Source organism: Leptidea sinapis, chromosome 12 (assembly GCF_905404315.1).
Source record: "Leptidea sinapis chromosome 12, ilLepSina1.1, whole genome shotgun sequence".
Lineage (NCBI taxonomy): Eukaryota > Metazoa > Arthropoda > Insecta > Lepidoptera > Pieridae > Leptidea > Leptidea sinapis.
In genome coordinates, this window is record NC_066276.1 from 12,683,211 (window position 1) to 12,827,389 (window position 144,179).

Sequence of the window (144,179 nt, forward strand, 5' to 3'; positions counted from 1 at the left end):
AAAGCAAATAGTTGGTCTAATTTTGGAAACAATATTCAGCTAATTTGAGAAAAAATTTATTGGCAAGAAATTGACGGCGAAGTGAAAGGGGAGGTTCCACACACTCTACTTGCATGGCATTAATGGGCCTGAATTTTGTCCAGTTTATTCAGACCTGCTTTATTTTTATTATCCATGTGGCTGCGAATGATTGCATTGTACAATAATTTTTGGGTGAAGGGGTGAGCTCCCCACCAGACTCCAGATACAGAGCGCAGGTTTTTTTTTTTATATGAGAGGGGGCAAACGGGCAAGAGGCTCACGGGATGGGGAGAGGGTGAGGCAACCGCCCATGGACATCCGCAACAACAGGTGTGTCAAGAAATGCGTTGCCGGCCTTTAAGGTGGGAGTATGCTTTTTTCTTGAAGGTCCCTAAGTCGTATCTGTTCGGGAAGACCGCTGCCGGTAGTAGATTCCACAAAGTGGCTGTGCGAGGAAAGAAATTTCGAAGAAAACGCGTGGTTGTGGAATGCCAGACGTCTACGTGATGCGGATGGTACTTTGCACGTTATGTCCGGTGGTGGAATTCGGCTGCTGGAATCAACTCGAACAGCTCCTCTGAGCACTCCCCGTGATAAATGCGGTAGAAGATGCAGAGAGAGCCCACATGTCTACGTAATGCTAGAGAATCAAGCCGATCGGAGATGACTTGATCGTCGATGATTCGAGCCGCTCTTCGTTGTATGCGGTCAAATGGAAGGAGCTGGTACTGGGGAGCACCCGCCCAGAGGTGAGAACAGTACTCCATGTGAGGCCGAATTTGCGCCTTATAAAGTTGCAGGCGGTGGCTTTTAGTGAAGTACTGTCTCGCCTTACTGAGTACACCAAGCTTTTTAGAGGCCAGTTTGGTCTTCTCTTCCAAGTGACTACGGAACTAAACGTCGCTCGATATATCGACGCCAAGTATGCCAATACAGGCTGCGGCAGTTAGAGGAGTGATCTCGAATCGAGGGGATACGACAAAGGGAGACTTTTTAGTGGTGAACGCACAAACTTGTGTCTTCTTGGGGTTGAATTGGACTAAATTTTGCAAAGCATAGTCTCGATTTCAGACACAAGTTTGATCCGGTTCTCGTCGACGCTATCCCGGGACATGTTGGCACGGCCGGTGTAGGAAGCATACCCCGTGCTGTCGTCCGCATAGCAATGAAAATTGCTGATTTGCAGCATATCATTGATATGCAGAAGAAACAGCGTAGGGGATAGCACACAGCCTTGCGGGACACCAGAGTTTATGGGTTTTAAGTCGGAGCATGCACCGTTGATAACAACCTTGATGCTCCGATCAGCCAAAAAGCTAGTGACCCATTTGCACAACTTCTCGGGAAGCCCATAGGATGGCAGTTTCGCTATAAGCGCTTTATGCCACACCTATGTCCAAACTCACCGCCAACGCCTCTCCCTTCGACTCAACCGCTTGCGCCCATTTATGGGTGAGGTACGCAAGAAGATCACCAGCTGAGCGACCCTGACGGAAACCGTACTGGCAGTCGCTGATCAGCTGGTGCCCCTCTAGGTATCCCAAGAGCTGGCGGTTGATGATCGACTCCATTACTTTGGAGAAAATAGAGGTAATGGCAATGGGGCGGTAGTTGGACGGATCTGAGCGTACACCTTTCTTAGGGATCGGGTGCACTAAAGCCACCTTCCATAATTTCGGGACTACGCCTGATGAGTAGGAGAGCCGGAAAAGACGGGTAAGGACCGGCGCCAGTTCCGGAGCACATGTCCGCAGCACTATCGGGGGAATGCCATCGGGCCCGCTCGATTTGTGAATGTCCATGGTGAGAAGCGCCTTAAGCACGACACCATTCCGGATTTTTACCTCCGGCATTTAAGAATCGCACCGCGGAATATGCGGTGGTGGTGCACCTTGGTCATCCAGAGTCAAGTTGGACGCGAAGAGGGAGCCCAGGAGATCAGCTTTCTCTTTCGCGTCATGGGCCAGCGAGTCATCATCCCTGTGCAGTGGCGGAATGGCTGCCTGGCAGAAGTTTCCTTGGACAGCCTTGGCGAGCGACCAGAACGCACGAGTTCCCGAGGGAAGGCGTGCAAGTCTCTCGCCAATTCTGCCAATGTGCTTTGACTTCGCGTCAGCAATAACTCTTTTGAAGGACCTGGAGGCATGATTGAAGTGTTTTTTAAGTTCGCTGGAATTCACATCCTTAGACCGCATTGACCCAAGCCTGATAGCAGTCCTGCTTTCGGCGAGAGGCCATTTTGCAGGAGCGGTCAAACCATGGTTGGGACCTGCCACCGATAGGCACAGAGGAGGATGGAATGAAGAGTTCCATACCTTGCAGTACCACATCAGCAACAGCGTCAGCAGCGGCATCTGGATCACCCAGCGAAAAACAGATCTGCCTCCACGGGTAGGATGCAAAAAAGCACCGAATCTCGTCCCACTCTGCTGACCTATAGTGCCACACGCGGTGACAGCCTAAGAAGCGGGGCCGTGTTAGGCGCGTGATCGGCACGCTGTTTTGGATCAGGCAGTGGTCCGACGATCCCAGAGAAGGGTCAACGGAAACTAGGTAGCCGTCCGGATGTGAGGGCAACAGAAGGTCCAACAGTGAAGGTGTATGATCTTGCACATCTGGGATTCGCGTTGGCGCAATAACCAGTTGCGTCACACCATATGCTAAGGTGAAGTCGTGAACAGATCTCCCTGCATGATCGGTGGTACGTGAGCCTAGCCGTTCGGCGTGGTGGGCGTTAAAATCGCCAAGAAACACGATCTCAGCAGTGGGGATCTGCTCCAACACGGAATCTGTAGCCATTTGGATGTGTTCGAGGAGCCGGTCAGTCTCTGCGTTACCGCTATGGGACCTATACAGGCATGCGTAGATTCGCGGATGGTCATCGCAGTCTACACGCAGCCAGATGATGGATAGGTCCTGTCCTTCAAGAAAACTCAGGCGTCGAGAACAGACATCCTCCCTGACGTAAACGCACACGCCAGCCCGTGGTATAAAGGAGTGTTCCAAATTATAGCCCGGGTAGGAAAGGTAAGATGAATCAGCCAGGGAGGATATCTGTGTCTCGGTTAAAAAGAGCAGGGCCGGCTTCGCCGTCTCCAGGTGAAAGTGGACGGCATTTAAATTTGAGCGAAGCCCCCTGATGTTGCAAAAGTCCACAGCGAGTGTGGAGGAGGGTGGTTTGAGCTTCCTGCTCTGTTTGCCCCGAGTCACCGCAGATTTACCCCCTCCAGAATACGCGGGGCAGCCTGGGCAACTACTTACTTAGGTACAGGCCCTAATTGTGGACGCCCAGGGACGGATTCTCCAGGGCTGCATAGCCTGGTACCGTCCTGGAGTAGTCTCGTTTTAGTCTGTGCTGCCATTTGTATTTGGGAGGGTTGGGGTGTAGGCCTCCGGATACCCCACTCACCGGACGAAACACAGCGGCATAGCCGCTATTTCATGCCGGTTTCGAGTGGGGGACTGGTATTTCTCCGGGCGTGCCGGCCCAATTCGGTTGTGTCCGTGAGGACCCAACATGGCACTACCACTCCTATATACTCGGATATTAATGTTTTTCTCACATTTCTGTGAGACATAATCAAAATGCTTTATGCCTGATAATTTTTGATCTAACCAAATCCCTAGAAACTTAACATTGGTAACAACAGGTAACTAAACATTATAAATTTTAATTTTAATATGAGGAAAAAGTCTTTTTTTTGTAAATAAAACTACTTTGCTTTTAGCAGTTGATAGTGACAGCCCATGTAGCATTAAATAATCAGAAAGATATTCAAGTGCACAATTTAACTGATTGGATGAATCCTGTATGGACTTGTTGGAAGTATACAGAACAATATCATCTACATATTGCAGTATTTGGCAGAAGGGGGATACAGAGCTGTTGAGGTCATATGTATAGGTACAGATTGTAAAGAAAGGGACTAAGGACTGAGCCTTGAGGTAAGCCTTTCCATACTGACTTAGGAGGAAGGTAAGAGGATGGACCATTGGTAGTGATTGTTCTTTCCATTAACATGTTACATATGAAACGAGATAGCTTCACGGGGATACTCAGCTGGTGGAGTTTACTCCTGAGTAGAGGAAGTGATACGTTATCATATGCAGATTCTATGTCAAGGAAAACTCCCAAAAGGATAACACCTTTTACTGAGGAGTGCTATTCTTATGTCAGTTGTAAGGATGCCTAAGCTATCTAGGCAACTCTTGCCCTTTCTGAAACCATATTGAGATTTGGAAAGGAGATTATTGTTTTCAACAAACCACTCAAGTCTGTGTTTTATCATGATTTCAGAAACTTTTGCAAGAGTAGAAGAGAGGGCAATTGGTCTATAGGTTGTGGCTTCAGATGGATTCTGACCAGGTTTTAGAATTGGTATTATTACCTGATTTTTCCAGGGTGGAGGGATGACACCAAAATCAAAAAGGTTATTTATAATATCTTGGTAATATTTCTTGGATGTAGTTGATGAATTTTTGATGAAAGAATAGGGGATTCCATCTGCGCCAGGAGCAGAATCAACTAGACCGTCTAAAGCGAGAAGGAGTTCAGAAAAATAGAAAGGACACTCTAAACTATGAGTACAGGCAAGAGGGCTTGGAGGGGATGGAAAATAGTCCATGTTTGGAACTGAAGGGGGGACATTCCATCTGAAAAGTATTCAAGCCATTAAGATGAATCCACACTTAAATCATGCTCTTGAGCACAAAATGAACCTCTAAATTTTTAATTTCTTTCCAAACCATTGAGGATGAAGTGCTTGGAGACAAATTTTGGCAAAAGTTTTTTCTTTTTTTTAAATAAATATGTAGCTTTAGCCGCAACTTTTTTTATAGTGAATAAAGTTAGAAAGTGACTTGTTTCTGTTATAATTTTTTTCCGCTAACTTCCTTTCTTTGGCAAGCAGCAGTGCACTCAGCATCCCACCAAGGAGTTGAAATTTTATTTAAAATAGGTTTCTTCAAAGGAAAGTTATTGTCAGCACAAGTAATCATAGCATTTGTAAATTTCATATAGTTATCTACTACATTAAGATGATTAGTGGCTGGCAACTCTGCAATTTTTTTATCCAGACAAGTAAGCCAATTTGCATCTACTAATTTATATTTAAAGGATGAGGAAGGGTTTTCGGGGGGCATTACTTTGTCAGGGATAGATATGATTATAGGGAAATGGTCACTACCATAGGAATTTTGTAAAATGTTCCAAGAAAGGAGAGGAGCCAGACATGGAGAACACAAGGTGAGGTCAACTGCACTTTTGGGATTTTGAGAAGGTGAAACCCTGCGGGTAGGAAAGCCATCATTGATAGTACACAGATCACACTCATCAAATATGTCTATCAGAGAGAGGGCAAAATAATCACTGTGGCTTGAGCCCCATGAAGTGTGATGAGCATTAAAGTCTCCCATAATAATAATAGGAGGGGGAATAGATGATATTAAAAAGAGGATATCAGCAATAATGGTCGACTGAGGTTGAGGCACATAGATTGAGACTAGAGAGATGTTCATAACCTTTGCTGCAACGATATTTATACCTGGATGAGGACTAGGAAGGGTAATCGAGGAGAAGGGAAGGGTGCGTCTTATTAATAAGGCGCAACCCGCACCAACACTTTCTGCTCGATCATCTCTAAGGCATACATAGCCGGGGACCCTGAAGTGTGAACCAGGGACCAGCCATGTCTCAGAGATGGCGATGGCAGAAGGAAGATATTTATTTATGAGATGTGTAAGACTGGGTTTTTTAAGACGTAGTCTTCTGGTGTTCCATTGCAGAATGGACACTGGGGCCATGGTTATTAACTATGGACAGAATTTGTGAAAGTTAATGGGCAACGTTGGACGGTAAGCTTAGACTGTTTTTAGTTATCAGGGATATAATAATAAGAGGTTGTCATCCTCCGCTGATGATGAAAAATTGGATTGATGGGATAGTGCAGAACCATTCGGGAAGGATGAAGGAACATCGGCAATGATGGCCTGATGAGCAGCACGATCGTAGGACTTACTTAAAATGGGTCTGGATCTTGAAGGGAGTGTTACAGTTTTCCTGTAATTGACAGTAGGAGAAATGAGTGGCTGAGTGGTATGAGTTGATGAAGAGTTATGGGGTAATGAGGAATGGAGGAGAATTTCAGAGTAAGGCTTTACTGATTTCGGGCAACGGTTTGCTGCCTCCTCATAAGATAAGTTTTCCTGAGACATGATTGCTTTAATGGATTTTTGTCTACCATGTTCAGGACAAGCTATGTTGGTGGCAAAATGTTGACCTGAGCAATTTATACAAGAAGTATCTTTATCAATAACCTCACATGTATCACCAGCTACATACTGTTTTTATATGGCCAAAGCGGCAACATTTCTGCCATTGGATAGTAGGGAAGAGGTAAGTTTCTATGTGGAGGGAATTGTGGAAAAAGAAGATTTTTCCCGGAAGCAATTGGCCTACAAATGTTAATACAATGGTTTGGGTTGGTACCCAAGTCACTCTACCCTCCTCAATTACTTTCCTATTGAGTCTGCGAGCCTTTTAAATCTTTCCACAACCAGTGGGAAGATCAACCGACTCCACAAACTCATTCATAGACAGGTCCACTGGTACTTGGCGAACTATACCCATCTTGGTGATGTTATAGTTGGGAATTGTTGCGGTATATTTATTAGCGGCCAAAAGTGGGTTATCAAGAAAACTGTTGGCATCTTTGGCTGTTTTAAATAATATTGAAATTTTATTTCTACCGACTTTTTTTATTCCGTCAGGGCAAATTCTAGCGATTGTGTGCATGTGGAGTAGCTGGCCGAATTTAATTGGCTTTATAGTGAGACCTGAGGCAAGGTCTTCTTCCGTACGGGAGACGTGGATCAAAAAAGGTCCTTTATCAAATGTTGTATACTGTTTGATACCAATTATTAACGATGGATCACTATATACATTTTGGATAGAGGCAGAAGCCATGTCCGTATCGATAATTGCTTTTTTAGGCGCTGCGTTTCCTGAAGAACTATCTTCTAGCCGTCGTTTCGAGCCGGCGAGAGCAGGAATATCCGGTGGATACGGAGGTTCCGGAGGAGAGATCTCCATAGTTTAGAAGTTAGTTGCTGTTAGTTAGGTTAAGTTAGGTTAGATGTATGATGAACTAATATCTATATTAAAATGTTAAGACCACTCACCAAAATAAATGTACAATAACAGAAAAGAAAACTGCTGCAATCAATTTTACAATAGGCTGCAGTAGATAAAGCCTTTTAAAAAAAGTGGTAACTAAATCTCGACTCACGCGTGATAGCTAACTTTCGATTTTTTTGCCAAAAATCGATAAAAATGTTCTGTCTTTTGTGTCGCAAGGCGACTGTCAAGATCGAGCGAGCTGTCAACTGTCATGTTAATTCGTAATTCGTAGACAATGACGTTTAACGTCATTGTTCGTAGATGATAGATGATGGATGGACCTATTGATATTTGTAATTTATATTGTTTTATCACTTAACGCAGTTACAGCTTAATAATATACGAATTACGATTGTATATTATCTTATTATTATATTTATTAATTATTATCTACCACAATGTAATACTAAATATACAAAAAAAAAGGTTCTGATTTTTAAACTTAGGTTTACTATTTACAACACTGTTAACATCTTAGTATCGGGCTTATTCCTTAGCAGCCATAAATTGTATCGTAATAATTATTGTAAAATTTGTGTAGATATACGGTTATAGCATCTAAAACAATAAACCTTAGTGTGTGGTAGACAAACAAAATACTTTTATCATGAATCCTAATTCAACATTGAACCAGTATATACAATTTGTGGAGCGCATGTATCGCACTTGCCAAGGTGAACACCTAGCGCGTGTGCTATCCCTCAGAGATGATCATGTCAATAACGTAAACCTTCGCTCCAGTGATATAGCCATGCTAGTAGGAGGAAACTGTATTTCTCCACTGGATGATATTATTATATACCATTTATTATGTGTTCAGGTCAGTGTTATACTATTAATCACATTTGTGTGTAATTTATATTTAAATAATGACTCAAAATATTTATAAAGTTTAAGAAATGTTTCAAAGGTGGTATTGTTAACTTAAATAATAGTTATGTTAGTACCACCCATTCATTTCATTCATTTGAATGTATGAGTTTATTGTAGTACCCTTTAGCACTGGGAGATTCAGGTACAGATTTCACAATTAAATTGGAAAAAATGTGCTCATAGTGGAAAAGGTTTTTTCTATTAAGCATATTGTGGGTAACACTTAATTTATATAAGAACCACCAGATGCTTTCAAATTTGATTGTTTGCAAACAGTAGATAGTTAGATTCATGCAATAATAGATAGTTTGCCTGTTGCATTCTTCTCTAAATTGTGATTGAATATTTGTTTGTAAATTGATCATATTTTATATTTTACAGGCTTTGCTAGCTGGAGATTATATGGAGGCCTATAGTCATCAAAGTCAGTGTGTTGCTGCTGTTGTGAGGGTGTTACATGCACAGAAAGATGAGAATTGGAGCCTCTCACTCATGTATACTGTCTGCTTAGACTTAAGACTTGTAGCTCAGAAGGCCGAACTTAACGAACGTGAGTAGCTAACACATTATAATCAATACAATACTTCAAATGAGACTACTCATCCTGTGACTGCTTTACTATGTATGACTAATTTACTTCAGTAATATATATACAGTCAAAACCGTTTATGGCGACATTGTTTAGAACCACATACCGGTTAAATTTACCAAAGTCAAAGGTGCTGGCTGAATGTTATATGACCGCCTTATCTAAAACATTGGTTTTTACGACATTGTTTACTACGACATACGGCATTAAGCGACCACATTTGGTTAATGTTTTTGGAGAATTATATTTGTAGAACGACCGGCTCAGCTGTATTGTAAACAATTTGAATAGGTAACTGTATCCACATCTGGCACAGTATAATAGTCAATGGCTATTATCGTAAAAGTAAACAAAGTTTAGGGTCTTTTGTAATTCTTAGAAACAAAGCACATGCATGCCGTAGCCTCAAGGCCCGCTTCGTCGTATCTCTTAAGTCAGTTTGTTACTTATCTTTACACAAGACGCACCAAAACATTATTGTTGAGTTAACAATGAAAATTGTAACATGTTGCAAAAAAGAAAACAAATCAGTATCGTAGAAAAATCGCATATTATTTTAAAGCTAGAGAAAGGAATTCCAAACAAAGACCTGGCAAAAGAATATGGTGTATCTCACTCGACAATTTCAACCATTTGGAAAGAAAGGGAGAAAATTCAAATCCTTTACGACAAGAATTTTTTGAAAATGAAACGAGCCAGAACAACGCGGCATACGAAGATTGAGGAAGCTTTGTTAAAGTGGTTTAAATATCAAAGGACAAATAATGTGCCAATAAATGGACCAATTCTTCAACAAAAACCAAAGGATTTTGCTCAACATTTTGGTGAAGATTTTGTTTGCTCGTCTAGTTGGATTCAACGTTTCCGGGTTCGACATGGCATTGTCGGCGGGAAAATGAGTGGTGAAGCTGCCAGTGTGGATAAAGATGCTGTAGACGAATGGATTACGCAAAAGTAGCCTACATTATGCGAAGGCTACAGTCCAGAAGACATTTATAACGCAGACGAAACCGGACTTTTTTACAATATGACACCAGACAGGACTTTAAAATTCAAAGGAGAGAATTGTTCGGGAGGAAAAATGTCCAAGACGAGACTAACGATCATGGTTGCAGCAAATATGACAGGATCCTGTAAAAGGAAGCTTTTAGTTATTGGGAAATCTAAGAAACCAAGATGCTTTAAAAACATACGCTCACTGCCGGTAACGTATGAAAACAATGTGAAGTCATGGATGACATCGGAAATTTTTGAAAAATGGTTACGAAACTGGGACACTGAATTAAAAGCAAACAATAAGAAAGTTCTTCTTTTAGTTGATAATTGTCCTGCTCATCCGGCTGCTACTAATCTGAAGTGTATTAAACTCGTGTTCTTACCACCAAATGTTACATCTGTACTGCAACCTATGGACCAAGGTGTAATAAGATGTTTAAAATCTCATTATAGAAGACTGCAAGTGTTAAAGTTATTACAAAGCATTGACAGTAATAATCAGAACAGCTTTACGGTTCTTGATGCCATCTTGATGATATCCGAAGCATGGGAAAAAGTTTCACAAAAAACTATAACTAACTGCTTTGGGCATGCAGGTTTTAAAGATCTTACAAGTCTTATAACAAGAATCTCAGATGATATGATTGACGACGATGAAGAGGACAATATTTCTTTGGCTCAATTAGCCCAAAATTTACGACCTGCTTTATCTACTACTGAAACAGACGAGTTCATTGATGTAGATCAGTCTATTGCAATTTGTGCACCAGCTACGGAGGATGATATTGTACGTGAAGTTCAAGAGGAAAATGAAAATGAACAGGAAGACTCGGAAGAACGATTTACAGTGCCAACTTTGAATGACGGTCTCAATGCTGTTAGTGTATTACGAAAAATTGTTCTTTTTAATGAAGAGTTCCACATGCGGGGAAATTGTGACGATACGCTGATTAAAATCCAACATGAATTACAAAATGTGTATGCACGACAGAAGTGTTTCAAACAAACTAAAATTACAGATTTTATGCATACAAAAATGATGGAAAAATGATATTGTTCTTTTATATTATACGTTTGTATTGAAGTAAACAAAATGCAGTTTAATTTCCTACATGAATATACATATTATCTTTCCTATTAATACCTGTCACCGGTTGTTACAACTATCGGTTTTTACGACTCAATATGAGTAGTCCCTTCGATGTCGTTATAACAGATTTTGACTGTATATATATATTTGTATAATTATTACTATATTATAATGTGATGTTAATCATTTTAACATTTCTTAGAGACAAAATTCAAATAATATACTGGACAATAACCATAATTTCTTCAATCTTTTTTATACTTAATATTTTCAGCACAAAGCAATGGAAGGATTTTGGAGAAAGCAGCTGAAAGTCTACTGGCTTGCTTTAGAGTATGTGCAGCCGATAACAGAACTGCAGATGAAAACACTAAAAGACTTGGAATGCTCAATCTAGTTAACCAATTGTTGAAGGTTTACTTTAGAATAAACAAAATACATTTATGCAAGCCTCTCATCAGAGCAATAGACTCATCACCATTCAGGGATATGTTCCCCTTGGCTCAACAAATTACATACAAATATTTTGTGGGAAGAAAAGCCATGTTTGATTCTGACTACAAAACAGCTGATGCATACCTCTCATATGCATTTCAAAACTGTCACTGTGATAGTGTGAAGAATAAAAGATTGATTCTCATATATTTAATACCTGTGAAAATGTTGTTAGGTTTTATGCCCACTAAAGATTTGCTAGAGAAGTATAATCTGTTACAGTTTTGGGATTTGGTATCTGTGGTTAAAAATGGTGACTTGAGAGGCATAGACAAAGTAATGGAGACACATGAAGAGTTTTTCATAAAAGTTGGGATTTATTTGATTGTAGAAAAGTTTAAAATAACAGCTTATAGAAATTTGTTTCGAAGAGTTTATTTAGCTCAGAAAAACCACCAAATAGACATAGCATGTTTTGAAGCAGCATTGCAGGTAATGGGACAAGATGTGGATTCTGAAGAAACCCAATGTATTGTGGCCAACTTAATCTATGATGGTAAAATAAAGGGTTACATATCATATCAGCATAAAAAAGTTGTTGTGAGTAAACAAAACGCTTTTCCACCTCTGTCTAGTCTGTATTAATGAAATTCTTATGTATTGCACTGTTTAAAAAAAATACACAATTTAAAAGGGTTTTTGTTAATAAGTTTTCAAATATTGCCAATGTTGTCCTACTGAACAGAACCTATTTTATTTACCTGGGCAAGCAACTCTAAAATTCATTCATAGTAAGCTAATTGTAAGCTATGTAGACCCACTTGTTTTGATCTATCCCGGAATACAATATGAAAACCAACTAAAAAGTGCATTGAAATTCTCCGACTCAAATACCATGTCAATTTCAACTTTCATTAATTTATATAAATATGGCTACCAATATTTATTTCATTTACTAAATATAGACAAACAATTTTTTCATTGGTCTTGTGTCTTAGTTGATCTTAATATTGACAATGTTTTTTATGTTATATAATTATGTTGTTATTTTTTATTCGTTCTATGAGCCATCAATGTCAGAACTGATAATAAATAATCAGAATATATGGGATGCGCCTTTGTATGGTTTTGCTTTGAGGATTGGAGTGATTGATTAAAATGCTGAGGCTAAGATGTTTATACTTTACTTCTAAGCTTAACAATGTACTTGCGTCATTTAAATTCTTGTTTTAACTCTAAAATATTACTTACCGGAAAATACCCAAATAACACCACAACCAGTGCAGACCCTTTGCTGGATACAAGAACACTTATTGTCATTACTATACTACTAGCCATTTGGATTGTCACAAACTTGTGCTAAAATGAATGCAAGCATAGACTCTCAATTACAAAGTAATAATGTGTGGATTATGTGGGAATTTGCATAATATATACTTTTAAGAGTATCAGAATATAATATTTAGTTACTATGAATATGTTCCAAAATGTTATAGGATTTTTTCTTTTTTTTTTCATAAATTCACTGAATAATTATGATCATTCTGAGACAAATATATGTATCTTATTTGTAGCAATATGTTCAGGATTCATGTGGATGTTCATATTATATGTTGTGGTGAAATTAAACATGAATGATAATATTAACTTTTTTATTAAATCCATAATATATGTCAAAGAATAATATAAATATAATAAATATCTAATATAGCATTATAACAAACAATGCTATTACCATATACAAATCTTACAGATAAAATAATTTCTACTAACTAATTATGAATTAGCGTTAAGCTACAGGAAGTAGGTGGATAGGTGACACAACTTGACCAGGCTAATGCAGTGTACACTATGATATCCTGAGTAACATGTAAGGCTTATCCATTAATCTTAGCCATTGACATTACTTCAGGTATTTACTGATTATTTGTAAATGAATATCGGCATTGGGTTCATCAAATACTACATCAAATACTAAATGATATTTAAAGAAAAAAAATAAATTACTTGATTTTTATATGTTACTAACTGCCCCAGGAAACATTGTATTGTAATACAAAATGATAAAAAAAAATTTGGGGTGTAAAAAATAGGTGTCCGATTTTCAGACCTACCTGATATGCATACAAAAATTTCACACAAATTGAATGGAGGAATTATAATAAATATTAGATTTGTTGTGAAAAATGTACACTGCATTATTATTTAATTGGAAAGATTTTATTATTTAATTGGAAAGATTTTAAATAGTAGAAAAATATCTAAATGGAGATAATAATAAAATTTTGTTAATATTACCTAGCAATATTACTTAGCAATTCTGTCTAACGGGGTAAGTAATGACTACAAATTTGATATCACATATAACGATAAGGCTAGATATTATTTTATTCGTTCGTGAATGAGCGTATAAGTCTCGGGTCGCAAGATCCCACGATTGAACGGCTCACGGGTTAGTCCTTTCTAACCACGAGGTTTCAATCAAAAATTGTATGAACGAGCGAGAAAAGAATAGCTTATCCTGTGCGTTTTCCTGACCGTTTTTTTATGGTAAAGGACGACAAACAAGCGTACGGGTTATCTGATGTAAAGTGATCGCCGCCCACATTCTCTTGCAACACCAGAGGAATCACAGGAGCGTTGCCCGCCTTTAAGGAAGGTGTACGCGCTTTATTTGAAGGTACCCATGTCGAATCGTCTCGGAAACAGGGGTCCCCGACAATTCAAGCTGCTCTGCGTTGCACGCGGTCAAATGGATCGAACTGATACTGGGGTGCGCCAGATGTGTGGTGGGACATGCGCTAGAATGTGGTTTGAAGTATTGCCGTGCTCTATTAATAACGCCCAGCTTCTTCGAAGCCAATTTTGCTTTGCCGTCCAGATGGCCACGGAATTGGCAAGCGCTCGAGATTTTGAGACTCAGTATTCCGATACTAGGCGAGGCTTTAAGGGATGTGTTATCGAAGAGAGGTGATACGACTAATGGAGGTTTTTTTTAGTGGTAAACGCGCAAACTTGAGTATTCTGGGGGTTAAATTGGACAAGGATCAATTTACCCCATTCCGCGACCTTCTCAAGTTTTTCCCGGCACTGGTCGTCGATTTCCCTAAAGTGACCTGCATGGCCCGTGTATACGGCATCGCCCATGCTGTCGTCTAAATAATAATGTATGTTGGAGGTATCTAACATATAAATTGATATGCAGAAGAAACAGTGTGGGAGATAGCACATAGCCTTGGGGCACTCCAGCGTTCTCGGACTTGGAATTCAAGCAATAACCGTTGATAACGGTTATTAACCTGTATGCTGCGCCCAGTGAGGATGCTGGAGGTCCACTTGCATAGGCTCTCGGGAAGCCCAAATGATGGAAGTTGTGAGAGGAGTGCCTTGTGCCATACACGAGGCCTTTGCTATATCCAGGCTAACTGCCAGGCCTTTCCCCTTGCTTTCGATAGCCGCCGCTCATCTACATGTTAGGTATACCACAAGATCGCCTGCCGACCGACCATGGCGAAAGCTGTACTGTCGGTAGTTGATCAACTGGTGACCTTCTAGGTATACCAAGAGCTGGCGGTTAATTATGCTATCGATGATTTTGGAGAGCAGGGATGTGATAGTAATAGGCCTGTAGTTTCCCGGATCCGAAGTGTCTCCTTTTTTTTGGATCGGATGGACAAGGGCTGATTTCCATGAGTCAGGGACTACGCCTTTAGTATGAGAGTGACGGAATAAACGCATTAGCACCGGCGTCAACTCAGAGACACACATTCTAAGCTTTGGAGAAATGCCATCCAGCCCGCTCGAATTCCTGACGTCCAACGAAAACAGAGCTCGCCGAACAGTTTTCTGTCTGAACGTACAGACACCGCGGGAAGGTCAGCGGTGTATTTTCGTTGTCGTCAAGAGTCGAGTTGTAGGCAAGAAGAGCGCACAGAAGATCGGCTTTCTCTTTTGCTGTATTGCACAGGGTGTCATTCCTCATGTGCAACGGCGGCAGGGACGGCTGGTTGAAGTTACCAAGAGCAGCTTTCGATAACGACCAGAACTTGCGTGTTCCAGGCGGGTAACTTGAACTCGCAAGTATGTTCATTTGTCTACAGTTTACAATATTCGTAGTCGTTATTGTCTGTAATTCTGCGTACCAGCAGTCTGTAAAATACTTCCAACTATTATCTCATTACACACTAATACTATCATCAATAACAGTTGTATCGCTTGTTGGAACGCACGAATTGTTATAAATTAATTATTGTTAGGTATTTCTTATATCACTGAACAAGAAAACAGATTGTGTAACTGCAAGTTTTGTATTATCGAGAATTTAAAACCTTGCTGTTAGACGAACGATCAGTTTCATAAATAAAAAACAAGAAAGAAAATAAACTTGTAATCAACCTTAGACTGTCAGACAAGTTCAAGATTCCATCACACGGTATTTATTTATTTATGTAAGTAGGTACTTATCGAACGCTCACGAAAATTCGACGTGAAATGTTGTTATTTTAATTTTTCATATTATTTAACCATAATCTATAACCGTTAAATTTGAAACTTTTGTTTTCAATTTTATGTTTCCTGATTTCCTATTATTTTGCAGTAATTTTTATGTTAGACGTTAGTTCTGTATGGATCCTCGTTAGAGTAAAAGTGTTTTGTGGTATGGATCTTAACTAATGAACCTAGTCATTTTGGCATCAGATCGGTATTGATCCTGATTGTCAAATATGAACGAATGATACATAGTTAATATGAAAGATTGCAAAATATCGACGTAACGTACCTATGTCAAAAATGGAGCATTTGTAAAACCTGCTAATAAAATTGAGCTACCTTAAACTTTACTAGCTATATTTAATGTCAAACTCCACAATGTTTATCTTACATAAAAGTAAAACCCTGAAAACATGTAGGTACCCAACCCATGGGTAGATCTGAACATTTAGGTACCTTCATCGTGAGATAATAATTAAGGTCTCATTTTTGTACCCAACTAGAATCATAATTGATGTGATCGCAACAAGATCGGGACAACAAGTTTTATATCTGTCCCAGTTGCGCGCGTTAAATATTTCAGTCACATTCTCCTTATGCGGCTCTAAATCCTATCATACCGATATCGACTGCGATGAAACGAAGTTCAAATTTGTAGCCATTAGATATTGTTACAAAAATGATTTAACTAAAGTTAAAGATATCCACATAGTACCTCGGTAGGTACCTCTTTAAAAGGCCAGTTTCATTTTCATCTATATAATCTTTAAATTGTACCATACGGGCCCTTTAAATGCTTATATTTATGAAAAATATTTTTATAATACTTGTACTAGGCTTAACTTACTTAAAAACGAAAAGCACACAATAATATGTACGTGTAAGTTGTCAATAGTAGAGAGGGCCGCCAATATTTTCCATAGACTATAGGCTATAAAAGTATGTAGATGGCGCACGCTAGAAGACAAAATATAAAAAAGCGATTTGAATACACAAATACCACATAATGTTCGTATGAAACCTGTCGGTATACATAATATTCTTATTAGGTCCATATTCCAGAAGGCGTCACTAGGCGTACGTGATCCGTAATCAAGTATATTGTATCTCTTTCAGACACAGTTATGAAGACAGTGACAAAACACACACTAATTGATTACGTATTGTGACAACTTCTGGAATAGGGAGCCACGTTTTGTTTACAAAGCACTGTTCAATTTGTGATATTTTCACCATTTAGAGCAGTCTGCCCACAAACACCGTCTCATACCATGACAGTGTTATGAGCACATCAAGAATAGCTTCAAGGATGACAGTTCCGTTCTCTTGTAGTAGATGGTTTACCTGATTTCGTGTGGCGTGTTGGAAATGGTGAATGAATAATAATTATTGTTAGGTCTAAAAATTGTCGATATTAATAAAACGGGCTCGGAACGCTCATCCTAACCAGTTTTGACCAGCTCACTCCGGTTAGGCAACGTCACTTGCCATGCATGGAAATAATCGGCATGAGCAAGATGGTCTCGCCGAAAATTGCTGACGCTCCGTGCATGGCTCGCGACAGCGTTGCTCAGTGATTGACCGGTAGTTGTCTTAAATATTTTTGTCTGACACGGTTCTGGAACCACGGTGTGAGACGGTTTGGTGAACAGATTTCCCAAGGTTATATATCTTTTTATAAGCTAAATACGTTAAATATGTTCTACAAAGATGTTATTAAATACTTTGAAAGTATCTAAGATAAACAATGTTATGTTTGAATTAGTTTCTGTTGAAGGGAAGCTTGTGCGAGGGCGAGTTGTTGAGTAGTTCGTCCCTGTAGGAGGCGAGGACAGCGCGGGACACTCCCGGCTCAGATGTACTGCCTTCCAGGAACTGGCGCATTATTCTGGTGAAAATATCAATGTCTCATTGAAAGCACATAATATATCTAAAACATGGGTCTTTTAAGCTTGTGAGTGGGGGCAGAGGGGACACTCAGATAATTGGACAATTTATTGAATTAGGCCTTATTTTGCGGAAAACCATTTTTATTCAAATTTGCTGAGTTATGAAACTAAGTCTCGTGCCAGAATTTGCCGAGTCAACATCTCCTGAGGAAAGAGGCGTGCATTACTTTTCTAGCAAGGTAGGCAGTGTATATACAAGTACCTACGTTTAAAAATATGATATTTAGGTATTGCACATATATCGCGAAGTGCTTGAAGTTGTGATTTACTCTCGACGTGTCAATTTTGTGGTTTTAAAAGTAAGCTAAACTAACTTCAATAGAAATTTGGTTATAGAATAACGGAAATAAATGAACTTTAATAGCAGCAATATATATTAATTTAGAGTCTCATTAAGGTAGGCACTGCCTAAATGCTTATATGCAATGCACGCCCCTGCCTGAGGGTGCCTCGTGGAGAGACGAAACACGTACACGTGTTGAATTAATCTAAGACAACTATTGGCGGATATTACACTCGATCTAACTCAAAAAATTTGGATACTTAGATAATTTATAAGTCTAAATAGAGCCTATTGCTGTAAGGCAACGCATCACAACAGACCTGGTTTATTACTTAAGTGTGCGTGACAATTTACGTCTTATACACGCGATTTGTAATGTGATAGTGTGCGTTGCATTGCTCAAAATAGAGATAAACAGTCAACCTCAATTTAGTTCGACATGTTCACAGCTGTCACAGTTTGTGTTTATATACTAATATATACAGTTACCGGTTGGCGGGGCTGACAGCACCGGCCTCTCTCTGCTGCATCAGTTCCGGGTGATCGCCGAGGGTGTCTGTCAGAGCCGCAATCATTATGTCTGTAATTATAAATTTTTAATCGACTTTAAAAAAGGAGGTTCTCAATTCGACTGTATTTTTTTATGTTTGTTACTTCAGATCTTTCGGCTGGGTGAAACGATCTTGATGCCTGCCGTGTGTGACGTTCATTTCAGTTTGGTCTAGTTCTGACAGTGAGATTCACGAGAAAACCATAAAAATAGTATGTGCCCCAATAATGGACGATGACGATTTGAGGATTCTTTTTTTATCGGAAAGTATTTACTCCAAGGCTAGTTTGATGAAAGTTTGGTTAGGTTCTGATTATGGGATCCATGACAAAGTAACGAAACTCTTCAATTCTCAGGAGCAAATTAACGATACTCGGCCGAATCTTTTAAGACTTAGGCTCTTAAGACGTAGTAAAGCAGAAAGGACTCAAACCACACTTTGGTCAAAATAGAGTTACGAGGGGCGGTCAAAAAGTTCGCGGAATGGCGGGGTTGGCGGGGGTGAGGTCGCTCCTCCAGGTAGCCGCTACTTGAGTAACTCATAATTACTATATATGCCAATTTCTAGCCTAATTGGGTCATTAGCTTTCGAGTTACAAACGAGTGAACAAGTAAATCGGGAACAAACTAGCCACTATGGAGAAAATTGAACATCGCGCCGTCGTAAAGTTCCTCACCAAACAAGGAAAAACGCCTCAAACTATTTTGCAAGAGATGTTAGCTGTTTACGGAGACTCTGCTCCTGGTAAAACCATGATTTACAAATGGCACGGCCTTTTCAAGCAAGGAAGGGAGTCAATTGAAGATGATCCTCGACCTGGACGGCCCATTGAGGCCACTACGCCGGAAATCATTGAAAAAGTTGAAAAACTTGTATTGGAAGACGGAAGGTTGAAGAAGAAACAACTTGCAGCATCAGTTGGAGTATCAGAAACCACAATTTTAAATATTCTTCATCAACATCTTGGCATGAGTAAAGTGTGTTCAAGGTGGGTCCCGAGAATGCTCACGCCGCTGCAAAAACGTGAGCGCGTCAACTGTTCCCGCGAGTATTTGGACCGCTGTGGAGAAGTTAGGGAAGAAATTATGGCCCGAATTGTAACCGGTGATGAAACTTGGGTTCACCACTATGAGCCTGAGTCAAAGCAGGAGTCGATGCAGTGGCACAAAAAAGGCACACCACCCCCAAAAAAATTTAAAGTGTCGCAATCGGCCGGAAAGATCATGGCGACTATTTTTTGGGATACTGAAGGTATTCTTTTGATCGATTATAAAGAACGTGGTGTTTCTATAACGGGAGAGTACTACGCTTCCCTATTGGACCGATTAAAAGAAGCTATTAAAGAAAAAAGAAGAGGAAAACTGACAAAAGGTGTACTCCTTTTGCACGACAACGCGCCCGTTCACACGAGTCATGTTGCGACGGCTGCCATTCATCGATGCGGTTTTGAACAACTACGCCATCCACCCTACAGTCCAGACCTGGCCCCTAGCGATTTTTATTTATTCCCAAAGATGAAGAAAGAGCTGCGTGGAAAAAAATTTAGAGACGATGATGAAGTCAAGTCGGCGATTTCGGCGTATTTTGACGCCCAAGACAAAACCTATTTTTTCGACGGTATTAATAAGTTATATGCCAGATCCCAAAAATGTATTCGTGTTAAGGGGGAATATATTGAAAAGGAAAAATAACATAATGTATCATTTCATCTTTTTTCCCAGTCATTCCGCGAACTTTTTGACCTCCCCTCGTAAGTATACCATCGTACTCCTGAAGGTCTGTCATGTAGTGAAAACCCTATTTTTAATATGTAGGTACACGTAAACTGTTTTCTTTTGGATATTTATATGGGATAATATTTATATGGAAGTTTATTTAGAGCTGAAGCTTCAAATGCCTTATAAGTCAGAGGTGCCTTTGTGTGGGTTGAGTCCTTTCCTTATATGTTGTCCGGATATTTGAGTCACCTATCGTAACGTCGTTATGGTCAAGTAATTGTCGTAGTTGAGATTAGGCATTTCTCCCTGACTTCGTTTGTTTTTTTTAACGGTGCGGTCTCACATGAGCAGATCGTTTAGTAGGCCTACATATATTCGGACAAATTAGTTAGTGTACTTACTTCAGATTCACTAATAATAAAACTTAACAACAAAAAACAACCGACTCCAAAAAAAGCTCTTCCAAAACAATATAATATGCACTAAAACTGATAAAATAATTACATATTCTTTTACAAGTTAATAATCAATATATACCTAGGAGTTATATTTATTGTTAATTTTGGAGTCAGCCAAGATAGGCTTTTAACTACATACATTGTTATAGTTATAGGTGAGAAGAGCTTGTATCGCACACGCGACGTGAGGAGGCGATACGAGAGAGCGGGGCCGCGGCGGGAAGACACCGATTACAATAAAATAATAGCATATTATACTATTTTAGTATTCGACAAGAGGATGTCTGTTCAGAAATTAAGGAGTGCCTCAGGGAAGTGTATTAGGTCCGGTCCTTTACCTACTATACACAAATGACATACTATCCTGAAATAGAAAATAACGCTGTTGCGACCTTTGCTAATGATACTGCTCTAATGGGCGTGGGTTGTAACCATAAAGAGGCAGCAGAGAAAGTTCAAATAGCGGTAAACACAGTAATTAAGTGGACTAAAAAATGGAGAATTAAACTTAATGAAAGTTAAACTGTTCATGTAAACTTTAGTAATCAGAAACCAGATTACGAGCCAGTTTACATTAATAAGAAAATAACGAAAATATAGCTAAATATCTGGGCATGACTCTTGATGCAAAGCTCCGCTGGAAGGCTCACGTCAAGAAAAAAAGAGAACAATTAGAACTTCGTTGTAAAAATATGTACTGGCTTCTAGGAAGATACTCTAAGATGTCTGTACAAAATAAAGTTTTATTGTACAAGCAAGTCCTTATGCCTGTATGGACTTATGGGATCCAGCTGTGGGGCTGCACCAAACAAACAAATATTCAAATCATACAACGCTGCAACGCAACGAAATTGTGAATGCACCTTGGTACATTCGAAACAGCGAACTCCATCGGGACCTTAAAGTTATCCAAAAATTTGCTGAAGCTCATCGACGTCTATGTTGTCATCATCACGTAAACGTCGAGGCAATCCAGCTCCTTGACAACACTGATATAGTAAGAAGACTAAAACGAACAAAACCTTTTGAGTTAGTGTAGTGCTAGTGAATTAGTGTTATACAATATAAAAATAGTGATATTATAAAAGGCACATGAACAAAGTGACTTCCCCTTAATAGAGACATTAAGAAATGTGTTAATGGACCCATTCTTAGTTTAATCTATCTAGCAGTTTAAGTTAAAGTAGAATTACTTATTAGTCTTAGTTAAGGCTAGATTGTAATGCAAGTGGGGCAACATTATAATACCTTTATTATTATGTTCCCTAATTGAAAAAAAAAAAAAAATTATATTGTTGGAAAACCTTTTTTTTGAAATCGACTGTTTTTTTAATAATAATATCTAATAATCAACCTGAATGAAAACTCAAAAAAAAAGCCGTACACAGAAAACAATTATATCATCCAGATAGACGAAAATTTTCATATAAATGTTCATAATGAAAACTACTGGGCCAAACTATGTAAAAGTTTTAATGGGACCAAATGGCATCTAATTCGCAAACAAAAAAAGAATTACGTAAATCAGATCTTAAATATCAGAGTAATCGGTGTACATACATAAAAAAAAGTACCGGGTGAATTGATAACCTCCTCCTTTTTAAAGTCGGTTAAAAACGAAAACCACTTCGTAAGAAAATTGGCATTCTTTTAGAAATTAGATTATTCTTATTCTAAAAGAATGCCTTCATTATAAATTTTAGACGTATTACTACAACATATTTATATATTTTATGCCTTGGTGATAGCAACGAAAATAAATATTTTGACTGACTTGAGTAAGTTATAATAATGTGAAAAAATGTCACGCTCACGTCGCTACGCTGTAAGAAACTTCCGGACATAACTTATAGTTCTCTACAGGTGAGTGATTGGAATCTTCGATAGGAAGCAAGAAGACCCCCAGAAATATTTTTAGGTATGAGAATAAGTGTGGGAACGAGCAGAGCAGTATGATGAGATCATCAGCCGCTTCTTCTCGTTACCCTTCGCCTTACATATTATATAAGCCTTTTTATTGCAAAACAAAATCAAAGTCCATCCTCTCAGAGGCGCTTTGAACAAACAGATCACCAAAACAATCCATAGATCGTTGATTGATATTTTAATCGCGGTTCGCCAATTTAGGATTGCGCTTTAATATAAGAAGTGAATGTTAATCTTAACCTAAAAGGGAAGTTGTACCAACCTAGCACTCTCTTCTCGATGGACCTGGACAGGTGTCCCTGCGCCGCCTCCAGCTCCAGGAACGTGACGAACCGGCGCGCGGCTCCTCCCGCGTCCCCCGCTGCCCCCGCACCGCGAGACAGCGACTGCGAGAACATCATCTGAAATAACCGCCACGTCGCTATTGAACCAAGTCTGGAACAGTCGACTGACAAGTCTATCTACCGATATAAGTACCATCTTAAAATTAGACGACCGATACCGTAAACACGGGTCGATATAGATATTCCAGGGTAAGAAACAAACTGGTTTTTTCGCATATAAATAACATTCCCTTAATATTTTGTCTATAATTTAATCCGTAATTTAGTTTCAAAATAGCCCGTCCTACCGATACGTACCTGTACTTCTTTCGGTGCTGCTACCTTGGAATGAGTGGAAAGATTTTCTTATTTTTGGTGCCAAAAACTTAACTTTTGAGGGATTGCACTGTTGTGCAAGCCGGTGAAAAACATTTATGAAAAAAAAATTACAAAAGATATAATTTATGTACTAAATAGTGTAAAAATAATTGCGTATTTGTATGTAATCTAATTAATTAATCTAATTCTAAATAAATAAAAAAAATAATTAATCTAAATCTAATAATCGTAAGATTATTGTTATTTTTGGAATCGGTGTCCTCCCGCCGCGGCCCCGCTCTCGCCTCTCGCCTCCTCACGTCGCGCGTGCGACTCAAGCACATCTCACCTATAACTATGTATGTAGTTACAAACCTACCTTGGCTGACACCGACTCCACATGGATCCACACGGCAAGCACCAGTTTTCAAATAAAAAAGAATTATCAAAATCGGTTCACCCAGTTGAAAATTCTGAGTAACAAATATAAAAAAAAACATACCGACGACTTGAGAACCTCCTTTTTTGAAGTCAGTTATTGACATTCCTTTTGAATTTTTTTTTGAGGAGCTGCTGAGTAAGTCATATTATCTTCTTTTCACAACATAATATGTATGTTCATTTGTAACTTACTGAGTAATCGCCATTATTACCTTAGCTAGTTGATAAATTATTTCTTCCAGTGTGTACTCTGTGTAAAGAGAATCAGCTGCTCTTAATTTCTCCATCATTTCTTCGTATTCTTCTTCACTAAGGGCAGGCCCGTCGCGGTCGTAATCCGAGGTTCCTGCGCATATTATAAATGAAAAGTTAAAAGAAATTTGTACTAATATGACGAAATTTCCGTTCGGCAAGAATGTGTAACAAAAATGCTAATTTAAAACGTCATCTGATTTGAAGTGATCACCGCCGCCCTGCGCCCACAGTCTTGCAACGCCAGGACCACAGGCGCGTTGCCGTCCTTTATGGAAGGTTTGCGCGCTTTATTTGAAGGTACCCATGTCCTATAGTCCTGGAAACACCACACAAGAAAGCTCATTGCACAGCTTGGGTGGACGCGCCAAAAATGGCAAGATTAGATTAGATGTATTATTATTATTATTATTTGAAGAGGGTGGCTATTTCCTAGTCCTAAAGATTCCTAGTAACACCGCGTCCAAAGTTAAACTACGTATTGTGTTCGCCACTCATACTAAAGCTCGTCGTCAATCCCTGCTGCCTTTACGAACCGCAGTATCTCCTTGACGCGAGTGTTGCTAACACCATCTGGTGGCACGATGTAGTCGCCAAAGATTGTGTTACGCTATGCATTAGTGGGCCGCAGTCGCAGAGAAGATATCGTTTCATCATTGAGGATCAAGGCAGAATCTGCAAGTTTTGTCGTTTTTGATGCCGACCACACTGAGGTGCTTGTTTAGGCGACAGTACCCGGTTAACATCAGTGAGTATGCATAGATTTTTGCTGTTCAAAGATAGGGCTTCATTCGCAAAACTACTGTTGAATGCCCTTATCGAATGATCGTGTTTGACAATGTCGGTATCAATGTTATATTAACATGGTGTATGTCCGCATTCTTTCTAAATATTATGAATACCAAGTGCCGTATTTCCATAAAGCGTCTTAATATCGTACCAAGTATACCAACTTTGTGACTTATATGTATTACTTATATATATGCCGTGGTCCGTACCTACTTATGTATAAGAACAACTTTCAGTTTCGCTTCAAAAACAATTATTACCTACGGTTCTTATTACTCACCAACAATATTAGTTTGTAGCATGGGATCATATGCTCTCTTCACAATCTCCGGAGGGGAGACCGGCAAGGACGCTCCGCCAATACTGTTGCTGATCTCCCAGGTCTTTCCGCTGAGTTGGCGGCTTATATCCGAGCTGATTCCGATCGGATACTGAAGCGATACCGGTCGGTACGGATATTCCTGCAGAAATATATACATACAATAAACGTGTTCTAATTTTTATTACCAGTATTCAGACTATCTGAATAAAATAAATTCATTAAATTCAGATCATTATTTTTCTCTGCTTTAAAAAATGGAAATTAACAAAACAGTGCTATTTATGAGCGACTCTTACCAGCTACAACGTGATGTTCAGGAGTGTGGTGATGTGACAAAATGATAAACGAGTAAGTAGTTTTCATATGAACGTCACAAGAAGACTCAGTGATAAAGCGTTGGAAGAAATTCATAGATAGATAGTGGGCTGCTGCCGGTAAGAGATCAAACTGTTCGGAAAAAATTGCATAAAGTTGGTGTGTCAAGTCCCACTTGTCAAGTGGTCACTGATGAGTGTGGCTTTGGATTGTATCCAGGTTCACGACGAACTCTTATTTGAACACCTACAGGCATAATCAGCCGTTTCAAGCAGCCCTTGGAGGTCTTGCAATCCCGAGGAAATTCATGGTGTGGACAAGAATAACAATTGGAACCAGATCGATTGGATACATTGGATTACAGTATTTTTCATTTTAAAATTATTTAACTCCAGCGTATTACACTATGCAAAGGGATATTTAAGAAATCTCAATAGATAGAGGTAATTTCTCCTGTATTTATAAATAACAATATTATTGTTCATATCAAGTGTGGCTTCAGGGCAAAAAGTCGAATGACATTAGATTTATTTCTTTAGATAGGTATTATATCGAGCGTAAAAATATTCTTCAGACGTCAGAGCCCAAGTAATCCTCCATTACTTAGCAATTTACTTTAGCTATATTTGTCCTCTTAAGGATAAACGGTGGCTTATAGGCTTCATGACATTGAGCTTTTCTTATACAGGTATTTCAGTAAATAATAAAATCATATTTTATGTAGTTTTTTTTATTACTTAACACAAAAATAAAAAAACAGTACAGTTATAATTACATGCGTTTCAATCCTAAAAAAGGATTTTATTTAAATATTTAATTTAATATACAAACTTCAGGCAGTCCCAATGTTATTCTTAAGACTAGCTGTGTCCGCGACTTCGTTCGCGTGGATGTCGGATGTGTTTTGAGTGTGAAGCGCTGTTAGAGGATACCGGCAATTCATTTTATTTTGTTTATGCGACTGATTCTTTATATACAACTAGCTGACCCAGCAAACGTTGTATTGCCACATAAAGTAATTAAAAATAAAATTTTGGTGTATAAAATATAGATGCCCTTGGCCTGTGCTTCCCCGGGGCGTAAAAAGAATAGGGTAGTCCCAGGCCCAAGGGTGTCTTAAGAGGCGACTACGGGCTTATTGAAAGTGGGAGAGTCACGCTACCGTCTTTTGACGTCAGCACAATCGGGCCAGACTCGTCCGGGCTACTTACCACACTCGCACAGAATACCGGCGTGAAGTAGCGGCCTAGTGACGCTATGTTTCACATAGGTTAGTGTCGAGGACCGAAGGCCTTCCCCCCCTTCCCCCCAACAAAAATGAGAGCGGTATCAAAAGAGAAATTACACCAGGAGGGTACCGGCTCCGGTAGAGCCGGAGAATCCCTCCCCGAGCATTCGCGCTCAGGCACAGTACCGCGCATGACCAAGGACAAACGAGGCAGTAACACCACGGTACCCCGCTCCACGCTTAATGTGGACTTTTGTAATATCAGGGAATTCACTCCAACTTACCACCAACTAACCACCACCTTGAGACGGCGCAGCCGGCCTTGTGTTTCCTTACGGAGGCGCAGATATCTCGACCTAGCGATACGTCATATTTATCGTACCCCGGGTACAAAATTGAGCACAATTTTATGCCTCATGCCGGGGTATGTGTGTACGTTAGTGGGATATCTGCTGGTTCCGTCTCGGCAATTTTGAGGGTAGGGACCTGTCTACTCTCTGGCTCCGCGTAGATTTAGTGGACCACGTCCGCATCTATGCGTGCGTCTACAGGTCCCATAGTGGTAACGCAGAAACCGATCACCTTATGGGCTGCGTTCAAACGGCATTTGACGACGTGCTTGCACAGATCCCCTCCGCAGAAATAGTAGTCTTGGGTGATTTCAACGCGCACAATGCCGAATGGCTTGGATCACGTACCACAGACTACGCATGGCGATCTGCAGTGGCGGATTATGCTTATTGCCGCCCTTTTTGTTCAACAAAATTCTATATATTTTGGTTCACAATTGTTATTAAAATATAGCTTTTATTTTTTACACGACTCATAATGCGAAACATTAGAGAGTGCTCTATTTTTTATTTAAATATAATTATTAAATAATACAAAAAAAAAAAAATTAAAACTCTAGCTAGCATAACAAATAATAATAAGCATTTTTTCAAATTATAATGTATTTCTCAATTTGTAAATCTCTTCTTCCTGGCTTTTGTCCGAGCAAAAGCATCAATTATGTCATCGTAATCAATTTCTTGAACTAGTTGAGCTTCAATAGACAGCAAAGCATTAAATCTAACATGGCCCATACTTGCGCGTAAATAAGACTTAACCCTTTTCAAGGTGGAATAAGCTCTTTCTTCTAAACAATTGGTAGCGGGAATACTCAAAAAAATACGCAGAGCAATGTCTACATTCGGAAAAACATCTCAAAGAGAATGAAATACATTGTATATTTCTTGTGCGGAGCGTACATCTTCCGTATTTGCTCGGGAATCTTAAAGCCGACATTGTAAATGAATACATTGATTCTCTAATGTCTCTTCCAAATCATTAGGATACTTTTTGACTAATTTATTCGCAAGATTTTTCAATTCAATCAATAAATAAGAAATTATCAAAAAAAAAAAATTTTCGTAAAGGTTATAAGCACTTTTACGTTTGGCCAATTGAACGCTTAAAGTATCTAAAATTCGGTAATACACATTGGTGCGAAAATTTTCGTGACCAGATGTATTGTTTCATTCACCCGTGACTCATCTGCCTGAATTTTTCATATTGAGAGTATTGTTTGTCCCTCATATCTTGAAAAAATAATGCCAAAGAACCATAAATTTGTACAACAGATGATAAATCCACATGAGATTCTGGAAGCTTCTTACTTGCAGGATTAAAGCGATATAAACAACATTCTAAACTATGACCAAAATTGCCGTTTCTAGATGCTGTAATTTTCGCTGCAATCCTGTAGATTCAGATCGCGTAGTTGGTTTTACATCACGATTTTGAGCAATAAAGTTCAGTGCATCAATTATTCCAGACCACTCTTTTTGTAACGCATAACATGCATTATGACGAGCAGACCAAGGAGTTTGAGAGTGACTCTTAAGTCTTAAACTTGACTAAGACTTGCACTAAGATTTCCCAATGATGTGTTGATATATTGAAAAAATTATAAAGCTCTTGTAAAGTAGAAAAAAAGTCAACTGCTTCGGTGATAGACTCAGCTGCACAAGTTCCTACTAAATTTAACGAATGGACAGAACAAAGAACATATTCTGATAATGGATTAATCGTTTTGATTCTCGACTCCACTCCTGAATATTGACATATTGCTTGCGTTATCATAAGATTGACCACGACAGTTCATTATGTTCAAACCACTGTTTTCAAGAGATTTTAATAAAGCATCTTCAATATCTTCAGCCTTATGGCCAGTATTTGGTAAAAATTCTAAAAATCTCAACAATTTCACCGTTATCACGTACATATCTAATAATTATCGTAAGCTGATCAACATGTGCAATGTCAGGCGTAGAATCCACAATCACACCAAAATACCTAGCAGATTGCACTTCTTTAGAAATTTGTTGCAATTCTTTATTTTGAATCAAAGCGCTCGATAGGCCCAGGCATCACGGGCCTATGCGTTAATCCACCGCTGGCGATCTGTGCATAATTTTTTGACTTAACATATCTTTATAAACTCCTTAATAATAAAGTGGGCGTTCCTCGTTTACTACATAAGATTAATTTTAGAGTTCCTTGCAGACCTGAAAGACACACTCTTCAAAAAGATGTGTTTACTATCAAAAGAGCACATACATGTCACACTAGCAATAGTTATACCAGACGAGCTTGTAAACTTTTAATGAAAAATTTGGAAATTTAGATATTTTTCACTTGCCGTTTGCAAAATTCAAAATTATTATTAAAGAAGCCATGTCTAAACATAAGTAGCAAAAGTAAATCTTTCCGTTTTATTTTCATATCGTAATATATTAAGTATTGTATTTTATAGGTTTTATATTTTATCACTTTATTTGCATTTAAAAACATATTATGTTATTTATAACAAAGCACTCACATTGTAAGTATTAAGTAGTTTTAAAATTATTTTACGGAACTATAGGTCTTCATTCAATAAAAAAGTGTAAAGTTTTTGAATTGTGACCGTTTGTATCCTGAATAAATGAAATAAAAAAAAATTGCATTGGCGTATGTCCCAATTAGTAGAGTCGCCAACGCGGCTCCCGGATGTGGATAGCCACATGCCGTCTTCTGATCTTCTGCTGACTACATCCCGATAGTTACCAGGTCTCGTCGACGCCCCTCTTGGAACGTCTGACCATTGCCTGGTCAGGAGTGTAGTGCCCATCCGACGCCAACGTCGCAGACCACCTGCGACCCGCCGCGTCAGCAGATTGGGATAGGATGCGTTCCTTTTTTGCATTCTTCCCTTGAGGCAAGGTTTGTTTCCCTTCGGATGATCCTAGTGCCTGCGCCGTTGCAGTAGCCGATGTGATACTGCAGGGCATGGATATTTTTATACCAAGCTCTGTAGTACCGATCGGTGGCAGATCACAGCCCTGGTTCGATGCGTCAGTTAAAGCAGCATCTGACTGCAAAAAACAGGCATATTGAACTAGGGTTGCGGCGCTGGGCACAAAGGATCCGTACTGCAAAGTTCTTAAGAGGAAATATAACCATGCCTCCAGATTTTTTAAGCGGCAAATCGCCCGTGCGAAGTCAAAGCACGTCGTCAAAATCGGCGAGTAGCTTTCCAGTTACCCGACCGGAACACGCAAGTTCTGGTCGTTGTCGAAAGCTGCTCTCGGTAACTTCAACCAGCCGTCCATGACGCCGTTGCACATGAGGAATGACACCCTGGCCCATACGGCAAAAGAGAAAGCCGATCTCTTGTGCGCTCTTTACGTACTCAAACTTGACTCTTGACGACAACGGAAAAACACCGCTGACCATCCCGCGGTGTCACAGCTCTATGCCTGAAGTACAGTTCAGACAGAAAACTGTAAGGCGAGCTCTGTTTTATTGGACGTCAGGAAGTCGAGCGGGCCGGATGGCATTTCTCCAATCGTGCTTTGAACGTGTGCCCCTGAGTTGACGCCGGTGCTAACGCGTTTATTCCGGCACTCTTATTCCAAAGGCGTAGTCCATGACTCATGGAAGTCGGCCCTTGTCCATCCGATCCAAAAAAAAGGAGACAGTTCGGATCCGGCAAACTACATGCCTATTGCTATAACCTCCCTGCTTTCCAAAATCATGGAGAGCATAATTAGCCACCAACTTTTGGTATACCTAGAGGGTCATCAGTTGATCAACGACCGACAATACGGCTTTCGCCATGGTCGGTCGGCAGGTGATCTTCTGGTATTCTAAACACATAGATGGGCGGCGGCTATTGAAAGCAAGGGGGTAGGCCTGGCAGTTATCCTGGATATAGCGAAGGCCTTTGATCGTGTATGACACAAGGCGCTCCTCTCAAAACTTCCATCATTTGCGCTTCCCGAGAGCTTATGCAAGTAGACCTCCAGCTTCCTCACTTGGCGCAGCATACAAGTCGTTGTCGACTGTTTTTGCTCGAATCCCAAGCTCGTGAACGCTGGAGTGCCCCATGGCTGTGTGCTATCTCCCACGCTATTTCTTCTGCATATCAATGATATGTTGGATACCTCCAACATACATTGCTATGCAGACGACAGCACTGGTGATGCCGTATACACGGGCCATGCCGGTCTCTCTCGGGAAAACGTTGACCAGTGCCGGGAGCAACTTGTGTCTTCTATCGAGTCCTCTCTCGAGAAGGTCGCGGAATGGGGTAAATTGAATCTTGTCCAATTTAACCTCCAGAAGACTGTAGTTTTTTCCCACTAAAAAAACCCCATTTGTCGTATCACCTCTCTTCGACAACACTTCCCTTAAAGCCTCGCCTAATATCGGAATACTGGGTCTCGAAATCTCGAGCGATTGCCAATTCCGTGGCCATCTGGAGGGCAAAGCCAAATTGGCTGAGCGTCATTAATAGAGCACGGCAATACTTCAAGCCGGCCCACATACTAGCGCACTACAAAGGGCAGGTCCAGCCACACATGGAGTATTGCTGTCATCTCTGGTCTGGCGCACCCCAGTATCAGCTCGATCCAGTTGACCGCGTGCAACGCAGAACAGCTCGAATTGTCGGGGATCCAGTGCTCTGTGAACGGCTGGATCACTTTGCGTTGCGTAGAGACGTCGCTTCATTCTGTGTCTTCTACCGCATTTATCACGGGGAGTGTTCAGAAGAGCTGTTTAACCTGATTCCTGCCGCCGAAATCCACCTTCACACGACACGCCACGAGTTAGGATTTTATCCCCACCATCTGGATGTGTGGCGGTCCTCTACGGTGCGGTTTTCAACGAGCTTTCTTCCACGTACTACAAAGCTGTGGAATGAGCTTCCTTGTGCGGTGTTTTCGGGACGATACGACATGGGTACCTTTAAAAAAAGCGCGTACACCTTCCTTAAAGGCCGGCAACGCTCTTGTGATTCCTCTGGTGTTGCAAGAGAATGTGGGCGGCGGTGATCACTTAATACCAGGTGGCCCCTACGCTCGTTTGTCCTCCTATTCCATAAAAAAAAAGATGCAATCGATTCTCTGACCTACCAAATTTATCGTACTACAATTATTATTGTATTCGATTGCCATCTTGCTAACGATTTGTGAATCGAACAGAACAATATAAAAATCGCGATACAAAAATAGTTGTAGATCGTAGAAGGTAGGTAGTTGTATCTATTTTACAATGCTGAATCATAATAAAATAAAAATAAAAAAACTCGTCAAAAAATAGATGTTGGCTGATTCTCAGACCTACCCCGATATGTACACAAAATTTAATCTGATTGATTGTTAACAACTGTATTTAATCTACCAACTATAGGTAGCTAAAATTTAGTTTGTTTTTACCTCCTCAGAATATTAGAAAGATATAAATATTCTAATTAGTTATTCATTTTAAAATATTCTTTCAATTTGATTTAAGAACGACGGGGGACACTGCAAAGGAAAAACAATATTGTTGTTTTTATTTAATTCCGAGCATTTTTATATTTATTCACCTTTTAAACATTCTCTGGACTTCCACAAATAATTCAAGACCAAACTTAGCCAAATCAGTCTAAGAGACTAAGGAACAGCAATTAATTTTTATATATTAGCTGTGGAACCATCTGGAGCGTACAAAGGAAGGTTGTTGAGGTTATTTTTTAGGAGTGAAAGAGCTACGTATAGTTGCCCACAGAACAGTTTAAAGAGATTAGAATGGCCATCAGGCGTAATTTGTATGGGAACAACTCTCTTTAAACTTGTCTGTTTAGTTGACTATAGGAAAAGGATCCAATACTTAAGTCCGCCCCCGCAATGAGTAATGTCTGGAACTGAGCTTTAATGGTCATGACACAACAGAGATTGACTGGGACTTGCACTCGTTTGATACAGAAAGTTATTAGGGAAATTGTCAAGTGATGTCGGTCCACTTAAGGTTTGTGGTAAACGTAATGAACAGGTCCGGCCGGCCGTATTTCAAACGTAGGAAAAAGCATCTTGTATCATTCGTGATAAAAGTGATAAATAATGAGCGAAAATTTTTGTGCAACATATAGTCCATGGTGTAATGTTTTTTTTACGAAATTACGGAACGAGACGAGCAAGACTTCAGTTGATGGTATTTGATACGCCCTGCCCATTACAATGCAGTGCCGCTCAGGGTTCTTGAAACTTACAAAAATTCTGAGCGGCTATACAATAGCGCTACGTTAAGTCTCATTTGCCCAGTAATTTCACTAGCTACGGCGCCCTTCAGACCGAAACACAGTAATGCTAACACATTACTGCTTCACGGCAGAAATAGGTCCTGTTGTGGTACCCGTAAACTAGCCGACATCCTGTGCATACGAGCCTCCCACTGGTAAAATATATAACTGGTAATATCAAATAATAGCCCATAAATGTTTATACCCCTGAATGTGATAAGAACCTATGAAATACTTGGTGGTTAATGGTGTAATTATTGACAATCGCTTGTCATTTGAAGAACATGTACATCATAGACTTTACCACGAAATTCGTAAACTTAGCTTTATTTTCAAACAGCTCGGACATGCTGAGTCTGACACAGAGGTTATCGGAATGGTCATACCATATCATATTACTACATTAGGTGGCAGAACAAAACTTATTGAACTAGAACAAGTTAATTATCAAAATCTGTACAAACTGTTCAAACCCTGGCTTTACAACACTACATCACTATACCGTCAATTTGATGTTGTTTGTTAGAAAATTATATGTTTTACTTAGTACTATTCGTAAATACGTGAACTCTAAGCCCTATTCAAGCATTAAATCACGTCGAAGGGTTCGTCGATGGTATTATGATGTCTGTGAACTTCCAACGACCAAAACCTCATTTGCACAAAAATTCGATCCGAATGTCAGCGGTACACTTTATAATATTATAAACAAAGAACTTGATATAACACATTATCTGTAGTAGTACGTGACGTCAACGGGAATGTAAATCAATCATTACACACCTTACTTACGATCAGACTGAAGCATTGTATGTTTGGATTGTATAGAACCATTCTATTAGTATTGTGATGAGAAGAAAAAATTTTAACATAAAAACAACCGACTTCAAAAACAAGTTTGTTGAAGAAATATGATAAACGTATAACGTTTTGAAGTAAAAAAAAATCTTAAGGCGCGAAGCACTTTATTTTGTGTCTGACGTCTATAGAGCGTACTTAGAGTTTGCTCAGACTTTACTTATATAAAACTTAGATGAGTGTAAGCTTAGCATAATCTTTGATTTAGTTGTCATAGTCATTTCACAGATGAAATTAAACTGAGATTAAGCTAAATCAGTCTAAAAGTTAAGTTCGCGTTTCATCACACTCAGATGAGTTTTACGAAAGTAAAGTAGGCTCGAGTGTGATCAGTCTCAGCAAAAGTTACCAGAGTAATTTATATCTACACTATTATAATATATTATGTATTAAAATGTGCGTAAGTTTATTATAAATCAATGAATAACTCGCTCAATGAATTAATAAAATCATTGAGCACCATACATAGTATTACGCAGTAACTGTTTTTTTTAAAGAAGAGGAGGACAAGCGAGCGTACGGTTCACCTGATGATACCAAAGTGATCACCGCAGACCACTGTCTTGTGACACCAGAGGAATCACTAGAGTGGTTCTGATCTTATATAGCGTCGAACAAAATATGTACTATACATGACTTCGAAAACCGAAAACATATTTCTACTACGTCAGTTCTACTATACTACTGCCTAATTATATAATAATAATTATAATTAGAAGTAATTAATAAGATACCTTTGCGGTCTTGTCCATCAGGAAGCTTGCAAGTTTCTCCTGTTGAGCGTTTTCCTCGGCAGCCTTGATCGTCTGTGAGTAGTGCGCCCGCAAGTACTCTATGTCAAACTTAATCTCTTGCAGAAACGCAATCGCTTCTTCTTTACTCATCTACAAATAAATATGCAATACTTAATACCTTAACTGATACGTGCAATTAAAGTTGCATATAAATAGTTTAAAGATATTACGAAACACGTACCTACAGTCATTAATAGATTTCTTGAATCATGACATAGTTCAACATAACAAATTTAATAACATACGATTGATCAACATTCGGGTAAAAACCTATTATTCAAAAAAAGTCTGTAAACATTTAGTGAACTGTGAGTTAGTACTTACCGAATTTTATAATGCGTTGGACCGATAATAAAATGTGGCAATATTAATTATTATTAAAATATTGTAATTTTTTTCGTAAAATATCGTATTATTTCTATTGACGACAAAAATCACAAGTATTAAAGACCAGACAATGCTGTGACGTCCTTCATTCAATACAATTGGTCATTTAATATATTAGAATCAAGTGGTTCTCGATTTTTGAAGTAATAGTTCTTGGTATTGTTACTTGCATAATGTGAAAACATTTTTTAGTTTTAGCAAGGTTCGAAATAAAATTCAATGTTTTATAATTAATTAATATCTTCTAAATATTCACTATAAAACTCATAGTATCATAAGTTTATAGTAACAATAGTGTACACTGTGTATGCTGCATTTTAATACGCAATAGTAGAGGATCACCTGATAAATATAAACAAGTAATAATTATCATTTCTTAAGTTACGAGTACAATATAAATAATTACGAGTTAAACTGCTACTTTATTATCGTACTCCTTTTGTGTGAGATTAACCTACCTTTTGGTAGGTAGATACTAGTACTAACAAGAAAAATAGGGTAGGTACCTAGCTTATTTTCCATATATAAGAGAGGACAAACGGGCAAGAGGCTCACTTGATTGGAAGTGGTAATACAACCGCTCATGGACATTCGCAAAACCAGGGGTCAAATATGTGTTACTGGCCTTTACGGTGGGCTCTGTTCTTGAAAGTCGTGTGTCGTCTCGGTCTGAGAAAATTGCAGCCGGTAGTTGATTTCACAATGTGCTTGTGCCAGGCAAGAAATTCCTTGCTAAATGCGTGCATGCGGTCAAGTGGATGAAGCTGGTAGTGGGGAGCACCCGCCACCCGTCTAGAGGTGAGGCCGACTTACACCCTGTAGAGTTGCCGGCGATACCAAACAAAATAATATAATAGACCTGACCTCTCTGACGTGACATCAATCACTATCGCAGTAATGAATGTTGACAGCACCAAGACGAAAGACTAATAATATTTGTGTAAGACGGAGGAAGATGCATGTGGAGCCAAAAATGCCATAATATTACCCTGACTGTGACGTTAAATAATAATAATAATATATTATAATAATTATGAGTGTGATATGCTGTGTACTTTAATATTACCAAAGGTCTTATTGTTACCTACTTTATTGGTTATAATATAAGATATACCATTCCTTCCTGTAAGAATTCTTCAATAGCGTTGGTGACCCCGCGTTCATCGCCAGTCCAGAACACGTATTCAGCCATTTCTAGCGGTGAGTATTGCACGCCAGAGTAACCTGCGTAGTGCTCCATCTAATAAATTAACACACTTATTAGCTTCAATAACCAGAAGTGTGGCTAACAAATCATAGGACAGATAAAGATCTGTTTCCACGTTAAATGGGTCATTAATTTATAAAGTTAAGTGGGTAGGTATATCACTCCTTTTTTATGGAAGGAAGGACAAACGAGCGTGCGGGTGACCTCATGTTAAGTGATCAGCCGCCCACATTCACTTGCAACGCCCGAGGAATCATTAAAGCGTTGCCGGTCTTTTAGAAAGGTGTACGCGCTTCTTTTGAAGGTACCCATGTCAACTCCTTCACACACACATATGCAACAATGTTCACAATCAAGGTATCATCTCATTAACACTCACCCACACACACATTCACCCAACACTCAGCACATTAAACACATTCCAAATCATATGATTTAGAAGGCAGCACATATGCCCTGTAGTGTTTCTTATATTTTATGATCAATTTTTGCTAAACCACTAGTAACATAATTTACCTATTAATAACTTTATAAATGGAACACCAATTTTATCTCATCATCATCATCACAGTTGTAGGTCGTTCGTTGTTAGCTGCGCTGCAGATAATACTTCCGCTCTCATAGATTTTACATGTTGTTAGTTTTAAAAAGTCTTAGTCTTTCAAGACTAACTGCCGCAATATTATATTATGTGAATAGTTAATAAATATTTATTTTATATAATATTTAATTACACAATAAAACTACTTCTAGTACAAGTTTCAAAGTTATTTTTCAATCCTCGAGAGCCAATGATCAGTCGACACACTGTAGCTACCAAATAGCTACAAAATAGAAAGTCTTGTTTGTCGGATATAATGAGATACATCAACTCTCAAGATGATGGACACACGCAAAACGTCGTAGCCGTTGTAAGTATAGCCTTGGCAAACACTTTTGTCGTTAAAACTTCATCTTTGGAATGGCAATTAAAATATAATTAAGAAATAATATTCACATATTTAAAATTAATTTTGGTAAGTACATAAAATTCCATAAAAAAGCCTTTATTTCTCAAAATTAATAGAATGAAATATCAGAAAATATAACAAGTAGTTGACTTATTAACACAATATGATATCTATGGTTATACTTATATGAGTGAATTAATCTAAAATAATAGGATTTCAACCACTCCAGGAGGAGTAACTTCCCACAAGCACACAGCCGGTCTGAGATTCGAGTCTCCTTAGGAGACGCCCCGCGACTGTTGTTGCGTAGTCTTTGCAGCCTCCACGGCCCACGTCCTACTTCGCTGTGTAAGCCAGGGCTGCTAACAGCACAGAGGAGGTTTTAGTCGGTATGGGGTGTCCGCTTACGCGGACACTCGAGTCCGACATATTACGCCCCGGAACGGGGCGTAAATACGTAACAGTATTGCCTCCTCTCAAAAAAAAAATCCAGGAGGAGCATACTCACATTATGGATTAATAAAGATGTATCTACCAAAATAATATTTAATTTCACTGATTTTATACCTAACAAAAAATATCAGGATTAACCTGTTTCTCGTAACTATTTTCTCTGTAATTCGGTCACACATTGTGTACGAGTGAAACAAATTTCTTACTGAATTTATCGGGCTATATAATATTGTTACAAAGGTCACGTTGAATTTTCAATAAGTAGTTACCTACTTACCAGCGTAAGGGAATATCGACCTTATTAACTGCACATTAACGTCGATTAGGAATAATTTGCTCTTGAATAAAAAATCATGTTTACAAGTTTATTTTGCTTGATTTTTATTTATTCATTCATTGATATTTGATGACATACATGATACTGTTCGCCATTATTCGAGATTAATCCTTAGCTCTAAATGTATAACTGCGTGAATCAGAAAGGAGGAGAATAACATCCCTTCAATGCTACGTCATTGGGGTATGAGTCATTGACCATTGAGTATAGAAGCCCAATCGGTTCATTGAGTCAAAGTGAACATTCACGGCCTTACAAATAAACTTGGCATAAACTTATATAAATCAACAATATGCAAAATGTTGAATATATAGCTGACAACACAATGTCAATACAATGATAATTCTGAAGTTTTCCGTAAGTTTTAATTGTATTTTTGATTGTATTGTCAATCGACTTCATTTCTTACATTTTAACGGCCTGGTTTTTAGTGACATTATAATGTCAGGATACACTATAGTGATATTATAATAAATCTAGGTAAAATGAAGTTAGCAGTGTGAGACGTCGAGCGTTCTGATTGGTAATTTTTTGACAAGCTAATTCACTCATACTACAGATTATAACACAAAATAAATACGCAAGTCGACTGGGCCACTCTGGTTGCCTGGACGTTTGACTGTCTAAAGAAAAAAGCCGCTCTAGTTGCCCGGACGTTTCAGTAGATACGCAATTTGCAAAACAATAATAGTAAACATGGGAGCCTGTACGTTATTTTCCATCTGAAATTATTGTTGAAATACTAGTCAACAAGGGCCCATTCAAACATTGATTACACTAATGCATAACTAATAAATAATGACTATACAATAAATACAAGAAACAGATCAATCAGAGATCGCAATCATAAACTAACGACCAGTAAAATTGTCAAAATATCATTAGATTACAATATCACAAGTGTGTACCCGTGATAGTAGAATGTTACTAAAATCAGTTACCCTTAAATTGTAAGAAATTAAGTCGATTGTAAAAGAAATGAACTTTTATTATCAATAGTGAAATTGAAATATCACGGTTTTGACCTTTCACATAAACGTGGTATAAAGTTTTTTGTTTTTATGTTTACAAATAGACATTTTGCTTATAATACTGTACTGTTACATATTATTTGCTTTTGATTGGTTTATTCGGACGTATAACGTTTCCCGCGTTGATCATTATTAATATGTAACGAGTTATTGGTGGTAGGAGAAGCAGTACCAGTTAAAAGTAATTAATGACAGTTAGTAGGACGTGTAATAAGTTATTAGCGGAATCAAACTGGTATTTACTCGTAACAATATGATAACACAAAGTTATTAATCAACTTAAATGACTGTTTGAAAATGTGTTTCCATAGTGAATTGATATCTATTGAGAGTTAACTTCCTCTCTGGTCTAATATGAATCTACGTCAAGCAGTTCAAGTGAACGACGTCGTTAAGTGACTTTACGACCTTTGCGAGAGGCACTCGTGCAACCTGCCACGGAAGGTGCAGGTTGTTTATTATCAGAGAAGAAAGTATGTCTTTAGCTTTTATTGTTACTAGCACGTTAAGAATAATAAATACGTAACGATGAAATCATGACGAATTATATTTTTTTATCACTACCCAAACCCAATAATTCGAAGCGGCACTACAACTGCGCTCGTCACCTTAAGACATAAGATCTTTCGTCTCATTTGCCCAGTAATTTTCAAATAAATTAATTCAGTACTTGTAAATGTGTTCTTTTTTACAATGCCAAATAAGAGTCAGAAAGCCATTTTTTATGGAAGAGTAACACCAGAGGAATAACAGGAGTCTTGTCCACCTTTCAGAAAGGTATACGTCAGGTAAAGGCAAATGACAAAATTCGGTATTCATGAATGAAGAAGGGTCATTCGTTCATCGTAAATTCTTGCCTTCTTGTTCGGTTCTATTGAAAAATGTAGTGTCAGTAGAACAAATAGATAAACATTATGTTGTAGAAGAAATTGTATATTTACAATTTATTTTTATTCGTCTAATAAAAAATTAAAGACAGTAATTACTGTACTTAACTAAGTTTAATAGTTTTTAACTTATTACGTTTTTAGAACTTCGTTCTTTTATCGGTGAAGTGGACACCACGCTTAAACTTTATATCGAACTGGGCTCCGATTTTTACAATCATGTTTTTGATGGAACATATAATATTTTATGACGAAAGCATAGAGCTTACACAATTATTATCAGGGGTTTTATACTTTTTATTTGTTCTTCCCACAGAGATCTGTACAGCAAGCTACTTACATTATTCTTGATGTCCTTTGTGATGTCGGAATTGTAATTCCGGCGTACAGCAGTGTGGCCGTTGGTAGGATTAGAGGTCCCCATTCCGGTTTGTACAAGACGAGCGGCACCGTGAAACACCTTCACATAAAACAATACAAATAATTAGTATACCTAAGATATTATAACTGATATATTAAGTGTTCATGTGCTGCGTTCAGAGCAGGACAGAATTTCCTATGTTCTCTCAAGAGCGCGAAACCCACATAGGTCGCGGTGGTATATAAAACCAATTAATTCAATCTGAGCCGCAAAATTCATCAATTCAAATATGAAAACGAAAAACTCGTTAAGATTTTAGGCCGGATGAAAGTTTTACCAATAATGAAGTTAATATATTATGCCTAGCACTCGCTGATAGTAATATCGATAGTTTATAACAATATTATTAATGATGATGATGCAAACTCAATGGAAACAGTTTTCCAGGCGTCACCATTGTACAAAAGGTTTTGATTGAAGATTTTTTGGCGGTACCAGTTCGGACGCGTTAGGCCCGAGAGCAGATTGAGATATTTGCAACTATCATCCAGGTCAACACTACTAGTGTTGATGATCCAAAATATCCTATATATAGAAGAAAATCAAGGCATGCAACGAAAAGAAATGCCTAAAGTCCATCGTCATTAATACATCCAATAGATTTCGTGGCTCCCGGTGAATAAAGCTGAAGAAACTCCAAGAAAAGCCCAATAGACCTCCACTTATGCTATGCCATATGAAGTGGAGGATATAAACATATTGAATGAACTTCTAGAAACTAGTTGCACAGATAATAAAAAAACAGCTATGAATAGTGCCGATGTAAGAAACTTATAGCCAATCTCTTCTACTGATTATATCATTATAAACATCTTTGAGGAACTGTATTCACATCCAATATCAATGTTGTAACTGTAAATGTAACAGGCACCAAAACATCATATTATTTATAAATATATTTCAAGTGCTCCGTGATTTGTTGCTAATGATGAAGTACATGATACACAATGTACGTCGTAATGCCTAGAAATAAACGATGAAATAAGACTAGCATCGGGAAGATACAAAAGTAGACTGTCTTGACATCCCAAAGATATAGGAAACTGATGCGCTGTGCTGTGCAATCACAGACTATAGGAAGGAAGCAAGCAGGACGAGTAGATACATCCGCTGGGAAACACACGCTGCATGTGATAGTTGATAACATATTTGATAGTGTAAAACTAATTGCAGATATACTTACAAAAATATAGAAATGATAGTTAAATCATAAAATATAGAGGCCTATAAGTGATTTTATATCTGAACTAGATACACAAGCATTATATTAAATTTTTAAAGGTCTTTTTTGATCAAAGAAGTTAAAGTACATGGATTGCTCAATGTAGGTACGTCGTTCATCATCCAGCGACTTCTTTTCATTGTGCTAAAATTAGCTTCAATATTGAGCCCAATCGATACGCCAACGCATTTCATTTTATCTCAATCGCTTCCAACGCTCACGTAAATGGCTTGTGTGTAAAAGAAGTTTATTAGAGTCGACCCATTCTATATTTATTGACAGTAATAACGGATTTATGTCTTGCTTAAGTTATAAGAAATTGATTTGATAAAAGGTCGGGAAAAAGGTCTTTTCGCATATAGTACTCGTATGTAGAACTTGTAGTAAAAGCTCTTTGATTGTATTATTTGTATAGGGCTGCTTTTAACAACAAGTTAGTAAATTGTTGTTTCCAGCTAATTTTCATTTGTTTTTTACTTTCTGTCAATATGAATGAATCTAATGAAGAAATTAGATACATTTTACAAATTTATTACACATCCAAATTTTTTAAGTTAATTTGAGTGTAAATTGTTTCGCCTCTACACGAGACTGGGTCTCGTGTCGAATTGATTGAAGACAAATATAAGCGCTCAAGATAACTGAAAAAATTATAATAATGATAATTATGGATTTCAACAAATTAAAGCCTAATTCAATAACTTTTATTACACAAAAGGAAAAATGCAACCGCATACAAATACAAGTGGTGAAAAATATTAGGAAAGTACAAATTTGGTTTAAGGCTTAAGCGATTTTGATGCGCCCTATTACGGATAAAATGCTCGCCACAGTTGAGAAAGTAGAGCATGATGGACATTTCAGTATGTATCAATAGTTATGACCAATAAGCAATTTGAAAAATGCTACATACAAAATAAAGCTTAGCTTATATTTGTGGCTGTTGCAACATGCATCGGCGGTAACAACTTATTATCAGTTGGTTAGTGGGCTTGTCTATCCTCTTATAATCATTCAATATTTTAGAGAAATGTTTAGAGATTAGTACCATAAATTATTCTATATGAAAATTGCTGAACATACCCAAACTCTACGTAGACAGTACTATCCATGCTTACCTTAGTGGTTTGTTCTTCATTAGCAGCAGTCGTTGGCGTAGCGTCCATTATGCTAAGATGTGCATCATCCTGGACCACGGTCTTGTGTATTCCTTTGCTGTTCAAATCTAGCTGTGTTTCAGAATGTACCCGAGGCTTCTCATCACCAACGGTGTCTATTGATCCCTTTTGTTCCACGCGTGACACAACTTCTCCATTTGCTTGTACTGCGTCTGTTTACCAATACAGACGTTTAAATTTACTATAATTAAAGAATTATAGAGTACTATTAAAAAAGATTAGCGACGTATCTCAAAGATAAACTATATTCTTACTCAGACAGATTAGAAGCCCGCCAAGTGAGGATGTAACTTACCGAGTCTATGGTATTCAATGTGCTCGCTTTTCATTTCCGTATTTTCTTGACTGGCTTCACCTGTTCAAACATTTATTACTAGAATATGCGTTGATATAGATTTTTAAATAGATTCTTGTTCATAAGTAGCAGTTACAATTTTTGGAATAAAGTATAAAGCCGTTTCAATTGATTTTACTAAATTGTTTAGTTTTTTACCTATTAGTTGTTTCTTAGTTGTTGTATTTTGCGTCAGCCTACTTTAATGAGAATCATTCAATCTACTTCTACTAAACGTCAAAGTAGGGATCGATATATATGTACTTTTAAAAAATAAGCTACTTATAACAAATACAAAGATTATAATTTTAATGGTTTTGAAGTATAATAATATCGAAAACAACAAATGTAAAGGTTCTTATCTTCTCATTTATTCAGGTGATGTGATCGTGGATCACGCGTGGATTGGTGAGAAGATAAGGTTAGCAAATAAACTATTTCAAATCAAATCAAAGTTTTACTTTCACTCTAATTTATGAATATTAAGAATCTTTGTTATTACACACTGGACAAGTAGTGGATGTCTTCAACTCCACAGACATGCTAACAAAACTTTTAAAACATTATAAAATATAGTGTCTCAATATATTTTTTTCTATTAAACAACATGGTGAGCATAAACTACTGAAACTATAAGACACAGCTATCGCGGATTGATTCTGAATAGGAAAATTTATAGCCAAACGAAATTCACCTTTCAACTTTTCCAATTCTTCCACAGGTAAGTCCTGAAAATATAACAAATTATTAAAACATTTTTCAGTGCGAATTAATTTAAAATGAACTCTTTAAAATATCTTCTCTTCTTCTTTCAAGTTTATTGAATTTCCCGGTGTTAGGTGATCACCCTCTCAAATCAGCCACGCCCTCAAAATATTCTCGCATTAACAGAAAAGACATGTTAAAGTCCTCGCACGTTTCTTTGCCTCTTTAATCTTTATGCTTTAAATATTTCACCCTATTAGGCCTCTTTATGTTATCACACTCAAAACAACTCACATAAAAAAATATAAGCTTTTTATGAAGCTAAATTATGGAACAATTCAGTAGACACGACACCGAAGCAATATCTCGTTTGCATTTTCTGAAGTTAAGTGTTTGGAATATTAAAAACATCAACTCTTAGTACTATAGTGTGTTTTTAAAATGTATAAAGTGTTACTATTTTTTTTTATGGAATAGGAGGACAAACGAGCGTTAAGTGATCACCGCCGCCCACAATCTCTTGCAACACCAGAGGAATCACAGGAGCGTTGCGGGCCTTTTAGGAAGGTGTAAGCGCTTTTTTTGAAGGTACACATGTCGTATCGTCCCGGAAACACCGCACAAGGAAGCTCATTCCACAGCTTTGTAGTACGTGGAAAAAAGCTCCTTGAAAACCGCACTGTGGAGGACCACCACACATCCAGATGGTGAGAAGATATCCTAACTTGTGGCGTGTCGTGCGAAGGTGGAATTCGGCGGCAGGAATCAGGTTAAACAGCTCTTCGGAACACTCCCCGTGATAAATGCGGTAGAAGACACACAATGAAGCGACGTCTCTACGCAACGCCAAGTGATCCAGCCGTTCACAGAGCACTGGGTCCCCGACAATTCGAGCTGCTCTGCGTTGCACGCAGTTAAATGGATCGAGCTGAAACTAGGGTGCGCCAGACCAGAGATGACAGCAATACTCCATGTGTGGCAGGACCTGCGCTTTGTAGAGCGCTAGTATGTGGGCCGGCTTGAAGTATTGCCGTGCTCTATTAATGACGCCCAGTTTCTTTGAAGCCAATTTAGCTTTGCCTTCCAGATGACCACGAAATTGGCAATCGCTCGAGATTTCTAGACCCAGTATTCGGATACTAGGCGAGGCTGTGAGGGAAGTGTTGTCGAAGACCGGTGATACGACAAATGGTGTTTTTAGTGGTAAACGCGCAAACTTGAGTCTTTTGGGGGTTAAATTGGATCAGGTTAAATTTTCCCCATTCCGCGACCTTCTCAAGAGAGGACTCGATAGAAGACACAAGTTTCTCCCGGCACTGGTCGTCGATTTCCCGAGAGAGACCTGCATGGCCCGTGTATACGGCATCACCAGTGCTGTCGTCTGCATAGCAATGAATGCTGGAAGTGTCCAACATATCATTGATATGCAGAAGAAACAGCGTGGGAGACTGCACACAGCGTTGGACCACTCCCGCATTCATGGGCTTCGTGTTCGAGCAATATCCGTCGACAACGACCTGTATGCTGCACCCAGTGAGGAAGCTGGAGGTCCACTTGCACAAGCTCTCGGGAAGCCCAAATGATAGAAGTTTGGAGAGGAGCGCCTTGTGCCATACACGATCAAAGGCCTTCGCTATATCCAGGCTAACTGCCAGGCCTTCCCCCTTGCTTTCAATAGTCGCAGCCCATCTATATGTAAGGTATACCAGAAGATCACCTGCCGACCGACCATGGCGAAACCCGTAGTGTCGGTCGTTGATAAACTGGTGACCCTCTAGGTATACCAAGAGCTGACGGCTAATTATGCTCTCCATGATTTTGGAGAGCAGGGAGGTAATAGCAATAGGCCTGTAGTTTGCCGGATCCGAACTGTCTCCTTTTTTTTGGATCGGATGGACAACGGCTGACTTCCATGAGTCAGGGACTACGCCTTTAGAATAAGAGTGCCGGAATAAACGCGTTAGCACCAGCGTCAACTCAGGGGCACACGTTCTAAGCACGATTGGAGAAATGCCATCCGGCCCGCTCGACTTCCTGACGTCCAACGAAAACAGAGCTCGCCTAACAGTTTTCTGTCTGAACTGTTCTTCAGGCATAGAGCTCTGTCACCGCGGGATGGTCGGCGGTGTGTTTCCATTGTCGTCAAGAGTCGAGTTGGAGGCGAAAAGAGTGGACAAGAGATCGGCTCTTTTGCCGTATAGGCCAGGGTGTCATTCCTCATGTGCAACGGCGGCATGGACGGCTGGCTGAAGTTACCAAGAGCAGCTTTCAACAATGACCAGAACTTGCGTGTTCCGGTCGGGTAACTGGAAAGCTGCTCGCCGATTTTGACGACGTGTTTTGACTTGCACGGGCGATTTGCTGCATAAAAAATCTAGAGGCACGGTTGTATTTCCTCTTAAGAACTGCGCAGTTCCTTTGTGCCCAGCGCCGCAACCCAAGCTCGATACGCCTGTTTTTTGCAGTCAGATGCTGCTTTAACTGACGCATCGAACCAGGGCTGTGATCTGCCACCGATGGGTACTACAGAGTTGGGTATAAAAATATCCATACCCTGTAGTATCACATCGGCTACTGCAACGGCGCAGGCACTAGGATCATCCGATCCAGGATTGGCCTCCGGTCCTCGACACTAACCTATGCGAAACATAGCGGCACTAGGCCGCTACTTCACGCCGGTATTCTGTGCAAGTGTGGTAATTAACCCGGACTAGTCTGGCCCGATTGCGTTGTCCAGAAAAAGCAATAAATCAACTAATGAAAGTTTAGCAATTAAAATTTTGCACGCTAAATTCTACGCATTTCTTTAACACGTTCCATGCTACGAGACTACGACTTTCGGAGCTATATAAATACGTTTCCCTTCACAGCAGGTTTAGTAAAGGCATGTAGCTTTGGTCAAGAGTTAAAAAATGTTTTACAACTAGGGCTCTTGTATAAGTCACAAACGTGTTATCCCGGCTATAGTCAAAGTCAAAGTCAAAAAATCTTTATTCACTGTAAAACTTTATAAGTTATTTAGTGCAAGTCAGGATGAAGTACAAAAGTAACAATAGCATTCAAATGAGTATAACAATATTCATTAACAAAATTTAGAACATTAATTCCAACTATCTTTATCATTCAAATAATCTTTCACATTATAATAGGCCTTAAATGTTAATTTATTTTTACGATACATTTAAATTTTTTAATAGGTAACGTTTTAATTTCATTTGGGAGTATATTATAAAATATAACACAATCCACTTTAAAAGATTTAGCAATTTTACGGAGCCTAGTAGATGGAATTGCGAGTTTATGTTTGTTTCGAGTATTGACACTGTGTACATCACTATTCTTTTTAAATTGGCTTATATTTTTATGGGCGTATAGGAGGTTCTTGTATATGTACTGTATGGCAGTGTACTGTCATAATATTTATTTCACTAAACTTTTCTCTAAATGAATCCCTTGAACGCGTTTTATAGACTGCTTGAATTGCTCTTTTCTGCAGCACAAATTTGTTTTCAATTTCTGCAGCCCTACCCCACAATATAACTAAATATACAAGTCTAGCCGTTTCAACATCTGTCAGCTGCCTAATTTTTTTTATCGCAAATACTGCAGTTACATAAGTTTTTTTATGTGAGCACCCCATTGTAGCTTAAAGTCTAATGTAATGCCTAGGAATGTTGTCGTTTCTACTACATCAAGTTTGTCATTATTAATATTTATAGGTGTTGGTTGGTGCTTTATATTTGGAAGTGTAAACCTTACACATTTTGTTTTTCTTTCGTTTAAAAGTAAGTTATTAACATTAAACCAATTTACTACTTCAGCAATGTCGTCGTCAACCTGACAGAAAGTTTTTTGCTGTCGTTTTATTTTAAATAACAAACATGTATCGTCAGCAAACAGTATAATTTCATGTTTATTTTGAATAAGGTATGGTAAATCATTGACGTAAACCAGGAACAAAAAAGGACCCAAGATTGAGCCCTGCCATCGATATGATAGAGCCAGTTGATCTTTTTCCATTAATGTCTACTCTTTGAATCCTATTACACAAGTATGATTTTATTAAATCTAGTGAAACATCCCTAACCCCATAGTGGTGAAATTTTCGAAGTAAGGTTTCATGATGGACGCAGTCGAATGCCTTGGATAAATTACAAAACACTCCTAACGCATCACATGAAGCCTCGCAAGCATCCAAAATATTTCTTATTAACTCGATACTAGCATCTGTGGTTGAAAGACCTTGAGTAAAACCATATTGTTTATTATGCATGAGGTTATTATTGTAAAAATGGTTAATTAATTGCGTTAACATAATTTTTTCGAAAATCGTGCTAAAGGTTTAAAAGTAAAAAATTGGTGGGGTTAACTTTATCTCCCGACTTAAATAGAGAAGTGATCTTGTTCTGTTTCATTTGATTTGGAAATATACCGCAATCTACACACTTATTGAAAATAAAAGCTAAGTCTTTGGCTACAATTTCTATTACAGATTTCACTACGTTAACAGAGATTCCCCAGAGATCTTTAGTTTTCTTAACGCTAATTAGTTTAAACGTTTTAAAAATCTCTATGCGATCAACATGCTTAAATTTAAAGTTTGTATTACATAAAGATACGTTTTTCTGTAGCAGTTTCATTGCAGCTATAGGTGAGGAATTTAGATATTTTGTCGTAGAGACCGGTATATTAGTAAAAAACTTTTCAAATGTATCTGCAATTTCAGAATCTGTTTTTATGTTTCTCTTACCAATCTTTAATTTGAATTCATTATTTCTGTTATTAGTTTTACCGATCTCCGATCTAGTATTATAGTAGTGATGTATGACCATGGTTTTAATGTTTCTGGACTGACCTATTGCATAATGGAGTCTACTATACTATATTCATATATTTTTACTTACAGATTTTGGTTCCTCTCTATTTCCTGAAACAAAAAAAAAACAAAAAATTAAAATAGAGCTACAGTAGTGTACATTTGTCATTCTATGAGTACTTTTACAAAAATTCAAAAATATTTTTATTCTGTCAACCTTGATATGGCGTTAAGAGTTGATAGATATACAGAAAAGTGACAAGACAAGCAAGAGGTTCACATGATGGTAAGTGATACGCCCTGCCCGGTACAGTGCAATGCCGCTCAGAGTTGTTGATTAAACCCAAAATTCTCCTTAATTAAACCCATTATTTGCCATAATTTTAGGACAATTAGTATTGTATGTCAAAATTAAAGATATAATATAAAATATAATAATATAGTATAAATAAATTATTCAATTGGGCATTATTTCGCGGAAATAAATAATTACTTATTCATTAGTTATTATTGTCCTTGAGTGTTAATTTCGCTTACATTTGTCAACAACCAATATCGAGTTGGTGTACGTGTTTCGCCTCTACGCGAGGCATCCCCAGGATATGTTGACTCGCCGGATTCTCGCACGAGATCATCTCTTGAATTTATACTCAAGTAAACTCATAACATATAGATATTAATATAATATTATATAACTTTGACAATGCATAGACATTACATTGATGAACGTCGCGGGACTCTAACCCGCGACCTCTCTGGTTCCGTCCGAGCGCTCTTCCACTGAGCTAACCGGAGTGACGTATTGTTCGTGAATCTTAGTATCTCTTGTTCAACTCTCATAATTAGACATTCTGTTGACCTTCATGAATCAATAAGTTTTAATTTGATTTGATTCGAAATTTGACAACATTGCTACTGGTTACGAGTATAAGAGGTCCATTATAATTCCCGACTCAGTTGAATTTTAATTCCTAAGACTTCACTGAATAGAGAATTACTCGCTATAATATATATACTCGAATACCATACAGTATAACTCGACATGTTTCAGCATATCATATAATTAACCTACAACCGAAATATACTACTTAATTTTTATCATGACAGTAGCAAAATCAGTAACAGTATTGCAATAAATAATAGTAGTTTTATGTTTCATAAATATACTTTCTTTAAATTAATGTTTAATATCAAGATAAAAGTGTTAAGTTTGTAACCAATGGAGTTCGCAAACTAAATTCTTTACTCTCTAAAAAGGTATTGAACTTTGATTTCAAAGCGTATCTTGTTATATTCGAACTTGGATGTTCGTAGTATATAATAAATAACATCGGTTTGTTAAAGAATATTAAATTTCTATATAGACGACATGCAAATTTTGTTTGATATTCCCTTTTGAAAGGTCCATCAATCATTCACACAAAGTAGAAGGTTATTAACCTCAATAGCGTTGAACTCAGCCAATTTGATACATCCAAAAATAATTTTGAGCGTACATAATATATAGAGCCTCGTGCTGCTAGACAACTCATGAAAACAGGCCAGGTTAATATATAACTTTGGTGTCCTCTTTTAATACTATAATATCATTGGGTGTGCCTGACAAGCTACGTCTTACACTCGCGATTTGTATGTCACTTTGCGTTAGTGTGCATGCATTGCTCAAAATAGAGGTTAACAGTCTAGCTATTATTTCGAAGTTTTCGCAGCTGTAGCAGTCTATCTAGACGTATAAATGATCTAAGCTACAGCAGGTCGGGTCTCATTCATCAAGTCTAATTAATATAAATAGATAATTCTAAGATTAATTTTGTTATAATATCCAATGTACGGACGACCAAAATCGATGTTTTCTTTTGCTTAATCAAAATAGTTATAAAAAAAATTAACAGTGTAGATTAATCCCCTTCTAGTGTAGTAATTAAAGATGTCTTAATTTAAGATATATACAGGGTGTCCCAAAGTTATGGGACATGAAGGGAAGACTTATTATTATTATGTTAATTTTCTAAAAATTACTTGCCTCGTCTGGGAATCAAACCGACTTTAATGTAAAAAAAAACATCTCTACTTTTATGATGCCAATCGAAATAATGGCCAAAAACTAATAACTCTTCTTAAGTAACATAGTATTTTAAAAGAAAGGAACAACGTAAAATGAATGTTTTCCTACTTGGATTGGTACGAATGGACCGATTAGATGGCCGACCAGATCCCCGGACCTTACACCATTAGATTTCTTCTTTTGGGGATATGTGAAAGATATGCTATACAAAAAGCGATACGAGAACGTGGGCGAGTTACAAACAGAATTGTGCCATATCATATCGAGTATTCACCATAAAATGATAAAAAAATCAACAGGCAGCGGACTCATTAAAAGATTGGCGATTTGCGTAAGACAAGAGAGATCACATTTTGAGCATTTAATTAATTAATTTACAAAAAAAAAAATTTCTTTTAAAATACTATGTTACTTAAGAAGAGTTATTAGTTTTTGGCCATTCTTTCGATTGGCATCATAAGAGTAGGGGTGTTTTTTTTTTACATTTAAGTCGGTTCGATTCCCAGACGAGGCAAGTAATTTTTAGAAAATCTTTGAATGCAGAATTACTAACTTTTAAAAATAACATAAAGTCTTCTTTCAGTAAAATAGCCTATCTTCGATATTTAAGGTACTTTCCCTTCATGTCCCATCACTTTGGGACAACCTGTATATGTGTGTATAAGTGACACTATCAATACATAACAACAGGTAACTATAGTAACGAAGAGGTCACAGTACTACAAAGGTATGTATTCAAGTTAGTTTTAACTTCTTATAGTAGTAGTATAAAAGTAGTAGAATACGTACTGATTAAATAAATAAAATAAGCCTTTATTGCTATTCACAAATATTATAAATGATACTTAACTAAATATAAACTTAAATCTAAATTATATGTTTTGTTAAACAGCTTGTCTTTCGACAAAGGCCTCCTCTAAATATTTCCACGCCTCTCTGTATGTCGCTATTTGGATCCATCTTTTTACTTCATCTTCCCAGCGTTTCGTTTGCCGCCCTTTACATACTGATTATTCGAATTTTAATAAAAACATTTTGATCCGAGATTTCAGGGTTTTCTACTACACTGACTATTCTGACAGCTTGCTTTTTTAAATATACAATATTTGATTGTACGACCTTTCAGTTATTTTTTCACTTGGATTCAAAAGAAATTATGGATACATTGATAGTTTCGAGAGGATGTGGCTTATAAACACACACACAGCACGTGCGTGTTGGTTTTATCGGTTACCTAGATGACGAGCCACTAAGAAAAATAATTATAAATTATATGCGATGGTACAAGCTTATTTACATGAAACTAACAAGGTGATAGGGGCATAGTTTGATGTTGTCATACACACAATATTCACCCATTTGCACATGGATATGAGTGCCCTATGATTTCCAACTGAGCTACAGAGAGCACGTGCTAAACCTGCCTTGCTATGTTGATTCAGATATTAAGGGGAAAGTTGTTTCAGTAGAAATCCGCAATAATGCCCTGAAACCAAGCAGACCCATAGGAAAGTGATCTTCCACAATTTTTTGTTACATTTTCTTCTCAAGAAGCAATACGAAATTCTTCCACTGAGTTTGTTAAGTGTTCCCAGAGTTTAATTGACGTTCCCGTGAGATGACATAAACGTATAGATATCGAGGGTAAATGCTTTGATTATTAGTACTAGCCGTTCTCGCTGGGCGAATTTTAAAAGAATCTAAAATTAAGGAGCCATAAACCATCTAGGATACATTTCGCATCGAATGGTGGTAGGTTCATGTCGATACGATCAGTGGTTTAGGCGTGAATGAGCCTCAAACAAAGACTATTTTCATTATATATATATATATATATATATATATATATATATTAAAAACAAATACTTAAAAACAAATAAAATGGGCCGACATTTCATTGATTAAAATATATTTTTGTTGCAATTTATACGCTTCGGAATAATATAAAATAAAATATCGAAAATATGCTTTTTAATCATATTTTCTTTAGCCTTCAATATTTCACGAATGGCTATCCAATGAACATAAATAGTAACGAGATTCCATTTGTCCCAAATCTGCTCCACATCATTGATTTTATGAGCTCGGGTGATAAGTTATTATTGGATGTGATACATTCGTAGCCATAATCCAGATACATTTCTGTCAGAATGAATGCTTCATTAAGCAACTGAACAAAATATATGAACATGATATACAATGACTTTGTGAGTTCATTTAAAAAAAATTACAATCTCTACGTATCATCAATAAAGTCATTTTACTAAGTTATATATAGGTATAGTCACTCACATAATTACTTTTCTTTTTGTTAGATTTATTTCTAGGCCAACCTTTATGCTAGCTTTATGCAGAGTGGATATCATGTATTGCAATTCTTTATGATCATCACTTAAAACTATTGTCGTCAGTCAATCTTAAATATGACAGATACTTTCCTTTTATATTAATACCCATATTTTGCCACTTCAGATTGCCTAGGCCTTAAAAGGCTACAGATGTTTGGAAAGAGTACATACTACAAGGTAATAACTATGTACAATATACTTCCTGACGACTATAACAGCAGTCATTTTAATAAATCCAAATTGAGAACTCATGAGTTGCTTATAAATAAATGCTATTATAATATTTCTGAATTCTTTAGTGATAATCTTATGTATCTTATCTTAAATTATAGACTACCTAACGGTTAAGGATATTTTAAAGTCATTGACAATATGTGGTTTTGGACTTGTATTACGTTGATATTTTTAATTATTACTTTTATTTTATTTATTACTTTGTTTGTATAAAGTCTATGTATAACTTAACATTTTAATCCTAACTTGTTTCTTTTTCTTTGTTTAATTTAATGTAATGTAATATTCAAACACCAGTCACACTGGTTAAATGTATAAGGCTCATTAGATATTATTTAGACCTATTGTACCTGCATTTTGTTGAATAAATAAATAATTCATTCATTCATTCATATGACTGTCCTGAGACACTGCTATGAAAAGGTGAGGTGAAAGGGGGTCTTCCTGTTTGACTCCTCTTTTTATTTTAATGGGCGGTCTTACGTTTTCCATTTGCACTCTGCTCTGACTCTTCTCTTAGAGATGTTTCAATATGTTTGTATATCTTTGATTTACATTCTGAATGTGTAAAGTTTTCCAAATCGCTGAGTGTGACATTGTGTCGAATGCTTTCTGATAATCGATGAAAGCCATGTCTATGGAACTCTAGATACTTCTCTATAATTTGTTCCAGTGTGTGGATATGGTCCGTTGTGCTGTAGCCTTTTCTAAAACCTGCTTGCTCTGTAGGTTGTTTGCTATCGAGTGCTTGACAATTTTTTTCCTCTTCAATTGAAGAAAATAGTTTGTATAGCGTTGGTATTACGCTTATAGATCGGTAGTTAGGAATATCTTTTGGGTCTCCTTTTTTATATAGCATTCTTTGATTCGGACCATTGCTGGGGAGTGCATGTAGTTTCAATAATCATGTTAAAAACTTTTGCTAATTGTTTTGTTGAGGGAGACCTATTTTCATTTCATTAGTTATTCCGTCTTGGCCTGGGCTCTTTTCTATTTTCATTTTCTTTATTTTTTCGATAACTTCTATTTCATCTATGGGTTCGACCTCTTCAGTGTGGTGCTTTTGTAAGGAGTCTTCGTGAGTTGGTAGCGAGGTAGAGCAGCTATATAGATTTTTTTATAATAGCACGTTGTGATATTTTGAATTTCTTCTCTGTTTATGTGTATATTTTCTAATTTAATTCTTTGTAACATATATTTTTTTTAATTAAAATAACTGTATTATTTAGTAAACTAGGTACAAAAATTTTAGTATATTCGAATAAAAAAAAAACTTAAATATAATATACAGATAAATCTCACGGAAAATTAGCTTGATAGTGATGAAGATTAAAAATGGACCCTGGAAACTGGACTAGAAGCGAAGCTAAGCGTGAAAATGAAAGCTAATATATTATATAAAATGAAGCAACGTTATGAAGTGTATGTTCTGTAGGGAAACCTCTCTAGGGACTTTGATGTGGTACAATTTACATAATTAACGCGAGGTAGCTCATAAGTCCAATTTTCATTTGAATTTTTAATTAGAGCTTCACAAAGTTATAAGCACGAGTATCCCGGGCTCCTTACCTCACTTGAGTGTTGGTAACAAACTACATGATTATTTTATTAATATGCTCATCATTATATTATACTTGGATTTGAGTTCAAACAGTGTAATAGGTAATTCTAAATTTATTTATTTTTTAAGAGAAATTTAAAACAATTTTAAATTTCTCTTTAATACAATGAGATGCAGATAGCAAACATTATCTGCATTTTAAAAGTGAAAACGACTACTTCCGGCTTTCGGAAACATTCATTTAATGAATAAAACTTAAAAAATCTATTGTAAATGTGGTCTTGGAATGTTTCAAATCTTTTTTAGGTAGGAAAATAATGTGTGATCTTAATAATAATAAGAAAGATTGTTTTAGAAAAATTGTATTCCAGGAAACATTGAAGTTCTAGTTATTTTAAGAAGTGTATAAGAAAAAAGTACACTTTAATGCGTTTACTAAAATATTCTACTTGTTCAGAAATCAAATTTATAAGAAAGAATTTATTACGAAACACTTTTTCAACTTAATTGTGTTGTTTTTGGTCGCCGGCCGCGCGTGCTGAGATTCGTGACGCTAGTAGAGGGTGGCACGTGTACTCGAGCCCTTTTGTGACTCCAGGTGAGGTTCTCCTCGTGTCCTCTTCGCCACGTGTTAGCCCAGACTAAGAATTCACGGGATTTCCAGCTTTTATAAGAATTTCCATCCGTCGACTAGGAACAGGTACTTAGATCTTGATATTAAATAAGAAATAAACGACGGGTGCTCAGTCGATCTCAAGTCATGTCACGACGCCCAATCCCCGTCGCGTGGCAGCTTGAGCCCGGCGCTGCACGAGCGACCTCCAGCCTGAAGAGGCTGTATCGTGAAACGAGCCGGTTCAGACTAAGCGGTCGCTATAGTTTAGCATACGATATGTAATCCATATTTTTATAAAAAAAACAGCCCGCTTAGTTTCTTGCACCCGTTCTTCTCAGGTCTGAGGCAGTCTATATTGAATATGTGGTAGTTTTTACGTTCAATAAATGATTTTAAATCCTATTTTGAATAAAAAAAATTGAATTTGATATGCACGTTAGTAAGCTTCGATTAAGTCGAATTATACATTGAAACATGTGACAATTTTACAACGTTACACTGGCAACGTAGCCAAGTCCGGAAAGTTGGCTTAGAGCCAGACCTGGGTAGTTTGTACCTTGTCACCAAGTGCAGTCTTGCTCTAATATCCATGCCATCAAAAACATAACTTGTAAAAGAAACCCAAGTCTCGTAACTCAGTTCTTCTACTGTAAAAAGTGTTGAGATCCATGTAATACCAGGTCAGTTAATTTATTCAGGCCCAACTTAACGGTCCTTCTGTTTTAAGTTATTACTTAATTAGCAAACTTAGCAACATCTTATAGTGACCATATCAATATTAAAAATCTTTTATGTTTTAAATCTTTACGGTCGCTTATGCCCTATATTTCGACATTCAATCAAAAATTATAGGGTATTTTCTATTGACCCAGAACTATGGAACTTGCAAGTCGAAAGCTGAAAACAATACTCAGTAGGCTAGTCCAACTCGCACCTGTCTGGTTCTTAATAAGTGTATGTATTACAATACGTTAGTATCAATCCCTTCTCACCAGAGTTTATTATTACGTTTCACAGCATGATGTAAGACGTTCTCTTGATGCGCTTTGATGTGACTTTGATCGAGGTGCGTTCCATATTTGAACTTTTACGGCCTTACAAATAAAAGTGGTATAAAATTGTAACTAAGAATAAACCAAGAATATACAAAATGTTTACAAATAGAAATTTTTTCTTATGATTGGTTTATTAGGACGTATTATAACTTTTTCCGCGTTTATTTGCAAGGCTGCCTGACATTGGGAAAACATAAGAATTATCATTGTATTGACAGTGCAGTCAGCGATATAGTCAAGATTTGGAATATTCATGTTTATTCTCAGGTATAACTTTATACCAAGTTTATTTGAAAGTCCGTAAAAGTTTTTGGTTTATCCCAGAACAAAAAATCCCAGACTAGTTATACATACTTGAAATGTATTTTTATATATACAATTTGCAAACTATACAGTATGCCGATTTGTACCTACGGAAAAAATCTAAATTCGTTTTTTTTTTTAATTTAACATATTTATTTAATCAAGATAATTACTATCAATTACTATTTATACATTGCTGCCATCTAATAGGAAGGTCATTTATGCCTTGCGATAGAACTGTGGTGATCTAGATTCGAAAATTGTCCAAATCACGAAAAAAATGGTAGTCGAATGGTAGAGTTGAAACGGTTTCTCGTGTTATATGAGGTCTCGCGTTATCATGGAGTAACAATGGTGAAGATCGATTTATAAGTCGGGGCTGTTTCATTGCTAGTTGCTATCTTTGTTCGGAGTCCAGCACAGTTGACATCTGCCGTTTTGCTTGACTAGATCGGAGAAATCTAATCGTGAATAACACAATGCTGAGACCACCAAATAGTTACCATCACCTTTTTTATTGGTAAGCTTTGCTTTAGAATACTGTTGCGGCGTTTGATCTGCCGGGCTAGCATGCGCACCATGAGTAAATTATCTCTACGCATTTTCTCTTCTTATCTCGACATGTCTATTGAAGCTAATGGGGTCAGTCATTGCATTTTTCGCTTACGGTTATCGTTAATAATTCACTTTTCATTGCATGTCACAATTCGTTCTAATATCCTTGCATTTCTGTATCAATTCAAGAAGGCAACACAAGTTTTCACACGAGTTTCTTTCTGCAGATCAGTCAAATCATGGGGCACCCATATTTCATATTTTATTTTATTCATTGTAATTCACCTGTGTTCCATCACTTGTATTCTTCCACGTGGATCGTTCTTTAAATCAAAGTTTCCATCATGAAAGCGTTTAAGCTTAAATCGCACGGTGCGTTAATTAGTAGTCCCCTCTCCAAACGCAAAATTGATATTGCGAGCTGTTTCTGTCGCATTCGTATTCTGGCGGAATTCGTATTCAAAAATCACTCAAATTTACGAAGTTTCATCATTCTTGTCCAAGCTGAATAAAAAAAACAACTGAAAGTTGATAATCGAATGTTGCACTTTTTTTTAAAGAAGAACTACATAGGTACCATGTGAAAAAATCTCAAATCAAAGGTTCTATGTCAATTCAAAGTACCTATTCCAATAAAACGGCAATTTCATACTTTAACCTTTATTATGAATCTTTCTCACTAATTACTAAATATCTATTGCAAGGAATTTATCTTGTTTCTTATAAGTATTCTGCTGTTCATTGCTATGTGTTACGAGGTGCATGTAATAATTTTCTACTTTCATGATTAGTGTAGTCATTAAACGGCATGTTACGCAATTTATGAATAAATAAATAAACAAATTGAACCAAATTATGTTCCACAATGTCGGCTTTCAGTAATTGTTGACGTGTCGCAAGAACCCGATTATGAGTTACGTGACCGAAATAAACTTTGTAGCGAAATTGTGTTCAGCGAAAATAAAACAACATGGAACAAAATAGAATATGTTTTGTTGTGAGGAATAACAATAAGTACGGAGTGTCGTGAGCACGCTCATCCCGATGGCGATACTGATTTGGCTTTTAATAAACTTTCACACTAATAATGCTTTATAGAGTTTTGTTCCGTCACTGATCACCGTGCACCAGCAAACCAGTTTCAATTCAAACCATTTCCTCCATTTGTTTAACATCGACCCACCCAACATTTTAAAATTAGATGTTAGCCGATTCTAAGACCTACCAAATATGCACACATAATTTTATACAAATCGGATCAGCCGTTTCGGAGGAGTTTGGTAACAAACACCGTGACACGAGAATTTTATATATATTATAAATTTATTACTACTTTTAGCACTTTCTTGACCTCGACATAGTAATCGAGTTGGATTGATCTGCCCTTGGTACTAAACCTTGTAATATTTATGTTGATATAAGTTTTCGATAAACAACATATATTGAGGGATTGTATATACACTACAATGGGAAACATTATTTCATTAATGGTTTTGGAAAATGTGACAACGTACTAAATATTACAATTGATTTCCATGGCCATCCTTTCGTACTGTTTTGTATTAAAGGTTTCTGTTGATATTAAAAAGATAACTATAAATATTGTTACTATAAGTCAGTAAATCTGTCGGAAGTTGGAACGGAATATCCACACTGTGGATACCACAGTTTAACATCTTGTATAAGATTCACCTGACTGTAAAATACCTGAATATAATATAAATATAAACAAAATCATGATGATACGCTGAGACTTACAAAATACTAGAGTAAACAGCACACGTACGAACAAAGTGTGCGACAGAGAAGAACATCTCTCACGGAGATACAGAAAAGATAGTAAAGGTAAGTGAATCTATTGTGACTGTCACAGATTTTGATTGACAAGTCGTAACCATGAATGGTCCTTCCAGCAAGACTCGGCGCCGGGTTATAAAGCTACGCAGTCTTGGTTGGAAATGAACATATCGGACTTCATCAGAGCTGAAGAATGGCTGTCGCCTAGTCCCGATCTTAATCCGCTGGATTATGGTCGCCATGATAATTTGGAGTCCCTAAAACAATCCATACGAATGGCAGTGAATAATTTTCCCATGGAAAGAATGCGTGCTTCTATTGATAATTGGTATCAACGTTTAAAGGACTGTATTGAAGCTAATGGATCACTCCGAATAAGCTTTCCATATTTTAAATTGTTTTATATTTATGTATTTAACTAACACAATGTAAAACTAATAAATATTATTTGCAATGGAATTTTTTTTTCTTTGTTTCACTCTTTATGGCAAGACTAGGTAGAATACATGAAACCGAAATTACAACAGTTAAATATCAAATACTTGAATGTGTTTCAAGCCAGCAAAATAAATACAGAGAAATAATGAGTTTGTGTAAAAATAAATAAAACAGAACAAAACTCATTTCAGACATTGTGTTTATAACAGAGCAAGAAGTAATTTGTTTTAACGAAGCCACGACCGCTTGGTCTGCTTCTAATTATAAGTTAAGCTCTTGTAACTCAAACATCCCAAGAGGTTCAATCATAATGGTCTCTCTTTCAATTATTTCTGCTTTAGCGAATATCTTTACAATGACTTAATTATATTCTCCACTTTAATGTCTGAAGAAGTTAACTATGATCAATCAAATTAATATAAATAACGAATTTAGCGGTTAATTTGTCAAATCGCCACCTCATTTTTAATTAAGCTATATAACCGAGACTTCAAGCCGGTCATAATAATAATTAAATATTACAGTATAAGCTTTACCTGGCCGTCGTCTACAAGCTTTCGTATTACAAGCTTAAAACATAAGTACTTATTAGCCATTAACAATCATGGCAATCAAGAACATAACCCAATTATGCACAACCACCATACTCGATTGATGTCCGCTGGTAAGTTTGAGGTACCTAGAATCAATAACTACTACGGTGATAGAACTTTGAAAAAAACGCCTACCGTATCTATTAAACAGCTTGCCTGAGGACATCCGGCTAGAAATCAGTAAAAGAAAATTTAAAACTAAACTTAAGAAATATTTACTGTCATCGCTGCCTTAAAATTAAAATTAGATTTTGTATTATATTTTTATCAATATTTGTTAATTACACTTGTATAAAAAAAAACTACGTTTAAAAAACCGACTTCAAAAACTGAAAAGTATCAAATAACTAAAAATTTAATTTAATACACCTCTTATGCAAACCTTTACCTTTAATATTAATAAAATACTATTATTTATATGTGCTACCTATTAATAGGTTTTAAGTCAGTGCCAAGCCCTAAACAAAATAAAACTTAATATTATAAACAGCTTACTTACTGTATTTATTTAGGTTGTCTGGCCTTGCGTGTCTGTCCGCTTGGGTTGTTTTTTTTTTAGACGAAGCGATCCCGCTCAAAGTTACGCCTGGCGAGTGTAGGTACCTTTATTACATTTGGCTTGGTACCGACTTCAAAGCTATCAATATGTAGCACATATTTGTATGTATTATTTGTAATAGTATTTTATTAATATTAAAGGTAAAGGTTTGCATAAGAGGTGTATTAAATTAAATTTTTGGTTTTTTAATACTTTTCAGTTTTTGAAGTCGGTTTTTTTAAACGTAGTTTATTTTAATTATTTTAAATTTTAGTGTCAGTTAATAATAATATATAATCAACTTGATTGAAAACTCCAAAAAAAAGCCGCACACAGAAAACAATTATGTCACCCAGGTAGACGAAAATTTTCATATAAATGATCATAAAATGAAAACTACGGGGTCAAACTATGTAAATTTTTTATGGGACCAAATGGCATCTATTTCGCATCAAACTAATAATAATAATTACGTAAATCAGATCATAAATCCCAGAGTAATCGGTGTTCATACATAAAAAAAAAATACCGATCGAATTGATAATAAAATCAATGTTCTTATAAGCATTAATGTATAACAAGAGACTTGATCCTACAGTCAAACCGTCCAAACAGTTTTGCAGGACTATGTTAATTTAAGATTCTTTCTGTAAATGATTAAAAGTATAATTAAAAAAATAAAAAAGCGAGTAAAAAAAGAAGGACGCCGTGCCGTGATATTAGCAAGTGAAGCACCGTTATGCTAGTGTGTGTACGGTTACGAAGGATACTAGTTACACAATTTTTTCTCCCTTAAATAATCATATATGGCCACAAATACTGATAAAGTATCGTTTTTACACTTTTTCACAACGCACGACGGCATTTTTAAAATATTTTATTGAGACGCAAACTGATCTGTCACAGACGATGACAATTCTCATAATGGCAGCCTATCGGCCTGTAGTAGTGTGTGTGCGTGGGGCTATGTATTTACACGTAAATCGCCTTGTTTTTGTGCTACACTGTTATGTAAGGTTACACGGAGTCCTAATTTTTTTACTAGTCCGTAATTACAAGATTTTTTTTTGTTCTCTCAATAACAATTGTATTTGGCATGAGTGACGGAAGGGGTTGACACGATGTGGGACCAAACGTTCTGCGCCTGTTGCTGCATTGTTGAGATACAAAAAATATATAAATATAAAAAAAAATCAAACTTCAACCTTTAAGTACGAGTAGGATAAGATTGAGCACTTACGAAATTTCATCACATTTTTCATTTAGGGGCATACATTCAAAATATATTGAGTCCGACACACCGTTATACAATAGTTAAGATATGCGTCATAAAACATTCTATCAATTTGTGATAATGTTAATCCCTTGAAACAAAATATTTTCTAGTAAAATACAATACAAGTCTACCCAACACAGAGTTATTAAATGCATTTTGAATGACTTCAAATATTGCATTATTTAGTATTGAAATGTAAAAGAATTTCTCAAAAGCTCAGATTATTATTATATTATTAAAATGATTTGAGTTTTTTCACTCTCGACTTTAAGTCTCGTGCCAGATTTTGGCGAGACAGCATGTCCTTAGGATGCCTCGTGTAGAGGCGAAACACGTGTCGAATTGTTTGAAGACAAATATTGGCGGAATTAACACTAAAGAAAACCCAAATCATTTTAATAATTACGGATTTCCGCAAAGTAACGCCTATTTCAATAATTATTTTTTTTTTTAATTATTATTATAATAATTTTTTTTTATGGAATAGGAGGACAAACGAGCGTACGGGTTACCTATTGTTAAGTGATCAGCGCTGCCCACAATCTCTTGCAACACCAGAGGAATCACAGGAGCGTTGCCGGCCTTTAAGGAAGGTGTACGCGCTTTTTTTGAAGGTACCCATGTCGTATCGTCCCGGAAACACCGCACAAGGAAGCTCATTCCACAGCTTTGTAGTACGTGGAAGAAAGCTCCTTGAAAACCACACTGTGGAGGACCGCCACACATACAGATGGTTAGGATGATATCTTAACTTGTGGCGTGTCGTGCGAAGGTGGCATTCGGCGGCAGGAATCAGGTTAAACAGCTCTTCGGAACACTCCCCGTGATAAATGCGGTAGAAGACACACAATGAAGCGACGTCTCTACGCAACGCCAAGTGATCCAGCCGTTCACAGAGCACTGGGACCCCGACAATTCGAGCAGCTCTGCGTTGCACGCGTTCAAATGGATCGAGCTGATACTGGGGTGCGCCAGACAGAGATGACAGCAATACTCCATGTGTGGCCGGACCTGCGCTTTATAGAGCGCTAGTATGTGGGCCGGCTTGCAGTATTGCCGTGCTCTATTAATGACGCCATGTTTCTTTGAAGACAATTTGGCTTTGCCTTCCAGATGACCACGAAATTGGCAATCTCTTGAGATTTCGAGACCCAGTATTCCGATACTAGGCGAGGCTTCGCTATATCCAGGCTAACTGCCAGGCCTTCCCCCTTGCTTTCAATAGCCGCAGCCTATCTATGTGTTAGGTATACCAGAAGATCACCTGCCGACCGACTATGGCGAAACCCGTAGTGTCGGTCGTTGATCAACTGGTGACCCTCTAGGTATACCAAGAGCTGACGGCTAATTATGCTCTCCATGATTTTGGAGAGCAGGGAGGTAATAGCAATAGGCCTGTAGTTTGCCGGATCCGAACTGTCTCCTTTTTTTTGGATCGGATGGACAAGGGCTGACTTCCATGAGTCAGGGACTACGCCTTTAGAATAAGAGTGCCGGAACGCGTTAGCACTGGCGTCAACTCAGGGGCACACGTTCTAAGCACGATTGGAGAAATGCCATCCGGCCCGCTCGACTTCCTGACGTCCAACGAAAACAGAGCTCGCCTAACAGTTTTCTGTCTGAACTGTACTTCAGGCATAGAGCTCTAACCGCGGGATGGTCGGCGGTGCTTTTCCGTTGTCGTCAAGAGTCGAGTTGGAGGCGAAAAGAGTGCACAAGAGATCGGCTTTCCCTTTTGCCGTATGGGCCAGGGTGTCATTCCTCATGTGCAACGGTGGCATGGACGGCTGGCTAAAGTTACCAAGAGCAGCTTTCGACAACGACCAGAACTTGCGTGTTCCGGTCGGGTAACTGGAAAGCTGCTCGCCAATTTTGACGACGTCGCTGGTGGTCTGCGACGTTGGCGTCGGATAGGCACTACACTCCTGACCTAACTGAGGCACTAAACTGCTGCTGCTCGACGATTTTGACGACGTGTTTTAACTTTGCACGGGCGATTTGCCGCTTAAAAAATCTGGAGGCACGGTTGTATTTCCTCTTAAGAACTATGCAGTTCGGATCTTTTGTGCCCAGCGCCGCAACCCATGCTCGATACGCCTGTTTTTTGCAGTCAGATGCTGTTTTAACTGACGCATCGAACCAGGGCTGTGATCTGCCACCGATGGGTACTACAGAGTTTGGTATAAAAATATCCATACCCTGTAGTATCACATCGGCTACTGCAACGGCGCAGGCACTAGGATCATCCGATCCGGGATTGGCCTCCGGTCCTCGACACTAACCTATGCGAAACATAGCGGCACTAGGCCGCTACTTCACGCTGGTATTCTGTGTGAGTGTGGTAATTAACCCGGACGAGTCTGGCCCGATTGTGCTGACGTCAAAAGACGGCAGCGTGACTCTCCCACTTCTAAAAAGCCCTTAGTCGCCTCTTACGACACCCATGGGCCTGGACCTCCCCTATTCTTTTTACGCCCTGGGAAAAGTACAGGGCATTATATTATACTTTGAAGTAAAAGAATTATATTATACTTTGTATTTCTCATTGGCATTCCATTACCGCGAATTGAGCATGTTTTTTTTTGCCCCGTACAGCACTCGTGGAATTAATAACTAGCTGCAGTATTCCCGAACCGATACTACTTGGGGTCCTTCAAGCTTACATATTAAAGGCTGGAAAAGCATCTTTTGATCTCTGGTATTGTGGTTAGTATTTGTTAGTTTTTAACTTCACACCACGTGAGCCTCTTGCCCATTTGCCCTCTTTTATATAAAATAAAACTAAAAAATAATATACCTTAAAACCATGTTTCGAGAAAAACTTAACAACATTTGTTGAAAGCCCTTAACTTATTGAGTGTACCATATTATTATGTAAGTATAAAATAGAGTCCGAGAGAAGAACACACAAGAAACTGACTGACCACCTTTTTGAACAAAAAAGTTTTGTACAATAATTAAATTATTACTGTAAAAATTTTAGTACGTACGTAATAAATTATTTTCCTGCATCCAATATACGAATTTAGCGTTTAAAGCTTTTTAAATATTGAATATATCACTAAAAAGAGAGAGAATTAATTATTTAAAATTCAACGTTAATGAAAATACGAGAAATTCTCATCTGTAGTTATATTATGTACAATGTGAGCAACACAGTAGCAAAGTACTTTGTGAAACTAAAGTTGGCCATTTGAGGGTCTTGGTTTTATGCGGGATTTGGGTTGAAGGGATTTAGTGTACATTGTTGATACAAGTTATAATATTGACCGAGCCCGGGCGACAATGTGACCTACCGCCAGCACTTTACTGAAACACAGCGATAATGGAATACCAATAAGTACTATAAGATACTTTATCAAAGAGATTAGAAAATCGATAATATTATACTAATAACAATGGTTGTAAATATAATATCATATAACCGATTCACTTCAATGCAACAAACTTTACACATATCTTTATTATTATATGGATAACCGGATTTTTTTGCCTCGTAATTATATTCGCGATACAAATAATTCAACCAACGATATTTTATTACAATGAGCGGGCGCGGTGTACTTAATTTATTTGACAAAACAACGTTTGCTGGATTATCATGTTATGTAAATGAATATTTATTATATCCGTTGTGGTTTCCAACTTTTTAACTCAGTATTTGAGGAATTACAAACCATACAAAGAAAATCGAATTAAAGGATATTGAGAAAAGTGTCAGGACATTGAAATGGAGATGCACACTTATCAAGACAGAAGAAATATCCAAATGTACAAGAATTATTACTATGTTATTATAAGTTCAAAGACAGGAGTAGAAAGAGGAGAAATGATATAAAAAGAAAAATAGATAAACATTTGACTCCATGTAGCGAGAAATTGAAAAGAGCGGAAATCCGAAAACTGTTGACAATCAAAAGTGGGAGGAAGAAATGAAACAATAGATACCGCTTATAGTCGCAATTAATTATGTGTTTAATTATTATTTAAGGTAATTTTATAGAAATAAAGCGTATTATTAATATGATTATTATTATTACTATTTCTTCTTATTCGTTCTTTTATATTTCGTTAGTAAGTATATACAATTTGTATAATTTGATTCACATTAAAAATATTTTATTAAAAAAAATGGGGTACTTGATGTGAGAGGAGTCATTTTGAACATAACTTAATATGCACCTCACGCAATTATACAACAATGTACATTTTTTTATTAATTAAATTACCCAAGTTAGACTTTTGGAAATAAATTTCGAATTTTTAGTTTTGTTTTCTATTAAGTCGTGATTTTAGTACAAATCACCAACGAATAAAAGCATGATGCTTAAAACATTGTACAACGTGATAATGGGAGACAATATATATAAATCTAAAAATAATTTTCTAAAGCAACATTACCAGATTCTTAATTTTTAAAATGGATGAACAACATTCGTTACAATCAGCTTCAAACAAGCAATCTATTCAATGCAGTCATTTTTGTGAATCTTTTGTATCCAGAAATTTTATCCCTTCGTATCTCTCTTGTACGAGTTTTTAAGGAAAATTATTTAAAAGATTCTTTATTACGAAGTAACAATAGGTTACAATGAATGAAATTTTTTCATGTTAAGAGTTTCCTATTAAAGAAAATTATTTATGTAATTATTACTAGTAAAGTTTAACTTTCACTGTCTTATAGTAATAATAAGAATGAATCTTTATTTCAGGTATAAAATCCAATAAAAAGCATTATTGAGATGTGTGATTCTGTTTTATGTAAAATGTACAATATTTAGTTTTGTCCGTTTTGTATGATTTCCAACATAGCCAATAATTATAAGCGTCCGTGTCTCAATAGGTACACCGTTGTCTCTCACCACGGAGCCCCCGGTCAATCCTCGCCCGCCACGTACTAATGAGTTTTTAGTTTTCGAATTATTCTGTGCGTGTATTGAACTATTGAACGCTTTATAAAGTCTGCAACGTTCTTGTGATGTAAGAGAGTATGGGCTGAGGTGATCACTTACAGTCAGGTGTCCCGTACGCTCGTTTGTCCTCCTGGTTCATTAAAAAAAACATCATGAATACATTTAATACTGCAAAGCTTGCAATAATTACCACAGATTAGTAAAGAGAACAAGAAAAGACATTTATAGGAGACAATATCAAGGAAAGTAATGAAGACTCCTGGCTCCGCAATAATACCAAACCGCCCGTTAACTTTAATGTCCTTCATTTTATACAGTTTACTTATTTATTGGAAACTTACTCTCCAATTTCTTACTTCGCAAAAATAGCTTAAAGTTTTATGTAGTTAAAATTTTTCAGCGACTGTCAAGGACAGTTATTAAAGAAAAGAATTCTTTCATCATTTGAAGGGTTCTTTAAAATTGGGTATTTGAATATGAATACGTACGCAGGTAAAAGGTACGGTTTAATCCAGCTAGTTAACACAGCCAGACTGTGAATTATTGAATTAAATATATCTATCACCTGACTGACACTCTTGGTTTGAGAATATGGGTGTCCTAAATTAAAGGTATAAGAGACAATGACGGTCTATACATAATGACAAATCACGTAGTATATAAAAATGAAGTTCTATAGCTCGTCGCTAGTTGTATTTAGAATAGTCTAATCGCAGTCAATGAGTAGGTGCGCTAAAATGCCACACTGTGTGTACTATAAGAACTGCGAATAACAACCGAAACAGTAGGTAAAAAGCAGTATCTTTGTTTCGGTAACTACATGTTAGTTTCTGTTAAAGTTACTTAAGAATAAAGGAGATTGCGAAGAAGTTAAATATTACCAGCCAATTCAATCTTATCGTCCTGTTCAAAAAGATCTAAATCAGCTGTGTATTTCTCCATATGTAAATTTATTAATGACCGAATTAGCGTACATCAGCATGGTTTTAATTTGACTAATTAATTTCCATTTGTCTCGGAGCTGTGATTTAGACTGACTTCAGCAGTGCCTTCGACAAAGTGAACCATACGCTACTACTATCTAAATTAAATCAACACGGCAGCGAGGGTTCGCTGCTGAAATGGTTTGAGCTCTATACACAGAATAGATCTCAGTGCGTTGTTGTTGACCGACATAATTCTTAGACATATCATGGAACATCTGGTGTGCCTCAAGGTTCCCATTTGGGGCCTTTACTTTTTCCATATTTGTAAACTATATATCAAATAACATCAATCATTGCAAGGTACTACATCCTATTTGCCGATGATCTCAAAGTTAAAAAATAATTTTTATATTACATCAATGTTTGATATTAAAAACAAAAGAAAATACATACTAATTATAAATATTTCCATAGGTAGAACATCCAAAAAAATGGAACCCGGAAGATATGGGTTGGAATGTGAATTTAATTAAACGCTTTTGAAATTCGATGATTACATAAGCTACAGAAGTTTGCGGAAGATCATTTCTGTAAGGGACAAAGACGACACCTTAACATCTAGTAAACCTTTTTTCCATTCATTGGTAGTGGACATAAAGAATAAATTGCAATACCTTTGTAAGTACAGCACAAAAATCTTTATCCGATGAAAGAGAGTTCACGATGAACGCTACAAGCAATTTTAAAAATCCATTTCCGATCCCCGGCCGCCGAGTTCATTTCCATTCTCCTTTGTTTGAGATGGACACTCTTTCTTATTTCCGACTGATCTTTCATTATATTCCAATGTGAAGGAACGGCAACTCGACTACAGAACATATTACGAGTATGTATATAGACTATACATAGATATCAACATAGATCTGTCCCTCCAGCACGTTGAAGTTGATTTTTGTTTAAAATCAGTTTCTCAATATTGTTGACACAATATATCGATCCTCCCTCTCTGCCACGCACCTTGTTTGGCCGGTTTCTTTTTTGAAAGGATAGCTCCATTAGATTAAAAGTCATCTTATTTTTAACCGACGCAGCAATCCCTTGGGGCTCAGATTATATAACGCTCTGTGTCATCTTCAAAACTCATGAAGCTACTAGGGTCAGCGGTCTATTTGAGGAATAAACTTTATTCTATATTCATAAATGCATCATTGAAAACAGTCAAAAATGGAAGAGATAGTTTTATACTATAATAATTAGCTATAATATCAAACGTGTGGGATTCATTAGCTATCTCCTAAAGTAAATGGTGCACTTTCTGTGACAGCTCCACGTTGTTGGCCATTATGACCTTTATGGAAGCTTTAATGGACTTTAATTACTGCGCTAATGCACTTTTAAGTAAAATTACACTATATTATATCATGATTAATTCCAGCTTTTTTTTCAATTACGAGCTTCGTAATGTAAGGATAAAGGATTACTTTTAATTGCAGTTACATAAAGCAATTTCAGCAATTACTTCAGATACGCTCGCTCACTAGAAATTCGGGAGGTGATCACTTGAATATGCAAAAATACATCCACGAGTCTGCAACTACTAGGATTCGTGTCCGGGACCTCTAGATTTATGATCTAGTCAGGGTCACAAACGACTGGACTGTTTGGGTAAACAAACGTCTATTATGTATTTATATAAATAAAACTAATAGAATATTGGAACAACAAAATAAAGGTCATTAATTGTATTGCAACTATTTGTAACAGGATTATTACACAAGTTTGTCGTCTGTTAGTTTAGATTTATCTGAGTTTAATACTTGGGAGCGGTCGATAAAATATGGTTTAGAGTAATCTGCCTCATTCGATTAACAGATAACGGACTTGACTTGTACATTACTGCCTCGGACGTACACTTACAATATATTTGCCCATTAACATGAACGTCTCTGTTTTTTTTACTTTAGTTCACATTCATGTGCAACGCCGGCAAAGTAATGAAATTTGTGGCATTTTTGGTGTCATCTTATTCCTGATAGACTATACTACTAGAAATACTATAAATAATATAAGTGTCGACGCCAGATTTCCTATCGTCGACTGGATTAAATTTAATCTTATTATTATATCGAGTCATACACCTAAACCTATCAAACAATTACTCTAATATTACTCCATTTACCTACTCTGTCAATCATACTTCATCCTTCATCTATCTGTCAAATATAACATTCATTCATTCACTCTTCTACTTCAACGACTTGCACACGACACCTCAACTACACAAGAACTATTTTATCTAATCCTGTTAAGACAGACGAAATATAAATCTTTAAGAAGATATCAATCTTTCTTTTGTACATTGCGAACAAAAAGTGGCGACCGTGACAGGACCCTGCTACTAAAAGGATTTTTTGCGAGCACGTGGGTCAACGGAGGAAGGACACTAGAAGGTCAACGCCACGTGGTGCATCGCAGTGCCTGGATTGTCTGGGCTACTACCAGCAGCAAGCTAGGTCTACACTGCTCACCGTGCAGATCGTCTTTCGCCAAGCCACGCCGATGCTGTTCCAAATACACGGAGCTTCACGCCTATTCCAGCAGACAGCACCCAGCGGTCGGAGCTATTTCGCATCTCCTACCTAATTGTGAGCCTGTTCCTATTATATCCTATTCTTTCAACTCAATTTGTGCACATGGTGTCGCTAGTTTTTTCGATTATATATTCGTAAATTGCCAATTATAGCTTTATAAGCGCTAAATCACAGTAAAATAAGTGTACTTACAGTTTGAACATATAAGTTGCATCCATTTTTGCAAGTCATACTAAGTTCACCAGGTAACTAGCACTGTAAGTCCATAATTCATTAAATCACTGCGCTTATATTCATTATTATTATTATTTATTATTCGAATTCATTATTCAATAAATTAAATATTAAAACGCTTAATTTGCCTATGTACGCTATTGCTTATGCGTATTTCTATTCTTAACTATTGTAGTATAATAAATACTATACGCTAATCGCCTCTCGCGGCTAATTAATAACTGTTGTTATTAGATATTTAGTTGCAATAATTCAATTTCAGTGCACCTGCGAGAGCCCGAGACGACCCTTTTTGACGTCACCCATTGTCTCCGTGCGTACCTGCTCGTGCGCCGATCAGTTGAGCCCAACCGGTACATCCAGCCGCGCCAGCTGTTTATCATCACAAGCGAGGAGCGTACCGTATTAATCTTTTACTATTTGTTCATACATTTATCTAATTTATATAAATCAGAATAGATATTTTCATCTAATGGAGTCTAAAAGCGAGAACGTTAGAATTATAAGGACTTAATTACTAAACGTAGTAATATTGAAGGTCGTTTAACTAGAGTTAAAAATTATATCGATGAAGTACAAGCTCAAACTAGTTTATCTGACTTAGATATACGAAAAATTGAGATGAAATAATTATCTAGATCTAAGGAATTATTCAAAGAGTTCAACGAGTTGCAGGCACAATTCGAGTCGTTACAGGTATATAGAATCCGAGCTATCATTATGTGAAGCTACTGAACAGGATTTTGATCACTACAAAGCCCTTGCAAAAACTATATTAGCGAATCATTCACCATCCACTCATAACGAGACTAATTCAACAGACCACATGTCATGTTATGGTGATGGTCAGGGGTTTATGGGATTCAAGTTGCTTGTTATTAAAATATCAAGCTTTAATGGCACCTACTATAAATGGCTGGAGTTTAAGGAAACTTTTAGTTCGCTTATTCACAGCTACAATAAATTAAAAAATATTTACAAATTTCATTATCTTAATCCTTATCTAGAGGGGGAAGCCGCTCGCGTTATTAGTAATTTAGAAGTTACAGATAAAAACTACCTTCAAGCCTGGAAACTCTTGTGCGAACGTTATGGTAATAAGCGTCAATTAATAAATAACCACCTTACAGCTTTGTTTAATTTTGAAAGCATACGAGAGACCGACAAGTCATTGCGCTATGTAATAGATCACGTTACTAAAAACTTACGAGCTCTCGACACGCTTGGATTACCCACTGACAAGTGGGACGTTTTGATTATTTACATGGTCACAGCAAAATTAGATAAGTGCACTATTTACAAATGGGAAGAGCATAGGAATATTTTATCCGAAATTCCTACTCTCAACGAATTTTTTACATTTTTAAAAAATCGAGCGGATCTTTTAGAGACTGTTAGTGCGTAGTAAGCAGGATAAAATTTTTAATTCTAATAAGCACTTTGCCTCTAATATTAGTTCGAACAAGTCTCAAACTAAAATATTTTTATCAACATCGAATAGCGAATCTAAACGCAAGTGTCAATGCCTAGTCTGTAAAGAAAATCATCGCTTATTTGAGTGTGCTACGTTTAAAACTAAGTCACCTGAAGAAAGGCGGCGTACTGTAACATCATTAGGTTTGTGCGTCAATTGTTTGAGACCCGGGCATGATGTTGAGAAATGTACTCTTCCACGGTCTTGTAAAAAACGACACAATACTTTATTGCATATAAAACCCGACTCTACTTTGTCAACTGAACATTCACCAATCGTAATGTCTGCTTTGGCTGATTCATATCGAGTTCTGCTCTGTACTACTAGTGTCTTAGTGTCAAACCCAATAACTTATGAAACTATAAAGGTTCGCGCTTTGTTTGATAGTGGGAGTCAGTGATCCTCTATCACCGAGTCACTGAAACAGCGACTCAACCTATCTACCCATCCTTCTAATATCGATGTATACGCTATTGGAAATACTTAACTACAACTTAACCTAAATACAAAACGTTGTATGATACATCTACAATCTAGTGATTGCCTATTTAGTGTCACAATGTTTTGCCTAATATTACGTAAAATCTCTGATGACATTCCTAAATCCACCTTTGATATAAAGGGCCTAGATTTATCTAATTTTACTCTAGCTGATCCTAGCTTCCATGAATTCTCCCCTATCGATATGCTCATCGGGAGCGACCTATTTTGGGATGTGACAGGTTCTCAACAGCACTCACTGAGTGATAAAGGTCCTATCTTACGCAGCTCTAAATTTGGAAGGCTCGTCAGAGGTCCTATGTTTGTCCAATCGAAACATAGAATGTTACCTAAGAAATCTATTTGCTCCTATCATGCTCATCTAAAGGAATGTTTTTTTCCTAACCTAGAGCATCAGGTAGCCAGATTTTGGAAACTGGAAGGTTTTCCTCAATATGTACCCTACAGTGAAGAGGAAAAGCTTTGTGAAAGGTATTTTCTTGCCACTACTACCTGCCTAGATAATGGACGTTTTTGTGTGGGTCTCCCTCTTCGTGATGATAGAGATTGCTTAGGCGACTCATATCAACTAGCCAAAAAAAAGGTTTTTAAGCGTAGAATCTCGTTTTAAAAAACAACCGGACCTAAAAATTGCCTTCACCGAATTTATAAATAAATATGCCGTTCTCGAGCATCTATCTGAAGCGCTTATCCAGAGGCCTACCAACGCCTATTTCCTACCACATCATCCTGTGATTAGGGACAAAAGCGAATTGACTAAGTTACGTGTCGTATTTGATACGTCGGCTCGCACTACTTCTGGAATATCTGTCAACGATCTCCAGATCGTAGGACCTACTTTACAAGATTCTCTATTTCACATCTTGTTAAGATTTCGTCTCCATAAATACATAATTTCTGGAGACGTGGAGAAGATGTTTCGTCAAGTGAAGTTACGAAAATCAGATCTATGCAGCTAATTCTGTGGCGCGACAATGAGCACGAAGTTCTCCGTACTCTACGTCTAAAAACAGTCACTTATGGATTTTCTTCTGCTACTTTTCTTACCACTAGGTGCATTTTTCAACTCGGTGAAGAATGTGCTGACCCTAAAATAAAATTAATTATTCAAAATGACAGGTACTGTGATGATATTTTGACAGGATGTGATTCACCGCAAGAATTACACTATATTCAACGCTCAGTATCCGAAGAGCTATCTAAAGGATGTTTTCATTTAAAAAAATATAGATCTAATCTACCTGATCTTTTACCCGATACCAATAGTTCTGAACAGGGAAATCTAATCATCAGCAATTTTTCTCAAGCACTCTAGGTATTGGTTGGTGTCCCACTTCAGATGAAATACATTTTCCGTTTCAATTACCTACAAACACAATTGCTACTAAAAGATCTATTCTCTCAAGTATTAGTAAAATTTTTGATCCTCTAGGATTATTGTCACTATATGTCATAAAACTTAAAATTATTTTACAAGGCTTATGGCCTCTCCAGCTAGGCTGGGTCGAAGAGGTGCCTAGTGATATCTATAAACTTTGGAAGTCATTTTCTAATAATATGAATATTTTTTCACAGTTGAAAGTACCTTGACTAACTCTAATTAATAATAATGTCCTCATTGAAATGCATTGGTTTTGTCATGCTTCCCAGAAAGCTTACGGAACTTGCATTTACTTAAGATCTATTGATACAAATGGATCAATTCAAGTTCATTTATTATGCGCTAAAGCACGTGTAGCCGCTTTAAAGGCCACTACTATACCAAGACTTGAGCTATGCGCCTGTGTATTGGGTGCACAATTAAGCTCAACTGTAACTCAAGCTTTACGCCGACCTATCAATCGCCATATTTATTGGACAGATTTGCGCGTAGTGCTAGGTTGGATTCACACGCCCAACAAAACCAAAACATTTGTGGCTAATCGTATTGCTGCAATAGGTGATCTCACAGAGTCCAAATCGTGGAAATACAGGCCCACTGCTCTAAATCCAGCAGACTGCAGCAGTGTAGATTTGAAGGATAAGTCCTCTACGCAACCATCATTATGGTGGCATGGACCGCCTTTCCTACTAGAGCCAGAATCTTCATGGCCTATAATGAACAAGCCTGATGTTTCTAATTTACCTGAACTAAAAACGAGCTCCGTTTTGGCGGCAGAGATTGTGCCTTCTGCACCCTCTATCGATTTTACTAAATATTCAAAATTTCATAAAATTCTGTATCGATTTTACTAAATATTCAAAATCATAAAATTCAAAGACTTTATGCAACAGCTTTAAGATACACTCACAATTGTTCTAACCGCACTAAGGTTACTGGAGCTTTCAAAGCTGAAGAGCTTGAACGCACTACTAGGTTACTTGCAAAATTTGCACAAAAGCAATCCTTTCCAGACGAATTGGATCGTCTGCAAAACAAGAAAACCTTACCAGCAAAGGCAGCTTTAATTTCTCTTAATCCATTTATAGACTCAGAAGGATTACTCAGAGTTGGAGGTCGTATATCTCATTCGAGCTACTCTTACGACAAAAGGCATCCCATTCTACTTAAGTCAGATCACCCATTAAGTAAGCTGAGTTTTTGGAAGAGCATGAGCGTCTCCTGCATGCTGGACCTCAACAATTACTTGCAACTCTTAGGGATTGCTACTGGCCTATCGGAGGCCAACAACTAGCTACAAGAGTCGTACGCAATTGCTTTACTTGCCGAAGATTTGGTGGTCAAACTTTATCGAATATTATGGGCAATCTGCCAAATGATCGTGTAGAGACTAATTTTCCGTTTGCCACTGTTGCTACTGATTTTGCTGAACCATTTTTTATTGCTGACAGTAAGGGTAGAGGATGCAAAACATCGAAATGCTATTTGTGCATTTTCATATGTTTTCGATACAAGTGTGTCCACCTTGAAGCGGTAAGTGAGTTGTCAAAGGACGCATTTGTTTTAACTTTTTTTTTTTTTTTTTTGTTTTGAGAGGAGGAAATACTGTTACGTATTTACGCCCCGGAACGGGGCGTAATATGTCGGACACTTTATTTTAACATTAAAAAGATTTATCGCTCGCAGAGGTATCCTTAAAATAATTTATAGCGATAATGGTCGTCATTTCGTAGCCTCTGCCAAGGAAATATCAAATTTTATATAGTCCCAACGCGACTCTATTTGTGATTTTGCAACTCGTCGCGGTATAGAGTTAAAGTTCTCTCCCGTGTACGCTCCTCACTTTAATGGGCTAGCTGAGGGTGGGATAAAGTCGGCTAAATATCACATTAAACGTATTCTAGGCAATTCGCATCTAACCTTTGAGGAACTAGCGTCATAATGTGCACAAATTGAGGCCATCATCAATAGCCGACCCCTTTGTCCTCTCAGTTCATCTAATAATGACCTGCAACCTCTCACCCCGGCTCACTTTTTAATCGGCAGGCCACTTACGTCGTTGCCATCACCAGAAATCGTCTCGACCGCTACCAGCGTCTGGAGCAGGCTAGACAACACTTCTGGCAGCGTTGGACCAAGGAATATATTGCCGAACTGCAGCAGCGCTCTAAATGGCGCACTAAGAGTAGAGATCTCAAGCTCAATGATCTCGTCTTAATAAAGGAGGACAACTTGCCCCCTTTATGTTGGCGCATGGGCCGCATATCCAAACTGTTTCCAGGCAATGACGGCATTCCTCGCGTTGCAGATATTTCTACCACCCAAGGAACTATAAGAAGAGCCCTCAACAAGATTTGTCCACTACTTACTTCAGAGGAAACTTGTTAAAAGCTTAAAGGAGCTTTCAACGGCCGGGAGGATATCGACGCCAGATTTCCTATCGTCGACTGGATTAAATTTAATCTTATTATTATATCGAGTCATACATCTAAACCTATCAAACAATTACTCTAATATTACTCCATTTACTTACTCTGTCAATCATACTTCATCCTTCATCTATCCGTCAAATATAACATTCATTCATTCACTCTTCTAGTTCAACGACTTGCACACGACACCTCAACTACACAAGAACTATTTTATCTAATCCTGTTAAGACAGACGAAATATAAATCTTTAAGAAGATATCAATCTTACTTTTGTTCATCGCGAACAATAAGTATCTATGATACTTTTTTCAAAAACAAGATAAGAACTTGAGTTTTTGACATGAATTTTGATATCAAAATAATTTTGGCAAAGTTTGAGAGTGTTTCATGTAAAAAAAGTATGAAAAGTAAGTGGCCAGCTATTTTAAAAAATGCGCAGTTCATACAATTTACAAAATGGTATAATACATAATTTTATTTAATACCACTACGAAGTTATTTCTATTGAGACGCAAAAAGAGTAAATACGACTAAAAAAGAAAAGATAAGTCTTAATAAATTTAATAATAATAAAAACATTGGGTATACATAAATCGAGCTTTATTCACAACAGGTGTTCAAATTGTCTGCCACTGACTCTAATACACGCTCGACATCTTCTAATAAAGGTTCTACTAAGATAACTTGCATAGCGTCGTTCTTAATTTTTGGAACGGCCTCTTGAACACGGCTGCGTAATTCCTCCAAATTTGAAATTGTTTTCGAGCACACTTTTTCCTTTAGACAGCGCAGTAAAAAAAGTCCAGTGGGTTTAAATCCTAATTCTAAAGTGGGGATCTAGGAGGCCACAAAATGGGACCCAAACGACCAATCCATATGATGTATTATACCATTTTGTAAACTGTATGAACTGCGCATTTTTTTGAAATAGCTGGCCACTTACTTTTTCATACTTTTTTTTACATGAAACACTCTCAAACGATGCCAAAATTATTTTGGTATCAAATTTCATGTCAAAAACTCAACTTCTTATTTGTTTATGAAAAAAGTATCTTAGATACTTAGATTATTTAATGTATTTCTAGTAGTATAGTCTATCAGAAATAAGGTGACACCAAAAACGCCACATATTTCATTACTTTGCCGGCATTGGGCACATGAATGTGAAGTAAGAAAAACGTATGTTTTTCTAAAAAACTCATATTTTGGGTATCACTTGGAAATATTGTTCAAGGATTATCCATTCTTTCTGGGACACCCTGTATATACAGGCTTGTAGGAGCTAATCCTTCGTATTTTTATGTTTTAACATATATTATGTATATTTAATAAGAAAACCCCAAAACAAAGATGAATTAATATTTCAACGTATTGTGTTTCTTGGAACTATGCGGTAATTGCACGTTAGAACGGTAGGAATGCTACGCCGTAGTAATGCTACAACGTCGCTTAAGCTACGGTAACGTCATAGCTAATAATTAATGCGACTCATTTTATAGAAACCTACGACGTAAATACGTATAGCCATAAGTTCTGTTACAAATAAAAATGCATTATTTTTTATGACGTAATTTAATCATAATAAAGCGTATGTTTATTTATTTTAAATCTTACAGAAACCTTAGATTTGTCATGAGACAAGTGAAAAATTGCACAAACATCAACGCTATACGAGTTCTATATGAGGCTTTGGTTAGAAGTCATTTGGAATATAATGTCATACGGGCTCCACGTGAAGCCAAAAAAAAATCGTTAGGTTTATATATCTAAAACTCTACAAAGTATACCCTACTACACTTCTAAATCCTACTCTTTTTGTTCTTGGCATGGTTGGGTATAATAAACTAGAAACTAGAAGGGATGTACCCCTGGTTTTATATTAACGGAAAATTTTGCGTGGTATGGTCAGTCAGCTAGCCTTACTGGAGCGAATAGGTATGTGGGTACCGGACGGACGCGCCACATGGCAAAGGCGACAATACTGACTGCTCTGAATACCGCGAGCGAGAACCAATCATATTTATTTATTTATTTAAAACATCACATGGTGGTAGATTTTGACGTTCATAAGTGATTTGAAATCCTATTTTGAATAAAAATATTTGAATTTGAATTTGAATGGGTGGTAGTTTTTTGACTTTCTATAAGTGATGTCGCATCCTATTTTGAATAAAAATATTTGAATTTGAACTATTGTAGAACTTACTTCTAATAAAAGATTGAAAATATTTATTATGAGACGTGGTATTTGTGCGTGTTGTGTGTGTGTGTGTATGTTTTGCCAGCGACCCAGTATGTCGGACTTGGTCTGCTGACCTATACCGACTAAAAAACTACCTCGTGGTTCCCCGCGGGATTGCCGTCAAGCACTTATTCACGGGGAGGGACTTAGTTTTAGCAGCTACTACCACTCGATGCTTGCCTTATTTGGCCTCTTTCCCTCTCTTGGGTGCGTAGCTTCTTTAAACATTTCGGTTGCATAGCCGTTTGTAGCATCCCAAGCTTCCTGTGATTCCAGCATTATGGTTATAATATTTTCTGACTGAATCCTGGTTGTGCTTTTTATCGCCTCTTCCCATTTACTTCGGACAGCTTTGAAACGTGGACATATAAAGAATACGTGCTCCGCGTTTTCATTGGTCCCAGTGCACGTAGGGCATTCCGGAGAGTCGTCATGCTTAAACCGGTACAGGTATTCGCGAAAGCAACCATGTCCAGATAGCATTTATGTGAGGTCAGCTTCTCCGTGTTTGGGGTTTAACCATAGTTCTACTTCTGGTATGAGCCCATCAGTCCATCTCCCTTTACTTGAGGCGTCCCAGTGTGCCTGCCAATGACCCAGGCTCCTTTTTCTTTCCTTACACCTCAGTTTGGTTGGGAGCTATCTCTTCTGAGGTAGTAAAGAGACCGTCGATCTTCGGCGAGTATTTGTAGTGGTAACATACCAGCAATGATACACACTGCGTCCCCGGAGACAGTTCGGAACGCACTTGCTACCCGCAATGCACTTAGTCTGTACACAGATGCAGCTTTACGCGGTATGTGTATGTGTGTTTGTGAATTACTTTTAATTTATACCTTCCTATAGATTTTTATGCGAGACACGCCTTTTTCAGTCGCTTTACGAAATTTAAACAAACTTTCACGTAGGATTGACTTGTTTGCTTGCTTACTGAATGAGTTTAAAATTGGGGTAGTTTGTGTATGTTCTAGTAATAATAATTATCTAGTATAGTAGGTATAGATTGTTAGTAGTACCTCTAAGATTTATATTTATACTTATATAATACTAGCTGACCCAGCAAACGCGATACAAAAGTAACTGTTGATCGTAGATGGGTGAAAATGTTAAGTTGTATGTATTTTTTAATGCTAACTCATAATCAAACAAATAAAAGAAAATGTCGAAAAAAAAAAAAAAAATTTGGCGCCTTTACATTTAGGGGGATGAAAAATAGATGTTGTCCGATTCTCAGACCTACCCAATATGCACTCAAAATTTCATGAGAATCGGTCAAGCCGTTTCGAAGGAGTTTAACTACAAACACCGCGACATGAGAATTTTATATATTAGATTAAATTTAAGTCAAGCCTCTTTCGCAATAGGTCACTCTATAAGGACAGGGGCTTTATTGGTTAAATAAATTTAAATAAATTTATGTCTCAACAATATAGCAATGAGCAGTAACAATCATTGTTTTCGATGTCTTCCTTGGGTTTACTTACCCATTCTTTCCATGGTACATTTTGTCACTGCTTATTCTAGAAATTTCTAAAGTAGTCACTTAATAATGTCTAAAAGATAACATAATATTTATTTTTGAACAATAATTGTAGTAACTGCTATTTAAGTAAGCTGAGCAATTTATTTTTAAGACTATTGAAGAAAGCCTTGTAATGTCGGCTGGATTTCGTAAAATACAGACAACGATTGACGGATTTTTTAGCATATTTTTAAGTCAATTTTAAATAGATTTTGATTGACAAGTAAGTGTTAACGGTCAGTCATGTTTTACAATAGCTCCTTAGTATTTTAATAGTAAACAACTAGCTAACACACACATTGACAAAGTATATCGTGATGTCAGGTGATCTATACAATAGTTAGCACGCTATATTAAGTCTATGGTTACCACAAACCAATTGTTTCATTTTTTCGTGAGAAACAATGAGGATCCACAAAAACCTATAAAATATCAACTGTTAAACCTATAAATAAAAACATGAAAAAGTCAATACGAGCAATAAATACTTTTAATTACAAAATATTTAAAACGCTTGCACACTTATTTAAACGTTTATTTTTAAAACCTTGTCGATGTATGAGAAGGCTGTAAACATCTCTTCATTAAATATTCACAGATGAAAAACAAGTTAAGTACTTGATCCACGTGTCACGTGTCGCCAGCTGCGGGGCGCGGGGCGCGAGGTGCAGCTCCCTACTAACTGACACCTTATATAAGCTCGTTATTTTAGTTCTAAAACTTATAATGAACCTCGTTTGTGATCGTTTGCTTCAATGTTCTTTATATAATAATAGTTGGGACGAGTAAATATAACAACTGGGAGTGTTTGCTATATATACCTATATATAGTTAGTAATAGCACAGTAGACATGTGTCTACTGTAGTAATAGTTTGTTTTCATAACGTTAAAAACTGTGCCATAACTAATAAAGACTATCTGATCTTTAACAGCATTCAATGTGGATACAGGCTACAATTGTAGGAATAAAGTCGACTTCAAAGGTTCAGTGCACCGGACAGGTAACCAACAGGAACCAAATTCAAATATTTTTATTCAAAATAAGATCTAAAATCACTTATTGAACATCAAAAACTACCACCCGTTCAAAATAGATTGCCTCAGACCTGAGAAGATCGGACGCAAGAAACTCAGCGGGCTATTTTTATAAAAATATGTATTACTATCGCACAATAAATATTTATAATTATCGAGCCTGAGGGTGTTCGCTTCATTCCCAGTCGCTTGCGCAGTCCAGTGTGCGCTTGTGTCCGTTTTCTTGTTTCATTAACTCACACGGTTAAAAACCGCTGCGGTTAACGGTTCATATTTCTCTCATTCTCATACCTTTAATTGTAACATATACACTCGGGAAGCATGAACATATATAATGCCCTAATGAGAAATTTGGACTTAAGATTGTTTCAGCATAGCATTTCGAATTAACTTTAACATTTTACGACTTTACCGATATGACGAGGAAAGAACCTCTGTATTGTTTTTAAAAGGTGTGACGTCATTACTGTTGACATCACAATTGCTATCTTGCTGCAGATCACTCATTGGTTCTTCTAAAGAAAACTACACGAGTAGGTATTTTATTACTTTCGTTTATTCAACGGGCAGCGTTACGACGTCCCAGAGAGGTCCGTACCGTACGACAGCCCGAGCACGACTGACTCCAGTGTCGACCGTGCGGCTGTATTTATAGGACCCGGCGCACGTGCACGTGTTTTCAATTCGTGTTGTTTTTACAATAATTTCACATCACAATGTAATGAAAGGATAAATTATGAACTAATTTTAACTAAAATTAGTTAAACTGAATTATTTTCGTTTTTATAATAGGTGTGTTGTAGTATTTGCGCCGATAGATATGATAATGAGGAACATTATCATATCCGATTACAAAGTAAAAATTAAGAAACTTGGAGATAGTTTATTTGATTGATAGTACTGTGTTATAAACAATGGCCGCGCTTGACTTACTTAGGTTGCCTCCATCCAACATGATAATATAAATACATGAACGTCTGATGAAGTGTGTCGAATCATTGAGCCGTCGAAGCCTTTGAAGTAGCGAACTATGGGACGAAGGAAATTGCGTTACAAACTATTAATTGAAGCTCCCTCGCCACACGTGGCGGTTCTGATAAACAACTTATAATGACTCACACACTCATTGATTTATTTAATGCAAATAAGAACTCTGAACTACAATGACTCAAATGTAAATGATAACACAATAATTTAGTAGTATTAATAGTTATCTAGGATATTTTGAAGTAGTAACTAACTTGTGGGTGGGCAAACCGCTTAGTAACGTAACGCGTTACGGCACCAGACTGTCTGACTCCCTTTCTCTCACGCATACGGCAGAGGTAGGCAGGCTCCTCCTCTCTCATTCTAACCAATTGTTACTTTAATAGGGTTAAATAACGATACTAATAATGTACATACACAAAATTCAAATGTTATTCAAGAATTGTAACTAAGAATAAAATATATATATCGGCGCAAATACTACAACACACCCATTATAAAAACGTGAATAATTTAGTTTAACTAATTTTAGTTAAAATTAGTTCATAAATTACATTGTAATGTGAAATTATTGTAAAAACAACATGAATGTAAAACACGAGCACGTGCGCCGGGTCCTATAAATACAGCCCGCACGATCGACACTGAACCCATTCATCTATTAGGCTCCCCTATCCCCTTCAGGTCCACAACCAAGTACTTGGGTGTGACCCTCGACTCCCAACTCACCTTCAGGCCTCACGTCAAGAAGGTGACCGGAACCGCCCGCTTCTATCTGTACCGCCTAAACAGTATGTTAGGTAGGCACAGTAAAATGTCTTTTAGGAACAAGCGAACACTCTTCAAGGTTTGCATTCGACCGGTTTTGACTTACGCCGCTCCAGTTTTCGCTCATGCGAAACCCAATATTATAGACAAATTACAAACAGTTCAATCCATTTTCTGCCGTAAGGCTGTCAATGCCCACTGGTGTGTTAGAAACGCAGACCTTCACCGGGACTTAGAGCTCCCCACCATCCAACAACACCTTAAGTGCTTGTCTGAAACTTTCTTTAAGTCCTCAGACAATCACCCAAATCTCTTGATTAAGGAGGCAGCGGATTATACCGCCTCCCCTCCTTCACGTCATCAAGTCAGGAGGCCCAGACACGCCCTCTCCGATCCCCCTAACAAACTCTCGTCTGACCTGGAACGCCTCTTGGCATCCGGGGACAATCAGACGCACTCACCTCTATTTTGTGATCATCCTTCTGATGTGACTAGTCCCAATTAGATAGCACCCTCTGTGCAATATCCCAGCGGAAACTCCATAGGGAGTGCCGCTTGCGCCTCTCTCTCCCCATGAGAAGGTCGCCTTCGATGTAGGCTTAGAGGGCACCTGCCCAAAGCCAACTGCAGGTGGTGTTTAGTGGGTAGGCACCTAGGTTTCACGTGAGTCCCACATAACCAACGCAGACTTAGGCTGCGTTGGTATGCATGAGCATTCACCACCTCCCTCCCGTCGTTATCCCGGAGGGTAGCCCATTCCCTTGCTTGGGCGCAAAAAAAAAAAAAAAAAAAATCGACACTGAAGTCAGTCCTGCTCGGGCTGTCGTACGGTACGGACCTCTCTGGGACGTTGTAACGCTACCCGTTGAATAAACGAAAGTAATAAAATACCTACTCGTGTAGTTTTCTTTAGAAGAACCAATGAGTGATCTTCAGCAAGATAGCAATTGTGATCTCAACAGTAATGACGTCACACCTTTTAAAAACAATACAGAGGTTCTTTCCTCGTCATATATTATAATCAATAAAAGATTTTATTTTAGACCTTTCCTTACATAATCATTATTAATATTATACATAAAATTCAAGTAATAAGCTAAGCATTTATTTTATCCTGTTTTTTTTATTTAGTGGTATACGAACTCTCCTCTATGCACTATTTTATTATTATTTTTGTATATGGTATGCTAGTTTAGTAGTTATATATATTATGCTGGTAAGCCGGTACGTTTAGCATTTTTGTTGTTCATTTTCGTCTAAAAGAAGTCCTAGTTAATATATTTTAATTGTAAACTATATATATATTATAATTAATATTTAGTTTAATATCTTGCAATCTGCCACATCACTTGGCATTTAGCTAGAGGTTATATAGTTATATAGTCTTGAAATGGTATCAGTCCGGGTAAATCCATTTTTTCAATGTCAATATTTTATATATGTACACTATTGAGTTCTTGAGGGTCTCGTTCTGTTGAAAGAACTTTTATTCATCAGATTGCAGGCAAGTGCGTTTGGGTGGGCCGTTAATACGTTTTGCGTAAGACTTGACTTTATTAAGTATCTCCTGTTTGACCATTGGTACTTTTAGGTCGCGGTGAAGTTGGATGTAGGTGATATACCAAGGTGAATTCGTTATTATCCACAGCGTCTTAGACTGAAAGCGTTGAAGGATTTCCAGGTTTGAATTTGATGCAGGTCCCCATAGCTCAACTCCATAGGCTTTAATATACATTTATATTAGAGTAATTTATTACAGAGAGACAATTTTGAGTGCCGTGAAATTAGCCAGTACATCTTTCTGAGATGTATGCCAAGTGCTTTTCATTTATTGAAAATACGTTTTTTCCATGTCAGTCTTCTGTCCATGAGTATACCGAAATATCGCACTGAGGTATTTCAATGTTATTTAATTTGACTGGAGGGCATGAGCCATTTCTTAGTATGAAGGTAATTTTTGTAGATTTGGACTCATTCGCTTTGATGCTCCAGTCGCGCAGCCACACAGATATGTTATTAAGACTTAGTTGCAGCATATTAGATGATATTCCTGGATCTTCATGAGAAGATAGAACTGCTGTATCATCTATAGTATAAGTAGGTCAAACACATATAATTAGTATAAGACTGGACCCATAATACTTCCTTGCGAGACTTCCGCCTTAATGTCATATAATTCAGATTTTTCTTCACCAAGCTTTACATAAAAGTAAGGTCGAGTAACATAGGATCTTAAAAATAGATAGAAGTTGGGAGGAAGGATTTTCAATATCATGAATAGTAGACCTTGGTGAATAGTAAAACTTAAGGAATAAGAAGAAAAAACATTGAGAAGAACTAGTGTCTGAGCCCAACGTCTTTGGTGAATTACTATGACCAGACTCCATTGGCTTGGTCGTCTTGAGAGGATGCTCCTTATTCGGTCGACTTTGTGGAACACAAAGCCGACAAAGTCCCTAATTACTTACTATCATTTAGTTCACTCCCAGTAGGCGACGACTGACATCTAGTTGAATGAAATAGGAAGGCATGTTCTAGTATGTAGTAGTAGTAGAAATAAAAGCTATAAAAGATATATAAGTTTGACTTTAACTTATTGCCAATTTAAACATTATAAATTGGATCAATAATGTACTAGAATCAACAATTAAATTAGTATTCTTAATGTCCGGCTTCATGTGAAATGAAGTTACACGTTTATTCAAAGTACACGTTTCTTTTTTACGTATATAATGTAACAAAGGCGAACAGCTCACACCTACGATAAAGAGAATAATTTACATTCTAACACGAACCAACTGTAATAAAACGTAAAAGGATTGCTAACTTCGAACATACCTTTGTGATTCTTTGAAGCATTTAGATTGAGTTCGTTTGAAGCTCAAGCATACAGACTGCAATAAATATTTTGTTGATTTTTTGTATTAATACTTAAATCAAGGCGCGGTTAATAATACCAAACACAACATAGACAAGCGTACCAGCTGAGTCTCATTCAATAGCCCCAAATAAGTGCTCGGCGCGTGTCGAGTAGGAAGTGTAGTCTTCAATAAAACTCCAATACATATATATGTGTATATTATTAAATCACATTAATTATAAGTGAACCGAACTAAATGAGCTACAGACCGCTACTGAATATAAAATAAAATTATAATTGATGGGAACACAATGGGGAAACGTATATATGTGTCCCTACACAAATCCCCCCCCCCCTCCTTACAAAAACAAACAAAGTAACTAACTTCATATTACCAATACTATAACGAAAAGTTAAAAATTCATTTTTAGTCGTAACATTTATAACGTCACACACAACTTTTATACATTGGAACGGAATCCCTCGTGTGGGAGTCAAACTCTGAAATACTTAATACAATATAATATATAACACAACAGAATAAAACATGTTGACGGCGCCCCATCGATACATTTTCACCTCGTCTACCTTTATCCGATTATCTGCGAAATCCCAAACATATTAAATAAACACAGCCCTTAGCTTACTGAAGGCGACTAACAAGATAAATTTATTCCGCGAGTTTGATTATTAAGTAGTAGAGTTTGCTTATTTAGTATCGCCTATCCGTTTCGTTATTGATATTCTAACCCATTTCCTTTTGGTGATCTCTTTTTTAATTCATCCAAGGGATTTTCTGTGTGTTCTGTCTGTGTATTCAACATCGTCTAGAAGTGGCGATCCCGCTGTGAACCATGTCGCGGTGGATGTCTTGTTGTTCGAGTAAATTCAGGCTGGTAGGAATGTTTAATTAAAAACTTCGACGGCGCAATGTACTACGACGCTCGTATGAAACCGCTATTAATTATACTTTGTTTGTAGCAGCAGGGTGTTCTCGTATGGTGGTCCGTTGAGGGAACAAATTTCGTTTAAACATACATACGTATGCACGTTTTAATATTTTAGAAGTGTGCATTTTTGATGAATTAAATACTAGATGCGTCATCTGACATAAACAACACCGATAAGAACAGCCTATAGCTGTAGTACATACCTGTCGATTATTAATTATTTGTATAATAGGGGGCAAACAGGCAAGACTCACATGATGCGAAACGGTGAGGTAACCGACTTCTGCAAAAACACGGGTCAAGTAATGTGATGCCGGCTCTAAGGTGGGAGTATGCTCTTAAAGTCTTAATCGTGCCTAAGTCGTAGCAATTCAGGAAAACTGTATACCAGATACAGAATTGATTCCACAAATTGGCATTGCGAACCAAAAACTTTTTTCCAAAACGCGTGGTTCTAGAATACTAGACAACAACATGACGCGACACAATACTTGTTCTCAATTCTTCTGCTACAAAAGATGAATATCTGTTCGTCGATGATTATTTGGCCCGCGGGCTACAAAGCGGCTTCATTTGGCTTTGATTTCAATACAATAAATTCGTTTGCATATATACGTTTATATTGTTTTGCGATTTTGCCGAAAACTAAGTAGCTAAGTAGTATTAGTAGTCTAAATATAGCGATCTAAGTACAAAAAAGAATACCAAATCATTTATTTCGCACTTTTTTCTTTTTTTTTTTTATGGAATAAGACCGTAGGGGTCACCTGGTGTTAAGTGATCACCGCTGCTCACAATCTCTTGCAACACCAGAGTAATCACAGGAGCGTTGTTCACACTTTACATGCACACAGTAACATTTTATGGTGAGCCCCACACTATGCCTTGCCTGTCTCGGTGGGAGAAATAGTAGAATTAACAGGAAAAGTATAGTAATTTTCAAACAATAGATGACAATTTCAATCAATAGAGGTTGACAATTTCAATCAATAGAGGTTGACAATTTCAATCAATAGAGGTTGACAATTTTAAACAATAGAGGTTGACAATTTCAATCAATAGAGGTTGACAATTTTAAACAATAGAGGTTGACAATTTCAAACAATAGAGGTTGACAATTTCAAACAATAGAGGTTGACAATTTCAAACAATAGAGGTTGACAATTTCAAACAATAGAGGTTGACAATTTCAAACAATAGAGGTTGACAATTTCAAACAATAGAGGTTGACAATTTCAAACAATAGAGGTTGACAATTTCAATCAATAGAGGTTGACAATTTTAAACAATAGAGGTTGACAATTTCAAACAATAGAGGTTGACAATTTTAAACAATAGAGGTTGACAATTTCAAACAATAGAGGTTGACAATTTCAATCAATAGAGGTTGACAATTTTAAACAATAGAGGTTGACAATTTCAAACAATAGAGGTTGACAATTTCAAACAATAGAGGTTGACAATTTCAAACAATAGAGGTTGACAATTTCAAACAATAGAGGTTGACAATTTCAAACAATAGAGGTTGACAATTTCAAACAATAGAGGTTGACAATTTCAAACAATAGAGGTTGACAATTTCAAACAATAGAGGTTGACAATTTCAAACAATAGAGGTTGACAATTTCAAACAATAGAGGTTGACAATTTCAAACAGCAGAGGATGAAAATCTCAAACAATAGAGGATAACAAATTCAAACAGTACATTTCAAACAATAGAGCGTTAAATGGCGCTAAGGCTAGGGCCTTTGTCTAACAAGCAAATGCGTCTGCGGGATCACCAAGACCTATGACAATATATTTTTGGTGTATACATTCACTTGTACAGAATTCATCGCGATTTTCGCGAGGTCCAACCTTAGTTGTGTCATCTCAGCCCTAAATGAGAGTCGAGTGAGTCAGGACCACACTTGCATGGAAAACCAGCGTAAAGTAGCCATGTGCAAATATGTTTGGCATAAGTTAGTGCTGAAAGCCCTGAGAAATATTTTTGACAGTAATTATAGAAGGTAGAAATAGCTATTCATAATATATTTGCCTTTATTATCTGACTTCTAACTTAAAGATGTGTGGTTATCTTTCTCCTGTCTCTCCTCATCTCAAAGGGACAGCGTTTTCGTTGAAAGCTCCCAGACTGCTTATTTTTTCCGACTACTCCAACAAATATCGTATATATTTAATCCTTCCTTGAGAACCAACAACACCTTATTATTACCTTATCTTGCAAATAAAGATGATTGTTTTGTGAACCACATTCATTGGTGAAATCAGCAGGAAAATCGTCGAAGTAGTTTAAGAGTTTATCGCGAACAGACAGAGAGACTTTTTTATTAATATGTAGTGGAAGTTATATGAATTGTATAGATACCGTATGTATCTATGAGTCTATACGGGGTGTATCCTTGTGTACATGACGTTATTTATTATTTTGGGTATAACAGGATATAAGGTGCTTAAGATTAACACGTTTATATATTAGCGGTTTATATGATACAACCTAACAAATGGACCGCGTGGTCATAGTAAGTAAGTAAGTAAGTAAGTAAGTAATAGGGATTCCGTTGACCTTCATGCTGTCGACAAAATTGGCGTGACTGTAAAGATTAAAATGGATCACATCAAATTAAGACCACGAGTGTTTAAACAAAAAGTATTTTTAAGATATATATATATATATATTGTTATTTGTTTGTTTATTGTGCCAATCTATTACTTGTACCTACCCACATACATATTACTGTATAGAATATATCTGTAATTGTATAGAATCTATAAAAAAACTTATGTATTTTCGGGTTAGTAGCACCACACAATTTTCGGGTACTCCAGAAAACCAGCACTGTAATGTGCGACAGCATTAAACTGAGGAGAAACCCTTTTTCAGTTTTTCTTTAATTTTGTTAACATATTATGTAAAACTAAAAATAAAATCTCATTCTATTCTACGTATTTAAATAAAGTTTATTTAGTTCATATTGTGAAAACAATCCCAAGATACTTTATTTAGCAAGCCTTCGCGTAGCCTTCTACAGCTAGTATACATAGTCGATAACCTTTAAGATAATTAGCTCTCAATGTCAACAAGCCCTTGTGGACGTCCCTGACATTGGCACAATTGGTCAGTGTGGCAACATGGCCGTCTACTATAAGAAGCAGCACTTGGTTGTTCACTATAGCGTGTGTTAGAACTGTCAAGGACGGAAACATGAGTCAATTGTGACGTAATATTAAAAGCGAATGACACAACAATAGAAAAAAACATGCTTAATATAATATAAAATCGTTTTTAAACATTATACCCAGTAACGCATAAATTTCCTAACAAAACAAAATGTTATATACTTAATACATATCACGCACTTAAAATAATACTTTTATATTTCACTGTGCTATTTCGCATGAACTGAAAATATTTTACGAGGCTTACCCGGCTTCACTCGTTTGTGAAACAAAGCGTGGAAAGATTTATATAGATTGAACGATCCACTGAAATGATTCGAAATATCTCAGACAAATTGTTTGTATTTATATGCTACCGTTATTTAACAATTATTCTGATCCTTATTATATAAACTTTATTTTCTAGTCATTTTTATTTACGTAAATATAATATGTATATTATATTATATGTAAAATTCAAGGGCTTCAACACCCTAGTAGGTAGTGGAGCATTCCCTGAGTTATACACAGTATTTTAAACTAAATCTAAGAGCAAAATGTAAACAAATTATTTTTATTTTAGCCAAAAAATGCACCCTTAAATAATGCTTAAAATATAATTATAACCAAACTATTCTGTGACCTACTGTGTTCATACAAAATGTGATATGGCCACCTTGATGTGGTCCAATATCTAATAATAAAATGAGCCTGGCTAGACGAAGGCACGCGTGGAACTCGCGCAAAGGAAGCCCCGATAATACCATAGATATAATTAAACTAATTTAAATTTTAAACTAATGAAAGGTCGCCACCCCAACTTTCAGAACCTAACCAACTCTCACCAAACTATCTTTGAAGTATATCCTTTCCAATAAAAAAATAATCATCGAAATCGGTTGGCGCGATATTGAGTTATTCGTAAATCTATGATCCACTTTGCTATACGTATGTATAGCAAATTTAAGACTTTTATGGTTTTATCATGGATGCCATTGTTAGATCTAGACCAATTACAATGGGACCACACGGGAACCACCAGCTTTCAAATGAAAAAAGAATTATCAAAATCGGTTCACCCAGTCGAAAGTTTTGAGATAACAAACATAAAAAAAAAGAACATACCGAAGAATTGAGAACCTCCTCCTTTTTTGAAGTCGGTTAAAAATATTAAAGAAAAACAATGTTAACGCGTCCTTCCTTCAATACGTTAATTTATTTTTCTCTTCTCAAAATTAAATCAGTTGTACCTACATTGATGTTATCTTTAGAGTGTATAGTTATGATGAACAAAATCAAATTGTTTAACTTTAAACGTGTCGTCATTCTTTTCAACTAACAATCAATGTAATCCATAGACAAACATACTAGCGAAAGTAGACGATTTGACCTAGACTTACTCCGATAATGCAATTTTGATGTTTCAATATGTGCGTTAGCTAGTGGCCTAATATTCAAAATAATGCCAAGCGTGACTGACCTCTAAATCAAAATCAAATCAAAATCAATTGATTCTGTGATCATGTGTGAATCTGGGTCCAAGTTGTCAATTATCCTTGTAATTTAATATACTGTGGAGGGGCCTATTTCTATTCTGAGTTACTTAGGTTATCCTGTTTGTGTGGGCAGTGGTATGAATATTATGGAGCTAGGCCGGGATTTGGTTAGCTAATATTGATCCTAGAGCAGCAAATAATTATTAAACGTATTGCAAATTTCATGGACGTCAGAGATTTCCCTTGAATCAATCACTAGTTTGGAGGGAGCACAATTAGTTTGTTGTTGGAAGGGCAATTAATAAGGTTACATGTATTTTTGGGTCTTTGATATGGTAAATTAATTTATTGAAGTAGTAGGCATCTTTTGTTATCTAGTAATTAGTCTACCTGTTTTTTCCCTTTCCATTTTAACCTTACTCTATAATCTTTGGATCCTCTTGAAGTTTTGACCAACATTCATTTCGCTGATTAATCGCATTAAGATTTTCGAATTTTGTGAATCCAGTCTACTTTAGATGATTTAATATTTTTATCTTCGTCTCTTTACTTTTTTCAATCAGTGACTTTAGCATTCTAATTTGTTAAAATATTGAATGCTTTAACTTTAGAAATTAACCATCTCTTGGTAAACCTTTTCATTCTTTTCTTCACTCAGTTCGTACGGGGTGGGTTATACTTTTTTAAAGTAAGGTGAATTTGCCAATGGTCAGACCATAAAATAAAAGACTAGTCGATGAGGGCAAGGTTGCAGGTATCACTGTGTAAATTTATGCCAACATAGTCCAATATTGATTTCGTTGTTGAAGTTCCCCGGTATAATGTTCCTGATTTACTTTGTTCAAAAGTTTATACCCTGCTGCATTTAGAAAATTTATATAGTTCTGCTTCTTGCTTTTCTCTAAGAGATCAATATTAAAATCTTTGAAGATTAATGATCTGCTGTATTGATGGAGCTGTGATTCTAAAATTTCCATGATTTCTTGAAAGTTTGTGTTACCTGGATTGTAAATAATTCCCACGTTCACTGCATACTTTTCAAATTTTACTCAAAGGTGTTTCGGTTAGGCTATGTTTTAGGTCATTATGTAAATAAGCTGAGACACCAGTTTGTGTCTGTCCGTAGGTTATAATAGTGTATTTATTTAGGAAGTTGAAACTTATTGCTTGTTCTTCTGTTTTATTCCATGTTTCGGCCAGTAGTACTACATGAGTTGTTTTAGGGATTGATCTTATTGTGCAGGCTAGTTCATTAAATTTCTTACAAGTACTTATTGCATTAAGATATATAAAGTTTAGGCAGGATTAAGTATTATTCACTTCAGAATAGTTTCAAATAATTTGGTAGTTAATGGTCTTCTTAATGCATGAGTAGGATGTCTCCACTAGTTTTTGGCTCAGTGGAGATGATTTTCAGTATCCTTTTAACATATTTAATAGTAAGGTTATTCTCACCCTTTCGAAAGCGGCGATTTAGCTTATCTCGCAGGTTACTCAACAGTTACCGCTAGTTAGGAAAATTACCAGAATTTTAATAATCAGAACATTTTAATACTGACTTCGTCGTTTGACAGTTTCTTCATTAGTAAAGAAGAACTTAATTCCACGATTTTTTGACTCACTGTACTTTCCAATGCGCTGAATTTTTATAAGGGTAGGTATGTCTTGAAAAGCTTTAAGTATTTTCATCACATCGGAATCATCTCTAATGTGTCACTTTTCAGCATTTCAACATTTTTGCTCAGTCACTCCCTATAGAGAAAATTAAGTTCCTCTGATTTCTACACCTTCCATGAGTAACTCTTCATTAGTGAATGGCTAAGATCCAGTGTAACTTGTAGCTGAAATTGACGAAACACTATGTTTGCTTATGTAATTTTCCAGAAATTCGAGTTTTTTCTCACCAATATCCACTATTTTCTCAAGTTTCAGAAGACAGGGCTCCAAATGGTTCTCTTATTTGGATAGATTAGTTATTGATGTATTCATTTCTATAATTTGTGCTTTAACATCAGTCAACAATAACATTGTTGATTGTGCTCATATTTGTTTCCTGAGATTTCTTCATATCTTTTCCTTCAATTGTCGCACATAAGTCCTCAAGTATTTTAGTCAGATTTGTTATTACCCCTTTCAAGGTTGATACATCAACAGCACAGTGACAACTGCGATCATTTGGTTGCTTCCTTTTTTAAATTCTTCTTTGGGTGATATGAGAGTCATTATCTGAGAGAGTTGACAGGCTGACAGTTTGGCTGGGATTGACAACCTGTTCGAATGGGTGACTGAATCGTTTTCAGACCAGTAGCAAGATAAGGTAAACGCGCCTTCTTAGTAGGAACGAGTTTGCACTGCTATGCGAAGCCGCAGGTAACAGTGAGACGAAAATAGGTGCGGTTCCTTTCTGGCGTAGAGACAAGTGGCGCCCGCAAGTGGCGTAATCTTTTCTTTGTTCACAATTCACAAATTAGACGCTCTTATTCAATAAAGAACTTAAATGTTAACGCTTGATGTTTGAATTTAGCAAATAAAGAAAATATAATGTACTAAGTTCGCATAACACGTCTGCTCGGTACGAGGAACGAACGACGATAAAACAATAACTTGACAGAATCTATTGAAATACCCCGGATGCTTATCATCAGGCCCTTTCAAGAAGAAACTCATAATGAATCTGTCATATGCAGACCTTCCCACAAGAAATAGCTACAAACAGAATATTTTCAATGTCAAGTGCACACCCTCGTAAATCTTTACGATCTAAATCCTACGGAGCATGAAATAAAAGTACCGTGGCTTCGCACAACCAAATTATGAATATAACCCACGAATATCATGAAGAAAATTAGATTGTAGATTATTTTGCAAATTGAGAACGACATTTATAGCGCCGTATCATAATATGATCTTTGACGCGCCATCGAAAATAAGTGGCAGCAGTGTTTTGCAAAGCAATTTAATTAACAAATTTAGAATAATAAGGTTTGTTTTTAATTACTTCTGTTCACACTCCCAATCAATCAATTACTTTAATTATTAATTTATTAACCAAGGAAAAACTGATTAGTATAATAATGTAGAAGTTCAGTAAATACCTACTGGAAAACGCTCCATAAACTATTGAAAATTGTAATGATATTCTATATCTATATATATACACTATCGCTGTGGGATGCACCTTTCGACGCCTTATTTCTAAAATTTGTTGTTGACATATTTCTTCTTTCCTATCATTAAATAAATATATAATAAATTCATCCAACTAAGTTGGGTTTCGCCTGCAAAGGTGTTTGCGAAGTTGCAGTACTGAGCGTACTTTTCTGGAGAGTACCTCTTTCTAAAAGTAGATGTGAGATGTTCTTTTAACTCTGCGGATAGGAGAAATGTGCTGAGAGAAGTCAAAAATTCAACTCCATGAATCTATCATTATATTTGGCAATATTACAGTAAACCATTAAAAAAACTATTCAACAATCATAATATTTGGTCTTCCGTTGGCTGTCAGCAAGGCGACCTTCTTGGTCCAACAATATAATATAGACTAGCCATTCATTCCCCCATAACAAAATTAAAACCAAAATTTAATGTTTGGTACATGGATGATGGTGGTTTGGGTGGTGAAGTGGACTCTGATTTAAATGATTAATAGAAAGTTTTAGCTCAATTGGTCTTGAGTTAAATTTTTTGAAATGCGAACTTTTTACTGGCGAAGATTTCCAAATTTCATACCGGGTTGCTTAATATTAAAGTTTTGGATAAGAATTCACTTCATCTTCTTGGAGCTCTACTATTTCCTGTTTAATTCCAACGATCTTAGTCGATCATGTTAAAAAAATAATAACGTTTCGGACAGATTATTGAAGATTAATTCTCATATGGCCTTAACTAATTCTTGTGTATGTTTATATGTCTATCAGTGGTCTTGTTTATTTCTTCCAAAGTTCAATTTCCAAATTTACTTAAGGTGATTGATATTTCACTTAAATTATTTTAGAAACCGTTATGAATCGCGCGTTTCCAGATCGTGCATGGTCTCAAGCGACCCACACGGTTTGGTAGTTTGGGTACTCGTAAAGTTTCGGGCGTTGCCTTAACAGCATTAGTTCTATCTTCAGTTCATAGTGCGCAGAATTTCGTTACTAGAATTGTAGACCAGGTAACTTAGAAATTGCGTATTTGAAGGAAGCTAATAATGGTTGGCTAGTATTCAAAATTTTCCAGACGATTTAAAGTGTCAAAAAGCATGAGACGCACTTCTTTGTATATCAGCCATTGATGATCTTTGATCATACCTACTGGCAGAACAACTAGTCTTGTGGCCGTGCCACAATATGAGTCGGGCTTTTGGTTACAAGCGTTGTCTTCGGTGCCGTTTGGAACGCTACTTGACAATATGACATTGTTAATATGCATATCACTCCGGCTAGGTATAAAACTGAATGAATGACATCAATGTGGCGTTCAGGTAGATGCTCTTGGGCGTCACGGGCTATCCTGCCTAAAATCGGCAAGTTGTATCAGCATTCATGAAGTCATCCGCAGGGCGTTTACCACTAAAAAACCCCTTTTGTAGTATCGCCGCTGAGGAGCGAGGCTTTAAGGGAAGTTTTGTCAAAGGACAACACTTCCCTTAAAGCCTCGCCTAGTATCGGAATACTGGGTCTCAATTCTCAAAATCTCGAGCGATTGACAATTTCGAGGTCATCTGGAGGGCCGAGCCAAATTGGCCTCGAAAAGGCTGGGCGTCATAAATTAAGCACGACAATACTTCAAGCCAGCCCACATTTTAGCGCTCTACAAAGCGCAGGCCCGCCACTCAGCAATACTCCATGTGTTGCTGTCATCTCTGGTCTGGCGCACCCCAGTATCAGCTCGATTTATTTGACCGCGTGCAACGGAGAGCAGCTCGAATTGTGGGGACCCCGTGCTCTGTGAACAGCTGGATCACTTGGCGTTACGTAGACGTCGCTTCATTGTGTGTCTTCTACCGCATTTATCACGGAGATTGTTCCGAAGAGCTGTTTCACCTGATTCCTGCCACCGAATTCCACCTTCGCACGACACGCTACAAGTTAAGATATCATCCTAACCATCTGTGCGGTGTTTCCGGGACGATACGACATGGGTACCTTCAAAAAAAGCGCGTACACCTTCCTCAAAGGCCGGCAATGCTCCTGTGATTCCTCTGGTATTGCAAGACAATGTGGGCGGCGGTCACTTAGCACCAGGCGACTCGTACGCTCGTTTGGAGGACAAACGTTTTTCCTGCTGCCTAGAATTATGTTTTTTTTTGCATAAAAAAAAATTCTAGGCAGCCTTAACTTTTCCTTGAGTGACGAGTATAGGCTTTTTAAAGTAAAAGATAATTATTTATCAAGTCTGGCTGATACATCCAAAGTTAAATAAATTCAAACATATAATACATAATTATAATACACAATGAAAATCTATAAACATAAAATTAATTTATTAAGTCGTGTGTAAATAAATTATAGAATCTCTGCAATTAACTTAAAAAATTGAATTCGTATATTTTAAAATGTATTTCTTAGTATCAACTTGTTTGTTAAATATAATTTTATGACCGAATAAATTACCAACTTAACCACTCTCATTATTCTAATGAGTTTCTTTCAACCGGGTTTATCGAAGTCGTTCTTCCAACTCATTCTTAACCACTTCCAACTTACGATAACAATATTGGATTCTATTCACTCGCTTTCTTTCACTTTAGTTAAGTGCTTAAGTTATTTGAATAGAGCTTATAACGCACTAAATACAGCCTTTTTATTTGTCGTAATTTATTTAAAGGGTAAGTCTAATAAAATAAAGTGATCACATAGTTTTACGAGTTTACTTTGAAAACAAGTCCGTAGAATTTTGTACTTAGGCGAAAGAGAAATTAGCTAGCCTTATATTATTACGTTGAGCGGATGTTTCGAAATAAAATGCCGAAATTACCCTTTTCAAACTTCAATTAAATATGTACTAAGTCCTTTAAATATGGCAATAACTAAAAATCATTCTCCTTACATACAAAAGAGGTCGGTGTGTTACCGAAAGTAAAATAAAAATATTTCATTTAATCACTGAATTTTATTTTAATTTTTTTTTACAGTTTTACCATTTGCACGATAAAGGTTTAATTCGCCTTAAGCACGGACGAGTATTAAGTGGCTGTTTCACAATGTCCAAGTAAAATAGCAGATTATCATAGTCACAATAAAATCAATCATCATATAAATGTATTTTTTTTATGTAGAAGAGAACTAATAAATTGTCAAGAGACTTTCAGAATTCTGATAACATAAACAAACCATGTATCAAGCGTTATAGCAGAGGAGCCCAAGTGAAGATTTTGGGATTTATTCGAGTGTAGTACCTTGTGAAGTACTTCCACCATATCTGAGCTCTGTATATAGGCTCGAACGTCTAGAGCAGCCGATTAGTAAAAAAAATCGATCAATCGTCGATATCAATTTATATAACGGTAGAGTGACAGGCATTTTGTCAAATGCCTGTCACTCTGTCAGGCGATCCATCAGATAACTATGATATTTTCTACTAGATCCATCCTATAATTTAAATAGCCTTTACCTGCTAGACTACATTATCTATACATTGAAGGAACAAACACAAACTTGTTATGCCTACTTCTTCGCTAATTCGAGTTAGTAAGTCTTTTTTGGGCCGATGTATATGCTTTTAGACCAATATCCAAGAAAATGTTCAAAATAAAAGTATTACGATATTCAAAGGAATAGTTAAAAAGCGTTTATGTGGTAAAGGTTACTATAACATAAATGTCTTTCTTAATGATTCCCCGGATTGGGAATGGAGCGACTGCCCTCAGACTATTAAATAATGAGTTTAATTGTACAATATTACTTTGTAAATATATTTTTGATGAAAAAAAGCCCGCTAAGTTTGTTGCGCACATTCTTCTCAGGTCTGAGGCAATCTTTTTGGAATGGGTGGTAGTTTTTGACTTTTAATAAGTGATATCACATCCTATTTTTGACCAACTTCAAAAAAGGAGGAGGTTCTCAATTCATCGGTATGTTTTTTTTGGAATTTCAATGGAAATCCTTAACGACTTACAGTAAGGGTGCGATCTGTGGCAGAATTTCTAACTGTCTGTAATCAAATTGCATAGCGCTTACGTTCATTGCTGCATTGAAATTTAGTATATCAACACATATGTAGACAAATTGTTAGTAAATTCACTAAAAATCAAAAAATAAAAAAAAATAACAAAAAATCAACCGATTTCAAAAACACTATTCCAAAACAATAGATATAATATGCACATAAAAGTATAAAAATAATCGCGTATGTTTATACAATATAATTAATTAATCTAATACTATTGTTATTTTTGGAGTCGGTGTCAGCCAATGTAGGTTTGTAGACATACATAGTTATAGGTGAGATGTGCTTGAGTCGGACGATGTGAGGAGACCAGAGGCGAGAGCGGGTCGCGACGGAAGGACACCGATTCCAAAAATAACAATAATCGTTACTAGAATTAGATTAATTAATTAGATTGTATGAACATACGCAATTATTTTTATACTTTTTAGTGCATATTATAATATCTACTCGTATTGTTTTGGAATAGTGTTTTTGAAGTCGGTTGTTTTTTTTATAATTTTTTTTTAATAAAAAATTTTTACTTTGAAATGTGAAATGCGAAACGCAAATGATTTCTTTGCTCGATGGATTAGTAACAATTAGCCTACTTGTAGCTTTACTTGGACATTGTTAAAAAACCCTTTAGTAGAAAGAAATTATGACTACATGATAAATAAATAATTATAAAGTTAAACTGACTTACCTGAATCCTGGGCCAATGGTGCAGAAATGACATAGTTGGTGAGGAGCAGTAACAGTATCAGCTGAGCCCAGGCTGGCGGCATTTTTATCTGAAACCAAACATCAAAGGTTAATAGGAATGAACTGGAAAAATATTACTATAAAGCTTTATACAGTATATCAGCACATTTAAAACAAGTGAATGCACCAATGACGCGACTTCGGCAGCCTCCATGGGCGAGATATTCATATTTTAGGAAAAAAGAAGCCAAAAGTCAAAAATGTAGATGCGAATATTTTATTAAGCGGAGAGGTTATAAAACCAGTGCTGTATTTCTTGGCATTACTCTTGATTCCAAATTGCAATGGGGCCCTCATATTGAAGGATTGTCGAATAGGCTTGGTTCTCTAGCAAATGCGGTTAAAAAGATTAGACAGTTAACTGACATAGATACGGCCTGACTAGTATACTTTAGTTATTTTCATAGTATTATGTTAGTATATTAATACCATTTTTGTACTGCAAAAGAGGGCTATTCGCGCTATTTATTACCTAGGTTCTAAAGAATAATTATGAGAAAAAATTAAAGAAATAAACATTTTGACTGTTGCTTCTCAATATATTTATGATAATGTTCTATATGTTCATAAGCACATTGAGGAATTTTTTAGAAACTGTGACATTCATAATGTTAACACGTGGAACAAACATAAACTTGTTATGCCTACTACTCGGTTAAGTCGATTTAGTAAGTATTTTATTGGGCAATATATTATATGCTTCTACAATATGATCCCAGAAAATGTACAAAACAAATGTGTTACGAAATTGAAAAGAATTGTTAAAAACGTTTGTGTGGGAAAGGTTACTAGCATAGCATAAACGATTTTTAAGTAATGCCACCACAGACTGGGAATAAAGCGCTCTTAAATTATAAATGTTTATTGTACGATATCACATTGTTATCCATATTTTTATATTTAAAAAAAGCCCGCTGAGTTTCTTGCGCCCAATCTTCACAGGTCTGAGGCAGTTTTTTTGAAGGGGTGGTAGTTTTTGACATTCAATAAGTGATTTTGAAATTCCTATTTTGAATAAAAATATTTCAATTTGAATTTTGAGTTTGATGACTGTTCTCAAACTATTTTCGAGTGAAACAACGCTATTTGACTTGCTATAAAGCTGTAGATAGCAAATAGCCAGGTTTTCCCAGCTTCCTGGATTTTGCCCCCACAAACCTTATGTATTAGTTCTAAGCATAAAAAAGTTTTATCCCTCAACACGTATATAGGGTTGCAGAAATAAGTTTTCTGAGACCTACATATATTAGGCTTAATTGTGAATTGCTATAATAAGTACATTATAAGTAATTTTGTATATGTTATATTAACATATTGAAAAGAGCGCAAAAAAAAGAATGCTGGGAGAGTTTCTTGCGCCGCTTCTTCTCTCTCAGAGCGCCATTTGTTTCCGAAGCGGTAGTAGTATCTAGTAGCATAAGAAATGACATCAAAAAGAATTCTAAAGGAATAAATTTTGAGAAAATAAATGCCTTTATGCCTTTACAAATATAGAAATTTGAAATTTGTTTTTTTTTTTTTTCTATAAAGCTGTCAGTATGACATATTATATTATATAGTGATGTAGTCTTAGGAAGAGACTAGCGCGGAGTATTAAATTATACTATAATTTATGAACTACACTCTAGACCATTCTTTATATTATCATGCCTCAGCTACTATAAGTCTCTTGTAACTAATATTTCTACTGAACCACCATGGACGAATATTAAATAAATTGCAATATGTATTAGTTTTCATTAAAACTTATTATCATTTCTTTCTTATTGTATAAAAATAATTAATCTTTATTTAACTAAATTATGCACCATAATAATATTTTCATTGGTTGTATTTAATACCTTCTTTATTACAAGTTTTATATTTGTACGTCAGAAAAGTATAACTTGTTGCTTGTGCACACGCACACATTCTATTTTGATAAATATTTTGCAATTTTCATACATACATGGGACACACTAAGCGTTTTTCACTTCTAGCTTATCGGAACTATTTGAATTTCGAATGTTATAGTTTTTGAAGCGTTGCAACCTTCTTAGTAAAAAACAAAATTGGCGGGAAATCATTTGTCAATTGTTTTTTATCACACATCATTTTTGCGTTCTACGTACGCAACGAAAATGAAATTAAGTCGAAAAGATTTTAGAGCTATAATTTTTTATGATTTTAAAAGTCTCTCTCTCTGCAAGGCTGTGCCGCTCGTCTTCAAAATGCTTTTGGGAGAGAAGCACCTTGCTTCTTAGGCGTTAGGCGAAGGCTTGCTGAATTTGAGAGAGGTTGTCGGAATTCTTTACATGACGAATTTCGTGAAGGCCGCCCTTCAACTGCCGTCAACGAAAATAATGTGGCTACTGTTAAGCGGCTAATTGAAGAAAACCCGTGGTTTACTTATGAGACAATTCGAGGACTATTGTATGAGCCAAATTCAGAAAATTTTACACGAAGAATTAAAACTTCGGAGACTTTGTTGTCGTTGGATCCCTCATGACCTGACAGCGGAGCAGAAGCGGGCTCGCGTGCAATGCTGCTCACTGATGCTAATGAAGTACGACCACGGACGTTCTAATGCTGTTTATAACATTGTCTCAGGAGACGAAACGTGGATTTATTGTTTTGAACTCGAAAACAGCAAACATCCATTCACAAAATGGGTGTTTGAAAATGAGAACAGGCCAAAAAAAGTGAGGCAGGCGAGAAACGTTGTTAGTAAATTATCGCATTTTTTTTCTCAGCTAAGGGAAATTAATTAATTTAAATAATTAAACAAATCTTATTAGCATCTGCAATATTCCACTTGAAGACCAAAAGAGTGTGAATACTGAGTGGTATTCTACCATTTTTTTACCCAGGGTGATAAAAAAAGTTCGCGAAAGACGACCAAAAAGCCGCGTTCTCTTACTTCATGACAACGTTACTTCACACACGGCCAACAAAACTAAGTCATTTTTAGCTCCCGAAAAAGTACAACTCGTCTCCCATCCTGCACATAGCCCCGACCTGTGATTTCTGTATTTACTATTACCAATTCCAAAAAGGCCGTGATAGCGTTCAATTTGGACGTAGAAAACATGCCTTCAGATCTGTGGTCCTCCTGTTTTAAAAAATGATTCGATCGCATGATAAAATGTTATAAATGTAAAGGAGAGTATATTGAAAAGCAATAAGCATAATACATGGTGATGCCGTATACACTGGCCATGCAGGTCTCTCTCGGGAAATCGTCGACCAGTGCCGGGAGAAACTTGTGTCTTCTATAGAGTCCTCTCTCGAGAAGGTCGCGGAATGGGGTAAATTGAACCTTGTCCATTTGTCGTATCACCGCTCTTCGAGAACACTTCTCTTAAAGCCGCGCCTAGTATCGGATTACTGGGTCTCGAAATCTCGAGCAATTGCCAATTCCGTGGTGATCTGGAGGGCAAAGCCAAATTGGCTTCGAAGAAGCTGGGCGTCATCAATAGAGCACGGCAATACTTCAAGCCGGCCCACATTCTAGCGCTCTACAAAGCGCAGGTCCGGCCACACATGGAGTATTGCTGTCATCTCTGGTCTGGCGCACCCCAGTATCTGCTCGATCCATTTGACCGCGTGCAACGTAGAGCAGCTCGAATTGTCGGGGACTCAGTGCTCTGTGAACGGCTGGATCTCTTGGCGTTGCGTAGAGACGTCGCTTCATTGTGTGTCTTCTACCGCATTTATCACGGGGAGTGTTCCGAAGAGCTGTATAACCTGATTCCTGCCGCCGAATTCCACCTTCGCACGACACGCCACAAGTTAGAATTTCATCCCCACCATCTGGATGTGTGGCGGTCCTCTACAGTGCGGTTTTCAAGGAGCTTTCTCCCTCGTACTACAAAGCTATGGAATGAGCTTCCTTGTGCGGTGTTTCCGGGACAATACGACATGGGTACCTTCAAAAAAAGCGCGTACACCTTCCTTAAAGGCCGGCAACGCTCTTGTGACTCCTCTGGTGTTGCAAGAGAATGTGGGCGGCGGTGATCACTTAACACCAGGTGACCCGTACGCTCGTTTGTCCTCCTATTCCATAAAAAAAAAACACTGAACAGCAAATAAACCGGGCCATCCGCTACCTTGGGACTATGGTTTAATTTTCACGAAAAGTATTAAACTTACAACTATCAAAGTTATACCTACAGAAAGTGCGTTTCATGATTATTAAAGTGAAATTCATTGGGATTAATCAATTTATTTAGTGTTTCTTAAGGATTTTACAATTAAGTGTCGTATTTTAATCCTACTAATCGCTTGTAATCATAAAATAAAATGAAACAATCAAAGCCTGAGACTAAAATAAACATTAAAAAAGTTATTTTTCAATATTCAGTATTTTCTTCCCTTGCGAGGATAACTGCTAGTATTCTTGTATTCATCGACCTCACGAGCCTGACAAGGAAATCTTGAGGAAATGCATTCGTCTCATCTTCGATTCCTATTCGCAGCTCTAGAAGCCTTGTTGGAGCAGGTACCCGGGCTGGAACCCGACGTTTCAGCTTATCCGATAAGTGTTCTACGGATTCATGGCCGTGCTTCGAGCTGGCCAATCCATTGTATGAATGCCGACGTCGCGTAGATACTGGGTTACTACCTGAGCATCATGAGGCAGTGCATTATCATGCATCAACGGCCTATTCTGTCCGATATATCCTGCGTAACACTGCATAAGGTACCACCACATGGTCTGCGAGGATTTCAGTAATGTAGCGATGAGAAGTTAATCCATTTGCACGGCCACGGCCCGTCGTTACAGATCCTCCTCCATAAGCAACAGTTTCCTCGATGCAACACTCAGAATAACGTTCTCCAGGGAGACGATATACTCTCTGACGTCGGTCACTTCCATGTAGACTCACCCTGGTCTCATCAGTGGAGAGAACATTAGCCCACTGCTCTAACATCCAATTCCTATGCCCTCGAGCGAATTCAAGTCGAGCTCGACGGTAGGCTACAGTTAGAGATTTACAACTCTATATGGAGTCAGGTTCCGTTCAGCAAGTCTCCCTCTGACGGTATCTGAACTTATGATCACTCGGCATTCGCAACGCAGGCTTTGTTGGACTTGAACTACGTTGAGGCGGCGATTTCACAGAACAGTAAGTTGGATTAAATCATTCATCTGCTGTTGATGGTTTGTCTGTACATGGACGGACATCAAATGCTCCACTCACAAGATACAGTCGTTGCACTGAAGATTTGCTGATTTGAAGTCTTCGAACGACCTCACTTTGTCTAAGGCCCGCTTGAAGTAGTGCTGCAGCTTGAGCTGCTGCCTGAGGTGTCGTATTCATTATTGACCGAAGAAAGTTGCGAAAATAGACGCGTTTGATGAAACGATTGACTAAACCTAAAGAAATGTTAGTAAATATCCGACTACCCTTATAAGAAAATCTTTTCCGAAAGATAAACGCTAATCGCGATCTCTGGTCAGAACAGAGCGAATCGTTAGCATTATGTTATTTGCTTGATTACAATGTGAGTTGTCAGTACTTGAGAATAAATTAATAGTAATATTATTAATCATGAAATGCATTTTCTGTAAGTATAATTATGACAGTTGTAAGTCTTATACTTTTTAATAAAATCGAATCAGAGCTTCGAGGTAGTTGGTGGCCCGGTTTATTTGCTGTCCAGTGTATTTTGGTTATTACATGTTGTTTTCTTTAAGTTATGCAAAACATTTAGTGTGACCTACGTATTATTTACTAGAGTTGTAGACAGGCCATAGAGTCGGATCAAGTGGAGATGTAGTTCGCCTTATTATCTAGTATTTGATTTCAAATGAGGTTAGCTTTTAGATATTTATAGAAGCTAGTTGATGCGGCGGATAAATTGCTAGAAATAAGTTCAGGAAGGATGTTTCTCATGCCTTATCTTCATATGAAGACTCCGAATTACTCCGAATGAAACTTGATATCAATATTCTGATCAACTTAACTAAAAAAATCAACATCTCTCTCTATAATCTGTATATTTTTATTTTTCAGCCTTACAAACTTGCTAACGAAATACACAATTACCTACAACAACATTGAAACATGTCAATAATTAAGAAGTATGTCAGCCGTATGTTCATATCATGATGGGATGGCTTTGAAATGGTCTGAAGAATTTTTCTTCAAGAAAATGCTTCCCATCCAGAAAATACACTATCTATTTTTAATTTGTTTATTTTACTATGTATATATGTTTTGTGTTGTGTCACCTATAAATAAATACTTTACATACTCAGATAACTGAGCACCAAAATATAATCAAATTCACTTCTTCAAACGTCTCGGTCATAGAACATCATTAACGTACAATAAATTACTACACTAACATTCACGCTCAACATTTGTCTGAAGCAAAACTCTGCCTACGCGTCTATTAGGCAGAGTTTTCGTTCTTTTGAATACAGTGCCACGCGGACATTTTTTGACGACAGTTTTAATAGGCGATTAGGAGTCTAGTTTTTATAAAGTGCGTCAGTGTAGACGTCTCAAACTCAGTTTTGTAAATTCTTTTGAAGAAAATATCAGTTATCATTCTAATTTACCGCTTCATCAGATATATAAACTCATTCTAAATATATAAATGCTGCTCAATAAAAGTAAGCGCTCCGCAATTTATTACTAACAATGGCATTGTAAATATTCTCACAGCTTAATACAAGGGCTTAGAAACCAAAACACGTTTATGTAATGATGTGTTATGTGTTGCGTTTCTCATCAATTTATATTACTAATTAAATGAATGTAGAATAAAATACGACATAATCACAACAGTTCGTAAATACGAGTATATTATACATTTGTATTTTAAATTACTTTAGTTTAGTTATATATGAAGTTATTACTGTTAAGTTTTGTTATATTTTCAGTTTTTGTATCGCTACTGTAATCCTTAATTTTCCAGAATGAATGATTTATATTATACAACTAGTTGACCCGGCAAACGTTGTTTTGCCATATAAAGTATAATTCACGCGATAGTTTTGTAAGTAATAAAATATTGCCTATATTATAGCCTGTACATCATTTTGTTCTATTGTCAATAGTTTTTGCAGCGCACGCAAAAGTAGGTATTCGATTTTACACCTTGTGTTACAAAATAGCAATTTTATTACGGATCCCTAATTTTGAAAAAAAAACATAGCCTATAGCCTTCCTCGATAAATGGACTACCCAACACTGAAAGAATCATTCAAATCGGACCAGTAGTACCAGAGATTAGCGCGTTCAAACAAATAAACAAACAAACAAACAAACAAACAAACAAACATTGCAGCTTTATAATATTAGTATAGATAAATATTTATCTATCAAATGTTTGTTACACGGGCTCTGGACCGCAGTAGGCTAACATTATTTCAAAGTGTGTGGCAACTTACCACTTCTTCTTCTAACTTTACCTTAGACTTTTCTGAAACAGTATATTAGTCTATAAATCACTGATTTAAATTGTTTCAAAATAACAAATGCTCGTCATAACTAATACAATCTTTTTCAATACCAATAAAATTCGAAGAGAAGGTACGGTGCGGGAGGACGCGACTATTTTGTGAGTGCCAACAAACAGTGCCACTTCCTATATCCTGGCGCCTAGAGCGAACTCTACGTCAATCAATGAGCATTTGTAATCTAAATGTTTCCGAACCCTGCTTTGCCCGAAAAAAATCTGGCAAATCTGACGACGCAGTGTCCGTTGTCAACGACCGCGACTTAACCTGCGCATTATATAGTTTCGATCACCCCTAAAATTATTTCCAGAGGTCTATGAAAGTCTTATCACTATTTGCAAAGATTCCATCCAAGCTTCTATAAAAACAGATTGCGAACGTTCAACAAGTAGAAACGCTCACATAATAGTAATGGATGTCTCAGTTGTGGCACTCCGTGTTACTCCGGTGACCTAGTTCACTCCCCGCCGACCTCTTTGGTAATGTCTACTTAAAATCGAACCAAATGGATGTCGCAGCGAGACGTGACAACAAACTATATATACTACTGTTTGTATATATATATATATATACGTGCAAAGAATACTCCTCGTATATTGGGCTCGTATGTTGTATAATTGATAGGATTATGTATTTAGTCGCAGTATGTCTTACTTACTATTAAAACAGATAAGTAAGGTGAGTTTTCCGTTGTATCCATATATTCTGTACTAATATTTGTCTGTATTGTTTTCTGTCGAATTATTTAAAGAAAATTTCCACAAGAAGGAAATATCCTAAATAATACTTTATTATAGAGAAATATGGGATATATTTTATTAAAAAAAAATGTAAATACAATAAAATTAGAATACTAGGTTACAGTTTAAAGGAGCAAGGCGTTATATTTTGTACTTATATATTATATCTTACACATAAGTTACCACAGCATTCAGCCGGAGCGATCAAGCAACTACATAGGTATAAAATTCTAATTTTACTTTGTCTTAATTTGATTGAAATTTTCATTGATGGGTTTAAAAATAAAAATTATAAAAACGGAATATGATAGTTATGCGTAGGTCACACTAAAAGTTTTGCGTAACTTAAAAAAACAACATGTTATAACCAAAATATTATGTTTATTGCTTTTCAAAATACTTTCCTAATTTTAAACATTTTTTCATGCGATCGAACCTTTTTTTTAAACAGGGGGACCACAGATCTGAAGGCATGTTTTCTACGTGCTGATTGAACGCTATCACTGCCTCTTCGGAATTGGTAAAAGTGAAATCTCTCATCAAATCTTTGATGCCACCACACTCACCCTGACGAAGGACCTCCGAATGGTCCGAAACTAGCCGACAAAAACGTGAGTAAAGCCGTTTTAATAAATAATTTAATAATGACTCACGAAAATTTTAATAATTTAGTAGCCACATTATTTTCGTTGACGGCAGTTGAAGGCCGCCCTTCACGAAATTCGTCATGTAAAGAAACCCGACCTCTCTCAAATTCAGCAAACCATCGCCTCACGGTGCTCAAGCAACGTGCTCTCTCCCAAAAGCATTTTGAAGACGAGCGGCACAGTCTTGCGGAGAGAGAGAGAACATTTAAAAACATAAAAAATCATCGATCTATTTCTTTATTTATTTAGATAGTTACACCAACAACACATCATTATACAATAAAAATTTTAGCAAGTACACAAGAGATAGTACAATACGACATGTATTTACAGGTGCAAACAACATTTACAATAGTGCGAAAAGAATAACAAAGTTGAACAATTAAACATAATAAAATTAAAGAAATGAACAGTTAAACAAAAATGACTTAAATATATTTTTATTATAAAAAAAGAGATTTATACAATATATAACTATACCACAATAAAATAATTTACTTCTAATATTTAACTTACATAACTAAGATCTTAATATTTTAATGCAGTCGGTTTTAAACTTATTGATATTAACCATATGAAAAACATCTATATTACCATTTTTTGCAGTGATATCGTTATAAGAGCTCATAATTCTGTTTAAGGGGGTGGTTTTAACTTCTGTTCTGCTGATTGTTGGACTGAAAATATTTTTGATATTTTGGTCTATTTCTAGGGACTGTAAGATTTACATTTATGAGACAATCTGGGGATATGATTCTACAATCTAAAATCTTTTCGACTTAATTTCATTTTCGTTGAACTTTGATGTATGATAAATGATTTCCCGCCAATTGTGTTTTTTTATTACGAAGAAGGTTGCTACGTTTCAAAAAATATAACATTCAAAATTAAAAAATTTCCGATTAGCTAGAAGTATAAAACTTTTAGTGTGCCCCATGTATAACATTGCATATTGAGTACTATGTACTTAGTATTATGATCAAAATTTCAAAATTTGGATATAGCTTCATGATAAATAATTTCATATTATACCTACATATTAATATTTATTACATATATATTTAGGGCTTTAGTGCATTAGACTGCCTCACATTGGACCTGTTTCTTCTCAGTTACGACCTGGTAGATAATTAATTTTATACTAATCTGGTTACACGGCTCCGCTACGCTTCTGATATAAAATAAATTAACATCAATTTTATGTATCTTCAATAGTTGTGTCAGCGCACGTCACGCCGAATTTACAAGATACTTGGGGTCTACTCTCTTTGTACGAATCGAAACTTCGTAAACGAACGAAATTTAAACGAAGCTTCGATAGTGACCCTACTCTATTTTGTTTTCGGACACATTTCGGAACTATAGACAATATTCGTGAAGGAATGGTCAACGATTGAAATGACTGTTATTTGTATCCGACTAATATAAAGAGTACGATTTCATGCCAACCATGGGTAGTAACTTATGACCACCAAAAATATCTGAATTATAAACGCAATGTAAACATATCAAATTAGTATTTCAGATTTTTTTTTTCAATTCTTTAAAAAGTTTTCTGAAAAGAGTCCTCAATTATACTAATGAATGTTCTTTTAAAGTGCTTTTTAACACACTTTGCAATCGCGATACCTACTCGCGATAAATACTCTTAGTTAGGTGTAAGTAAGTTTTTTGTTATAATAAAATAAAATAAAAAATTAAATATTATGTTCTTTTATTAATAACAAAAATGAAACTTATTTTAAATTTCACTAAAAATTGGTATACCACTACTGTTAGAAAGGAATAAATAAGATAAAGTTCTACCTTTAACCTTTCCAATTACAGTTGTACTGATGCAGGTCATGCCCTTCGACCTGCCTGTAGAGCTTGAGGGGAAGAAGCAACTGCTTAAGACTCGCCTGCTTCTTTCAGATTGGAGTTCAGACAGAGGCAACTCGGTAAGATCAATTCCACCCTTTATACATAACTTATGTAAAACACAGTTTAGGCTATAATTTATTTTAGTTCCTCCTACAGTCCTACACACTCTAAGTCGGGTATTTCACTAATACTTAATTGTTTGCGCAAGCGGTGCCGGTGCCCTTACATAGAGCAGCCTCGGTTCAGCAACAATCTTGAAGCCATTTCAAGCAAATTTGCAACAAAATCCAGACAAACAAAAATAATCAAAACATTTGCTTTCGTCAAATTTAGGTTAAAATTCCGAACAAACAGCTGTCATATTCATATTTTCGTTCGCAACGTAAATGAATTAAAGCAGGTTTAGAAATTCGAAATGTCAAACAATGACGTTCGGGACGAAACTTCGAAACGAATAGAAAGGTAGTAGGAAACACCCGAAACTTCAATCGAAACTTCGTTTTTCGATGAATAAGAGTAGACCTACTTATTCTGGCTGAAATTATTGCAAAGCCATAGAGAAGCCAGAAAGTCGGTCGTTGATCAACTGGTGACCCTCTAGGTATACCAAGAGCTGTCTACTAATTATGCTCTCCATAAGTTTGGAGAGCAGGGAGGTAATAGCAATAGGCCTGTAGTTTGCCGGATCCGAACTGTCTCCTTTTTTTGGACCGGATGGACAAGGGCAGTCTTCCATGAGACAGGGACTACGCCTTTGGAATAAGAGTGCCGGAATAAACGCATTAGCACCGGCGTCAACTCAGGGGCACACTTTCGAAGCACGATTGGAGAAATGTCACCCGACCCGGTCGACTTCCTGACGTCCAACGAAAACAGAGCTCACGTAACAGTTTTCTGTCTGAACTGTACTTCAGGCATAGAGCTCTGACACGCGAGAAGGTTGGCGGTGTTTTTTCCATTGTCATCAAGAGTCGAGTTGGAGGCGAAAAGAGCGCACAGGAGCTCAGCTTTCTCTTTTGCCGTATGGGCCAGGGTGTCATTCCTCATGCGCAATGGCGGCATGGACGGCTGGTTGAAGTTATCAAGAGCAGCTTTCGACAACAACCAGAACTTGCGTGTTCAAGTCGGGTAAATGGAAAGCTGCTCGCCGATTTTGACGATGTGAAAAAATCTGGAGGCACGGTTACATTTCCTCTTTAGAACTTTGCAGTTCGGATCTTTTGAGCCCAGCGCCGCAACCCACGTTCGCCTGTTTTTTGCAGTCAGATGTTGCTTTAACTGACGCATCGAACCAGGGATGTGATATGCCACCGATCGGTACTACAGAGCTTGAAATATATATATCCATGCCCTGCAGTATCACATCGGCTACTGCAACGGCGCACGCACTAGGATGATCCGAAGGGAAACAAACCTCGCCCCAAGGGTAGGATGCAAAAAAGAAACGCATCCTATCCCAATCTGCTGACTTGTAGTGCCAAACGCGGCGGGTCGCTGGTGGTCTGCGACGTTGGTGTCGGATAGGCACTACACTCCTGACCAGGCAATGGTCGGACGTTCCGAGAGGGGCGTCGACAGAGACCTGCTAACTATCGGGATGTGTAGTCAGCAGAAGATCCAATAAGGACGGCATGTGGCTATCCACATCCGGGAGCCGCGTTGGCGACTCAACCAATTGGGGCAGACCATACGCCAATGCGAAACTATGCACAGATCACCCTGCGTAGTCTGTGGTACGTGAGCCAAGCCGTTCGGCATTGTGCCCATTGAAATCACCCAAGACTACAATTTCAGCGGAAGGGATCTGTGCAACCACGTCGTGAATTGCCGCTTGAACGTAGCCCATGCGATGATCGGTTTCTGCGTTACCACTATGGGACCTGTAGACACACGCATAGATGCGGACGCGGTCCTCTAAATCTACGCGGAGCCAGAGAGTACACAGGTCCCTACCCTCAAAATTGCCGAGTCGGCGACAGCAGATATCCTCCCTAACGTACACACAATCCCCGGCATGAGGCAAAAAATTATGCTCAATTTTGTACCCGGAGTACGTTAAATAAACGTATCGCTAGGTCGAGATATCTGCGTCTCCGTAAGGAAACACAAGGCCGGCTGCACCTTCTCAAGGTGGTGGTGGACGGCGTTTAAATTGGAGTGAATTCCCCTGATATAGCAAAAGTCCACGTTGAGCGTGGAGTGGGGTGCCGTGGTGTTACTGCCTCGTTTGTCCTCGGTCATGCGCAGTTCTGTGCCCTCCCCAGAATACGACGGGCAGACCGAGCGAGAATACTCGGGGAGGGATTCGCTGACTCTGGTACAGCCGGTACCCACCTGGGGTAAAATCTCTTTGAGAACCGCTGTCATATTATGGAGGAGGGGGGGGGATATGGCTCCGGTCCTCGATACTAACGTTTACGAAACGTAGCGGCACTAGGCCGCTACTTCACGCTGGTATTCTGTGCGAGTGTGGTAATTAGACCGTACGAGTCTGGCCCGATTGTGCTGACGTCATAAGACGGCAGCGTGACTCTCCCACTTCCAAAAAGCCCTTAGTCGCCTCTTACGACACCCTTGGGCCTGGGCCTCCCCTATTCTTTTTACGCCCCGGGGAAAGTACAGGGCAAATCTCTTATCTTATTAATTAGTATCTTACCTCTAATTACTTTTACTAAATACATAGCTAAAGCGACTTCTCTACTTACCTCAATTTTGTAATAACCCACCATGCCTAACAGAAACAAAGTAGGATACAATAATGGGTAGCCCCGGTATACCCCAAACTGCTTGAGATACATGAATCTAAGGAACTTATTCTGTATACGGTCAAGCATAAATTTATAATATCCGGACGACCGAGCCTTGCTCGGATTTTTAAGAATGTACAAAACTTGAACAAAAACAAAACTAATAGGACCTCTGGATTCGAACCGGGGTCTTCTGCTTTCCGGATCACCCAATGTCCCATCTGAGCTATTATAGTCTTGTATATAGTGGCGAAATTTACCTTTGTATTCTAATGTTATTGTAGCTGTTTCTCATTCAGACATGGATAAAACCATTTTTTTAAATTGAAATCTAGCTAGATCGATTTATCACCCCCGAAATCCCCTGCATACTTAATTTTATGAAAATCGTTGGAGCCGTTTCCGAGATTCAGATTATATATATACAAGAATTGCTCGTTTAAAGATATAAGATTTAGCCTCATGGGGAGACCAGAATTACATTCCACATGTGTTACATTCTAACAAGTGCATCGTACAATGCTCTTAATGCCCCTATATTTGTAAATTGTTTTGCTAGACGTAACATTAAACCTAAGTTACGATATGCTTTCTTACAAATATCAATAATATGGGTCTTAAAGTTCAAGTCAGCTGTAAAGCACACTCCTAAGTCCGTGACCTCACATACATATTATGACGTAAACACGGGTGTAGTATATGTGTATACAAACATCATAATATTTAAGCAATCAAATCATCAAATCTCAAAACAGCTCCATCTGGTTCAGGGTCGTGTATTTCCAATAAGCAATCAACAACAACCCTCGTTCATGAACGGTCTGCTCGTCTCTATCGAGAACGTTCAACACATTGTTATCGACAACGGTCACATGGCGTACACATTGCTCATACAAACTTCCCGAGGGATTACAAATATGATTTTATAATCTCAGTATTCATGATTAATTTCATAAACCTCAAAGGTAAGAAACAACACGTTTGTCGCGGCATGCAACATAAATTCATTTTAATGATAATTTTACAATTTTAAAGAATGAAATTAGGTAATAATTCGTTATTATTTTCTCTGTATGTTTATATTCTCGAAGATATTCATTACGTAGTTACGTTAGACCAAACTCCAAAAACCTACTGAATTAAAAAAAAACTGGATGATCTTGTCGATACCGTTTTTCTCAGGAACCCGTGACTAAGACAAACATCAAAACATATGTTTACTCTCCCTTGGAGCCAAGGTTGAAACCGGTTTTAAAATTAACGGTTATAACCAGTTAAAATCGGCTGGGTAAAATATTATTTCGTTGGGAATATTAAACGTTATGAGTAGCTGTGACCTTTAGTTGAAATGAGACGAGCGACCTACCTACCATGACTGTGACGAGCTCTGACAAATATCTCGGGAATGGATGAACCTACTCTAACCGGGTTTCATCAACAAAAACTTCATTTCAAATCGGATTTGAACATAAATAAACAAAACCGCACAAGAGCAAGTCCATATTATTAGGTACATATACTTATAAAAAGGGAAAAGAGATTTTTTCCATTCTTCGTCATAAATCGAAAACTAATCTCTCTTAAAAATAATTTTAAATCTAAAGGACACGGGGATTTCTCGGCCAAAAGGTAATAAGTTGAGATATGGTTTAAGAAAACTATCAAATTTTTTAACCGACTTCAAAAAGGAGGAGGTTATCAATTCGATCGGTATTTTTTTTATGTATGTTCACCGATTACCGAGTTCTTCTTTTGTTTGGTGTGAAATAGATGCCATTTGGTCCGATAAAAATTTTGCATAGTTTTGCCCAGTAGTCTTAATTTTATGCACATTTACATGAAAATTTTCGTCTACCTAGATGACATAATTGTTTTTTTGTGTACGGCTTTTTTTGGAGTTTTCATCCAAGTTGATTATATATTATTATTAACCGACACTAAAAAGAAGAAAAACTGAAAAGTATCAAATAACTAAAAATTTAATTTAATACACCTATTATTTTTACCTTTAATATTAATAAAAAGCTATTATTTATAATGTAATAAAGGTACCTTACACTTGTCACGCGTGACTTTGAGCGGGATAGCTTCGTCTAGAACAAAACAACCCAAGCGGACAGACATGCGTGGCCACACAACCTAAATAATCACAGTAAGTAAGCTGTTTATAATATTAAGTTTTATTTTGTTTAGGGCTTGGCACTGACTTAAAACCTATTAATAGGTAGCACAAAGAAATAATAGTATTTTATTAATATTAAAGGTAAAGGTTTGCATAAGAGCATGTATTAGATTAAATTTTTAGTTATTTTATACTTTTCAGTTTCTGAATTCAGTTTTTTTAAACGTAGTTTTTTTTATCTGTTTCAAAATATAGAAAATTAGCCTAATTCACAATCTAGAACACAAGAAATCTTAAAAGTAAGTATCATTATCTTGAAATTGGGGAAAAAAATGTACCTAATATCGATTACTATAATCGATTAAATGTGAATGAGTTTAAACAATTGAACCCAAAACCACTTGCACCAGATGATTGATTCAATAAAAGTAGATACCTAAATATATACATTATAATTAACATAATGTCTTTAGTTTAAGAAAACTAAATATCAACTTAACATTATAAAGAAATCGATCGAAGAAAAAGTCGATTCTGTATCTCGTTCTGTATTTTCAATTCAAAATTTAGACAGCATTGCATAAGGACCCCACTTTTTAAGATTTAACTACAAATGTATAGTGTTCAGAATTCTCCCTATACTTATACTATAAGACGGCATTGATAGATCTAAGTCAACGAAAAATACCCTATAAATATTGATTCCATTAAAAATGTCGAAATATATGTTTTTTGCGTAAGAAGCTGTATTTTTTACGTTAACTTAGTACATAGTTACATTTTTACAGATTCAACACACGGTAGACTTAAGCAAAACGTTTTAATACCTCCACGAGCTCCCGAGATAAAGGGTATTGACAGACAGACGGACGGATCAACAAGGTGATCCTATAAGGGTTCCGGTTATTTCCTTTTGAGGTTAACAATATTTTGAAATCATCATCGGATCTGACTTACCAATATCAAGATTACCTTTAGAGAGGCCGTTCTATATAATGCAATACAGTCAGTTAGTAGTCAGTTTTTTATTACAATAATATACCATTGTACGTCGTTCATATGTCGCTATTACTAAATTAGTATATTTGTCTTGCACGTCGTTTGAATACACAATAGATGATATTATTACAATTTACAGTGTATAAGAGGAGCTACACCGTCTGAGTGTAGACGCGTAATGTATGCTTTACAACACAACTCTTGTTTTCAATTTATTCAACAATGTTTTCGTTGGTCTGTTACATATTTACACAAACATTTCAATTCTCTTGGGACTATCATAACTTAGGCTGTTGAACGTGGTTTTAATATATGTTAGTATTCCTATAATGTCCGTATTCAAATCAGTTTTTTGGCAAAGTTTTGATAGCGCTAAAAGATAAGCTAAGTAATAATACGTTCTCCAAAGATAAACCGCTGCACAGTACCTCACTACGTTATTAAAATTCTTTCTTTATTATAAACACAAGATTCTTTGCACAAAGTCACATTGAATAATTAATTTGCGTCTGACTTCTGAGATAAAGGGCTGTGTCTGTGTCATGAACATTCAACAATTTTCGAGCTTATTATACGGGAAGCTTTAGCATTATAGTCTATTTTAAGAGAATTGCGCCACACCATATTATTGGTTTTATTGCGACGTAATAAGCTTACATATCAAATATTATATTATATATTTTATATTATATTTGAGACTTTTCATTTCATTTTAATTTCCAATAACGAAGAGATTTTATTTTCTGAGATCGTTGAAATAAGTATCGATTACATGTAAAATTGTTCTTCATATTAAAGTACTCATAAAAATCAACTAATATGTGGCTAGCGCTGTGGCGTATGGAATTGTAACTTTTTTTCAATCATTAAATTGTATTACAGTTATAAATATTTGATTTGTAACTTTTTTTCAATCATTAAATTGTATTACAATTATAAATATTTGATTTGACTCAAGACTTGGTTACCATTTTATAATATAATATTACACGATATCATTTACCTAATCATTAATGATTTTAAACTATTATACATTGAAACTTACACGTATAAAACCTACCAAGCAATTATAAATACCTTTACCTTTACAAATTAAAGATGTTAGAATATAGAACAGATGTACTTTGTTGTAACTTTAGTACTCTTAAGTGTTCAGGATTTCAATGATTATCAGTTCCAGTAAATGAGCTTTTATGAATATAATAATACCTAAGATACCAACTACCAACAGGTATATTATACATCTCTTATACATTAAAATAACATGTCGATAAATTTTAAATGATATTATAAATACTTACCGCTGCTTTCCCGCGCTTGTGTTGAACTGAAGTTTTGTGAAGTAGAGCAACCTGTCCCGACGACAATAACGTACCACCTTCTCTTCACACACAACATGTACTACGTATTCCTTCGCGTGCTTTTGCGTTCCAAAAGACTTCTAGCACGCATGCGTCGACACTCTGACGTCAATGGGTTCGTTCATATATACAGGTGGGTATTGAAATACCGCATCGTACTAAACGAATGAAACCTAAAGTACTCCATAAGTAAAATAAATGTTGAGTTCTGTCATAGGATTGTGTTTGGTGGGCTTATAATAGTAATCTATATTTCCCTTTTATTACAAATATAAAGACTTTTAAGTTTTAATGAATATGCTAGTACTTACAGAAAATAGTGCCTATATTACACATTGACCTACTTTTAAATGGGCCAAACCAGTCTTTTTACTATTCAGTTTATCAGATAAGTATAATATCGACAAAAACAAGTTCGTGAACTCTGTAGGTACAATTAATGTCTTATATTAAGACGATCGTTAAAAAATAAGGGAACGACTGTACTTATTAGACTTAAGCGTCCGTATCGCGATAGGTACACCGTTGTCTCTCACCACGGAGCCCCAGGTTCGATCCTCGCCCGCCACGTACCGTTGTCTCATATGTGCATATATTGAACGCTTTATAAAGTCGCCAACGTTCTTGTGATGTGAGAGAGTATGGGCTGAGGTGACCACTTACAATTAGGTGATCTGAATAGTCGCTTTTCCTCTTGTTTCAGAAGAAAAATGCATAATTTTTTACAATTTCTAAGATTTTCTTTCGGAGACTCCGGTCGCCTCCAACGCTCTTAATCCGATCTTTGCCTGTAACTTCTTAGCTATCCACTCGATAACGTATCCCTCATAAATCTTGCTATACTTGTTCACAAATTATGGCATTAATAAAGTCTTGGTACCTATTTAATCCCAAAAATCGAAAGAATCACATAAAACTAACAAATCTTTACTAAGTAATATTAAGTATAAAGAGGTAAAGGTTCCTGCCGTTGTAAAAGGGGGGGGGGACTCTGGATTTACTAACCGATTTTGAAAATTGTGTGTGTGTTAGGCTATATAATAAGCCGTGGTAGTCGGATGGACAAAGTAAGTCGGAGAAAAAACCGTCGAACCAAAAGGTTTCTTACGAACGCTGCCTTACCGATGAGAGATATTAATATGATTATTTTGTCGCTCGCTTTTATATCCTAAGTTCTTCTAGTCGCGTTACTTATTGTCATTTGACGGAACCAACCCTAGCATTTGATCAAATCACTTAGGGAATTGACCAAATCTCTGTTATTATTATTTCCCTGCGACGGCTTGACCGATTTCATCGCGATTGGCGCCATCGCAAGGCTTGACCAAGCTTAGATTTTGAAAACAATTCGGACCGATTCGGATTCGGTAGATTTTAAGAAATCTTAATTTTATTAATTGAAGCTCAAAGATTCTTATTGAGGCTCAAAAAACTGCGTCGAATGCCGCCAACCGCGTGATAATCAGTTCATTCATTCAAAAGTTTTTGCCGTTTGAAAATTTTAAAAATTGTGTTTTATTAAACTTTTACCAGACATGATTAAATATATAATGATGTAAGATATTGTTCTTACTGATATGAAAATGACTTACTAACATTTCTTATTATTAAGAATACCTACACAAAATTCATTCTTAAATTCGTTTGTTTGCCACTGACGTGGTATCAAATAATTAATTTTTAGAGACCAAATAACTATGTGCTTTATAGTGATTTGGTTGCTACGTAAATAGATACACAAATTATGGAAATGTTGACAGAGTACTGGATCCCCGACAATTCGAGTAGCTCTGCATTGCACGCGATTTGATGTTTAGAACTGATACTGGGATGCACCATATCAAAGATGAGAACGATACCCGTATTGAAGTAGTGTTCCACAGTACTTTAAGAAAATATTGGTTAAGACATACCTGTTATCATAAATCACTGCATCTTGAAACAGATAATGATTTATCTACTTAGAACAGCATTATATGGATTACCCAATTTTTCGGGTAATGTCCCTGTTTATATATGTATATTACCAACCCCTGCCGTACGCACGGTGACGCATGCAACGGCGAAGCATACCAAAATCAAAATCAAAACGTTTATTGAACTCATAACATTGATTTACAATGGCTTAAGTTCAGTCATACACTTAATTTCATAATAATAAATAAATAATATCAAACAGATAAAGTTAAAATCAAACAAATCAAATAAGTAATATAAATAACATCAAACAATTAAAATCACATAAATCAAATCACACTTAAGTAGAGCAATTCAATTCCAGGCAGCTTTATCATTTAAATACCGCGCAAGCGTCTCACCCACGCATGCCACGCTGCCGGGTATACCCGTGCGGTTAGGTTAGATTAGGTTATGTTAGGTTTTTTTTTTTTTTTAATAGACAATCACCCACCACGGGATGATGTCTCGCTGTGCATTCCTTCCATCACGCGGAAGGAATTGTGATCCTGTTTTTTTAAATTACCTATATTTTTGTGCTGATCACATTAAGAATATAGCAAATGTTTATGGACATCTTCTTTCTTAAGATCTTGCTGATCAATAAATTTTATACAGTAGAGTCGCTAACTTTCGAACTTCGTTTCTTACAAGATACTTTAATTTGACAATGAATAATATTAACAATATATTTACATATACCTAACGTTTTCACAGAGAGGGCGCTACTGTGCCAATGTTTACTTGAGATCCGAAGAAAAATTGATTTCAAAATAAAAATAAGTGCATTTACCTGGTGGAAAGACAAAAGTGAAAAAAATAAACAAGTGATCTACGTCATACATTGTGGATAACGTCTAACAATGAGTGAAAACTATGTAATCAGTGAAAATAATTCGATTGTGAACTAGTCATGCTGCGTGCTTATACAGACATATTATATACCATAAAGATTAACTAAAACTGAAGATAATTGTGAGCTTGGGGTATTATAGCGGCAATCGTTTTTTAAAATAAAAGTGATATAAATAACCCTACTTTTCCAATATCAAAGTGACTTGCAATAATAGTTCTATAACTGCACAAATACACTAGCGACATCTGATCGATCCGTCAAACAGCTAGTAGACTTAGTAAGAAACCATCTACGGATATTCGCATGTCGGAACAAGAAATCAAGAGGGCGCTAGCAGTATTATATCAAAGCAATCGCTTCAATATTCTACTCCGATTTAGAAAACTATCAGTATAGATTATAAGAAATGGATGAAATTTTGCACGAGCTTCGAAAAATTCGAAAATACTTAGACGAACAGAAAACCGCAATAGAAAAACGTGGAGAAAAGGTGACGGAAAAAGTTACGCAAAATGTGAACTCCATATTGGAAGATAAGTTTAACTTAATCAATGAAAAATACGAACATCTAAGGGAAAAATGCGAAAACCAATATAAACGATTATATTTTCTAGAAAAACAGGCCAGAAAAAACAACATAGTGTTTTTCGGGATAAAAGAAATGGAAACATCATATTCTCACCTAGAAAGTCTCATAGTGAACTTTATCAAAGAACACTTCTCTCAAGAACTGGAGCGCAGGGATATTCAAGAAGTCAGAAGAATAGGCAAGAAAGGGGAGAGGCCTCGACCAATAATTGTCACCTTTGTACACTCGGCATAAAAATTAACTTGTTTAAAAATAAAAGTGCATTAAAAAATACCGGTTACTATATAACAGAAGATTTTCCACAAAACATTTTAGAAAAGCGAAAAGAGCTTCAAGAACAAGCGAGGATCGAAAGGGAAAAGGGTAACCTTGTAAAAATAAAATACGACAAGCTTGTCGTAGGCGGAAAAACCAAAACATTTGCGAATAACAAAATAATGCTGTCAACTTCACCTGAAAACTATACTAAAACAGGAGCCGAAATAAATATACAGGCTACCAAGAAAAATAAATCACAAACACAAATAAGAAGATCTTCAAGGCTATCAGAAAATATTTTAAAACCGGGCATGCTAAACTACTTGATTAACAAAAATACCAACAACTCATTAGATCAGCAGCAAAATAATAATGTTAAAATATAGCAATTACTGCCCCCCTCTCGCAACGACAATATACAACAACCACTATCAAAACATCATACTCATCTTCCAAGCCGGCTGGTCACCGTGGAAGATTATGACCGAAGCCCTCCAAACAAACCTCCAAAAAACGAAAAATTTCTACAAAAAACGTTATACATCCTGACAACGTTAAAACACTTTCTTCATATGAACGTCTGTTAGAGCTAAACGAAGCTCTCAAAGAATTTAAATACGACATACTAGGATTATCTGAAACAAGACGCGTTGGAGACATAATTGAAGAGCATGAAAACTTCATTTTCTGCTATATAGGCCACACACCTGGAAGACATGGCATAGGTTTTATAGTTAAATACCATCTTAAAAATAATATAGAAAGCTACCTCGGCCTTTCTGAAAGAGTAGCCATATTGAATCTGAAATTTGAGAATACTAGCTTATCCATCATTCAAGTCTACGCTGCTACTGTACAAGCAAGCGAAAATGAAATCGATTACTTTTATGCGACAGTAAATAGGGCTTTAGAACTAGCAGAAAAAAACTTCATCCTGATGGGTGACCTAAACGCTAAAATTGGAACACTAAAAAATGAGGAACATTCAATCATGAAAACACATGGATATGGAATCAGAAATGAGAGAGGTCAAAGATTAATCGAATATGCCAGTGAATACAAACTGTCAATTATGAACACTTTCTTCAAAAAAAAAAAACCAAAAAATAAATGGACTTGGCGATCACCAGACGGAGATACCAAAAATGAAATAGACTTTGTGCTGTCGAATCGACCTCGTCTGTTTAAAAACATAGAGGTACTGAACATTAATTACCCATCGGATCACAGGCCTGTAAGAGCCACAATATCATATGACACACATTTCAAAAAGAGTAGAACAAAGTTTACTAATTGTCAACAAAGCACAATAACAAGCGAAGAAGAAATCACAAAGTTTAAAGAATACTTAAGCTCCTACATATCAAAAGATCAAATGTTCGCCGAGGCTATTATCCCAGTCCAGAAATACTACAAAAACTTAATCAGAATCATCACCACAAGCTTGCAAAATGCCCAAGTAGCGCAAAGCCCAAAGAAAGGCCACAAAATATTTTCAGAGCGCACATTAAAAATACTCTGCCTAAGAGGGAATATATAATTTGTGTCACATGTAAGCTGGGATATGATCTGCTTTGCGCAAACTTGACATCTAAGCACTTCCATCAAATGGATGCAGAAAGTAGGACTAAATGGATTTGCCAACAATGTCGCAGTAAACTACCAAAAACAGGCAATTTGAATACTCCTGTACGTACAAGTAATCATCCTATTGCTTCTAAGAAAGATTACATCCCGAATCCAGGAGAGTAATGTCACCATGAGAATAAAAAATAAAAATACCAAGCCTGATAATAGCGATTCCTGCGTAACTGAGGAGATGTTGCGCATAATTATAAAACAGGAAATAACTGACAGCATTAAATCTCTAGTATCCGAACACCTAGCGAACCTAAACTTTCAAGTGTCTGGGTTCCAAGAATCCCTGTCATTTATCAGCAACTAGTACGATACACTTATGCAGACTGTTAAAGAGAAATCAGAAACAATCAATAAACTGGTGTCAAAGAATGAAAATTTAACATCACAGGTAAAAAACCTGACTGACAGGCTAGGACAGATAGAGCAAAACATGCGCGTTTGTAATGTTGAGATTACGGGCATTCCCGAACACAAGTCGGAGAACCTCCTAAACACTGTGGGACAACTCGGTAGAATTGTTGAGAACCATATTGCTGAATCTGACATACTACATGTTACAAGAGTTGCCAAATTAAACAAGGAGAGCAATCGTCCCCGTGCTGTCATCGTAAAGCTTCGTAGTCAGCGACACCGCGATGAATTGTTGGCTGCGGTGACACGATTCAACAAGAAGAACAAAGATTGTAAGCTCAACACCGAGCATCTTGGACTCGGAGGACGTCGAGAGCCCGTATTCGTATCTGAACACCTAACGCCTACAAATAAACATCTACATGCCGCAGCCCGAAAGAAAGCCAAGGAGGCTGGGTTCATGTTTGTGTGGATACGGGATGGAAGAATACTTGCAAGGAAAAACGAGCAAAGTCATGCTATTCATATTAAAGACAACGAAAGCTTGAAACTATTGATTTAGTTTAGCTAAATTGTTTATAGTAGTTAATAGAAAATCTTACCAAAATGGCTCTAAATATTTATTATCAGAATGTGCGGGGTTTAAGAACCAAAACAGAGGATGTTTTTACAAATATTCTGATTAACAACTACAACGTAATTGTATTTACTGAAACGTGGCTCAATAGTCATGTTACGAGTTCGGAATTTATAGATAAGCGTTATACCGTTTATAGGAGAGATCGATTGTGCTCAGAAAGTACTAAAAAAGACGGAGGGGGAGTGTTGATCGCTGTTTCTAATCATATTCCTTCATAATTTGCATCAGTTGTGTGGAGTCCCCAATACGCAGCACCTTCTCAACGTTTAGAGAGACTACAAAGATCCTTTACTAGATACTTGGCATATCATAGTTCCGGCATCTTTCATAAGGCCACCTACGACCAGCGGCTGAAACACTTTAAAATGTTGTCACTCTACAATCGCCGCATAATACTGGATCTAACATTTCTCAAAAAGCTGTTATCAGGACAGACAGCGTGCAGTGAATTGTTGGATAAAATAAATTTCAAAATCCCGCACAGATATCCACGAAATCCGATTACTAACATACTTGTGGAACCAGTAAGTAGGACAAATGCCCTTAAACATTCTCCATTATCAAGAATGTGTTCTGAGTACAATCGATTTTCCGCGTAAATAAAAGATTTTGATATTTTTCATAACACAGTGACAATTCTGAAAAAAAAAACTAACCGCACATTTCTGTCTGTAAATAATAATAATATATTAGTTGATATTCATACAAACTATTTCTTCGTTATATTGTATCTATCATTGTTAGTAATCTGCTTAAAATCCTTGTTAAATTTGTAGGTCGAACTGTATTTTGTATTTAAATTAATATCTTACAATGAGAGTGGTGTATGCACCAGTAACTGGCATTCATACCAGATTATAAACCTATAAGACCATAATTATTTTTAATGTTTTGTATGTAATGCTGTTGGTGTGTCAATAAATAAATAAATAAATAAATAAATAAATTAAAACTTTTTAGAAGAAGATAAGACCTGCAAAAAAGTTCAAACAAAAACAGAGCAATCTGACACGAAATCTCGGCGCTTTACAAACTTACCAACAATTACATAAAAAAAGACTACGCCAACCACAGATATAAAACTATTGAAAAACACCTCCACAAAACTGGAAGCACAAAAAAGGCATATAAGGAGCTGAAACCAAATAAAACTTGGATCAAAGAGCTGAAACGAGACGTGATAACCAAAAACAACCGCGGTGACATCATCAACATAGCGACAGAGTTTTACAGGAATTTATACAGCACTTACGAGCCAGAAGACACTAACCACGAAAACCATAATACCAACAGTGATGGTAATATACCAAAAAGACCACAAATTGAAGAAAGTGACGTCATCGAGGCACTGAACAAACTAAAACTAGACAAAAGCCCAGGATCGGACAATCTGGCAAACGAGACTCTAAAGTCAGCTGCCCCGATATTATCTATACCCTTTACAAATTTATTCAACTCTATCCTCGAATCTGGAGAGACAACCACGCAATGGTCTGAATCTAATATTATTTTATTATATAATAAAGGCGACCCGAAAGATATTGGGAACTATAGACCTATAAGTCTGCTGTCGAGTGCATATAAGCTATTTTCTACAATCCTGACCAAAAAATTAGCTCCACATTAGAAACAAGACAACCCGCCGAGCAGGCAGGATTCAGGAAAAGCTTCTCTACCATCGACCATATTCACTCACTCGAACTCCTCATCGAGAAATATCAAGAGAGAAGTAGACCATTGTACTTGGCATTTATTGATTACAGAAAAGCATTCGATTCGGTGTCACACAACTATATCTGAGAAACTCTAGCAACGCAGAACGTGGAAAACGAATTTATAAGAGTAATCAAAAGCATATACAGGAAGAGCAAAAGCAGAATTAAATTAGAAACAGCCGGTCCTTGGTTTCCTATAAAGAGAGTAAGACAGGGGGATCCATTGTCACCTATACTATTTATAGCCACATTAGAATCGATAATAAGTAAGCTTGACTGGAATGAACGTGGTATAAAAATAAAAACTAAGTATTTAAGCCACCTCCGTTTTGCCGACGACTTGGTGCTGATATCAGAGAAAGGAAAAGAACTACAGTACATGGTAGAGTCACTAAACCAAGCTAGCAAACCTCTCTAAAACTATGGTAATAACCAACAGCACCAAAGTACAAATATACGTCGATAACGAGCCTCTCCATTATACCGAGAAATACATTTACCTAGGCAAGCAAATAAGCTTCGACAGATCAAACAACTACCAGGAGATTGAGCGCAGAGCTCAGTTAACATGGAACAAATACTGGAGCTTAAAGGAAATACAGGGTGGACCAAAAGTTCGTTTATAATTGGAATGATGATTAAAAAAAAAACTAATTACAGTAGATCAAAATTGTTTATTGTTTTCGATAGTAAGCAAAAGGGGAATTTATTTCTTAAAAATCACATCATCCATATGCAATCCTTAATTATTCTGGCATTGCTGCAATCTAGAGCGGAAATTTTCGATGACAGCTTTACATGTTTCTGTTGAGATGTTTTGGATTTCTGTGCGAATACGATCCTTTAATTCGTCAAGTGTTACTGGGTTGGTTGGCTGGAATGCAGGGGTTTTTGATCATCATGACATAGTGTCACTCCAATAATGACAATTTTGTCTATTAACATGCCCATTTAGGTGGAAGTGTGCCTTGTTGAGAAAAAAATGTTTGTAAAACTGGTGAATCGCTCTACCATTTCGTTCGCAAACTGCAACCTAGTGGTATGGTCCTGAGGCCTTAATTCCTGCACAATTTGGATTTTATAGGAATGTAGACTTAAATCTTTCTTGAGAATGCGGTTTAATACATCATTATCTTGGCACGTTAAGGACAGCAGACCGCTTTCGAGTTGATAGTCCAGGTTGGTCACGAACAGACGATTTTACTCGCTCCACGTTTTCGGGGTCCCTCGACGTTCTAGGCCGGCCAGATCGACGTAAATCCATTGTTGAACCCGTCTTCTCAAATTTGAGCACCCATTTTTAATTAACACACCTGATGGAGCTTGATTTTTGTGTCGTATCTTGTAATGATTGCAAAACTTTCGTTGAGCTAAGGTCGCAGAATCATTGTTTCGATAGTACTCGCGTACACAAAATGCACGTTGACTACCGCTAAACGACGCCATGGTACAAAATTCCCATTGGCCGTTCTTGCAATGCGTAACCCCTCCACTCCCTTCCGCCGCCGCTGCTAGACGCGGCAACCGATTCAAATGTAAACGGACTTTTGGTCCACCCTGTATTTAAGAGCAACATGTAAATCCAACTAAAGACTAAGGTTATGAATTCTTGCCTTATTCCTTGTCTGGACATGGAAATTTAACAAAAATGTCATAAATAAAATAACAACGTGTCAACGGAGAATGGAGCGGAGTATGTTAAATATAAAAAAGAATAAACAAAATAAGGCATACAAATATACGCAACACCACAAAAGCAATAGATGGTCTAGCACAAGCTCGTGCATTAAAATGGAAGTGGGCAGGACACATAGCACGCCTGAAACATCAAAGGTGGACAAAAAGAGCGACAGAATGGAGGGGGCCAGTGGGCAAAAGAAAGAAAGGGAGACCTTGCAACAGGTGGGAGGACGAAATTAAACACACAGCGGGTCCAAACTGGATACAAATAGCGCAATCCAGAGAAAACTGGCTCAATTTGGAGGAGGCCTTTACCTGCAGAGGGGTTCTTGCAGAATAAAATGCATAAAAATTTATTCCTTTTTATAAAACTACCATAATAATTAAATTAACTAACTACTTAATCTTTTTCTTATTCATACTAACAAAAGTAATCGACTTTGTCGAAATAGCATTTTTTTGTGAAATAGCATTTCTGTAAGAAATGAAAGGCTTTTTTATTTTATTTTTATTTATTTAGTAACGTTTTCACTATATAAATATTAAGACAAAAGATATAATACATTTACTAGTAACGAACAATGACAATGACAATAATTACTCTATGAACAATTGAAAATAAGGGTGCCATTTTCGACCCCTTTTTAAATACCATCTCTTTTTTTTCATCTTTCTGGTTTTTTTTCATATTTTTTTAATTATACATTATATTAAATGTTTTTTTTATATACATGGCGGCTACCCTAATTAAATTACAAAATATGAAGATTACTTATAACTACACAATGTGATTTTTACGTAGGTCTAAAACAGTGTTTATTTTATGTACATAACACTTAAAATCATTGGCATGGGTATGCTTGGTCCATTTATAAACATATAGATGTGATAGCATTTCCGTTAATTCGATACGTACGATTTTAATATAATACATTCTATACGCAATAATATTTAAATATTTTATACTAATATGCATATATATATATAAGACCATTACTTATTTTCTAGTTAAAGCATAACACAATTTGATTCATCTAAAACAGAGTTTTATTTTATTAAATACAGCTAAGTTTTACATAACAAATATGACTATGATCTAATTAGGTAGGTACTAACCTAAAATAGAGAATCAACAATTAAATGTTCTTGCTTTACTATTCCTATTTTAAAAACTTAAATCGTCTTTTGCACTTTTAAACTGAAGCAAATAAACAAACACAACTGAGTTTTAAAGAAGTTTAAAAAAACTTTTGTAATTTAATTATCCGTAACTATTCAATTTGAACAAAGAAAAAAAATTACGTTTTTATATTCTCCTCACTGGTGGCTGAAATGTCAATGTCTGTGTCAAAGTCAACACAAAGCTTACATCACCCCCCTTCGAAATGCAAATTTTTTCAACTTAAGTTTAGTAAAATTTGGCTGTGAAATCTAAAAATCAACAAGCATAGGAATGAGCTTTGTGACATGATATAGTCCAATAGATCTTGTACCACGACCAGTATTTATTTTAAAAACTGAATTCGAAATGTTTTCTTCAATTTCAAAGGGACCAATCCTAATTTCATCCATCTTTTTTTTGTTTAACCATAGTCAACATATACCTTATCTCCTTTTTTAAATTCATAAAGTTTTATTGTATTCATGCGATTTTATTGACCTTTGGAGTGCTATTTTCCTGTCTTCTTCCAAATTTTTTGTTAATAACTGTTTTCCTTTTAATTCATGTGGTAACAAATCTGTACTCTCACCGGATAGTAAATATTTAGGAGAAAATCCGGTTACAGAATGATTTGTTTTTCCTTTTGTTCCATTCATTGTGCATCTTATTTTGTTTACAATTGTCTGGTTTAGCCTTTCGTTTAAGCCATTTGAGAATGGTGTGTCTACTGCTGTAAGTATTAATTGAATATTTCTGTTTTCAAGGTAATTTTTGAATTCAATCGAATTAATAGCTGGATATTGATCAGAGAGTAAGATGTCTATTGGATCTTCTTTAGAAATTTTTTCTATAAGTTTGATGAAGTCTCGAGCATGTTGATTCTTAGAACATAGGATATATGCGAACCTAGTAAAGTGGTCTACTAGTAGATGTAAATATTTTTTTGTTGATCTTTGACCTCCAAATCCTCCTATTGTGTCCAGTGACATTATTTGAAAGGGTTTCTTAGCTGGACCTAATTGCGACATAAAGCCATATTTTCTATTTAACCTTGTCTTATTTTTTATGCATATCTCGCAGTTTTTGCATATATGTTTAATGTTTTCTGATAGATTCGGTGCAGTATAAAAGGGTTTTATTTTAGATTCTGTTTGATTTATTTCAGTATGACAATATTTTTCATGCGTCTTTTTTATTATAATTTTACTGTAATCTTCACTTAGAATTATTTTATTTTTCTTTCTCCCCCTTTTTTATAATAAACTCCATCTTCTAAAATAATGTTCTTTTCAAGTGGTTTTATTTGTAAATTTTGTGCTTGATCATATTTTATGTCATGAATATCAATAATATTTACCCTTCTTAAGTTATCTTCATTATTTGTATCAATGTCCAATACTGGGTTTCTGCTGAGACAATCTGCTTCTGTGTTATTTTTTCCTGGAAAATATTTTATTACACAATTATATTGTGACAGATAATGTGACATATCCCCTAACTCATCATCAGGTCTGTTTCTTATATTTAACTTCTCTAGAGGTTTGTGATCTGTGTAGACAGTAAAAAAGTTTCCAATAAACCAATGTTGCCAAAACTTTATGCTCTCTTTTATGGCTAAACATTCTAAAAATATTGCTTTTTTAATTTTTTGTGATTCACTTATTTTTTTAGATAAATATGCTACTAGTTTTTCTTCTCCATTGTGCTGAACTTGTTTCAAAACTGCTCCTATTCCTATGGCACTGGCATCTGTATAAATAAATATTGGTGCTTTTGAATCATAAATGGCTAGTATTGGTTTGGAACATAGATAATCTTTAACTTTCCGGAATGCATTCTCACACTGTTCTGTCCAATTAAAGCTCTGATCTTTTCTCAGCAATTTATGTAGAGGGTCAAGTACTATTGAGGCACTAGGAATGTATTTTCCATAAAAAATTATTTTACCTAAAAATTGTCGTATTTGTTTTCTATTTTGAGGAGCAGGGAAATTTTTTATTGATTTCAAATTATCTTTTAGAGGTGTGATCGTATTCTTTTGTAAAATATGACCTAAATACTTTACAGTGTCACATGCAAACTTGCATTTTGTTAATTTTAGCCTGAAACCTTCTTCCCGAATAGCCTCCATTATTTTTTTTAAGTGTGTGATATGGCTATCAAACGTCTTAGAGGAGATTAGTATATCATCAATAAAATTCACTGCAAATTCTGTCAGACCATTTTTCTTTATTATATTCCCCAAAATCCGTTGAAATATGGCTGGTGATGTCTTAAGGCCAAACGGTAAACATGTCCATTGGTTCCTTCTTGAGTTACAAACCCAGTTTTGTGTCGGTCTGAAATTTTTAATGGGATGGACCAAAAAGCTGAATTTATATCTAAAGTTGTAAAATAATTACAATTTATTGTTTTTGTTATCAGGTCTTCGATGAGAGGAAATGGTTGTGATTGAGGTATAATTATTTTATTTAAATCTCTGAAGTCTATGCATAATCTACTTTTCTTTTCTTCATCTCTTTTAAAAGCTAAGGTAACCGGTGCCGCAAACGTACTATAAATTCCTGTATCAATTTATGTTTTAAAAGTTGTGCAATTTGATTTTCTATTTCTATCTTATCTTGCACTGAACATCTATATTGTCTTTTATAACAATATTTTTCAACTTGGAAATCTATACAGGCTTCATACTTACACACTTTTCCGGTGTCATATTTATTTTTAGCAAAAATTTCTGCATAATTATCCAATAATATGTTTATTTGTTTTTTTTTATCAGTATTTAAGTATTCTGTTTATTTAAATTTATTTGTATCTATACCTTCATTGAAGTTAACTGCATATTCTTTTTCTTCCATATTTTCCATCTGTTTACCTTCAAACATATTTTTGCTATATATTTGGATATTTAAATTCTCATCATGAGTCAACCCAAATTTTTGTATTGAATCTAACCCTAGTATTAGATCATACTCAAAATTTGCATTTTCAAAGATAAATGCATTTATTTTAATCTTCTTATGCAATAACTCCACATGCAGTGTAACTAACCCTTTAGTTTTACTCCTCCACTTATTGTTTTTATTGTATTATAACAATAATTTGACTTCAAATTCATCACCTGAACTAATTTTGAATTTATTAATGTTATTTGTGAACCAGGGTCATACAGCCCCTTGGCTTCTAATGTATTATTTAACATCACCACAATCTCAATTAGTGGAGGTAATTTTAGTTTTTTGGATCTTCATTACTCAGTTCAACTTTTAATATTGAATTAGAATTAAGGTTTTTGTCATCAGTGGTTTTTTTTGTCATAGTTATACCAGCAAACATTCTCTGGATGAATTCTATTTAATTTTCCTTTACTCTCACAAATCCTGCAAGATTTTTTTTCAGTTTGTTTTATTTCTTATTTATTGTATTTATTTCCTGTGCTTAAGATTATCTTTGTGTCGTTTTTCCTTGTTAAACTTTCTAGACCTCTTATGCAGTTAAATAAGTCATTTACTTCTTTAAGGCATTCTCTGTCTATTCTATCCATTATGAAGTTTGGTAGACCAGTGGCAGTCAAATATATCAGAGTTTGGGTATCTATTGATTTGTTTATTTCTAGTAACAGTCTCTCTTTGTTCCCGACGCACTCTAATCATGAACTACAAGCGTTCAACGCATGAAATGGTTTAAGTATGATTGTTGACGAAGTAGTCGTTGTACTATTTCTATGGTAGCTTCCGCACTAGATCCGGCTTCCGTCATCCGATTTCTTTCACGTACGTATTTTCACGGGTACGGATCGGTTCCGGTTCGGACGTAGTGCGAAAGCGCTCTGTGACTACCGTAATCCACCCTGACTATAAATGTCATCGCCTTGGATAGAGCGCAGCTATTAGATACGTCTTATAAGTTGTTTCAAAATAATATAATGAAAATTAATTGTCGCCATAATAGTAGCTCCACGTTGTATGAATCATACTTTTGGATGCTTACCACACTTGCTGTTTGATATTTGCCATTCACCTGGTGTCGCCTTCCATAGCCTCTAGCTCCATTGTACATATAAGAGCTTACCTAATAACCTTTTCGTTTTAATATAACATAGAGGGTAGTTAGTGTAACAAATAAAATGCTTTTGATATTCATTATTGTATATTGCTTGAAGTGTTAGTTTTATGGATAGGTAAAAAAATACCACTTTCGAGATTAAGTTAAATTTAAAATGGAGGTCCTCTGCGAGTGTCATCAGAATCTGCAAATGCAATACATTAAAAAATATCAACTTTTACTTCTTATTTCTGTTTCAATTATAGGTATAATAGGGTAAATAAAGGTACGTATTCGAATATTTTCCTCAAATCCTGATTACAGCTTTCCCTTGAAAATTTCCTCGCATAATCTTGGCGGTAACATCTAAAATGTTTGTTGCGAGCCACAGTTGCTTCCTCGGAAAGCTGTCCGATTGATAATAATCCCTTTTCGATGATGACAGCTTCATGGACTAAAAGCTTTTGCATTGTTGGCGTCATAGGGTGCCAATCATATAGGTCCACATAAACGCGGGCAGTTTCTGAAGCAAATTTTTCATACTTTACGGGATCAATTTTGAATCCGCTTGAAATTGCTTCCAATATGACTTTTAGTCTGTAAATTAGCTCATAACTGATACCAGTTATTGCTGCAGCTAATTTGGGGTCCTCAAAGAACCTTCTGCTGGTATTGCCATCATTTGTATTGCTGAATTGGATTTAGGCATATCTATTATCAGACCGGTTTCATTGCGAAACCTTCTTTGTATCTCTTTCTTGGTTTGGTCTTCTAAGTCTTTCTCCTCCTTCGATTTCCTTTCCCTGTATTGACGGGTGCGCGGTGCGCATGAGCAGGTAGAAAAGGGACGGGTTCTGTTCACAGGTTTGTCCTTTGTTCGGGGAACCGCTTTTTATGAATAGAATTGTTATTTTGATTTTGGCACTTTTGGCCGCGTAGATCGTGCAAATACGACACTGTGCGCCGGTTAAAAAAAACTAACTGCCGTCTAGGGACGCCCAACAGAAGTGAAGCTCTAATGTATAAATCGTAGGAACTAAGCGTTTCAGAGTTATTTATGCAACTGTTGTGTAATAAGTGGTATCAAAACACGAATATGGGTTTTATGTGACTATGACTCGGCTTCGCCTCGTGTGATAACAGTATCACATGAGTGTTTTAATACCTAATTATCAACAGTTGCATACAAGACTTTGGGCATGTTCTGATATTCTGATATACTGCGACCACTGTACAGTGTGACGTCAATTTAGTATACTGTGAAGCCGTTCCTTTAAAGCCAGTTATCCTGGTCACTATTTAAAACGGAACGCAATCCCGTATACAGTCAGCCGCATTTTTTGACGCAGCATTTAAATGAGTGTATTAAAGTTTTCTAGTTCATTAAAAAAAACTGTTGTTGGAGTACTGTCAAATTTAAAATATTTGGGATTAAACTGTAGCTATTGTTTAAAAACGCAACTGCTCACAGTAGAATATGGCAGCGCTTTATGACGTCATATATTTCCCTAGGGTACTGAGGCAGTATACTGGCAGTCCATAACGGAACGAATTTTTCTACAGTGATAGCACTGTGCAGTGCTCGCAGTGCATATCGGCACATACACTTTATCTACACCCATCATATGAATCCTCTATCAAAGATTCTGAAACACTTAGCTTACTACTAACATTAAAAAACCAGTCCTAGTAACCATAATATTATCCAAAGGAGTGTTATTATGGAAACGGATGATATAATGTTATACTGAATTTCATTACAACACTCGTTTGGATGATGTAATGGTTATTAGGACATTGGGTGTTTTAATGTTGGCAATGAGCTAACTGTTTTAGAATCTTTAATAGAGAATTTAAAGCAAGGGTGAAGATACAGGTTTTTTCATGATCCAAATCGTCGGCAGTGCGTTTAAATTCACTTTCTGACCCTTTCTTTATTCACATCGTTCCTTGTTGAGAATGAGAATTATTCTCTGGATCACCCTTAATGTCTCACTTACTATTTCTGTGCCAAATTATAGTCTTATAACACAACTAGCTGACCCGGCAAACGTTGTTTTGCCATATAAAGTATAATTCACGCAATAGTTTTATAAGTAATAAAATATTGCCTATATTATAGCCTGTACATCATTTTGTTCTATTGTCAATAGTTTTTGCAGCGCACGCAAAAATAGGTTTTGGATTTTACACCTTGCGTTACAAAATAGCAATTTTATTACGGATCCCTAATTTTGAAAAAAACATAGCCTATAGCCTTTCTCGATAAATGGACTACCCAACACTGAAAGAATCATTCAAATCGGACCAGTAGTACCAGAGATTAGCGCGTTCAAACTAACTAACAAACAAACAAACAAACAAACACTGCAGCTTTATAATATTAGTATAGATAACAGTAATAAGATTCATAATTCTAGTTTTATGAAACTACAATTTACACGGTTTTTTTTTAATCGACGGAAAGGATAAACGAAACGGCTGATCGCAACGGATATACAAAAGTGTCTAGTTTGGATGCATAGAGTAGAGAAAGAGATAGAAAGAAAAGAGATAGAAAATACATAGTTGGGGAGCACTGGATACGTACACGTATATTATATCATGTAACGGTACTAAATCTGATGCTCTCGTGTAACGGTAAGACGGGTAGACTGGCCCTGTGGCGAGCGTCTATATGTAAGCGGCCCGAATGCCCGTATAAAGGCATAAAAACCATTTATTTTTGTCAAAATTGATTCCTTTAGAAATCTTTTTGACGTCGTTCGTTTCTACAATAACACTAACTAACAATAACACTACCACCGCTTCGGAAACAAATGTCGCTCTGAGAGAGAAGAAGCAGAGCAAGAAACTCTACCAGCATTCTTTTTTTGCGCTCTTATTAATAAAATATACAATATTGTACTCTCATTGCTATTGCTATAAAATAATCATAATCTAGTCTGGCTGTCAGGATTTACGACAGAGCCATTTTTCAACAAAACATTTAAATTAATTTTTAGATAATGCCTGAACAGTGGCTGGGACTTTATTGTAAAAGTGTATTCATATGCCCTTAAAGCTATTATTCATCTTATGTTATAGATGCTTTGCTTCAAAATAAGATTTAATGAAGTTTCTAAGCTAATTTTATATTGAGTCTCGCTAATTAATTAAACTTAAGAAACCATCTGACATAAGTGGCCGTGCACCCTAATGCCCAGACCCATGGTTCGGAGTCAACACAAGACACGCAGACGTCAAATTCAAATTCAAATTCAAATTAAAAAACACTTTATTCATGTAGGTCACAGAAATGACACTTATGAATGTCAAAAACAAATATAAAAATATTGTTTCTTATTGAATTTACCGCTATTTCGTAAAGGGTTGAGCTAATGAGAAGAAGTAGCAAGAAACTCATTGCCACTCTTTTAAGTCAAGATTTACAATTTAGTTGTTTTACAAATCATTTCAATAACAATATATGCAAAGTGACGCAACAAAAATACTCAAATGTCAAAAACTTAAAGGCTTATGAGTAAGTCAAAAAAAGAAAAAAAAGTAAATTAATACTTATAAACACAAGTGTTATTGAGTATAGTAGATGCATCAATCCACACATACCGTAAATAAATAGAGGCATTATGTGAGCATTTCATAAAATAAATATATAATAACTTTAACTTTAAAGGAAATAATAATAATAATAAAAAAACACATCAAGCAGACCTCCCGGTAACAAGACCATCCAGCCCCCGTAATAATAGCTTCCGTCATTTTGGTTTTTCCTTCGAGGTACGTGATATCAACAATTTTTTTATGACAATAAGGGACGAGACGAGAAAAACAGTGCAGCTCAGGATTCTTGAAAAACCCCAAAAGTTCTAGGCGGCACTACAATTGCGCTAGACAACTTGAGATATAAGATGTTAAGAGAGCGTTTAAGAAGAGCGCAAAAAGAGAATGCAGAAGAAAGGGAGAGTTTCTTGCGGCACTTCTTCTCTCTCAGAGTGCCATTTGTTTCTGAAGCGGTAGTAGTATCTAGTACACTAGAAATGACATCTAAAATAAATCTATAGGAATCAATTTTGAGAAAATAAATGCCTTTTATGCCTTTTAAGTCTCATTTGCCCAGTAATTTCACCAGCTACGGCGCATTACTGCTTCAAAGCAGAAATAGACGCCGTTTCCATATAAGTCCATTCCACTATCATCTTTAAAATAACTTCCAAATCAAGAATAAATTTATATTGACATTGGTTAGTTGGTATTCCGATGCAATATTTTTTGCAAACATTTGATAAAATATCACAGATGAAACTATCTAATTTTATTTAATTTTATAGAGGAAACTACTAATGATCAAGTTATTTCCAAATTGTACGATTTAAAGAGTGAGCCCTATAATCTTTACAGTTCGCCTTAATCCAATTCTAAGCTTCGATAATAAGTATAATATAGAAAGGAAACCAACGAACCTTTTATTTTTAACAATAGCTTAGGACTGCTTACTATAATTGATATGTTAGTGTAATTCATAAAGATAACAAAATAAAATGATTATATTATAAACTAGCTGACCCGGCAAACGTTGTTTTGCCATATAAATTATTTTTAGAGTTAGACCGTTTCTGGGACATTGCAACAATACTTTATCTTTCTAAAATATTTTTTTTTCTAAAATTACCGTTGCCTTAGTTACTCCTTATTACATCAGCTACCTGCCAATAAAAGTCCCGTCAAAATCGTCCAGCCATTTCAGAGATTAACCGGAACAAACAGACAGACAGACAGACAAAAATTGTAAAAAATGTTATTTTGGTGTTATATATGCATATACATGTAGTAAAAAACGGTTATATCAATATTACAAACAGACACTCCATTTTTACTTATGTGTATAGATAATAATAATCAAAATAAAAAATATTTAAGACAGTACATTTGTCCAGATTAAATGGGCATTCACGTTTCAAATAGGATTCTATAATTCGAATTTTAACTAACTTTATCGAAACATGTTATTTTTAATTTACGAGTGACTTATGTCTAGGGGATGACTAGACACTTCCTGTAATGAAATGAGAAGCAGGGGAAATTTCCTAAAACTATAAATATCGTTATGACTTGTAATAGCTTGACTCATAAGGAAGTAGGACCATTCTTAGTGCTATTATATTTTAACTAGGTTTGATGACAAGGTTTTAGTCTATGAAAGGATTTAAAACATATTTACTTGGATTTGGTGCGCTCTGTGGTGCAATGGTGGCCTTTTTCACATCCAGGGAGAACTAAAAATCATATGTAATTTGTAGCAAATATTAGTTTTTTTTTATAAAAATATGACATTCGAGGAAATTTTAAATATTTCACTCAGGATTTTGCTTTATTATTTTTATATAAACATGAAAGTTGGCAAAACATAAATTTGGCCGTATTAATAGGAGTCCTAATGACTACCCGCGGTTTTAAGGTATTTATGAATTTGCCATGGGACATTATCACTGTAAAGTCAACGAAGAATAAACATGTTTAATGGAGGCAATCTGTGCAAGCAATCGTCAAACGCCGAAAGAACACATTTCATGAGACGATACGACTGGAAGGTTTTCACGTGAGGCCTTGAGCAGTATTCTCATAAAACAGCGATGCTTATGTCGTGATGGACAGTGGACAGTGTCTGTGCAGTGGGAATGTGTGTTGGAGACGTATTAATTTCATGTGTAATGGATCCTGGATAACTGTGTGTCACTGGCTAGTGGTGCCTTTAACTGGCACCAGCATTTTTAGCTTTACCAAGCGTTACGTACAACAGTTACGGAAAAGTGTGGTGCGTCGCCGTGAGCTGATATTTCCATGCACGGTTTTACTCACGTTTTATCGGTGTGGGTACCGACTAGTTTCGGACCATTCGGAGGTCTTTCATCTGAGTGAGTGTAGTGGGTTCGCGATAACGTCTCGTCTCATAATGCGGATTTGTGCTAGCTAACTACAATAAAGGAAGTTTGATCATTGATCATACGGTCAGGATAAGTTCGTGCTCAGATGGTAAGTATGCCGTAGTTGACGGATGCTCTTCCAAGTGACGGAGGGTTCCCTAGGAATACATAATTGATACTTTCATAGAATTCTGCTATTTAACAACACCATCCGCTAGCTAAGCGTTGCGAAATTTCGTTTACATATTCGGTACGCACAAGCACATTATCTCTGACCAAGGAACTTCTTTCACGGGTCAAGAGTTCCAAGGTGTTTGTACGGAGTGGTCCATTAATTCCATGAAATAGATAGTGGAGCCTGTCGGGGTACCGGACCTGCCCGTCTGAACGGATAATGCCGGTTTTAACTTATAATCTGTTCTAGTTGAGGTTCAACGTGCCTTATTTTGCAAAATGTCTAGAAGTACTGGTAAGAGACCGATCCAGTTGCCAATTGGCTGTAATAGGAGTCCACCTAGTTAAAACTCTTCGCAATAATCAGTATATCCAACACGAGCTTACAGTGATCCTACTCACTAGCAACTTCGTAAAGATTTGTATCTAAAATTATACGTTGCCTCTATCGGTCACCTGGAGAACTCATTTTGGTAGTAGGAGTAATAACGTAAAAGACCTATCGAAATCTTATTGCAAGCGAATAATATTCTGCAGCGGTTTTTTATAGAAAATTGGTACCATGAGTAACTTATTATGCCAGATGCTCTCGAGAAATACTGTTTCAAAATAATATTGGGCAGAAGTTATTTAGCTTGGAATATGTTAACGGTGGAATCAAATGAAGACGAAAAGCGTCAGCAAGGAAGGTTCCAAGGTTTACTTGTTATCGACTGCAGTAAGTGAACGCACGATTCGATTGCTAGCTCATGGTAGAGCTAGAGGATTTAATAAAAATGAGACGAGAAGCACAACATAGGATGGACGAGCTAGTAAAAAGAGATTAAGTACGATACGATGCCAATAAGGCCTTAATTCATCCGTTGCGGTAGGCAACTTAGTTTTAGTACAAAGTTATCCTCGCATCAATAATAAAATATGGTTTTCTTTATTGATAATTTTGTAGCATTGGAGATTGAAAGCTTCTACGCTTTGTCATATTAGGATTGGAAGCTTGTTGCTTTGTCCACGTTTACTTCTAAGAGCGCCACTCTTGTGGTGGGGTGTAGGATTGAAAGCCTGTCGCTTTGTCCAAGTTTACTTCTAAGAGCGCTACACCTATGGTGGGGTGAAGGATTGAAAGCCTGTCGCTTTGTCCAAGTTTACTTCTAAGAACGCTACACCTATAGTGGGATGAAGGATTGAAAGCCTGTCGCTTTGTCCAAGTTTACTTCTAAGAGCACTACACCTATGGTGGGTTGAAGGATTGGAAGCCTGTCGCTTTGTCCAAGTTTACTTCTAAGAGCGCTACACCTATGGTGGGGTGAAAGATTGAAAGCCTGTCGCTTTGTCCAAGTTTACTTCTAAGAGCGCTACACCTATAGTGGGATGAAGGATTGAAAGCTTGTCGCTTTGTCCAAGTTTACTTCTAAGAGCACTACACCTATGGTGGGTTGAAGGATTGGAAGCCTGTCGCTTTGTCCAAGTTTACTTCTAAGAGCGCTACACCTATGGTGGGGTGAAAGATTGAAAGCCTGTCGCTTTGTCCAAGTTTACTTCTAAGAGCGCTACACCTATAGTGGGATGAAGGATTGAAAGCCTGTCGCTATGTCCAAGTTTACTTCTAAGAGCGTCACGCTTGTGGTGGGGTGTGGATTGAAAGCCTTATCGCTTTGTGCTGATGTCCTGCTAAAAGTCATCACGCTTTGCAGTAAGGTTGGGCTCATCTGTCTTGACCCAAGGTTGATGCTGAAAGCTGCAACGCTTTGCAGCGTGTTTTAAGTGCTGCCTCTGAGCAACGCTGAAAGCCCCAACGCTTTGCTATACGCCAGAGCTGTGACGTGCTGAAAGCTTTTACGCTTTGCTTTGTGGGAGGTTGAAAGCTGTTTGTAAACGCATTACTTGTGTGCTATGCGCTGTGGCGTCTAGGCTGGACTTGACGTCGATAAATCAACGCGAGAGCGCGATGGATTGCAGAATGGCCGTCTCGGAGAATTAGAATATAAAAGTAATGTGGCCTGTATGATTATATTCTACTCTGTGTATTGGGCTGAACTGATGGCGAATGTCATCTTTCAAAGTGTGTTTGAAGTTGTCACTGTGTACGTCACTGTTGGTGACGTGATTGAAGTTAGTTAATATTGTCCATCAGTAGAGCGCTCATTGAGAAGTCGCAGTCGTCTTCAAGCTAGCGCCCGCGCCGGTTGTGCGCACTGATCGACTTAAAACAACATGGAGGATACCAACACCGTGACGCTCGATTTTAAATCCAAATAAATCTCCGAGATATATATATATATTATACGGATTAAGAATAAAAATTGTATTGTACGATATTACATTGCAACCTTATCTTTAGTTACCCGCTGAGTTTTTTACGCCCGTTCTTAGGTCTGAGGGATACTTTTTCGAATTGGTGTAAGTTGACTTTCATTATTTTGTCCTTACTGCTATATAATGCAATACCCAGTTATTTACATTTACATAGACAGTAGACTAGAAATCACAATATAAAACCTTACGAGAAAATGGTACGAGAACTTTGGTACCAAATATTCACTAGAAAATCAATTTTTTTTATGAAAATAAGGGATGAGAAGAGCAGTATGTTGAGTTGATGGTAATTGATATGCCCTGCCCATTACAATGCAGTGCCGCTCAAGACTATTGAAAAATTCTGAGCTGCACTACAACTGCGCTCGTCACTTTGAGACATACGAGTAAGATGTCAAATCTCATTTGCCCAGTAAATTCACTTACTACGGCGCCCTACAAACCCAAACACAGTAATACTTACATATTACTGCTCCACGGCAGAAATAGGCGCCGTTGTGGTGTACCCATAATCTAGCACTTGTGAAGTCTATCAATTACCTGGATCTGTTACTGATCCTTTGTGTGGTCCCCTGGGTTTCATGTCTATTATTTCATATGCAGCTGATAGAGCTATAAAAAAACATATAAATATTAAGATTTTGTGCGTACTTATATTTCAAATTAAATAAATGTTTTAACTTTTGACAGAATTCGTTCTGTCAAAAGTTTATACAAAAAATTAATTTTTTTTTTATAAGGAACAGGAGGAAAGACGTCACGTAAGGGTCACCTGGTGTTAAGTGATCACACCACAATCTCTTGCAACACCAGAGGAATCACAGGAGCGTTGCCAGCCTTTAAGCAAGGTGTACGCGCTTTTTTTGAAGGTACCCATGTCGTATCGTCCCGGAAACACCGCACAAGGAAGTTCATTCCACAGCTTTGTAGTACGTGGAAGAATGCTCCTTGAAAACCGCACTGTGGAGGAGGAATAATAAAAATAAATATTACGTATTTCCGAGTGAACCCGTTATTTTTATTAATAATATTTTATTAATAGTTGTGTTACCCGAAAAATTTTTAAATTTTGTTTCGTAAAATACTTTATTATTTTAATATAAAATATTGCTGTAGATCCTTTATACGTCTAATAGAATATGAGAGCTGTGAAAACGTCGAAAAAATAGGAGGTTGACACTTAGCCTCTATTTCCAGCAATGCACGCACATTGTGTTAAAGTGTCATACAAATAGCGAGTGTAAGGCGTAGCTTGTCACACTCTAAAGTAATATATCTCGCCTGTTTTCATCAGTTGTCTAGGAGAAAGAGGCTCTATCAAGACGAATATATTATCTAAGGCTGTGCCATTGCAGGGCGTCACAATATATCAACCTGTATGTTGTATCACCATTAAATTGTAATAAAAATTGAAAAGACTCGCAATAAAAATATTTTTATTTTTATTGATTTTATTTGGATTTTTAGTGAATTTGAAGTACACTAACCAACAACTTGTCTAAATATGTGCAGATATACTAAATTTTTCAATGCAGCAATGAACGTAAGCGCTTAATTGAAGAGTTCCGTTACTTAGCCATGGATTCCGTAATCAGAACCTAACTAAACTCTGACCAAACTATATTTGAAGTATATCCTTACCAATAAAGAAAGAATCATCGAAATCGGTAGGCACGATATTGGATATTTGTAAATTTATCATCCAATTTGCTATACGTATGTATAGCAAATTTAAGACTTATGATTTTTCTCATGGATGCCATTGTCAGATCTGGACCAATGGATCTGGCAAACAATGGGACGCACCAGCTTTCAAATAAAAAAATAATTATCAAAATCGGTTCACCCAGTCAAAAGTTTTGAGGTAACAAAAATAAAAAAATACCGACGAATTGAGAACCTCCTCCTTTTTTGAAGTCGGTTAAAAATTGCGCGAACGAATGAAATTGAACACAGTTTATATGGAGAAGAAGTGCATAAAGCTATTTTGTCTATATAAAATGCCTTGTAAATACATTAATTTAAATATTACATACACTACTGCTTGAATGACACTCAGCATGTTATACAGATATGGAAAATATTAGCATTCATGGACTAAAACGACCTGATTGCTGCAATCCGCCAGTATAATCCACTTGCAAAAACTCACGACCTCGGCATACTAAACTTGACATACATACATACGGAAATTGAAAAAAGATCCATGTACCGCATTAGACCAGAGTCGATTCCTAAGTAATCGCCAACACTTCTTCTTTGCTTTCGAGGATCACCCAGTGCCGGATTAAGCAAACGCGGGTCCCGTAGCAAATTCTTTCAGAGAGCCCTTGGTCTATATTGGAAATAGTCTCAGTCTTACCGAGTGTCTGATGCAGATTGTCTTAGTTATAAATGTTTCACGTTTTTGTGACTTCAAGTAAATTCAATAAACCACATCTTAATAAGTTTCATTCAAAAATTACGCTCAAGCAGAGATGAGTTAGAGAGAGATGGTTTAAATATGGGGGGCCACTTTCGTGCGGGGCCCGCTATTGCTACTTTTGCTACGTGGTTAATCGGGCACTGGGATCACCCACCATAAAGTGTATCAGGTATAAGGTAAGACCGCCAGAAAATCGATCATTCATAAATAGAATGGATAGACTGGTGATCATTTAATGCCAAAAACGGGTGATTTTTTAGTGCAACTTGGCTTAAGATAGCGATCTTATTCGGATATATTAGGATAGATTAGCTGGCTTCCATGAGTCCGGAACTATACTAGTAGTCAGACAAAACGCATAACACCGGAGCTAACTTCAAGCCACGGTAGGTCTAATGGCTTCCAGCCAGAATAGAAAACTGTACTTCAGACGAACAACTCGTGGTACAAGGTACCTAAGATTACCTTGGGATGGTGAGAGTTCTTTTCAATCGTCAATAAGATTTGAGTTTTTGGCAGAGAAAGTGACCAGAAAATTGACCGACTAGCGACTCTGATATCAGATATCTGGTATATCCTTTGCAAGACAGCAGTGCTTAACCGCTACTTCATGCCGATTATCTCTAGTAATCGTGTTATTTATAGTGACAACGTGAGTCTCTTCAAAAAGCACTTATTTGCCTCTAGCGACTCCTGGGACGCTGTTCTTTTTACCGGGAGAGTCCAGTATTTGCTTTCTTTTGATAAAAGGATAAGAGTAAGTAAAGGAATTTAAATGTTTAAATTAACTTTTATGAGTTTTATTAATATTGATTATAACCAAATTTTGTGAAGTATATTTGATGTTCCAGCATTAAGTTTGTCAAAGGATAAAGAAAAAAAACTTACTTGTACTTGGTCCTGATGTTGGGGCTGGTCCCTTGGGATTCATACCATTTAAATTGTCGTCAGGATCTGTAAGGTTCGATCGATTTTGAACTAACTTCTTAAATTTAAACAGCTATCTATGATTTACTAATATATAATTAAAAATCTAATTAAATTGAATAATTTAATT

General features: G+C 36.6%; 2 protein-coding genes across 2 annotated transcripts; one reads left to right on the forward strand and one right to left on the reverse strand.

Annotated features, from left to right (window-relative positions):
• Positions 1–7,464: 7,464 nt before the first annotated feature.
• Positions 7,465–12,824, forward strand: LOC126967091 (PCI domain-containing protein 2 homolog). Its single transcript, XM_050811478.1, has 3 exons — positions 7,465–8,018; positions 8,453–8,621; positions 11,021–12,824. The coding sequence occupies exons 1-3, from the start codon at positions 7,806–7,808 to the stop codon at positions 11,824–11,826; spliced, it is 1,188 nt and encodes a 395-aa protein (XP_050667435.1). The 5' UTR covers positions 7,465–7,805; the 3' UTR covers positions 11,827–12,824.
• On the reverse strand, positions 12,817–117,469 carry LOC126967083 (uncharacterized). Its single transcript, XM_050811462.1, has 14 exons — positions 117,335–117,469; positions 99,404–99,491; positions 48,803–48,825; positions 43,888–43,921; positions 43,155–43,214; positions 42,800–43,011; positions 40,379–40,498; positions 36,288–36,413; positions 34,727–34,876; positions 24,961–25,141; positions 23,852–23,985; positions 22,820–22,958; positions 18,394–18,484; positions 12,817–17,560 (listed from the first exon to the last, which is right to left on the reverse strand). Exons 2-14 carry the CDS (start codon positions 99,483–99,485, stop codon positions 17,434–17,436), a joined length of 1,479 nt encoding a protein of 492 aa, XP_050667419.1. The 5' UTR covers positions 99,486–99,491; positions 117,335–117,469; the 3' UTR covers positions 12,817–17,433.
• Between the last annotated feature and the right edge of the window lie 26,710 nt (positions 117,470–144,179).

Coding starts and splice junctions, on each gene's coding strand:
- LOC126967091 (XM_050811478.1), top strand. CDS start 7,806: ATGAATCCTAATTCAACATTGAACCAGTATATACAATTTGTGGAGCGC. Junction 8,019..8,452: donor ACCATTTATTATGTGTTCAG/GTCAGTGTTATA, acceptor TATATTTTACAG/GCTTTGCTAGCTGGAGATTA. Junction 8,622..11,020: donor GAAGGCCGAACTTAACGAAC/GTGAGTAGCTAA, acceptor TAATATTTTCAG/CACAAAGCAATGGAAGGATT.
- LOC126967083 (XM_050811462.1), bottom strand. CDS start 99,485: ATGCCGCCAGCCTGGGCTCAGCTGATACTGTTACTGCTCCTCACCAAC. Junction 43,012..43,154: donor CATTGAATACCATAGACTCG/GTAAGTTACATC, acceptor ATTGGTAAACAG/ACGCAGTACAAGCAAATGGA. Junction 36,414..40,378: donor CAAAGGACATCAAGAATAAT/GTAAGTAGCTTG, acceptor TTAATTTATTAG/ATGGAGCACTACGCAGGTTA.